Below are 144,179 nucleotides of genomic sequence, written 5' to 3' on the forward strand. Positions count from 1 at the left end.
GTTGCAGTTCTGAGAATATCCCATATTGCTCCTGACAGTATAACATGTCTTGTAACCATTCTTTGAATTTGGGGGCTTGCCCTCTCCCCCATCTACAGGCCAGTCGCCGTTTTGCTAATAACATTGCTACATTTGTGTACTTTCGAACAGACTTTGCTATCTGTGCCGTGTAACCCAGCAGGAACAGCAACGGATCTAGGTCTAATGTAGTCGCTATCATAAGGGAGACGGCATCGCAAACCTGTGCCCAATACTCCTGCACACGTGGGTATTCCCACGCCAAATAGAGGAAGTCCGCCCCTCCCTGACCACATCGCTCGCACCTATCAGATTCAGCCAGTTTGAACCTGACCTTCCTAACAGGTGTGTAGTATAACCTATGTAGGAACTTGTAATGTATAACTTTAAAACGACATCTAGACATCACTGTACCCGATAGGTCACAACAATACTCCCACTGATCCTCCGTAATCTCTCTGCCAAGATCCTGTGACCAATGCATTCTGGCCGTCCCCTCCACAACTGGTAGTTCCCTCCGGAGGCATTTATATATGTTGGAGACTAGGTGCGCACCATCCGAGCTATTCATCACAACCGTGAGTGGGGCAACACTAGGGGGTTCATGGGGGTAGTCAGCCAGCAAAGCCCTTAAGCCTCCTCTCAGCCGTATAAAATAGAACACTTCCAAGGGGTTAGGCGTATGTTCCCCAAATAACCGTTCCGGGGACCTAAACATGCCATCGTGGAATAGATCGCCCCATGTGTAAATATGTAGCCGTCGACACATGGTCCGAAAGCCCAATTCTTGGAAAAGTGCCATCTGAGGGTGATATGATAGCGGCATCTGGGCCGTGTATAATAGTGGGGTTTGCAATCGCCTCCCAATCCTGTGCCACGCATCCATGGTGCATGTCACCGTAGTAGCCTGCATGTTCAACTCCGATATTGGGGCATGAACCACGCCATCCAGCGGGAGTGGGTGAATGATCCAGTCTTCCGCCGCTATCTGTGGCATGAAAGCTACCGGTTTCATCCAGTAGTATAGGTAGTGGGCCTGTGCGCTCAAATAATAAACTTCAAAATCGGGGATGTCAAAACCCCCCACATTGTAAGGTTGCGTCATAACCGCCCATCTAAGGCGCGCCTGTCTGCCTCCCCACACTAGTCATATGAGTTCAGACCGCAGGGTTTTGAAGAAGAAAGCACCCGGGTGATATGGGACGTTAAGAAATAAATATAAAAAACAAGGCAAGACCACCATTTTGATGAGGGAAACTCTAGCCGCCATGGATAAGGGTAATTTAATCCACCTAGTCACAGAATCGGCTAATTTTGCAATAGCCGTACCATAGTTCAATCGAAATGTGTCCCCCATATCTCTCGAGATCTGTATCCCCAAGTAGCGCAAATCCGATGAGCACCACTCCAGGGGATAGTGTAGCGGAAACTCTCATACAGCAGGTGTCAGCGGGAATAATTGAGACTTACCGCAATTAATTGAAACTCCAGACAGGCCTCCAAAGGACACAAACTCCCGCAGTAACGCGTTCAGAGTGGTCTGGGGGTCCTTCACATAAAGCGTAACATCATCAGCATACAGCGAGATAGAGAGTTGCCGCTGAAAGCAGTTAAAGGCGCTGTCCTTATGTAACTGTCGTATGCGACAGGCCAGTGGCTCTATCGCTATGGCGAAGAGCAAGGGGGAAAGTGGGCACCCCTGACGGGTACCCCTCGTTATTTCAAAGGTGTCAGTCAAGCGTCCATTCGCTAGCACTCTCGCTGTCGGGGCCGTGTAGAGTAGGCGCACCCAGTTCACAAATATTGGGGGGAAACCCATCTTCTGCAGCTCGGTAAATAGATATCCCCATTCCACAGAGTCAAAAGCTTTTGATGCATCTAGGAAGATGGCCGCGAGTGGCACCTCAGGACTCACGGTTTGAATCAAGGAGAATACTGTACGGAGGTTATGTGAGGTGGATCTCGTGGGGACAAATCCGGATTGATCAGGTAATATAATTTTGGTCATAAGCAATGAGAGTCTCGTGGCTAGAACCTTGGCAAGGATTTTGGCATCACAATTCAAGAGCGACAAAGGGCGATATGAATCACACTGCGTGGCATCCTTACCCGGCTTAAGAAGAGACGTGATGACGACCTCCCTCATGGACCTCGGCAGCACACCCACCTCAAAAGCATCCTCAAACACCTCCTTCAGTACCGCGCCATGATATACACATAGCATTTATAAAACTCTGCGGGGAGCCCATCAAGACCCGGCGCCTTCCCGTTGCTCAAGGACATTATAGCGTTGCGTATCTCATCAAGCTCAAGCGGCGCCCCCAAAAACTGTCTATGGACATCGCTTAACCAGCATAGAGCAAGATCCCCCAGAAAGCCGTCCAAGTCGAAGTCCCCAGCGGCCCGCGATGTATAGAGCAGCTTGTAGTGTGTCTGGAGAGTGGTCAGCATTCCATCGGAATCTCTGCACACACCACCCTCAGCTGTTGTTAACTCCACAATGGTATTAATACCACGTGCCATGCGAACCGCCATCGACAGTGCCCTACCCGGCCTACCTCCCTCATTGTATGCTCGAGCCGTCCAGTATTTACCTCTGAAGTGGACTTCCCTCTGCGCTTCTGCCTCATATTCCGACAACTTAGACCTGAATTCCTGCTGTGCAGTCCCTACGTGACCCTGTGCCATACTCTGTTCCAGCACCCGTAATTCCTCTTCCAACCCGCTGAGAGTACGTTGTATATCCCTCAAAACTCCAGAGCTCTTAGCAATGCACCACCCCCTCACCATCACCTTAAAGGCTTCCCAGACAGTTTCTACACTATCCACAGTGTCTTTGTTACGGGGAAAAAAGTCTTCCATATCCCCTCTAAGCTCCTCCCGGAAAACCATGTCCACTAATGCGCTAGGTTGCAGTCGCCAGGGCGGTCGCGGTGTAGCATACCCAGGTATATCCATGGTTAGCAACACTGGACAATGATCAGAATGCGTCCTGGGAAGATGTTGTGCATCTAATATATGCGGTGCTAGACATCGTGATACAAGCAGATAATCAATCCTAGCCCAGGTGCCTGTGTATGAGGTGTAATGTGTGCCATCCCTTAGGTCAGGATGAACATGTCTCCACCCATCGACAAGCCCATCCTCATCAACTATACCCCTGATGACATCCCTTGCTTTGGGATGGTATGTTGTGTAACCGGCCGCTCTATCCATTCCCGGGACTAAGGCAACATTGAAATCTCCACCCCAAATAACATAATTCGATCCAGCATCCATCACAACTCCCCAGAGCATAGTAAAAAAATCCGGGGTATCCACATTGGGCGCATAACAATTGGCAAAGGTAATAGTATTTCTACCCAGTCTCCCCCACAACACCACATACCTCCCCTCTTTATCTATCCGCTGACCTTGTAGTAGGAACGGGGGACCACGATGTATGAGGATAGCCGTACCCCTGGCATAAGAGGAATAGTTCGAGAAAACTCTAACACCCGCCCACCTGCTACCAAAAGCGGGGGTGGTGTGCGGGGGGACATGAGTTTCCTGCAACATGACCACTTGTACTTTATGTCTATCCCAATACGCAATCAGTTGTCTGCATTTACGGGCTTCTTTCAGGCCTCGCACATTCCAAGACAGAAAGGTACATTTATTAACATCACCCGCGCCCTTACACATTATCACTGATAGTATTTAAGATCATCCTGTGTATAAGTAATGTAAGCATCAGACCTCAGCCACATAGCCATTATTCAATAGTCCAGTATAACTTCCAACCCGTAGGCAGGCCTCAGTCAAGACAGCTCCATGTAAAGACACTAAGTCCAGCGCCGTCCAATATAGCTCAATGGATATCACTACTTGCTCGTGTATATAGCACTCAACCAACTCAATCAACCCCCATTCATACTCCCACTCCCTCCCACCCTCCCACTGAAGCATCCCCAACTTGCCAGTTTCTCCACCCACCCCATCCCGCCCCAACGCCCTTAGAAAACCAGGGTGGAAACATACCCCATCCCAATACAAACTGTGTGGGTAATTCCCGCCAGGTAGCATTCCAGGTGGCAGCACTATAACCCCTCCACTCCACCAGCGCTATTAGATGGAGCGCACCAGGCTAGCGGGAAGGAGGGGGTTACCTAGCGACCAAATTAAGTTTCGGCCTCCCACAGGGCCAAATCCCATCCCAACAGAAGGGGGGAGGGGGAGATCACATACAACAGCAGGCACAGTCTTGTGCATGGACCAGTACTCACATACAGTCTAAGCTCGGCCTGAAAGTCTCAATGTTCGTGCGGTCACTGTTCATCTTCATCCATTCCTCCTTGTCGACCGTCAGGATCATCTTCCTTATCCCCCCTTGGCCGTGCCGCCCGTTTGTAATGTTTGATAAATTCTTCGACCTGTTGCGGTTTTGTGAAAAACCTCTGGCATCCTTGACACGTGATCCGCAGGCGGGCCGGATAAAGCAATGCGTAGTCCACTTGTAGAGTACGTTGCTTGGCTTTAACATCTAAGAACTTGCGACGTTCCTCCTGCACCATAGGGGTGAAGTCAGGATAAATGGTGAAGTTGTTGCCCTCGTATGAGAGTGTCTTGGAGGTCTGAGCCGCCCGCAAGGCAGTATCCCTATCTCTATAGTTCAGCAGGCGAGCAATTATTGGTCTCGGATTCATGCCTGGCTTGGGCACAGGCCCCAACGATCTATGCGCTCTCTCCACTATAAATTGGGGTGAGAAGGCTTCCGGGCCAATCGCCGGTAGTAGGAGCTTCTCCACGTAATCCTCCATTCTTCCCACATTGGTGGACTCCGGAACGCCAACTATGCCTATGTTATTACGCCGACTTCTCGCCTCCAAATCCTCGTTCTTAGCCGCTATGGTGCGTAGTAAGTTATCCATCCTAGTGAGTTGAGTCGCGTGCTGTGCCGATGTATCCTCCACATCCGAGACCCGCTGTTCAGCTTCCTTCAGTCTCCCCTCATGTACATCTAATTTGTGGACAACAGCGTCCATCCGAGACGACATCCTATCGACCTTGTCCGCAATGGTCGCAAACCCTTGGCGCATTTCTCGGAGGATTTCCTGGAGATCCTGGGAAGTGGACGCCTGTCCCTCAGGAAGTTCGCTAGCATCCGCCTGCTTCTGCTGCTCCGGGCCAGCTCGATTCGTCTTTTTGGCGGGGTCAAACGTGAGTTTCGGTTGCCTTGTGTCCGTCCTCCCCATCTCCACCACTGATATGGTCAATGAGGCGCTGGTGTTCGCGTACCTGAGGAGGACAGCAAAGTAAAGTAAGGTGCCCAGTGCAGGCCGCCACGCAGCACCCGCAGCATATTAGATAAGTCCGCTCAGTCCCGGCAGTTTGTACTCAAGCAAAGGTAGTCACGCTACCACAGGGGGGTAAAGCAGTACCTGGTAGGCCTTCCTCCACACTACACCACCTCAAACACCACTTGCACTCGAGCCCATACGGTGAAGGACGCCCGTGAACAAAATTATTCGGAGCTTCCCTGGCATTCGATCTCATAGCCCAGGCTGCAGTGCGTCTCGTAGCGTGAAGTTTATCGATTGCACCAATGAGGCCACTTCCAGTGCCCCGTGGAGGAGAATCAATACAGTCAACACAGCGGCCCGTGTGGAGCCTCGCTTCTCTGTAGATGGACAAAGTGGAACCCTCTCCAGTGCCGGTCACACTCCGGGTGCAGCAGGCACCACGCCTTGAGTCCTGCCGAGGGAGCCCCCTAGCCAGCCACACAGCACACCGCAGGTCTCACCAATGCTCAAGACAGGCGTATCGGTGCACAATAATTCTCGCTCCGCCACCCGATCCAGCTACACTACACGTTCGTAGTCCAGAGCTCACCGCCGAGAATACCAGATCCGCTCCGGAGCCAGCCACAGCCGTCGGTAGGCCTCTCCCAGGGCACCGCCGATACCCGGTGCAGTTCTCTGCAGCGATCCGGTGCCTGAAGGAGTCTCAAGGAAAGCAGTCACACGGGATCCAGGGTTTGCAAGGAGTACAAATGCCACCGATATTTCCAATGGGCCTCAAGTGTAGGGAGCGTCCCCTTCAGCCGTACTCTCTCGGCCGGCAGGTTTTCGCGCCACTGGAGGCCTAACCTCTGTTGCCGGATCCTCCGCCTCACGTCCGTTGCCAAGCCGTCCAGCCGCGTCGCTGCCTCCGCCGGTCAGTGCCGCTGGAAATAAAAGAAGTCCTCCAGCCCGCTAGCAAGCAGCGAGGGACTCCAAACTTGGACCGGAGCCGCCGGGGAATCCTCCGAGTCGAGGGGAGGCAATTCAGCCCGATTAGAGGCCGATTAGAGGTTAATTACAGGATTGTTGTCGCTAGGTTGTGGGAGCCTCACACGAAGGCGTCCATTCACCAGTGCGCCAACTAGCGCCCCAGAGTTATTAATAAAGACTTTATTGAGCCAGTCATTCATTCGCTAACACACCTATACACACACTCCTCCACCCATACAGACCTGCATACATGCTGTCTTCAGAACATAAAAGCAGTGAGTCACTATGTAACACCTCCCCACTGAACCATACAGCCACTCAGACATTCATACAGATACTCAAAAAAACAACTAATAACCCATATAGACACTCATGTAGCTACTCACCAACCCATGCAGTAACTTATATACAAAGTGAGAGACTGATACTGATTAATATATATTTAAACATTACTCACTAACCCATATATTCACTAAGATACTCCTAATCAATGCATTATACAATCAATGTTTTTTTTAATCCTCTTTTTAGACACTTAGATATATACCCATTTATTCTTCCATGGACCTTTACATATACATATAGAAAACATATTTAATTTTCAAAAAAATACATTCACAGGATGATGTCATCAGTGATATCATTTGAGATGTCATGAGTAATGTCATGAGTGATGTCACTGACAAAGTCATGAGTGATGTAATATGTGACGTCATCAGCAGTGCATTGTGGGAGTTATAGTTAGCTGAACTAACTATAATGGGGGATTACAATGGTTTTGTATGGGAGAAATGTCCAGATAACTATAACGCCCCCGAATCCTATGTTTTTTTCAGTTAATTTTTTAAGGTTATTTAAATGCTAATTCGTAACTATAACGTGCCTAAAACCTATGTTTTTTCAGTGAATATATATATATATATATATATATATATATATATATATATATATATATATATATATATATATATATATTACCTACTGGCGGTCGCCAGTAGGTATATATAGTTAGGATTTTTTCTCTATGGGTTTTTTGAAAATTCTATGTCTAATAACTTTGGCGTTTGTGGACGGAATTGGCTGAAATTTTCAGGAAAATGGCACATTTTGTTTCTGAGCAGCCCTTGAAAATTTGGGGGGGGTTCGTCAAGGGGGGGCCGAGAAAAAAGGGGGGTCCCAAAACGTGTTTTTAACATTGAGTTTTCCATAGGGCGGTTGGCCTCACTTTTAGCCCGAACGGCTGAATGGATTTGCACGAAACTTGGCAAAATTGTAGGGACTGGTAGCCCGATGTGCCTTTTGTAGGTCTCAATATATGTGCTCCAGTGGATTTTGAGAAATTAACGTTTAAAAAAAGATATATATCTGTAACAGCGGACCGGTTAGCGCTCTGGTTCGCGGACTTTTCGCGCAACGGAGCTTTGTGAAGCGAAGCTGATTGGTTCTCCGGCGTCTGTCAACATTCCAAACAGTCCGTAGCGGCCGCCATCTTGTCTCTCGGTAGGATCGAGAGACAAGAGGAGGTCAAAACAAAGGGGGAAATAACTATAAGGGGGAATAGTAGATCCTCGCTGACCCCCTAGGTTTGATGTGGAGGTTTTAAAAGGGCCCCGCGGGGCAAAAAAAAATAATAAAAATAATAATTGAACGGCTGAATGGATTTGCACGAAACTTGGCAAAATATTAGGGACTGGTAGCCCGATGTGCCTTTGCTAGGTCTCAATATATGTGCTCCAGTGGATTTTGAGAAATTAACGTTCAAAAAAAGATATATATCTGTAACAGCGCTCCGCTTCGCGTACTTTTCGCGTTACGGAGCTTTGCGAAGCTGATTGGTTCTCCGGCGTCTGTCAACATTCCAAACAGTCCGTAGCGGCCGCCATCTTGTCTCTCGGTAGGATTGAGAGACAAGAGGAGGCCAAAGCGAAGGGGGAAATGACCATAAGGGGGCATAGTAGATCCTTCCTGACCTCTTAGGTTTGATGTACCATTTTGCCAAGTTTGGTGTAATTCCGTTCAGCCATTCAGGCTGTAGACGTATGTAAATGTCCTATGGAAAATTGCATGGGGAAAACACATTTGAAAGTGTTGAAATTTAGAACCAATTAAAATGTTACTTTGGTTTTGTATTTGTGTGTGATGAAAGTTAATTGGTTATGTATATATGTCAAATGAGAGGAAACCACAGCCATTTTGTGATACTACTGTCTGAGGTACATTTGTGAGGAATTTTTGGTGGTGAATTTCTGGTGTTTGATTTACACAGTACTAACACTTCTGCTACTTTTAAAAAGGTGAGTTGTTAATTTGTAAGGGGAACTATGTTGTACACTTGAAGATAATTTGAAAAATGTTTTCTGTTATTTATTTGCAGTCCTTCTGTTATACTAAATACTTGATGAAGTTAGTTTTATATTATGTATTACTAAAAACGATAAATGAAAGTGATTATTTTTTTCTGCAATTTACAGCAAGCAATTTCAAAATAAAATGGCTCACAATGAAGAGACCGTGGCAATTTCTTTTGAATTGTCCACTACATTGATTGAAATTGAGAGCACCAATAATGAAATATTGTCACAAGGAGGACATGACTTGTATGATTCCATTAGATTGATTGAAATGGACAGCACCAAGAATGAAATATTGTCACAAGGAGATGACTTGAATGATTCCACTACATTGATTGAAATTGAGAGCACCAATAATGAAATATTGTCACAAGGAGGAGATGGCTTGTATGATTCCATTAGATTGATTGAAATGGACAGGACCAATAATGAAATATTGTCACAAGGAGGAGATGACTTGAATGATTCCACTACATTGATTGAAATTGAGAGCACCAATAATGAAATATTGTCACGAGGAGATGACTTGAATGATTCCACTACATTGATTGAAATGGACAGCACCAATAATGAAATATTGTCAGAAGGAGGAGATGACTTGAATGATTTTTTTGATCAATCTCTTGATGGCGAATTTATCGAGTGTTTGGAGACCATAGAGTTACAAGAATCATCATTGCAGACTTTTAATGAGGAGATTCCAGATGAGATGATTGAAGAGGAAATTACTGATGAGGACATGTTACTAGTTGTTTCAAATTTAGAAAATTCTGAAGAATAAATTTATATTTAGAAATCAAAAATTGTTTGAGACATTATTTATTTTTATTTTTAATTTATGAGGTTGTAGCGAAGTGATTGTAGTATAAAATGAGACTTATAGTATAGAGTGCAACATTTTTATGTTACATGGTAAGTTTACTCATATTTACTTCCCTTCTGCCACTATATTATCTCCAATGTGTATTTGACATGTCTTCTTCATCTTCGGCCTCCTTTCTCTCACTGTGTGTCTCCGATGCATCTTATCGCTGGTATTTTGTGTAATTACAGAAGAGAGTAAAATAAAATAGTTCGGAACGTGAAAAGGGGGCAAAGTAGAGTACTCCTCACCCCCTAGGCCTTTTTAGGCGGTCCCAAAAGGATCAGTTTCTGCTTTCCTGAGAGATTATGGTATGAGTTCCATATACCACAATAACTTGCATTACAACATGCAAGATATCTATCTCCTATTACCAACTTTTGGAGATATTCGCGCTAAGCGCGAATATCTCCAAAAAGTAACACCTGCCCTGAGCAGTTCTTAGCCATGTTATCCAATGGGAGGTGGATAACATGGCTAAGAGTATTAGCTCGGTAATGCATGAATATCGCTGAGTTTTTAGCGATATTCATGCATTGCGGCCGTTTATTATCGCATTTGCGATAAACCTTGATAATAGTAAGGTTTATCTTCGATAATTTCTGACGATGCTTAGTGGTAAAAAATTGGTTGGTAAGCATCGTTAGCGATAAATATCGCTTAACTTTGGTAATATGCCCCAACGTCTGTTAACGTTCGATTCGAAGGAAATGAGGAAGTGTTGAAAAACATTGTCTGCGCCATCTTGCCTTTTTTGAAATGCCACACTTTTGTCGTGCACGGCAGCCATTTTAGATGTCTTGACCAGACCCACTCTCTGCACGCTGTCGATTCGTAGCATGGCTCCTCACCCTCGTAAGCATCTCCCCCAGGCACTGGTCACCACCGCTCTCTGTCTTATGCATGGGCAATAAACCTCCCCCCATCTGCGCTGCTCTTCCCTGAGAATCACACTGTGCCCGCCCGACACCTCCCTTTCGCCCTATTCACTACCGCACCCTGTGACACTCCTCTTCCTCTGTGTCCGATTGTCCAGGCTATCAGCTAGCCCTGCAGATGTAGTTTATGGCCCCAGCTGTAAAGAATCACCCCTCTTCAAAGGAGTTATAGTAGATCAAGGCCCACACCCGATGAGATCCGTCACACCACACGTGTTCCTACTATCTGAAAACTATCCTGTATTGTGATTGGGGAGGGGACCGAGCCTGAAGCGGAAGATTCCAGGAATGACTCTTTGTACATCAAAGTTTTTACAATTATGTGTCACATAAAAAATATATAGCACTCCAACAAAGTAGTAGGAATATAAAACTTTAATAACATATAAATATATACAACAAAACAAAAACAGTAAAAACATTTAAACAACGAAGAGACCGTGGCAATTTCTTTTGAATTATCCAATAGATTTATTGAAATTGACAGCACCAATAATCAAATATTCTTGTCAGTAGCGGTCTGTTGTGCGAATAGTTCCAAGGCAGCAGAACGCGCTGAAATCTGGATGTCACGAAGGTGATGTCTAGCAAGTTGCCGCCCAGCAAATAACGGCGTGGGGCGCCGCGGGGGTGAGTGAGTCCAGTAGGCACCACAGCTATTCTTACCGGCATTGCAGAATTACTGCTGGGGACAATGCCTGTGCTGGAGCAGGGTCACAGCAGAAACAAAAAGGATTCTGTTGAAGATGTTGTTGGTTTTCAATTTGAAAACAGTTCTGGTGTCAACTGCTATGCTAATGTAGTGGTTAATGTTTTGTTTTCTCTAGAAAATGTAAAAGAGGGGGAGGCAGTCCAAAGTTCCGTTAAAAGGGCAAAGGAAAGGATCGGTGGTTTGAACTATCAGTCAAAAAGGGGAGGGGGTGCAACAATTTTTCCTACCGGGTCACACTGTGCTTTCACCGGAAGTGAGGTCTGCAGGATTCTAGTAATTCAAAGTGAGGCTGGCGCCGACGTCCCGCGGATACAGTTTCGTCACTCCACGGGTGATCATGGCAGTCATTCCCCATCGGGGGTGGGAGACTCCCGCGGCTCCTCTAGAATCTTCAAGGTCGTGGAGGACTACGGTGGTGGAGTCAACCAGTGACCGGGCCATTTCTTTATGCTGGGCCCGCTCTTGCCAGGTCGACCGCCATTTTGAGAGTTCGGTAGCTACTGGCGATCGCGGGGTCAAATGAGCGGACGGGCTCCACCCTGCCGGGCGAGACGTTGCAGCATGGCCACAGTGGAAGAACTCTTTTCCGGGCGCCTGGACCGCTGAGGGTGCAGCTGGGAAGCCTCCACTGGGGAGGCGGGAGAGGCCTGTTCGCACCGTCTCTCCCTCCCAGTGCACCGCACGGCGTCTCGCTTGAGATTTGTTATGGCCGGACCAGGCGATGAGGACGAGGGGGGGGTCGGAGGCATGTGCAAGACATCCCCCCCCAGTGTTGTCGCAGCCATTATAAAAGAAAGAAGTGTCCCGTCCGTCTTCGGGCCGGGCTTCCGGTGGATGTCGGCCGGACGCCCCTGGCTCTGGCCCCATGAACGGGTTTCTTGGTTTATCGGCTGCAGCCGGATTCCGTCGGCCTCGGCCCCCCGACCGTTGGTGGCCGGACCGGAAGAGCATGTGGCGGGACTACCTGCAACTCTCAAGGGCCACCGCGGCCGGACTGGGAGAGAGAGGGGAGGGTCGAGGAGACATTCCCCCCCCCTGCAACTGTTCAGCGTTGTAAAGGCAATCCCCTGGCCGGGTCCCGTTGGTCTCGGCCTCTCCTCCGGCTACACCCTACGTTAGGATCTCCTGGCCGAGGCGTGGCAGCAGGACCTGCCTTATATGGGCTGCTCCCGGCTGGGCGTAGCCGGAACCCTGCCCCACCTTGGAAGTTTCCAGAGTGGGGGCGGATGTTCTACTGACTTGCATTTTCCCTAGTCTATCGATTTTTTTGGCGTGGCAGGCGGTGGGACAGCGAGGGGTGATTTGGTTTCTCTTACTGTTTTTCTGGTCTCTCACCACTGGCATATTTTAACGTTTTCTTGTTTCTAGGACATTAATAGGTTTTATCATTACGTTATGTTATCGTTTCTTTGTTCGTTGTTTAATAAAAGTTCATGTTCATCAGTGGCCTACTGATTTTCGTTTTCCTATTCTTTTCTTTCCAGGTTGTTTCATGCTAAAGTTTCTGTTAACAGGATACAGTGATCACTTCGTTATTATTGCATATGTCCTTTTCACTAGGGGTGCTCTCTGGTCGGGCCAGATGACGTATGTCTAGTAAATGGTCCGGGTGAAACAGGTGCATCAATCAGTGGGGAGTAGATAGGCATGACAGATTACAACGGGGGAGAAAGGTCCGCATTACGTACCCTTTCACTACTTGCAAAGATTTTCCTACGTTTATTTGCAAACAGGGAATACCTCCAAAAAGAACTAATTCCCAAACAGTCAATGTTCGGACAATCAATCAATCAATGAGGAATGAAATAGGTACGACGTGTTAAAGGCTTGCGTTACCTACCCTTCACTATCTGCAAAGGGAGAGAGAATATTCCTATTCTTCCTCGTTTGCAGGCAGAGAAGATCCTTAAGAGAATTAACATCGAACAATTCAATGCTCGATTGAAACAATCAACAAGGGGTACTGTGAACACAAATGAACGCCGCTTATGTACATACGCATTGCTATTTTCAACAGGTTGTTCCTAATGTTTCTATTTTAGCGAGGTCAAAAAGAGATCCCATTAGTGGCCTACTGATTTTGCTCGATTCCTTTTGTTTTTTTACACGATTTTTCGCTATCTGCAAAGACTAAACAGAGTATTGCGACTCTGTGCTTGTTTGTAAATAGAGAATGAACCAAAGAGAACAATCAATCAAATGGAGAGAGAAGCAGGCACGACGGATTACAAAGGGGGAAAGGGCTGCGTTAACTACCCTTCACTATCTGCAAAGAGAGAGTACTCCTAATAGAAATGAGGGGTGGGGGGCAGCAATCAAAGCAGATCAGTGTGCATAAACACGAAAAAAAAAATTCTTACCACGTACTTGACATTCGACAGCTTATGATATTTGCTATTAAAAAACCATTGAAATTCACTGAAAAAACCATAGGTTATAGACCATATATAGTTAGGAATTAGCATTTACAAAACCTTGAAAATTCACTGAAAAAACCATAGGTTATAGACCATATATAGTTAGGAATTAGCATTTAAAAAACCTTATTTTACTCACACAAAACCATTGAAATTCCATATATAGTTAGTTGCACTAACTATATATTGCGCACCCGCAATCCACTGCTGATGATGTCACATATTACATCATTCATGACATGGTCAGTGACATCACTGATGACATCACTGATGACATCTCAAATGACATCACTGATGACATCTCATTTGACATCAATGACCACATCACTGATGATATCATTCATGTGACAATACAATGCATCTCCTCACATTTTAATATAACCTCTGTTTCACCCAGTGTTAAAAACAGAGTATAATTTTTGAAACCATTGACACACCAATACTAGTTACTACATACGTACTCACTGATTCCTACGTCTACACACACATTCACTCATTCACCCATACAATCATTCATACATACAATCACTCATGTTTACAACACAATCATATGCACTCATACACCTATACAGACACTCACACTCTGCCACTCATCCATGGAGTTACTCACACACCTAGTCAGTCCTGTAAAGAATCAATCACACTTCCATTTTCTACTCTATACAGTTAAACATAGAGCACCTTACGTTTTCAACCATATACTAACACATACTTACTCTCTTATACAATCATTGATACAAGTACACATTGATCTGTACAGAGTCACACACCTCCCATCCAGCCACACACACACTCAGTCTCCCATGCAAATACTTGGGCAATCAATCAATAACCCATATAGTTACTCATATAGCTACTGATCAACACATGCAGCAGTTTACAGAACAACAGACATAATGATGCACAAATTAAGACAGTTTAGTCACTAACCCATGCACTCAGTGAGACACATTTAATCACTCACTCATACATTCAGTCATGCACCTACTAAATCCTTCGTCCAGACACTTATACATCCACTCATTCTTCAATATGTAAGACATATTTTAACTTTACAGAAACATAGTCACTGGATGTTGTCATCAGTGATGTCACTGACCATGTCATGAATGATGTAATATGTGACATCATCAGCAGTGGATTGCGGGTGCGCAATATATAGTTAGTGCAACTAACTATATATGGAATTTCAATGGTTTTGTGTGAGTAAAATAAGGTTTTTTAAATGCTAATTCCTAACTATATATGGTCTATAACCTATGGTTTTTTCAGTGAATTTTCAAGGTTTTGTAAATGCTAATTCCTAACTATATATGGTCTATAACCTATGGTTTTTTCAGTGAATATATATATATATTCACTGAAAAAACCATAGGTTATAGACCATATATAGTTAGGAATTAGCATTTACAAAACCTTGAAAATTCACTGAAAAAACCATAGGTTATAGACCATATATAGTTAGGAATTAGCATTTACAAAACCTTATTTTACTCACACAAAACCATTGAAATTCGCATATATAGTTAGTTGCACTAACTATATATCGCGCACCGCAATCCACTGCTGATCATGTCACATATTACATCATTCATGACATGGTCAGTGACATCACTGATGACATCACTGATGACATCTCAAATGATATCACTGATGACATCACTGATGACATCTCAAATGACATCACTGATGACATCACTGATGACATCTCATTTGACATTACTGATCACATCACTGATGACATCATTCATGTGATAATACGATGAACCTCTTCAGACTCTAATATAACCTTAGATACACTAAGTGTAAACAGACACTCACAGACTGTCACTCATCCATGGAGTTACTCACACACCTAGTCAGTCATGCAAAGAATCAATCACACCTCCATTTCCTCAAATATACAGTTATACACACCTTACTTATTCAAACATATACTAACACATATTTACTCTCTCATACAATCCCTGATACAAGTTCACAATGATCCATACAGCCACTCACACATTCACTGGCTCTTATGCACAGTTATTTATATATGTCAACTCTCACATCTACTGTGTTTTACATATGTACTTACTTTGACATGTAGCACTGAGATATCCATTCACTCACCAATACACTCATGCACACAGTCAACCGCCCATACAGCTGTTTCCACATGCACTTTTGAACCCATACATCTAGTGAATCAACTGCTCACACATCTATGCACAGAGTCATACACCTCCCAGCCACCCACACACACACTCAGTCTCCCATACAAATACTTGGGCAACCAATCAATAACCCATATAGTTACTCATATAGCTACTGATCAACACATGCAGCAGTTTACAGAACAACAGACATAATGATGCACAAATTAAAACAGTTTAGTCACTAACCCATGCACTCAGTGAGACACATTTAATCACTCACTCATACAGTCAGTCATGCACCTACTAAATCCTTCATCCAGACACTTATACATCCACTCATTCTTCAATATGTAAGACATATTTTAACTTTACAGAAACATACAGTCACTGGATGTTGTCATCAGTGATGTCATCAGTGATGTCATTTGAGATGTCATCAGTGATGTCATCAGTGATGTCACTGACCATGTCATGAATGATGTAATATGTGACATGATCAGCAGTGGATTGCGGGTGCGCGATATATAGTTAGTGCAACTAACTATATATGCGAATTTCAATGGTTTTGTGTGAGTAGAATAAGGTTTTGTAAATGCTAATTCCTAACTATATATGGTCTATAACCTATGGTTTTTTCAGTGAATTTTCAAGGTTTTGTAAATGCTAATTCCTAACTATATATGGTCTATAACCTATGGTTTTTTCAGTGAATTTCAATGGTTTTTTAATAGCAAATATCAAAAGCTGTAAAATGTATTCTTCTTTTAAAGGAAAAATATATTTTATATCTATTTAATATAATTTTTTTATGTATATAAATTTTTTGAGGGAACAAATTTATCAACTATCATGCTGAAGAAGAGTGTGGGGAAAAAAAACAAAGAGGAGGACTAAGAGGAAAGAACAATCAGTTCAAAAATACAATTGCTTTAAAGCATGAAGTGCTTTTCCACACATTTACATTTAAATAACCCATATTAGAACATACAAAATATCTAGAGGAGACGGTGTACATTGAATTTTAGACTCTTCATTGGTACCTACATGTTAGTACTTACATCACCCACACAACACAACAGCTCTATTCAGAGCTACCCTACCTCAAAGCACTCTAAAATATTATTTTACTATTTCCCTTGGTTTTCCCCTTGTTACGCTTTCCGGAACCCTACCCGGTGCGCGGTCCGGGCGCTAACCGTGCGAAAATTTGAAAAAAAAAGGTGTTTTTTTTTACATATATGGGCCTCCTCAGCCACCCTCAGAAAACCTAGGGGGTCAGGATATGTCTCCCGTGCCCCCTTATACCCATTCCCAACATTGTTTATCCTCCATCTTGTGACTAAATTCGTCCGAAACACAAGATGGCGGACTCCCGTTACGCTACCGGTGAGCTACCCGGTTCGCGTACCGGGTAGCGCTTCCACCGCGAAAAATCGAAAAAAAATGTATTTTATTCTTTTGCCCCGCGGGGCCCTTTAATCAGACCCTCCAGCTTATCGCGATTTCGCGATTTGCAAAAAAATCGCGAAATCGGCCGATCTCGGGAAATGCCGCGATATTTGCAAAAAAGCCCGCGAAATTTGCCGTTTCCGCCCGTTTTCGCCGTCTTTCCGCCCGTGCTGCCTCATTTGAGATACAATTGTGTGACGAGACACTGATATTTGAAACACTGGCCCTCGCTGTTGTCGCGCCACCGCTCTCCTAAATGAATAGCCTTAAAAACTTAAACAAATTTCACCGCCATGACAGCTCTGTGGCTGCAGCGGTTGAGGGCCCTGCTTAAGCCGGAGTAGTAGTTTGCCGGCGCAATCTAATCAGCCGCAGTGCATTTCTGCCATTATTCCCTTTGAGATTATAATAATTTAATGTTTTATTGATTCATAGTTCTTGGTTTATTGTATAACGCAATTTAAACTCCAGCTTGGTGGTAATTTTATCTTCCAGTCCCATTTGTCAGCGAATTCATTTTGATTTTAAAAGCGGAGCGCAACTCTGAGATGACACAAAAGCAGAAAAGATGCAAGAGCGCACGGAAGAGCAAAGTAGCACTTAAAAAGAATGTGCTTTACCTGGTAAATTATGGCGGTGCAGGAATGAAAAGCTGTCATGGCGAGGCACACTTTCATTTAGATAGAAGAAGCCTGAATGGCATAGCTCTACGGCTCGCTGTTTTTTTTTATTTTTTATTGTGAACTTGATATAATACGGTTCTTTAATCATCAGTGTGAACCGTTGCTCTCAAGGCAAGGGGGTGAAGACTTTTATGGTCTGATAGTTTTGATGTAGCATGGAATTTGAAACACTAGTGGGGGCAGTGCTTAATTTATGCAGGTGGGGGACCGGGGTTTATTTTTCGTTATCATTTACTAATGCTTTCCGAAACGTCAGGAAGTGATATCCCACTAGGATGAGTATTTCGCTTTATAAAAACTCTAAATAATATTAACAAGCACTTTCTGGATTTACAGCGTCCTTCAATTTAATTGGTCAAGTGCCTTCACCACTGTAAATAAGGTAAAGATTTGACTCTGACAACACAAAAAAAACTGAGACAATGTATGAAGAATGCCTTGCGAGGATGCACAAGTCTCCAGGTGGTCTTCAATGTAAGCACGATGCATTTATGATACAGGGACAGAAAAAAAATGTTTCTTGCAAAAGATATACCCAAGCATGCAATCGGCTGAACATTTAGAATAGCAAAGTCTTCTAGAATTCTTAAAATGGCAGGGTTACGTTCTCTCAGCTCTAAATATTTACGCTTATGGTCACCACTTACTTTTATTTTTTATTTTTCATTTACATTTTATTACAATGGTGTTTACAGGCAAAAGTGCAATACATTTTCAATATAGCTGTTTAGATTTAAAACCAAAAAGTAAATACTGCCTAATTGGGCATGTTTTCCAACTAGGTTATATATTTTAGAGAACATGCCTTTTAACTAAAACAAATGGGCTGAATTGTAAATAAACAAAATGTACATAGCTCCATGTTGTCAAATAACTCAAACAGTAAGATATCTGTGTTTGGTGTTGCAAAAACCACAAAATAAAATGCTGCTAAATGCCGCTAAATTTCCATTTTTGTGCCGCTAAATTTTCATTTTTGTGCCGCTAAATTTGCCAATCCATGCCGCTATATCCTGGGGGGTCTGTTTAATAGCCCCCACATCAATCCTAGGGGGTCAGGAGGGGTCTACCTTGCCCCTTTCATTCATTTCCCCCTTCGTTTATTTCCACCTATTGTCTCTCGATCCTACCGAGAGACAAGATGGTGGCCGCTCCGGACTGTTTAGAATGTTGAGAGTCACCGGAGAGCCAATCCGCTTCTCCTCGCGAAGTTCCGTTATGCGTCTGGTACGCGAATCGGGGCGCTAACCGGGACGCTGTCACAGATATATATATTTTTTTGAACGTTAATTTCTCAAAATCCACTGGAGCACATATCTTGAGACCTAGCAAAGGCACATCGGGCAAACAGTCTCTACAATTTTGCCAAGTTTCATAGAAATCCATTCAGCCGTTCGAGCTAAAAGTGAGTCCAACCGCCCTATGGAAAACTCAATGTTAAAAACACGTTTTGGGACCCCCCTTTTTTCTTGGCCCCCGCTTGACGAAACCCCCCCAAACTTTCAGGGGACGCTCAGAAACAAAATGTGCCATTTTCCTGAAAATTTCAGCCAATTCCGTCCATCAACGCCAAAGTTATTCAACATAGAATTTTCAGAAATCCCTATTCAAAAAAATCCTAACTATATATATATTCACTGAAAAAACCATAGGTTATAGACCATATATAGTTAGGAATTAGCATTTAAAAAACCTTATTTTACTCACACAAAACCATTGAAATTCCATATATAGTTAGTTGCACTAACTATATATTGCGCACCCGCAATCCACTGCTGATGATGTCACATATTACATCATTCATGACATGGTCAGTGACATCACTGATGACATCACTGATGACATCTCAAATGACATCACTGATGACATCACTGATGACAACATCCAGTGACTATGTTTCTGTAAAGTTAAAATATGTCTTACATATTGAAGAATGAGTGGATGTATAAGTGTCTGGACGAAGGATTTAGTAGGTGCATGACTGAATGTATGAGTGAGTGATTAAATGTGTCTCACTGAGTGCATGGGTTAGTGACTAAACTGTCTTAATTTGTGCATCATTATGTCTGTTGTTCTGTAAACTGCTGCATGTGTTGATCAGTAGCTATATGAGTAACTATATGGGTTATTGATTGATTGCCCAAGTATTTGCATGGGAGACTGAGTGTGTGTGTGGCTGGATGGGAGGTGTGTGACTCTGTACAGATCAATGTGTACTTGTATCAATGATTGTATAAGAGAGTAAGTATGTGTTAGTATATGGTTGAAAACGTAAGGTGCTCTATGTTTAACTGTATAGAGTAGAAAATGGAAGTGTGATTGATTCTTTACAGGACTGACTAGGTGTGTGAGTAACTCCATGGATGAGTGGCAGAGTGTGAGTGTCTGTATAGGTGTATGAGTGCATATGATTGTGTTGTAAACATGAGTGATTGTATGTATGAATGATTGTATGGGTGAATGAGTGAATGTGTGTGTAGACGTAGGAATCAGTGAGTACGTATGTAGTAACTAGTATTGGTGTGTCAATGGTTTCAAACATTATACTCTGTTTTTAACACTGGGTGAAACAGAGGTTATATTAAAATGTGAGGAGATGCATTGTATTGTCACATGAATGATATCATCAGTGATGTGGTCATTGATGTCAAATGAGATGTCATCAGTGATGTCATCAGTGATGTCATTTGAGATGTCATCAGTGATGTCATCAGTGATGTCACTGACCATGTCATGAATGATGTAATATGTGACATCATCAGCAGTGGATTGCGGGTGCGCAATATATAGTTAGTGCAACTAACTATATATGGAATTTCAATGGTTTTGTGTGAGTAAAATAAGGTTTTTTAAATGCTAATTCCTAACTATATATGGTCTATAACCTATGGTTTTTTCAGTGAATTTTCAAGGTTTTGTAAATGCTAATTCCTAACTATATATGGTCTATAACCTATGGTTTTTTCAGTGAATTTCAATGGTTTTTTAATAGCAAATATCATAAGCTGTCGAATGTCAAGTACGTGGTAAGAATTTTTTTTTTCGTGTTTATGCACACTGATCTGCTTAGATTGCTGCCCCCCACCCCTCATTTCTATTAGGAGTACTCTCTCTTTGCAGATAGTGAAGGGTAGTTAACGCAGCCCTTTCCCCCTTTGTAATCCGTCGTGCCTGCTTCTCTCTCCATTTGATTGATTGTTCTCTTTGGTTCATTCTCTATTTACAAACAAGCACAGAGTCGCAATACTCTGTTTAGTCTTTGCAGATAGCGAAAAATCGTGTAAAAAAACAAAAGGAATCGAGCAAAATCAGTAGGCCACTAATGGGATCTCTTTTGACCTCGCTAAAATAGAAACATTAGGAACAACCTGTTGAAAATAGCAATGCGTATGTATATAAGCGGCGTTCATTTGTGTTCACAGTACCCCTTGTTGATTGTTTCAATCGAGCATTGAATTGTTCGAAGTTAATTCTCTTAACGATCTTCTCTACCTGCAAACGAGGAAGAATAGGAATATTCTATCTCCCTTTGCAGATAGTGAAGGGTAGGTAACGCAAGCCTTTAACACGTCGTACCTATTTCATTCCTCATTGATTGATTGATTGTCCGAACATTGACTGTTTGGGAATTAGTTCTTTTTGGAGGTATTCCCTGTTTGCAAATAAACGTAGGAAAATCTTTGCAAGTAGTGAAAGGGTACGTAATGCGGACCGTTCTCCCCCGTTGTAATCTGTCATGCCTATCTACTCCCCACTGATTGATGCACCTTTTTCACCCGGACCATTTACTAGAGATACGTCATCTGGCCCGACCAGAGAGCACCCCTAGTGAAAAGGACATATGCAATAATAACGAAGTGATCACTGTATCCTGTTAACAGAAACTTTACCATGAAACAACCTGGAAAGAAAAAAATAGGAAAACGAAAATCAGTAGGCCACTGATGAACATGAACTTTTATTAAACAACGAACAAAGAAACGATAACATAACGTAATGATAAAACCTATTAATGTCCTAGAAACAAGAAAACGTTAAAATATGCCAGTGGTGAGAGACCAGAAAAACAGTAAGAGAAACCAAATCACCCCTCGCTGTCCCACCGCCTGCCACGCCAAAAAAATCGATAGACTAGGGAAAATGCAAGTCAGTAGAACATCCACCCCCACTCTGGAAACTTCCAAGGTGGGGCAGGGTTCCGGCTACGCCCAGCCGGGAGCAGCCCATATAAGGCAGGTCCTGCTGCCACGCCTCGGCCAGGAGATCCTAACGTAGGGTGTAGCCGGAGGAGAGGCCGAGACCAGCGGGACCCGGCCAGGGGATTGCCTTTACAACGCTGAACAGTTGCAGGGGGGGGGAATGTCTCCTCGACCCTCCCCTCTCTCTCCCAGTCCGGCCGCGGTGGCCCTTGAGAGTTGCAGGTAGTCCCGCCACATGCTCTTCCGGTCCGACCACCAACGGTCGGGGGGCCGAGGCCGACGGGATCCGGCTGCAGCCGATAAACCAAGAAACCCGTTCATGGGGCCAGAGCCAGGGGCGTCCGGCCGACATCCACCGGAAGCCCGGCCCGAAGACGGACGGGACACTTCTTTCTTTTATAATGGCTGCGACAACACTGGAGGGGGATGTCTTGCACATGCCTCCGACCCCCCCCTCGTCCTCATCGCCTGGTCCGGCCATAACAAATCTCAAGCGAGACGCCGTGGGGTGCACTGGGAGGGAGAGACGGTGCGAACAGGCCTCTCCCGCCTCCCCAGGTGGAGGCTTCCCAGCTGCACCCTCAGCGCTCCAGGCGGTGGCATCCTAACAACTACAGTGCTGCACAGTTTCGGAACGACCTAGATAACGGTTCTTCCACTGTGGCCATGCTGCAACGTCTCGCCCGGCAGGGTGGAGCCCGTCCGCTCATGTGACCCCGCGATCGCCGGTAGCTGCCGAACTCTCAAAATGGCGGTCGACCTGGCAAGAGCGGGCCCAACATAAAGAAATGGCCCGGTCACTGGTTGACTCCACCACCGTAGTCCTCCACGACCTTGAAGATTCTAGAGGAGCCGCGGGAGTCTCCGACCCCCGATGGGGAATGACTGCCATGATCGCCCGTGGAGTGACGAAACTGTATCCGCGGGACGTCGGCGCTCCCATGCTGGCGCCAGCCTCACTTTGAATTACTACAATCCTGCAGACCTCACTTCCGGTGAAAGCACAGTGTGACCCGGTAGGAAAAATTATTGCACCCCCTCCCCTTTTTGACTGATAGTTCAAACCACCGATCCTTTCCTTTGCCTTTTTAACGGAACTTTGGACTGCCTCCCCCTCTTTTACATTTTCTAGAGAAAACAAAACATTAACCACTACATTAGCATAGCAGTTGACACCAGAACTGTTTTCAAATTGAAAACCAACAACATCTTCAACAGAATCCTTTTTGTTTCTGCTGTGACCCTGCTACAGCACAGGCATTGTCCCCAGCAGTAATTCTGCAATGCCGGTAAGAATAGCTGTGGTGCCTACTGGACTCACTCACCCCCGCGGCGCCCCACGCCGTTTTTTGCTGGGCGGCAACTTACTAGACATCACTTTCGTGCCATCTAGATTTCAGCGCGTTCTGCTGCCTTGGAACTATTCGCACAACAGACCGCTACTGACAAGAATATTTCATTATTGGTGCTGTCAATTTCAATAAATCTATTGGATAATTAAAAAGAAATTGCCACGGTCTCTTCGTTGTTTAAATGTTTTTACTGTTTTTGTTTTGTTGTATATATTTATATGTTATTAAAGTTTTATATTCCTACTACTTTGTTGGAGTGCTATATATTTTTAATGTGACACATAATTGTAAAAACTTTGATGTACAAAGAGTCATTCCTGGAATCTTCCGCTTCAGGCTCGGTCCCCTCCCCAATCACAATACAGGATGGTTTTCAGATAGTAGGAACGCGTGTGCTGTGACGGATCACATCGGGTGTGGGCCTTGATCTACTATAACTCCTTTGAAGAGGGGTGATTCTTTACAGCTGGGGCCATAAACTACATCTGCAGGGCTAGCTGATAGCCTAGGACCGGCCTGGACATTCGGACACAGAGGAAGAGGAGTGTCAGAGGGTGCGGTAGTGAATAGGGCGAAAGGGAGGTGTCGGGCGGGCACAGAGTGTGATTCTCAGGGAAGAGCAGCGCAGATGGGGGAAGGTTTATTGCCCATGCATAAGACAGAGAGCGGTGGTGACCAGTGCCTGGGGGAGATGCTTACGAGGGTGAGGAGCCATGCTACGAATCGACAGCGTGCAGAGAGTGGGTCTGGTCAAGACATCTAAAATGGCTGCCGTGCACGAGAAAAGTGTGGCATTTCAAAAAAGGCAAGATGGCGCAGACAATGTTTTTCAACACTTCCTCATTTCCTTCGAATCGAACGTTAACAGACGTTGGGGCATATTACCAAAGTTAAGCGATATTTATCGCTAACGATGCTTACCAACCAATTTTTTACCACTAAGCATCGTCAGAAATTATCGAAGATAAACCTTACTATTATCAAGGTTTATCGCAAATGCGATAATAAACTGCCGCAATGCATGAATATCGCTAAAAACTCAGCGATATTCATGCATTACCGAGCTAATACTCTTAGCCATGTTATCCACCTCCCATTGGATAACATGGCTAAGAACTGCTCAGGGCAGGTGTTACTTTTTGGAGATATTCGCGCTTAGCGCGAATATCTCCAAAAGTTGGTAATAGGAGATAGATATCTTGCATGTTGTAATGCAAGTTATTGTGGTATATGGAACTCATACCATAATCTCTCAGGAAAGCAGAAACTGATCCTTTTGGGACCGCCTAAAAAGGCCTAGGGGGTGAGGAGTACTCTACTTTGCCCCCTTTTCACGTTCCGAACTATTTTATTTTACTCTCTTCTGTAATTACACAAAATACCAGCGATAAGATGCATCGGAGACACACAGTGAGAGAAAGGAGGCCGGAGATGAAGAAGACATGTCAAATACACATTGGAGATAATATAGTGGCAGAAGGGAAGTAAATATGAGTAAACTTACCATGTAACATAAAAATGTTGCACTCTATACTATAAGTCTCATTTTATACTACAATCACTTCGCTACAACCTCATAAATTAAAAATAAAAATGAATAATGTCTCAAACAATTTTTGATTTCTAAATATAAATTTATTCTTCAGAATTTTCTAAATTTGAAAGAACTAGTAACATGTCCTCATCAGTAATTTCCTCTTCAATCATCTCATCTGGAATCTCCTCATTAAAAGTCTGCAATGATGATTCTTGTAACTCTATGGTCTCCAAACACTCGATAAATTCGCCATCAAGAGATTGATCAAAAAAATCATTCAAGTCATCTCCTCCTTCTGACAATATTTCATTATTGGTGCTGTCAATTTCAATCAATGTAGTGGAATCATTCAAGTCATCTCCTCGTGACAATATTTCATTATTGGTGCTCTCAATTTCAATCAATGTAGTGGAATCATTCAAGTCATCTCTTCCTTGTGACAATATTTCATTATTGGTGCTGTCCATTTCAATCAATCTAATGGAATCATACAAGCCATCTCCTCCTTGTGACAATATTTCATTATTGGTGCTCTCAATTTCAATCAATGTAGTGGAATCATTCAAGTCATCTCCTTGTGACAATATTTCATTCTTGGTGCTGTCCATTTCAATCAATCTAATGGAATCATACAAGTCATGTCCTCCTTGTGACAATATTTCATTATTGGTGCTCTCAATTTCAATCAATGTGTTGGACAATTCAAAAGAAATTGCCACGGTCTCTTCATTGTGAGCCATTTTATTTTGAAATTGCTTGCTGTAAATTGCAGAAAAAAATAATCACTTTCATTTATCGTCTTTAATAATACATAATATAAAACTAACTTTATCAAGTATTTAGTATAACAGAAGGACTGCAAATAAATAACAGAAAACATTTTTCAAATTATCTTCAAGTGTACAACATAGTTCCCCATACAAATTAACAACTCACCTTTTTAAAAGTAGCAGAAGTGTTAGTACTGTGTAAATCAAACACCAGAAATTCACCACCAAAAATTCCTCACAAATGTACCTCAGACAGTAGTATCACAAAATGGCTGTGAGTTCCTCTCATTTGACATATATACATAACCAATTAACTTTCATCACACACAAATACAAAACCAAAGTAACATTTTAATTGGTTCTAAATTTCAACACTTTCAAATGTGTTTTCCCCATGCAATTTTCCATAGGACATTTACATACGTCTACAGCCTGAATGGCTGAACGGAATTACACCAAACTTGGCAAAATGGTACATCAAACCTAAGAGGTCAGGAAGGATCTACTATGCCCCCTTATGGTCATTTCCCCCTTCGCTTTGGCCTCCTCTTGTCTCTCAATCCTACCGAGGGACAAGATGGCGGCCGCTACGGACTGTTTGGAATGTTGACAGACGCCGGAGAACCAATCAGCTTCGCAAAGCTCCGTAACGCGAAAAGTACGCGAAGCGGAGCGCTGTTACAGATATATATCTTTTTTTCAACGTTAATTTCTCAAAATCCACTGGAGCACATATATTGAGACCTAGCAAAGGCACATCGGGCTACCAGTCCCTAATATTTTGCCAAGTTTCGTGCAAATCCATTCAGCCGTTCGATTATTATTATTTTGTTTTTTTTTTGCCCCGCGGGGCCCTTTTAAAACCTCCACATCAAACCTAGGGGGTCAGCGAGGATCTACTATGCCCCCTTATAGTTATTTCCCCCTTTGTTTTGACCTCCTCTTGTCTCTCGATCCTACCGAGAGACAAGATGGCGGCCGCTACGGACTGTTTGGAATGTTGACAGACGCCGGAGAACCAATCAGCTTCGCTTCACAAAGCTCCGTTGCGCGAAAAGTCCGCGAACCAGAGCGCTAACCGGTCCGCTGTTACAGATATATATCTTTTTTTAAACGTTAATTTCTCAAAATCCACTGGAGCACATATATTGAGACCTACAAAAGGCACATCGGGCTACCAGTCCCTACAATTTTGCCAAGTTTCGTGCAAATCCATTCAGCCGTTCGGGCTAAAAGTGAGGCCAACCGCCCTATGGAAAACTCAATGTTAAAAACACATTTTGGGACCCCCCTTTTTTCTCGGCCCCCACTGGACGAACCCCCCCAAATTTTCAAGGGCTGCTCAGAAACAAAATGTGCCATTTTCCTGAAAATTTCAGCCGATTCCGTCCACAAACGCCAAAGTTATTAGACATAGAATTTTCAAAAAACCCATAGAGAAAAAATCCTAACTATATATACCTACTGGCGACCGCCAGTAGGTAATTCACTGAAAAAACCATAGGTTATAGACCATATATAGTTAGGAATTAGCATTTAAAAAACCTTATTTTACTCACACAAAACCATTGAAATTCCATATATAGTTAGTTGCACTAACTATATATTGCGCACCCGCAATCCACTGCTGATGATGTCACATATTACATCATTCATGACATGGTCAGTGACATCACTGATGACATCACTGATGACATCTCAAATGACATCACTGATGACATCACTGATGACAACATCCAGTGACTATGTTTCTGTAAAGTTAAAATATGTCTTACATATTGAAGAATGAGTGGATGTATAAGTGTCTGGACGAAGGATTTAGTAGGTGCATGACTGAATGTATGAGTGAGTGATTAAATGTGTCTCACTGAGTGCATGGGTTAGTGACTAAACTGTCTTAATTTGTGCATCATTATGTCTGTTGTTCTGTAAACTGCTGCATGTGTTGATCAGTAGCTATATGAGTAACTATATGGGTTATTGATTGATTGCCCAAGTATTTGCATGGGAGACTGAGTGTGTGTGTGGCTGGCTGGGAGGTGTGTGACTCTGTACAGATCAATGTGTACTTGTATCAATGATTGTATAAGAGAGTAAGTATGTGTTAGTATATGGTTGAAAACGTAAGGTGCTCTATGTTTAACTGTATAGAGTAGAAAATGGAAGTGTGATTGATTCTTTACAGGACTGACTAGGTGTGTGAGTAACTCCATGGATGAGTGGCAGAGTGTGAGTGTCTGTATAGGTGTATGAGTGCATATGATAGTGTTCTAAACATGAGTGATTCTATGTATGAATGATTGTATGGGTGAATGAGTGAATGTGTGTGTAGACGTAGGAATCAGTGAGTACGTATGTAGTAACTAGTATTGGTGTGTCAATGGTTTCAAAAATTATACTCTGTTTTTAACACTGGGTGAAACAGAGGTTATATTAAAATGTGAGGAGATGCATTGTATTGTCACATGAATGATATCATCAGTGATGTGGTCATTGATGTCAAATGAGATGTCATCAGTGATGTCATCAGTGATGTCATTTGAGATGTCATCAGTGATGTCATCAGTGATGTCACTGACCATGTCATGAATGATGTAATATGTGACATCATCAGCAGTGGATTGCGGGTGCGCAATATATAGTTAGTGCAACTAACTATATATGGAATTTCAATGGTTTTGTGTGAGTAAAATAAGGTTTTTTAAATGCTAATTCCTAACTATATATGGTCTATAACCTATGGTTTTTTCAGTGAATTTTCAAGGTTTTGTAAATGCTAATTCCTAACTATATATGGTCTATAACCTATGGTTTTTTCAGTGAATTTCAATGGTTTTTTAATAGCAAATATCATAAGCTGTCGAATGTCAAGTACGTGGTAAGTGAAAACATTTTCGTGTTTATGCACACTGATCTGCTTTGAATGGTGCCCCCCCCCTCATTTCTATTACGAGTACTCTCTCTTTGCAGATAGTGAAAGGTAGTTAACGCAGGCCTTTGCCCCCGTTGTAATCCGTCGTGCCTGCTTCTCTCTCCATTTGATTGATTGTTATCCAAGTATTTACTGTTTTAGAATTAGTTCTCTTTGGTTCATTCTCTATTTACAAACAAACACAGAGTCGCAATACTCTGTTTAGTCTTTGCAGATAACGAAAAATCGTGTAAAAAAAAAGAAAAGGAATCGAGTAAAATCAGTAGGCCACTAATGGGATCTCTTTTTGACCTCGCTAAAATAGAAACAAATACCAACCTTGGGACACGTTTCAACGGCATGGCAAGAATAGGAGCTCTTTTGTCTCAGAGAGAGGTGGCCTTGAGTTCGGCCCGTGAAACTTTCGTACTTCACATAGCGAACACCCGTACAGAGGTGCACACCCTTTTCAATTAAGATTTGCCTTTCAATTTCAGCAACATGTTTCCGACTATCTTTAACGCATCCTCCACAAAGTCCCTGGCGCACTTTTTTAAAGTTGTTACCAGTGGTCTCGTGACTTCATTTGAGAAAATCTTTGGAGTCATCCCTGCTTCCTTTCATTCCATTTTCTCCACTCTGGTTCGTGGATTGGCATTTTTACTTGCATTACCAGCGGACGCTCTTGTGCTTTTTTACATTTTTAAATATGGATGTCCCTCCTATGCAACCTCACACCCTGCAGCTGCTGACACTGTTCCGCAATCGCATGCTAGAATATTATGGCACAATGCCGTTGGCGATATTAAGCACGGCATATGGATTATCTTTTCGATTCTCCTACTTCACCTGTGTCCAGCCTGTATTTCACTGCCTGACCTGTGATTTCGATTGGGCCATTGATTTGTGTCTCTGCGGACCGGTTTCTCCTGAGGTCGACTTTAATCAGCTGATGACTCCTATCATTACTCACGAGTTGGTTTGTCCTGGCGAAAGAATTATGGCTGTGGCATTGATGCATGGACTACTTGGTCCCTGGAATTTACTGGCGGCAGCACAGTCTTTCTTGGAACAGAGCTTTCTTGAAAACCCACCGAGCTGTCCTCTGATGGTGATAGAGGATCCGGTGCTGGGAGAGCACGTATGTTCTTTTCCGCTTTTAAATTGGATGGCTGAACTGTTTTCGGATGAAGACGGTGACTTCCTATTGGAGGCTGTTGCAGCTTATTTTGCATACACAGTTATGTCATAGACCTTTTTCATGTTTGATATGCTGAGTACTAGCATTTCATTGACAATTCATTGACTTATTTGTCAAGTTTTTATTATTTACCTTGCCTATTGGCTTAAGACTCGATAAAGTACTTGGCTGTTTTATTTTTCTTTAGCATTAAATTTTCCTAGTTTTTAATGCTTTACCTTGCGGACCGTCCACATATAAACTTGCAATCTGCTCTCATGAGATGGCACTTCTATTATCTTATTCAGTTCGTTTCCGGATCATGGGGAGGTGTCATCTAGGTCCTGGATATCTTTACACCGTGTTAAGTTAGCATGGGCTCATTACCGGTTTAAACGCCATTTTTCCTTTTTTGCAACTTCTGCACAAGACACTTAGTTGTTGCTTTAGCTTTCCACCTAGTAGTTCATCGTGGTTTACATGAGAATAATATGTTATTGGTCTACTATCTGCTTTACTTGTTAAACTATATCTGTACAGCGAGTGCTAAAGTTTCAAGAACAACACGATACAGAATTGTTATGAGGTCTGATCTCCACGACTTCATACTCATAACATAAGTGCAACTTCTGCCAATTCTGGGCATGAGGCGGGTTTTATATTGCTTTGCCGAACACACATACACAACAGTTGATGCGGTTCACATGAAGAGAGAGCTGGTGTATGCTGATGTGATTCCTTCAAATCTAAGACACTAAAGTATGGGCACGCCCTAAACCAACACAAAGAGACCTTCTTAGCAAATAATATAATATGTGTATTAGGGAGGGTGAGATATAAGCAGCCGCGGGCCGTGGAGGGAGTTACGATGGGGCAGGGAGGCGGGGAGGGGGAGAAGCAGGGTGGAGCCCTCTCTACCTTGCCCCTCCCCGCCTCCCTGCCCCACCGTAACTCCCTCCACGGCCCGCGGCTGCTTATAAGTGTTGCTAACTCTTATTCATTTACAGCATGTTAACATACTGTCACCATTCGCTTTTTATGTACTAGTAACTATGCTGGTAATTTTGCTACTGATAATATGTGTACTTTTATTATCTAAGGTACTACTCCTGAGAAGACGGCATTAGTAAATAAACATTTCAAATACACATCTGTTCTTCTTAACTCCATGTTCTGGTTTCTAAGAAATCTATAACGACCGACTGTTCATGAGTTCCACGTATCCTGAGGTACTATAAGTTCATATTCTGGATTGTCTAAACATTGAGAGTTTGTTATATCCAATGTGACACTGTACCTAGCTTGCTAAGGAGTTTTTGATTACTAACGTGAGTTTTGGGACACCCTAATTCGCCGAGGTTCCCATCCTCTGTCCACAGTTCTGTGTGAGAACAGAAACCCTGCGACAGGGGCACCCCCGACCCTTGCTGGAGCTTCATCACACTTGCGATACAACTCCAGCAATGCATTCGCCGAGGTTCCAATCCTCTGCCCACAGTTCTGTGTGAGAACAGAAACCCTGCGACAGGGGCACCCCCGACCCTTGCTGGAGCTTCATCACACTTGCGATACAACTCCAGCAATGCGCCACCTTTACGGCACAGATACATCACGCATCTGTGCTGTTTTTGCCCCATGATGCGCCGCATTGTAAATGCAGCACACCATAGGTGACGGAACAGCGGCACAGAATGACTAACACATCCCTGGTGATGCGCCAGTCATCACAAATGTATCCCTATGCTTCTTATCTTGTTAGAGATGAACCGCCATATGTATCATCAAAGTTTTTTGCATTTCCTAAATAGCGAACTTTAAGGAATAAATAGCGATTCTTTACCATTCCTAGTTTGCGATGAGCTATTTGCTAATTAGCCGAATGTAGCCCAATGAAGCCCAATGTAGCCCAATGTAGCCCAAAGATGGCCGCCAGACACACAAAAAAACAAATGTAGCCCAAATATCAGCCAGATGTAGCCCAACTATAGCCCAGTGACAGAATGACCAATCAGCTTCGCAAACCTCCGTTACGCGAAGCGGAGCGCTGTTACAGATATATATCTTTTTTTGAACGTTAATTTCTCAAAATCCACTGGAGCACATATATTGAGACCTAGCAAAGGCACATCGGGCTACCAGTCCCTAATATTTTGCCAAGTTTCGTGCAAATCCATTCAGCCGTTCGATTATTATTATTATTTTTTTTTTTTGCCCCGCGGGGCCCTTTTAAAACCTCCACATCAAACCTAGGGGGTCAGCGAGGATCTACTATGCCCCCTTATAGTTATTTCCCCCTTTGTTTTGACCTCCTCTTGTCTCTCGATCCTACCGAGAGACAAGATGGCGGCCGCTACGGACTGTTTGGAATGTTGACAGACGCCGGAGAACCAATCAGCTTCGCTTCACAAAGCTCCGTTGCGCGAAAAGTCCGCGTCCTGGGCCGCTGCCCAGTCCGCTGTTACAGATATATATCTTTATTTAAACGTTAATTTCTCAAAATCCACTGCAGCACATATATTGAGACCTACAAAAGGCACATCGGGCTACCAGTCCCTACAATTTTGCCAAGTTTCGTGCAAATCCATTCAGCCGTTCGGGCTAAAAGTGAGGCCAACCGCCCTATGGAAATTAACATGGGAAAAACGCGTTTTGGGACCCCCCTTTTTTCTCGGCCCCCCCTTGACGAACCCCCCCAAAATTTTCAGGGGCTGCTCAGAAACAAAATGTGCCATTTTCCTGAAAATTTCAGCCAATTCCGTCCACAAACGCCAAAGTTATTAGACATAGAATTTTCAAAAAACCCATAGAAAAAAAATCCTAACTATATATACCTACTGGCGACCGCCAGTAGGTAATATATATATATATATATTCACTGAAAAAAACATAGGTTATAGACCATATATAGTTAGGAATTAGCATTTACAAAACCTTGAAAATTCACTGAAAAAACCATAGGTTATAGACCATATATAGTTAGGATTAGCATTTAAAAAACCTTATTTTACTCACACAAAACCATTGAAATTCCATATATAGTTAGTTGTACTAACTATATATCGCGCACCCGCAATCCACTGCTGATCATGTCACATATTACATCATTCATGACATGGTCAGTGACATCACTGATGACATCACTGATGACATCTCAAATGACATCACTGATGACATCACTGATGACATCTCAAATGACATCACTGATGACATCACTGATGACATCTCATTTGACATTACTGATCACATCACTGATGACATCATTCATGTGATAATACGATGAACCTCTTCAGACTCTAATATAACCTTAGATACACTCAGTGTAAACAGACACTCACAGACTGTCACTCATCCATGGAGTTACTCACACACCTAGTCAGTCATGCAAAGAATCAATCACACCTCCATTTCCTCAACTATACAGTTATACACACCTTATTTATTCAAACATATACTAACACATATTTACTCTCTTTTACAATCCCTGATACAAGTTCACAATGATCCATACAGCCACTCACACATTCACTGGCTCTTTTGCAGTTATTTATATATGTCAACTCTCACATGTACTGTGTTTTACATATGTACTTACTTTGACATGTAGCACTGAGATATCCATTCACTCACCAATACACTCATGCACACAGTCAACCGCCCATACAGCTGTTTCCACATGCACTTTTGAACCCATACATCTAGTGAATCAACTGCTCACACATCTATGCACAGAGTCATACACCTCCCAGCCACCCATACACACTCTCAGTCTCCCATACAAATACTTGAGCAACCAATCAATAACCCATATAGTTAATCATATAGCTAATGATCAACACATGCAGCAGTTTATAGAACAACAGACATAATGATGCACAAATTGAGACAGTTTAGTCACTAACCCATGCACTCAGTGAGACACATTTAATCACTCACTCATACAGTCAGTCATGCACCTACTAAATCCTTCATCCAGACATTTATACATCCACTCATTCTTAAATATGTAAGACATATTTTAACTTTACAGAAAAATACAGTCACTGGATGTTGTCATCAGTGATGTCATCAGTGATGTCATTTGAGATGTCATCAGTGATGTCATCAGTGATGTCACTGACCATGTCATGAATGATGTAATATGTGACATGATCAGCAGTGGATTGCGGGTGCGCGATATATAGTTAGTACAACTGACTATATATGGAATTTCAATGGTTTTGTGTGAGTAAAATAAGGTTTTTTAAATGCTAATCCTAACTATATATGGTCTATAACCTATGGTTTTTTCAGTGAATTTTCAAGGTTTTGTAAATGCTAATTCCTAACTATATATGGTCTATAACCTATGGTTTTTTCAGTGAATTTCATTGTTTTTTTAAAAGCTAATATCTATAGCTGTAAAATGTATTCTTCTTTAAATACAAAAATATATTTTATATGTTTATTAATAATTTTTTTTAAATATTTTTTTTGTTTCGCTCCCGGTCCGCGAACCGGGAAGCTTTCCGTTAGCTCAAATTGATGCCGCGACCCGGTCCGCGAACCGGTAAGAAATCAACATAGTGACGGTATCGCGTTGCCGCGTAATGCGTCTTATGACGTACTGCGTTAGCGCACCCGGAAGTGCCCCGGGGCGCGGACCGAGGCGCGAAACGCAGCTCCCCGGAAGCGATCCGCGGCGCGTCGCGAAAGCGCGACGTATCGCGTTGCCGCGTAATGCGTCTTGTGACGTACTGCGTTAGCGCACCCGGAAGTGCCCCGGGGCGCGGACCGAGGCGCGAAACGCAGCTCCCGCGTTGCCGCGTAATGCGTCTTATGACGTAATGCGTTAGCGCACCCGGAAGTGCCCCGGGGCGCGGACCGAGGCGCGAAGCGCAGCGACCCGGAAGCTATCCGGGGCGCGGACCGCAGCGCGTAACGTAAGCATAACAGGTCATGTGACTTGTTAATAACACTTTTCATTGGTTCATTTCACTTTTGGTTTCATAATGATGTAAGGCTAGGTCAGGTGACCTAAAAATAACACTTTTCATTGGTTGAGAAGTATTGTTTTTCCCAAATGATGAAAACCCCTCCTTCTTTCCTCACTCTGACTTTCATCATTGTGAGAGGAAGACCTATTTTGCTTGTTGGAAAATGGCTTCATTGGTTGCTTCAGCTGGTGCACCCCCACCACCACCTCCACCTCCTCATGGGAAGAGAGGACCACCTCCCCAGGTCATTACCAACACTGAGGAGGAAGATGAAGAAATGGATGAGGAGGGAGAAGAACCACAGTTCTTAGAAGAGGTGCCCCGGGTGTCCAGAAAGAAAGCTAGTTTCATCTGGCAGTTTTATTCGATCCCTCCTGGCCAAAAAAAAGTCAATGCGAGGTATGTCACCTGCCTCATATGCAAAGAACAATTGTCCAGAGGGACGGACGAAAAATATAGCTATGGAAATCACACAATGCACAGGCACATGACAAGGAAGCATCCACTAAATTACAGCCGGGCGGAAATAAGGGATATGCAGGACAATCCAAGACCAACTCCTGTGGCCAGACCAACAATAGCGATTTCTCTAACACCAGAAGAGGCACGGGAAACTGTGCCAAATATTCAAGAAAATTTTGGGCACATGATTCACTTATGTATGCACTGTCGTGCATTATTAGCTTGTGGCAACATGAGCATCAATGCACTCAACCTGGCGTATGAACACCATGATTGCCCTAACCGCCCCCAGTAATTTTTTTTTGCTCCTGTTGAGCCCTTTTCAACGCCTGTTTTTTGTTGTTTCCCCCCCCCCCCAAAAAAAACCCCAAAAAAATATAAAATCGTTCAAAAAATACAAAAAAAACAAAAAATGTTCCAAAAAAAAAAAAATATATAAAACAACAAAAATATTTAAAAAAAAGTTCTTTTCAGAACTACCTTCCCTTTCAAAAAAAATTGCTAGAATGTTTAGCACTCTTGCAAGCTCTATTTCTTTTGGTTCGCTCCCGGGTTAGCTTCCCGGTACGCGGACCGGGAGCTAAAAGTGTAAGTATAAGGAAAGTAAACAGAGAGTGATGTTAAAAGAAAGACAGCTATAGGGAGTAAAGAAGAGATACTGTTTAATAGATCTATTTACCGAAGAAAAGACAGAAGAGGGTATAATTGTGAAAAACAAAATAGATAACGAAGTGAAAGAAAAAAAAAGAGAGTATAACATTAACAAAGAAGAGTTTCTTGGAGAATGTGAGTGAATGTTCAAAATAAGATTAAAACATGAGGAATAACAGAGAGAAAAAATAGAAAACAGAAAACAAAAAATAACAGAAAAAGATTAATTGAAACAGCAAAGAAATGTAAGTAACATAGAGCCATATCATCAACATAGGCAATAAAAGTTTTGCAGCTTTTATTGGCAGAAATGTGTCGCTAAAGCTGCTTTTGTGGCAGAAAACTGCCGCTAAAACCACTTTTGCACCAGTTTTCTGCCAATAAAAAGAGCAATAATTTTATTGGCTGTGTTCATAATATTCCCCTTAGTGTGCTTCAACTACACAGAGAAAGCATTATGAACAAGTAGTGGTAGAGTGATCAGTCAAAGACACTAAGAGTAATAGAGACGGAGTGAGTGAACAAGAGTGAGGAACTATGAGAAGAGAGGGACTGAGAAAAAGAGTGGAAGGAGTTGAGTAAGTAGGTAATAGAGAAATGAATGAGGGAAGTAGCAAAGGCAGGAAACTGAGGGTTAAAGAAATGAAGCAGTGGAACTAATAGTAGTTAAATGTGATAGAAATGTAACGAAAAGAGTACAAAATATTTACCTTATAATTGTCGTTAAATTACTCACTTTTTGTTTTTATACTTTCAATCTGTGAAAGAGAGAACAAACATTTGAAAAATATTAAAACATGTATTTAAAAATTAGAAAAGACAAGGGAAAAGATTGAAGGACAAACAGTTTTTCAACAACTTTGACACTTACAGAAGCTTCTGCTTCTCCAGGCCCCCTACACAGTCCTAAAGATATACATGTTAAACTAACAGTATCTTGATGCAGATGAAGTAAGGCCTATCTTAAAACATGGTGCATCTTTTGCATTGCTGTTGTTTCAGAAAAGTGTCGCAAGACACTAAAATTTTAAATAATTGCTTCAGGATGCCAATAAGATGTCTACTATCCAGAGGTTTGTTTGAGGTGAGGCCTACTCAGGGTTGCAGATGAGATTTACACTTGTTGAAGAGTACAGAGGAGATAATACATGTGAAGGTCTACCAATGAAGTGAGTCATGTCCACTGCACTCTTCAACAAAGTCCAAACCTCCTATGTTTCCCTGGACAGACCTAAACTTGATCTGCACAATGTGATTCGTAATGATAGGAAACACAGGTGATGTAATTGAAATACGTGCAATTTATTTTGCTCATTTCACAATCACATCACTTGTGTTTCCTTTGCTTAGGTATCTCATTGTGCAGATGTAGTCTAGCATATGAAAGAATACGCAGAAGTGCAGCACTGCATGCAACAACTTTGACACTTACAGAAGCCTCACCTTCTCCATGCCTCCTACACAGTTCTACATATACATCATAAATGCAAACAGTACAGAATTAATTATACATGTTAAATGGTTTATTTTTGCTGTTCTCAGAATGTATCAAAATTCACTAAAAACAGTGACTTGAAGGTATTCATCATATAACAGCGGGGAAAAAAACCACAATCAAAATGATTGTGTTTAAAAAACCCATACAACATAAGAAATCAAAATTCAGAACTCCTTAAAGTTAACTTACTTTCCATGACGTCCAAGGATGTCCTATGAACAGCTTACACTCTTTTGTGCTGTTATTACTTTCAGCCCGCCACTTTCTGAAAGAAAATCTCCATCATTTTTAAAAACACGTTACATGCAAAAAATGACTTCTTGCTCTCTACCACAAGTTTCCACAAGGCCAAATCTTGTCACAGCCATTTATAACTCTTGGATTTCTTGTAAGCCAATCCCGTCATTTGGCATTTCCGCAACTTTCAGAATTAAAATGTTGAAGATCATTTTCACAATCCTGGAATAGTAATATCTTCCCCTCCTTGCTCAGTCATGTTCTACATTTCCTATGACACTGATACTGCTTACTATGAAGCAGACTTACACTACCTCTATGACTACTACAATTATTTAATTCTCTACATCACTTTTAATCACAAAGCAATGTAAAACAGTAGACAGCATTGCAGACTTACATTCCCTCTACTCCATGTTTTGATTGGCTGCTTCAATTAGCTTATAAAAAGAAACAGTTTTTCTGAACTCATTCAAAGTGCACGTATTTCTCCATGACGTCCAGTCCTATGGTTAGAAGTTATGTCTCTGAACTACACTTATCCTCAAGGCCAAATTGTGTAGGAGCCATTAGAACTTCTTGAAATTCCACAGAGCACATCCCGAGATTATTTCCCTAAAATTTTGGTTTTAAAAACACCAGGTAAGAGTTTTTAAGGTCATACGGCAATTTTTTTTTAAAAATTAAAACAGAATCATTGCAGAATGACCAGCCATTTCTAGACTTTAAATAAGCTGTGTAATGTCCTGATGTTATTGAAGGGCCGTCATGATATATAATTGCTGCAGTTAAAAAAGTCCTTCCTGATATTGACAACTGCGAAGCTACAACATTTTAAATTAAAGTTGTCAATTTTGTTCCATCAGGACTACATCGTTGGAACATTAAAATGACATACTGGCCATATGTTCGTATAAATAATGTGGACATCATTTCAGATTTACATTGGCTACACTCCATGTTGTGATCAGCTGCTTTTACTAGCTTATTAAAGGAGACTGATTTACTGTCTGGCAAAGTTAAATATATAAATCTTTCTGAGTCTACACTAGTAGTACTTGATACCATACAGTTCTCGCAGTCATGCTGCCATTGATAAGAAAGCCCAAACAGCTGATCTACATCTACACCTTCAGCATGTAATACATCAAGCATATACATTAAAAACTCCTGACAATCTTGCTGAATATTTTGAGAGAATTGTGTTTGGCCTGAACATCTGTCTAACAGATTTCGAATTTCAGACACACTTTCTATGTTTCTTCTATCAGTGCTACATTTCTCTAACACAGAATTTAACAAACTGCAAAATCTTTGATCAGATTTGACCACAATCTCTTCTTTTACATTTTCTAGAGAAAACAAAACATTAACCACTACATTAGCATAGCAGTTGACACCAGAACTGTTTTCAAATTGAAAACCAACAACATCTTCAACAGAATCCTTTTTGTTTCTGCTTGTAATTTTAGGTTCATCGACTTTTCGTCTTTTTGCTACAACCTCCCCAGTATTGGTCACATTTCTTCGTTTCCGGCCTACCACACGTTTCTCAAACAAAGGATACTGAGGCAAATGTGGCGCATACTCTCTTCTTAACCTATTGTATTCCTTAACACAATCTAGATCAGCACAAATGTTTGTGACATCACACTCAATCAAGTACAATCCCGATAAAGTTCTAACTCGTGACAATGCCACATATGCCATACCCTCCTTGAACACAGAACTGCCAATATTCACCAATGCACTGTCTACACTTAAACCTTGCGATTTATGGATTGTCACCGCATATGCCAAGCAAACAGGAAACTGCTTACGGCGAACATATAAGTCTTTTACAAGCAAAAATCTAGCAGAACAACGAGCAATTAGCTGTACTTCCTCAATGCCATCAAATTTAATTTTTAAAAATTCAATTCCATCTCTATTTCTGTATTTCACAAAATCAACAACATTACCCATTGATCCATTTACCAGACCTCTTTCAACATGTAAATTCCTTCTTAAAATTATACGGCAGTTCAAGCACACATTCAGAGTCTTTTCAAAACCTGCAGTTTTAGATATACTCTTCTCTAATGAATCCAATTTTGTTTTCAGATTCTCAGACAAAATAATTGTTGATCCCATATGCTCTACTCTGTCAATAGCTTCCAGTTTCACAATCTCTTGCTTTTCTAAATGCAACATTTTGTTGTTAAATTTGGCACATTCTGCAAGAGTTGGCATCAAACATATTCCAGATTTCTTCTCAGTAATTTTCTGAAAAATATTCTCAGGCACAACATCTTGTTCTGGATATAAATTTGACAGTAATCGTGCATGTAAAGCTTCTTTCCCATGCTCGGTCACTTTTCCAATTCTAACATCTTGTAGAATAGTCTTGTAAACTTCATCCTTCGCCTGACGCATATTTTCATGCAGTTCAGCATAATTGAAGTTTAACCATATATTGACGTTGCCAATGCTGCCTAGGCACTTCCTGGTATCTTCATGCGTGAGCATTTTGAACACAGGTTGCCCTTTCACTGGTGTCAGCTGCAGAAGATCTCCAAAAACAATGATGTGTTTGCCACCAAATAACACATCATACTCTGTTTTGAGAACTTCTTGCATTCTCAAATGCACAAAGGCAAGCATGACATTGGAAACCATGCTTACTTCGTCAATGATAAGAAGTTTCATTTTTCTCAAGATTCTTGAAACTTCAAAACAAGCATCTCCAGATAGCTTGTGATATTGTAATTTGTTGTCATGCTCCACTGGCAGCATCAGTAAACGATGTAAAGTAATCCCTTTAATATTATGTGCTGCCAGTCCAGTTGGAGCAGTGACAACACTAGACAGCGATGACTCTGTCCTTTCCTGCAAATAGCATGAAATTGCTTTAATGAGGAATCTTTTTCCAGTTCCCGCTTCTCCACTCACGTACAGTCGGACAGGTTTCAATGACGTACATGAGCACTCTTTCTTATCATGACTTAATCCATGATCAATTTGCATGGTAACTTCGTCATATATTTTCCTCTGCTCAACGTTGAGTTGTCTTTCCAACTCTTCTAAGTTAACCGCATCCTCCTGAGCATGTGCCATGGCTCTTTCCACTTCATTCATAGCAGTGGCAGCTTCATTTTCGATAACAGGTCCTCCTAGTGGATCCTGACTCAATGAAGCAGAACTCTGACTGTCCTGAGAACTGTCTCTGGCAATCTCGGCTGCAATCGTTGCTTCCTGCTCAATTTCCGCATTCAACATTTCTACATATTTGGGAAAAGCAGGACATTCTATGGTCTCCTTGGCGGCATTGAAAGAGTCTTCGTAACAGAGAAAATCTCCAAGCAGTTCCTCTTCTGCACGCCAAGGCTTGAAAAGTTGCAAAAGTGCTAAATAGAAAAACTCCTTTTTTTCAGGAGATTCGCCACTCAATTTTCGATGGTTTACCAAGTGGCATTTTCTTTGCTTGACCAGACATCCCTCACTTCCTATTACAGCATACACTCCTTTCTCAGTATCTTCTTTGATGTTCTTCTTGAATATGTAATTTTGAAGAACCTCATACAGACAAACATTCTCAAGGTGAATGCTTCGATTTGGATAATATGTATCCAACATGTTGGTCTTCAAAATGTCGGTACTGTTTGGCTCCTTTTCCGCCAAATACTCAATTTCCCGGACAGGTTTGAGAACTCGATTATGCGTTGCAGCAAGACCAAGACTCGCCCAAACGATACTCCTGGACTTAACATAGAGACTTGCTGAAGACAACCGGTCAGAACATTCGTACGCTCCGATTTCTCGATGCGACAACATCTTCAGACTGAAACTGCACAACTTCTTGCTGAGGCTCTTTTCATGGGAAATGTCCTCCCACATATCCTTCAATTCTGTCTTCTCTTTTTTGGTGATGTAAGACGTCACATACCGAGCCACAGCCATACAATTATCAGCCACAAACTGTATATCCATGTTAGCATTCCACATGGACAAAATCACCGGGTTGTAGTCATTGATGTACTTGGACTCTTCGTTCCTCTTCAAATTGTATGTGTTTTTAGGTGATTTCTTCATGACATTGTGTCGCAGCGAAGACATCAAACTGTTTACTCTTCCTTTAGAAATCACCGGTCGTGGAAAGCCGAAACGACATTTGGTGTAGAACTTGTCCTTGTTTCGGAATTTACGACGGCAGTACTTTCCACATCGATGGCTTTGGAAACGCAGAACTTTTTCTCTTAGGCTTTTCTTCTCCTTTGCGTTTGGAACAGCACACGTAGAATACTGTTGGATGAAACTCATCACTGAGTCTTCTGGATCCGTTCCAAATTTAGGTGCATCCTTGATCCACAGCAACATATGTATATGAGGAGCACCTCTTGCTTGGTACTCCTTTCTCCAGAAGAAATCCAACACCTCTCCAAGAGGTGGATTCTTCTTATTCATGATGAAAGACATCATAGCTTCAAATCTATGATTGAAGTACCTACATACACTGGATCCAAAGAGCACAGTTCTCCGGGTGTCTTGAATTCGATGTTATCTACGTTAGCATTTGCCTCTCGTAGAAATTCAAGTAAGTCTTCCCAGCCATACTCAGCACAGCTCAGAGTGAGGAACCATGTGGGAGTACCTAAGTTCCTCAGCATACATTTTAAATCACCATGACGACGGTACCAGTACTCATTAGTACCACGCTGACACGCCATGAGATTAATCAGGTGAGAATCCAAAATACTGTCTTGGACATTGACTTTATCCATAAAGTCACTTGCCGAGATGTTTTGCATGTGTATACCACTTTTCAAGATGTGGTTCACTGCATATGACAGTCCAGACAGATCGCTTTCAAACAGGAGATGAAACAAATAAGGAATGCATTGTCGAAACCTAGCATCTCCTGCATACAATCGCAAAGTCCGGTATTCAGAAGCAGGAATTTGATGAGGTCGCTCATCATATCTTCCTCCCTGACCTGTTGGAAAAAGCTGTGGGAAACACCGAGCTTCCAAACTTTCCTCCCAAACACTAATGGGACTCCCTTTGGCTTGTTTCATTTGAAACAACTCAATAGCATTCCCCATGACTTCCTTGGAATGCAAAGGATGAACACTATAATGTTCATATATTTCTTCACTAGTAGAGGGTTCTACTTTCTCAATTTGACCAGCACACAAATCGCTATCCTCTTCCTCACTTACTTCCTCTTCTGCAACATATACATTCTTATAGTATTTATTATTTTTTTTCAAATACAATGTTGCCTTTTTAACTTTCCTAACATCTACTAAATCTTGCCATATTTTCTTATTCTTTGTCGGAACCCCATTAACTAAGATAACCAGAGGTTCCTCTTCCACTTTTTCTACTCCAATTGTGTTAATGTTTTTCTTCAAATCTAGAGGCAAATACACAACTCTTCCCTTTAATCCTCTCTGTAAATCTGATGGAGGCAATTTCCCTGTCTTTGGCTCCATTCTTACAATAGCCTGAAAGGGATGGATACTTTGAATCAAAATAGATTCATAAGTATTTAAATCCTTCAATTCAGAAGGAATCTCAACCAATTCCAGATTATTATGAACTGCTCTAGCAGGCATCTGGTTTTGATTTAATTTGCAACAACAATAAGTACACACACGTTGATCCAATCCCAAATCAAAACAATTTTCTACCATCAAGTATGTTGCGAAATCCTTCCATTCACTATTATTTTCCCTTTCACTTTTTGCATATAAATCCACTAACTTAGTCTGATTCTTATAATAAGTGCGTCGACAACACACACAAGTGAAATTTGGCCTCTCACTTGATTTCACCTCAAACGTGGCAATTTCCCTCTGGAAATTATCTGTACTGGAAACCTGTACACTATCTTCCACATTACCCTCTTCTTCTTGGTCAATTTCAACATTCTCCTCTTTATTTCCAAAGTAACAAAACTCAATTTCTTCACAAATATTCTTCACATCTACTTCAGAACCATGCAAAAGAGCAGTGCATAATTGTTTAAGCATAATTGCTGGACTCTTAGCATAATACAACATTCTAACTAATTTCCTTACTTTATTATGATGCACTGCTAGCATCCTGAAATGATGAAAAACACTCTGGCATACTCTCCTGGAAAGACAAGCCAGTGAATGACCATGCAAACCTGTCACTTCTCTCACTCTGCAAGGATCTAATTCTTGCAACAACCTAATTTTCTGCTTCAAACTTTTCTTATTAAATGACCGTACAAAATCACAAAGCAAATTGATGGAATCCTGTCGCACACTACAAATACTACTACACTTCCAGGTGTAGACAGGACCCTTAGCACGTCTTCCTAAAACCTCATTACCTAACACCTCTTCTGTCTCTGTTGTCACAAGTTTTTCTTTTTCAACTGGACAACCATCTTTCACTTCATAAGCACGACCACTGGTGTCAACTGCATGCACCAAATCATTATCCTGGAAATAACTCTCCTCATTAAAAAATGCCTCACAGCTTGAACTATGCATCCATTCTCCAGAAAAAACTTCACAAAAATTACTACGATTAACTATTCTCTTCCATCTACTATTTCTTTTGAAATCATAAATTGCCTTGTTTAGCTTCCTAATTCTATTGATTATCAAAATAAATAACTTACGTTTAATTTCAAATGCCTGATCAATAACTTTCTCAACTTTTTTTTTTCTCTTATAAAAAAACCAGTTTCTGTTGACCTTTCTTAATATTTTTTAACAAATTGCCAATTATCCTGTTGCGGAAAATTCGTTTACGAATCTCCCTAAACTGTTGTTTCCTTCTACTATCATGCACAGAGTTATCTCTTGCTCTAGCAGTAACATTTTTGATTGGCCTTTCCTTTCCATTTGAATTCCTTCTCGTTTTATGGACTGAAACATTTTCTGTAGTAATATTTTTTTTACTAGACATATTTCTTATGAAATATTTTGTGCTCTTACCCGGTGCTTTCTTCGTGACTTGACAAATCCTTTTGTTAGAGGACTGCTGCTTATTTTCTTTCACCTGCTGTCTTTGACGTTTTGCAGCCTTTCTCTGTCTTTCTATTGTTGGCATGGTGAAATCTTGAAATGATCTGCAGTTGAATCTGTGGTAAAATATAATAAAAAATGTTATTAACCATTATTACCAAACAGTAAATCAATAACAGTGATCAAAAACTTAACACACTACTTGACATTTTAATTAGAAGATTTTTTAGTCGTTGGCAAATTTACAATACAGAAATAGCAGAAAAGAAATGACATTTATATTCATGTTACCTGTGCTATCTTATATGTGAATCTGATCTAATTTTATGAGCATATTTTAATATTTTATTGAAGACACTACACATAACCTGTTTTTGAAGGTGTCTTTATTTTTAAATTAAACGGTTTACATTTTTACTTTTTATTAATTATAAATTTTAAAAATAAATGTTTATATTTCCATAGGCTCAAGCAGGTCAGCTTCCCACCCTATGTCATATAATTCGGACAAATCTGCATCCTCATCACGCTCTTCTTCATCCTCAGGATTTAAATCATCCAAAGGATCAACATCCACTGATGTTTCAATTACAAGTTCAATGATGAGGTCAAAATCAACTGATTGCAGATTGTCGCTCATGTTGATGTTGTCTTTATCTTTAAAGAAAGATAACAACAATGAGATGTTGCAGAGTAAGAGACAAATCTCAGAGATTATAATAGTAAAATTGTTTAACAAGAGTAATATTTTGCAGCTATTATTTAGCCATATCCAGCAATGCTGAGCAGGTGAAGACTATGTCTAAATTTTCAGTGAACAGGACTCATCTCTTCTTAACCTTGGATAAGCCTCACCGACTCTGTGTGTCCTGCACATACTTAAATGTAAAGGGGCAGATTTATGTTAAATGGCACATCCCCAGGCATGCACCAGTTAACGTGCACCACTACTCTGCCACCCATGTTGTGCCGTATTTACAATTAGATAGGAGAAAGCTTCGTCAAAACCCTGCGCCTGATTTAAGCAGGCATAGGTCTTGACGCAACATTGTGGAGATGGGGCACCCCTGAGCCTTGCTTGAGCTGCATCGCACTTGCGATACAACTCCAGCAATCACTACCTTTACAGCACAGATACGTCACGCATCTGTGCCATTTTTGCCCCATGATGCCCCGCATTGTAAATGCAGCACACCATGGGTGGCGGAACAGCGGCGCAGGATGACTGACACATCCCTGGTGATGCACCAGTTATCATAAATCTATCCCTAAGCTTCTTATCTTGTTGGAGATGAACCGCCATATGTATCATCAAAGTTTTTTCCATTTCCTAAATAGCGAACTTTAAGGAATAAATAGCGATTCATTACCATTCCTAGTTTGCGATGACCTATTTGCTAATTACAAATTACCCATTCATTTCCATGCAGCAGGAGGCCCATAGGAATGAAGCTGCAATTTGCGATTAGCAATTTGCTCATCGCAAATTAGGAATTTTTCCAAGGGTGCAGGGGTGTCTCAAGAACACCCTGCTGCACCCCCTGAAAAAGAAATTTGGGGGCATATGGCGCACATACATGCCCTAAGGGCATGTATGGGCGTCATATGGGACCTTTTGTTTTTTGGAAAAAAAGCTTTTTGAAAAGAATTCACAAATTACCACCAACTAGAAGTTGGTGGTAGTTTCCAAATCCTTAATGTAATTTTTATACATATTTTTGTTTGATACATTGCATTTAAGTAATCACAAAATTTGCAAATCCTTCAGTGCAATTGCAAAATAAGGAATAGCACATTTTGCTACTCCTTATTTTGCATCAAACTTGTTTGATGCATACCATTTGTCTAATTAACATTCGCAAAGGCCGAAATTCGTAGAATTTTGATCTTTGCGAATGCTAATTAGCTTGATACATATGGCCCCAAGTGAGGCCTGTCTTGCGACATGGTGCATCTTTTGCATCACTGCTGCATCGGTTTCATGTGGTACGTTTTTTTTACACCATGACATATCTGCCTAAATGCATCAATTTGTAATTTTGTCGCCTCATAGCAAATCTTTTGCACTGCTGCTGCATCATAAAAGTGACGCACAGTGGCACAAAAGAGGCATACACCTATCATAAATCTGGCCCTAGCATTTTAAATGATTAATCTAGGATGACGATAAGGTGTGGCCTATCCAGAGGTTTGTTTAAGGTGAGGCCTACTCAGGATTGCAGATTAAAGTTACGCTTGATGAAGAATACAGAGGAGATAATACATGTAAAGGCCTACCAATGAAGTAAGTAATGTGCACTTTATTGCGCCAGTCATCATAAATGTATCCCTAAGCTTCTTATCTTGTTACAGATGAACCACCATATGTACCATCAAACTATTTTGCATTTCCTAAATAGCAAATTTTAAGGAATAAATAGCAATTCTTTACCATTCCTAATTTGCAATGAGCAAATTGCTAATTTCAAATTAGCACCGCCGCTGCATCATAAAAGTGACGCACAGTGGCACAAAAGAGGCATACACCTATCATAAATCTGTCCCTAGCATTTTAAATGATTAATCCAGGATGACAATAAGGTGTGGCCTATCCAAAGGTTTGTTTAAGGTGAGGCCTACTCAGGATTGCAGATTAAAGTTACGCTTGATGAAGAATACAGAGGAGATAATACATGTAAAGGCCTACCAATGAAGTAAGTAATGTCCACTTTATTGCGCCAGTCATCATAAATGTATCCCTAAGCTTCTTATCTTGTTACAGATGAACCACCATATGTACCATCAAACTATTTTGCATTTCCTAAATAGCAAATTTTAAGGAATAAATAGCAATTCTTTACCATTCCTAATTTGCAATGAGCAAATTGCTAATTGCAAATTACCCATTCATTTCCATGGGCTAGGAGGCTCATAGGAATGAAGGTTGCAATTTGCGATTAGCAATTAGCTCATCACAAAATAGGAATTTTTTCAAGCGTGCAGGGGTATCTCAAGAACACCCTGCTGCACCCCTGAAAAAGAAATTTGGGGGCATATGGCACACATACATGCCCTAAGGGCATGTATGGGCGTCATATGGGACCTTTTGTTTTTTGGAAAAAAATGCTTTTTGAAAAGAATTCGCAAATTACCACAAACTAGAAGTTGGTGGTAGTTTCCAAATCCTTAATATCATTTTTTACATATTTTTTGTTTGATACATTGCATTTAAGGAATCGCAAAATTTGCAAATCCTTCAGTGCAATCGCAAAATAAGGAATAGCAAATTTTGAATTAAGGACATTTTAAGTCATTTCCACATGTGCAGTGTTTTCAAATTATGATTTGAAAATCGTTTTTGGGGAAAAGTAATGGTTTGCAAATTTATGACAAGGACATAATGGTGTATGCTTCTCTATAAGGCATTTCAGTGTCTCTGATGTCATTTTTCCCATATTACATTATAAGACCTTTCCCCATGGAGCTCATTCCTTGTAAATATGCTCCCACCTGTGCATGGCGAATTTAGATTTTGACTGTTTGAGTCACATAGCCATGTTAAAAGTGACCCAAAAAAATTGCAAACGCTTTAAAAAAACACATTCATGTGTCTTAAGGACATTTTAAGTCATTTCCCCATGGACAGTGTTTTCTAAGTGGCGCAAAAGAGGCATACACCTATCATAAATCTGTCCCTAGCATTTTAAATGATTAATTCAGGATGACAATAAGATGTGGCCTATCCAGAGGTTTGTTTAAGGTGAGGCATACTCAGGATTGCAGATTAAAGTTACGCTTGATGAAGAATACAGAGGACATAATACATGTAAAGCTCTACCAATGAAGTAAGTGATGTCCACTTCATTGCGCCAGTCATCATAAATGTATCGCTAAGCTTCTTATCTTGTTAGACATCAACCGCCATATGTATCATATAACTATTTTGCATTTCCAAAATAGCGAATTTTAAGGAATAAATAGCGATTCTTTACCATTCCAAATTTGCGATGAGCAAATTGCTAATTGCAAATTACCCATTCATTTCCATGGGCTAGGAGGCTCATATAAATGAAGGTGCAATTTGCGATTAACAATTTGCTCATCGCAAATTAGGAATTTTTCCAAAGGTGCAGGGGTGTCTCAATAACACCCTGCTGCACCCTTGAAAAAGAAATTTGGGGGCATATGGCGCACATAAATTTTAACAACATTCCTTTACCTCAAAAACGATTTTCAAATCATAATTTCAAAACACTGCACATGGGAAAATTACTTAAAATGTCCTTAAGACACATAAAAGCGTTTTTTGATTGCCTTTGCAGCATGTTTGTATCACTTTTAACATGGCTATGTAACACAAACATTCAAAATATAAATTTGCCATGCACAGGTGGGAGCATATTTACAAGCAATTTGCGCCACAGAGAAAGGTCTTACATTAAAATGGGAAAAATAACATCAGGGACAGTCAATTGCCTTATAAAGAAGCATACACCATTATGTCCTTGTCATAAATTTAAAAACAATTCCTTTTCCCCAAAAACGATTTTCAAATCATAATTTCAAAACACTGCACATGGGAAAATGACTTAAAATGTCCTTAAGACACATGAAAGCGTTTTTTGATTGCCTTTCCAGCATGGTTGGGTCACTTTTAACATGGCTATGTAACACAAACATTCAAAATCTAAATTTTCCATGCACAGGTGGGAGCATATTTACAAGCAATTTGCGCCACATAATTCATAATTTTCTCCTTAAAGCACACTATTCTCTATCTCAATTAAAGAAATATTTTCTCACCTTAGCAAATACTTTGAGTTTGAAAACAGTCTCAGAAACACACCAATTTGTCTTCAGCAGAGCAAAAGGTATGCACTCCAGAGTCTGCAGCTATCAAAAGCACAGAAATGCTGTAATTCTTCACACATATCTCTCATGTCACCCAATCAAAACTCTTCCCTCACTTTTTTTCAAATGAAAACCCTTCCCCCCTCTGCCCTTTCTGCCTTTTCTGCATGGCAACCACCTCTTTGAAGACCTCTGTTGTTTGCAAGTTCACACAACAATGTTGCAATTGAACTCTGAACTCTCAGTGCACCTGCATATCAGTGCATTCTTTCATTTAATGATTTTTTATTGACCACTCAAAATACATCTTTCAAAGAACACATCCGTGCACCCTAACTTTCTGTTTTCAGCAATCAAAATCCACCAATCACTGTTACTGCTTCATGAACACAGAAACTCCACAGTTTTTTTTCATTTTACACTCTCATTTTTTCAACTGCCATTTCATTGCCACACTTCATCTGACTGCAGGAGAACCTTCTCTCACCATGTTTTCTGTCTGGATTGTTGGACATAGTTATATTCACTGGGCTCAAAGGTACGTTGAAAACAGGAATTTACCTAACCTCAATTTACAAGATGTGGAAATTAAGTGGTTTGGCCACAGAGGATTAAAATGTCACCAATTGATACCATTGGTGAAAACCTTTATGCATTTGCCCAAACCTGACCTGTTAATTGTGCACTGTGGAGGTAATGACTTGGGCACTTTGACTGGTGTAGGTCTGGAAATGCTTTTAAAGGACACCTTTGAGCAATTAATGGCACTTTTTCCTCAGACTGCCTTGGTATATTCAAATATATGCCAAAGACAGAAATGGAGGTGGTCAAACCAATTTTGTCCACAAATTGAGAAGTCGAGGAAGCATGTAAACAAATCTGTTTCAGCTTACATGAGAGACCATGGAATGGGCTCCCTGTACAACAATAACTTGCGTTACTATATGCAAGATATCTACAGAGGAGATGGAATTCACTTCTCAGATGAGGGCAACAGAATTTTCACTCTGAATTTAAGAATGTGCATTGGTACCTACTTATAAGTACCTAAATGTACCATAAACCCAAAAGCTCTTCTCAGAGCTACCCTACATCTAATCACTCACAATTATTATTTTACTCTAACATTTTTCACTAATTTTCAACAAAGTACGCTCCCTGGGGCGCTACCCGGTACGCGAACCGGGAGCTAACCTCGCAAAATTTTTTAAAAAAATGTTTTTTTTTCGCACATATAAGCCTCCTCAGCCACCCTCACAAAACCTAGGGGGTCAAGATAACTCTACCGTGCCCCCTTCTACCCATTCTGAACATTATTTGCCCTCCATCTTGTATCTTAATTCGACCGAAACACAAAATGGTGGACTCCCGGAACGCTTAAGGTCCGCGAACCGAGGCGCTCAACGGTTCGCGTACCGGGTCGCTCCCTGGGAAGCGCACCATCAAAAAAGGTGGGAAAGTAGTTCACAGAAAAGCCACTGGAGACAATTTCACCAAATATATATTAGCTCATACTACATACCAATCCCTACCATTTTCACAAATTTGATTGGAATTCCATTGAGCCATTTAGCCTGTAGACCTCTCTAAATACCCTGAGGTAAATTACTTCACAAAACACATCTGAAGTGTTGGAATTGACAACCAATGAAAATGTTACTTTCATTTTCTACTTTTTTTACCTGACATTTCATTGGTTATATACCTCAATATATATAAAGGAAGAGAAGAAAACACAGCCATTTTGACTACTACTTCTTGGTGTACATTTCAATAGTATTTTCACTAATTCCTTCAACTTCTTTCTAAAGGTAAGTTTTTATTTTTAAAACTGAAGTATATTGTACACTATAAGTTAATATGGTAAACTTTTTCTGATAGTTATATACTATCCCTCTGTAGTAGTTATAGATTTAGATAGACTTCTCTGTTATAGTTATGGATGGAGTTAGGCTTCTCTTGTATAATTATGAATTTACTTACGTTAAATCACATACACTTTTTTATATTCCTACTTCCACTCTGATACTATACACTGCCCAAAGATAAATTCACTGATAAAAACTGCCTATCTAAAATTAATCCCAACAGTGCCCTATCTCTACTAATATATATTGTTTTAATCTAAATTTCAGGCAAAATGGAAGGCGAACAGAAAGTTGAATTTCAAATTGTCCTGCAAGAGAGCAGCCAAGAAATCATTGATGAAAATGATATTGAATTTTTCGATGAAACTTGGGACAATGAACTACTGCAATGTGTACAAGCAGTAGATAACCTCCTTGCAAATGAGGACATTTTACACCCTCAGAGACTACAATGTATATTCCATGATAATTATGAAATTTCTGACAATGAAATGTTAGAAAGTTTAATAAATTATGAAACACAATCACAATAAAAAAAAATGCTTAAAAAATAAAGAAAATAAAAAATAATCAACAAAACCAACAATCAATTAACATACAGCATTTGAAAAGTCTATCATTCATTTTTCATTGTAGTACGCTGCCCAGAACGCTTCCCGGTTCGCGGACCGGGCGCTACCCACGCAAAAAAACAAATTTTTTTTTTATTTTTTTTTGCCCCGCGGGGCCCTTTTAAAGCCTCCACATTAAACCTAGGGGGTCAGGGAGGATCTACTATGCCCCCTTATGGTTATTTCCCCCTTTGTTTTGGCCTCCTCTTGTCTCTCAATCCTACCGAGAGACAAGATGGCGGCCGCTCCGGACTGTTTGGAATGTTGACAGACGCCGGAGAGCCAATCAGCTTCGCTACGTGAAGTTCTGGTACGCGCCCCGGTCCGCGAACCGGGGAGCTGCCCGGTCCGCTGTTACAGATATATATCTTTTTTTAAACGTTAATTTCTCAAAATCCACTGGAGCACATATATTGAGACCTACAAAAGGCACATCGGGCTACCAGTCCCTACAATTTTGCCAAGTTTCGTGCAAATCCATTCAGCCGTTCGGGCTAAAAGTGAGGCCAACCGCCCTATGGAAAACTCAATGTTAAAAACACGTTTTGGGACCCCCCTTTTTTCTCGGCCCCCCCCTGGACGAACCCCCCCCAAATTTTCAGGGGCTGCTCAGAAACAAAATGTTCCATTTTCCAGAAAATTTCAGCCAATTCCGTCCACAAACGCCAAAGTTATTAGACATAGAATTTTCAAAAATCCCATAGGGAAAAAATTCTAACTATATATACCTACTGGCGACCGCCAGTAGGTAATATATATATATATATATATATATATATATATATATATATATATATATATATATATATTCACTGAAAAAACCATAGGTTATAGACCATATATAGTTAGAAATTAGCATTTACAAAACCTTGAAAATTCACTGAAAAAACCATAGGTTATAGACCATATATAGTTAGGAATTAGCATTTACAAAACCTTATTTTACTCACACAAAACCATTGAAATTCCATATATAGTTAGTTGCACTAACTATATATCGCGCACCCGCAATCCACTGCTGATGATGTCACATATTACATCATTCATGACATGGTCAGTGACATCACTGATGACATCACTGATGACATCTCAAATGACATCACTGATGACATCACTGATGACAACATCCAGTGACTGTATGTTTCAGTAAAGTTAAAATATGTCTTACATATTGAAGAATGAGTGGAAGTATAAGTGTCTGGATGAAGGATTTAGTAGGTGCGTGACTGACTGTATGAGTGAGTGATTAAATGTGTCTCACTGAGTGCATGGGTTAGTGACTAAACTGTCTTAATTTGTGCATCATTATGTCTGTTGTTCTGTAAACTGCTGCATGTGTTGATCAGTAGCTATATGAGTAACTATATGGGTTATTGATTGATTGCTCAAGTATTTGTATGGGAGACTGAGAGTGTGTGTGGCTGGCTGGGAGGTGTGTGACTCTGTGCAGATCAATGTGTACTTGTATCAATGATTGTATAAGAGAGTAAGTATGTGTTAGTATATGTTTGAAAATGTAAGGTACTCTATGTTTAAATGGAAAATGGAAAAAATAGAAAATGGAAGTGTGATTGATTCTTTACAGGACTGACTAGGTGTGTGAGTAACTCCATGGATGAGTGGCAGAGTGTGAGTGTCTGTATAGGTGTATGAGTGCATATGATAGTGTTGTAAAGATGAGTGATTGTATGTATGAATGATGGTATGGGTGAATGAGTGAATGTGTGTGTAGACATAGGAATCAGTGAGTGCGTATGTAGTAACTAGTATTGGTGTGTCAATGGTTTAAAAAATTATATTCTGTATTTAACACTGGGTGTAACAGAGGTTATATTAAAGTGTGAGGAGATGCATTGTATTGTCACATGAATGATATCAGTGATGTGACCATTAATGTCAAATGAGATGTCACCAGTGATATCATCAGTGATGTCATTTGAGATGTCATCAGTGATGTCATCAGTGATGTCACTGACCATGTCATGAATGATGTAATATGTGACATCATCAGCAGTGGATTGCGGGTGCGCGATATATAGTTAGTGCAACTAACTATATATGGAATTTCAATGGTTTTGTGTGAGTAAAATAAGGTTTTGTAAATGCTAATTCCTAACTATATATGGTCTATAACCTATGGTTTTTTCAGTGAATTTTCAAGGTTTTGTAAATGCTAATTCCTAACTATATATGGTCTATAACCTATGGTTTTTTCAGTGAATTTCAAAGGTTTTTTAATAGCAAATATCAAAAGCTTTTTTGTGGAAAATGACTAAAATTAGGTATACATAAGCGGCGTTCATTTACGTTCACCACAGCCACTGTTGAAAGTAAAGTGAAAGTCGCAAAACAGTGGCCACGCCATATTGTCCCTTTTAGGCCCCATCATGCACGTAAGTGACAGCCATTTTGTGTGCCATGGCCTCTCTGCCCACTGCCAATAGCCTATGATCGTTCGGAATTGGTTCTCTTTGGGTGATTCTCTATTCACAAATAAGCACAGAGTCGCAATACTCTGTTTAGTCTTTGCGGATAGTGAAGGATAGGTAGTGCAGACTTTTGTCCCCTTTGTAACCCGTCATGCCTATCTCTGCCCCATTTGTTGGTAGTTGGTTCAACCCGGACCGTTTATTAGAGGTAGATCCTCCGACTCCACCGGAGGACACCCCTAATAAAAAGGACATATATATAAAATGCGGACTAGCCGCTGTATCGTGCTAGCAAACTATAACATAAAAATCGTTAGAAAAAACAAAAGGAATCGAGCAAAATCAGAAGGCCACTGATGGGATCTCTTTTTGACCTCGCTAAAATAGAAACATTAGGAACAACCCCTCATGAGAAATATGAAACTAGTGAGAGGAACCGAGCTCGACGCCATGATGGCTGCAAGACAGCTCGGCTCCGCCACCCACCCCGCCCAAAATAACGACAAACCCTATGCAAATATTATAAATATATACAACACACCAGCAAAGTAACAGGGTAAAACGTTTTATTAAATAACTATTTACATGGCAGCCTGCTGCAACATCGATCCAAATGCATGACGCTGTTCCTGTCCCTCCTTGTGCAGCAGGTCCGCGGCTACGCCCATCCGGAAGACGAGGCCCCCGGCACGTATAGGTCGGGGCCTTGATGGCAGCCATCGGCCGAAGAGGTCGTTGGGTGGATGGCCCGGAAGCACCACGGCCACGATGTTGATGTACTGGCCTTCCCTGAGGTGGCATCCAGCGAGCCACGGTTGGGGGGGGTGAATGCCTTGCTGAGGACCCCCCTCTTATTGCCTGGTCCGACCATCACATATACCTGCGCCAGGAGACGGCATGGGGTGCACTGGGAGGGAGAGGCGGCGCGAACGAGCCTCCCCCACCTTCCCAGGTGGAGGTTCCTCAGCTGCACCCCAGCACTTCACTCGGCCAGCTGAGTTGCGCACGCTCTTGCGGCACAGTGCCTCACTCGGCCGGTTGAGTTTCGCCTGCTCTTGCAGCTACAGCGTCTCACCCGCCATCCGGCTGAATTGCACCCACTCTTGCGGCCTACGACATGGAGAGGCCGGGGTGTTGACTAGGCGGGGCCTCCGGCCGCAACCACAGCGCCAACGATCGCTGCTGACGGAGGGGAGCCTTGCCGGTGAGAGCCACTGATCTGAAGAACCGCTGCCTGCGGTGCCTCCCTGAGCCGCTTGACGGAGGCCCCCGAGGGGCGGTGTGGTGGCGCGGACTCGGAGGGGGCGCTTGGCTCCTGCCCCCTCCCCAAGTCTTGTTGCCCTGGTGTGGCCTGAGATCGCCCCCGACATAGGCGGCCGGCTCCCGGGGTCCGGCGGAACTTTTTGCCTTTTGGTGACTCTTCCATTCTGGACCTTGTCCCACAATCCGTTTGACCTGAAGACACGTCCTGCGGTGCCCTCGCAATGCTGCCTGGTCCCTGAATGTGTGCGGGAGGACGGTATTGATTGGATCAAGATGGCGGCTTCACACAAAGCTGACTCAAGTGTTGCTGCTGATGCTATGCAGACAAAAACTGGTTTTCAGTTTGTACATTCTTCAGGATTTTTCCATCCAAGGCTGGTTGAGAGTTTGTGGAACGATGGCTTCAGATTTTCAACATACTACTCTTCAACATTCTTCATAAATGTAACAAGTGAGACTCACTAGGAGAACGGCCGTTTATCTTTCCTTTCAAAATGCTGCCAACAATATTTTCTGAATGGAAGACACCATCTTGTAGCATAAAGGGCTGCGTCAAGGGTGGTATTGCCCAGAATGTCTTGTTTTCTAGTGCTCGTAATGACGAAGCCAGAACTGCCGAAAGGGATTCTGGTCCTGCCGCTACTTATTAGAGACATTGAACTATACTCTGGACCTGCCTGGCCTCGACCAAAATGGCGCCAGTATGGGAGCGACTTGCAACTCCTTATGACGTTCTAGTTACTTAGCCTTGACGTTATGGGGGATGTATGCGGTCTTTGTGCACATGGCGGGCGGGGAAGGGTACTGACTGGGAATACGGACAACCCTATTGATGTCGATTTTTCATTATTGATTATTGTATTAATAAAGCTTCGAAGTAATGTTACCCATGATACTCGCCCATGGTGTGCGTATGGACGATTTTATTGTAACTGATCCTGTTCTACTTTCAATTTTAAAATCAACCTTCACTGATCCTGCAACCGTTTGTCACGTTTAGTTTTTCCAATTAAATGGCTCACTTGTTACATACTCCTATACCCCTGGCTTTTGAAAGACACCATCTTGTAGAATAAAGGGCTGCGTCAAGGGTGGTATTGCCCAGAATGTCTTGTTTTCTAGTGCTCGTAATGACAAAGCCAGAACTGCCGAAAGGGATTCTGGTCCTGCCGCTACTTATTGGAGACATTGAACTATACTCTGGACCTGCCTGGCCTCGACCAAAATGGCGCCAGTATGGGAGCGACTTGCAACTCCTTATGACGTTCTAGTTACTTAGCCTTGACGTTATGGGGGATGTATGCGGTCTTTGTGCAAATGGCGGACGGGGAAGGGTACTGACTGGGAATACGGACAACCCTATTGATGTCGATTTTTCATTATTGATTATTGTATTAATAAAGCTTCGAAGTAATGTTACCCATGATACTCGCCCATGGTGTGCGTATGGACGATTTTATTGTAACTGATCCTGTTCTACTTTCAATTATAAAATCAACCTTCACTGATCCTGCAACCGTTTGTCACGTTTAGTTTTTTCAATTAAATGGCTCGCTTGTTACATACTCCTATACCCCTGGCTTTTGACCCTTTCCTACGCGCGGTCTGTACTACCGCCCTCGGGCGATCTATGTAATGAACAGACTACCATTGCCGAAACACAAGGGAATGCATCTCAGAGAGATAAGTCAAGTACGTGGTAGATAAAAACATTTTCGTGTTTATGCACGCTGATGTGTTTGAACGCTGCCCCCCCCCCCCTCATCATTTAGATTACCACCGCCCATTGCACAAAAGCGTACCGGGCGCTCCCCACGCAAAAAAAACATTTTTTGTTTTGTTTTTTTTGCCCCGCGGGGCCCTTTTAAAGCCTCCACATCAAACCTAGGGGGTCAGGGAGGATCTACTATGCCCCCTTATGGTCATTTCCCCCTTTGTTTGGGCCTCCTCTTGTCTCTCGATCCTACCGAGAGACAAGATGGCGGCCGCTCCGGACTGTTTAGAATGTTGACAGACACCGGAGAGCCAATCAGCTTCGCTTCGCGAAGTTCCGTTACGCGTCAAGTACGCGAACCGGAGCACTACCCGGAGCGCTGCTACAGATATATATATTTTTTTGAACGTTAATTTATCAAAATACACTGGAGCACATATATTGAGACCTAGCAAAGGCACATCGGGCTAACAGTCCCTACAATTTTGCCAAGTTTCGTGCAAATCCATTCAGCCGTTCGGGCTAAAAGTGAGGCCAACCGCCCTATGGAAATTACCATGGGAAAAACGCGTTTTGGGACCCCCCTTTTTTCTCGGCCCCCCCTTGACGAAACCCCCCCAAATTTTCAGGGGCTGCTCAGAAACAAAATGTTCCATTTTCCTGAAAGGTTCAGCCAATTCCGTCCACAAACGCCAAAGTTATTAGACATAGAATTTTCAAAAATCCCATAGAGAAAAAATCCTAACTATATATACCTACTGGCGACCGCCAGTAGGTAATAGATATATATATATATAGATATATATATAACATTTCTATGGCAAAATGAAACCCCTCATTTTGTTCCTTTGCAAATTAAATGTTTTAAGTGTTAACACTTTATTCCAATCAAGATGACTTCAGGTGTGCCATACTTTTGTCATAAGTAAGACTGTTAGCGCTCTAGTTGTTCTTTAGAACACTCTGGGACATTCTGTCACTGGGCTATAGTTGGGCTACATCTGGCTGATATTTGGGCTACATTTGTTTTTTTTTGTCTCTGGTGGCCATCTTTGGGCTACATTGGGCTACATCGGGCTACATTGGGCTACATTTGGGCTCTAACATATATATAGCCCAATGTAGCCCAATATATATTTTTCAAAGTTAATTTTTGTAAAAACCACTGGAGCATATATCTTGAGACATAGCAAAGGCACATCGGGCTACCAGTCCCTACAATTTTGCCAAGTTTTGTGGAAATCCATTCAGCCGTTCGAGCTAAGAGTGAGTCCAACCGCCCTATGGAAAACTCAATGTTAAAAACACGTTATTGGACCCCCCTTTTTTCTCGGCCCCCGCTTGACGAACCCCCCCCAAACTTTCAGGGGACGCTCAGAAACAAAATGTGCCATTTTCCTGAAAGTTTCAGCCAATTCCGTCCATCAACGCCAAAGTTATTCAACATAGAATTTTCAGAAATCCCTATTCAAAAAAATCCTAACTATATATACCTACTGGCGACCGCCAGTAGGTAATATATAACATTTCTATGGCAAAATGAAACCCCTCATTTTGTTCCTTTGCAAATTAAATGTTTTAAGTGTTAACACTTTATTCCAATCAAGATGACTTCAGGTGTGCCATACTTTTGTCATAAGTAAGACTGTTAGCGCTCTAGTTGTTCTTTAGAACACTCTGGGACATTCTGTCACTGGGCTATAGTTGGGCTACATCTGGATGATATTTGGGCTACATTTGGGCTCTTTTGTCTCTGGTGGCCATCTTTGGGCTACATTGGGCTACATTGGGCTACATTGGGCTACATTTGGGCGCCAACATATATAGCCCAATGTAGCCCAATATATATTTTTCAAAGTTAATTTTCGTAAAAACCACTGGAGCATATATCTTGAGACATAGCAAAGGCACATCGGGCTACCAGTCCCTACAATTTTGCCAAGTTTTGTGGAAATCCATTCAGCCGTTCGAGCTAAAAGTGAGTCCAACCGCCCTATGCAAAACTCAATGTTAAAAACACGTTTTGGGACCCCCATTTTTTCTCGGCCCCCCCTTGACGAACCCCCCCCATATTTTCTGGGGCTGCTCAGAAACAAAATGTTCCATTTTCCTGACAATTTCAGCCAATTCCGTCCACAAACGCCAAAGTTATTAGACATAGAATTTTCAAAAATCCCATAGAGAAAAAATCCTAACTATATATACCTACTGGCGACCGCCAGTAGGTAATAGATAGATATATATATAGATATATATATATAACATTTCTATGGCAAAATGAAACCCCTCATTTTGTTCCTTTGCAAATTAAATGTTTTAAGTCTTAACACTTTATTCCAATCAAGATGACTTCAGGTGTGCCATACTTTTGTCATAAGTAAGACTGTTAGCGCTCTAGTTGTTCTTTAGAACACTCTGAGACATTCTGTCACTGGGCTATAGATTGGCTACATCTGGCTGATATTTGGGCTACATTTGTTTTTTTTTGTCTCTGGTGGCCATCTTTGGGCTACATTGGGCTACATTGGGCTACATTTGGGCTCTAACATATATATAGCCCAATGTAGCCCAATATATATTTTTCAAAGTTAATTTTCGTAAAAACCACTGGAGCATATATCTTGAGACATAGCAAAGGCACATCGGGCTACCAGTCCCTACAATTTTGCCAAGTTTTGTGGAAATCCATTCAGCCGTTCGAGCTAAGAGTGAGTCCAACCGCCCTATGGAAAACTCAATGTTAAAAACACGTTTTTGGACCCCCCTTTTTTCTCGGCCCCCGCTTGACGAAACCCCCCCAAACTTTCAGGGGACGCTCAGAAACCAAATGTGCCATTTTCCTGAAAATATCAGCCAATTCCGTCCATCAACGCCAAAGTTATTCAACATAGAATTTTCAGAAATCCCTATTCAAAAAAATCCTAACTATATATACCTACTGGCGACCGCCAGTAGGTAATATATAACATTTCTATGGCAAAATTAAACCCCTCATTTTGTTCCTTTGCAAATTAAATGTTTTAAGTGTTAACACTTTATTCCAAACAAGATGACTTCAGGTGTGCCATACTTTTGTCATAAGTAAGACTGTTAGCGCTCTAGTTGTTCTTTAGAACACTCTGGGACATTCTGTCACTGGGCTATAGTTGGGCTTCATCTGGATGATATTTGGGCTACATTTGGGCTCTTTAGTCTCTGGTGGCCATCTTTGGGCAACATTGGGCTACATTGGGCTACATTGGGCTACATTGGGCTACATTTGGGCTCCAACATATATATAGCCCAATGTAGCCCAATATATATTTTTCAAAGTTAATTTTCGTAAAAACCACTGGAGCATATATCTTGAGACATAGCAAAGGCACATCGGGCTACCAGTCCCTACAATTTTGCCAAGTTTTGTGGAAATCCATTCAGCCGTTCGAGCTAAAAGTGAGTCCAACCGCCCTATGGAAAACTCAATGTTAAAAACACGTTTTGGGACCCCCCTTTTTTCTCGGCCCCCCCTTGACGGAACCCCCCCAAATTTTCAGGGGCTGCTCAAAAACAAAATGTGCCATTTTCCTGGAAATTTCAGCCAATTCCGTCTTCAAACGCCAAAGTTATTAGACATAGAATTTTCAGAAATCCCATAGAGAAAAAATCCTAACTATATATACCTACTGGCTATCGCCAGTAGGTAATATATATATATATATATTCACTGAAAAAACCATAGGTTATAGACCATATATAGTTAGGAATTAGCATTTACAAAACCTTGAAAATTCACTGAAAAAAACATAGGTTATACACCATATATAGTTAGGAATTAGCATTTAAAAAAACTTATTTTACTCACACAAAACCATTGAAATTCCATATATAGTTAGTTGCACTAACTATATATCACGCACCCGCAATCCACTGCTGATGATGTCACATATTACATCATTCATGACATGGTCAGTGACATCACTGATGACATCACTGATGACATCTCAAATGACATCACTGATGACATCACTGATGACATCTCATTTGACATCAATGACCACATCACTGATGATATCATTCATGTGACAATACAATGCATCTCCTCACATTTTAATATAACCTCTGTTTCACCCAGTGTTAAATACAGAGTATAATTTTTGAAACCATTGACACACCAATACTAGTTACTACATACGCACTCACTGATTCCTACGTCTACACACACATTCACTCATTCACCCATACAATCATTCATACATACAATCACTCATCTTTACAACACTATCATATGCACTCATACACATATACAGACACTCACACTCTGCCACTCATCCATGGAGTTACTCACACACCTAGTCAGTCCTGTAAAGAATCAATCACACTTCCATTTTCTAATCTATACAGTTAAACATAGAGTACCTTACATTTTCAAACATATACTAACACATACTTACTCTCTTATACAATCATTGATACAAGAACACATTGATCTGCACAGAGTCACACATCTCCCAGCCAGCCACACACACACTCAGTCTCCCATACAAATACTTGGACAATCAATCAATAACCCATATAGTTACTCATATAGCTACTGATCAACACATGCAGCAGTTTACAGAACAACAGACATAATGATGCACAAATTAAGACAGTTTAGTCACTAACCCATGCACTCAGTGAGACACATTTAATCACTCACTCATACAGTCAGTCACGCACCTACTAAATCCTTCATCCAGACACTTCTACATCTACTCATTCTTCAATATGTAAAACATATTTAAACTTTACAGAAACACACAGTCACAGGATGATGTCATCAGTGATGTCATCAGTGATGTCATTTGAGATGTCATCAGTGATGTCATCAGTGATGTCACTGACCATGTCATGAATGATGTAATATGTGACATCATCAGCAGTGGATTGCGGGTGCGCGATATATAGTTAGTGCAACTAACTATATATGGAATTTCAATGGTTTTGTGTGAGTAAAATAAGGTTTTTTAAATGCTAATTCCTAACTATGTATGGTGTATAACCTATGGTTTTTTCAGTGAATTTTCAAGGTTTTGTAAATGCTAATTCCTAACTATATATGGTCTATAACCTATGGTTTTTTCAGTGAATTTCATTGGTTTTTTAAAAGCTAATATCTATAGCTGTAAAATGTATTCTTCTTTAAATCCAAAAATATATTTTATATGTTTATTAATAATTTTGTTTAAATATTTTTTTTGTTTCGCTCCCGGTCCGCGAACCGGGAAGCTTTCCGTTAGTTCAAATTGATGCCGCGACCCGGTCCGCGAACCTGTAAGAAATGAACATAGTGACGGTATCGCGTTGCCGCGTAATACGTCTTATGACGTACTGCGTTAGCGCACCCTGAAGTGCCCCGGGGCGCGGACCGAAGCGCGAAACGCAGCTCCCCGGAAGCGATCCGCGTCACGACGCGAAAGCGCGACGTATCGCGTTGCCGCGTAATGCGTCTTGTGACGTACCGCGCTAGCGCACCCGGAAGTGCCCCGGGGCGCGGACCGAGGCGCGAAGCGCAGCTCCCCGGAAGCGATCCACGGCGCGTCGCGAAAGCGCGACGTATCGCGTTGCCGCGTTATGCGTCTTGTGACGTACCGCGTTAGCGCACCCGGAAGTGTCCTGGGGCGCGGACCGAGGCGCGAAGCGCAGCGACCCGGAAGCTAACCGGGGCGCGTACCGCAGCGCGCAACATGAGCGTGAGAGGTCATGTGACTTGTTAATAAAACTTTTCATTGGTTCATTTCACTTTTGGTTTCATAATGATGTAAGGCTAGGTCAGGTGACCTAAAAATAACACTTTTCATTGGTTGAGAAGTATTGTTTTTCCCAAATGATGAAAACCCCTCCTTCTTTCCTCACTCTGACTTTCATCATTGTGAGAGGAAGACCTTTACTACTATATGAGAAATGGCTTCATTGGTAGCTTCAGCTGGTGCACCCCCACCACCACCTCCACCTCCTCATGGGAAGAGAGGACCACCTCCCCAGGTCATGACCAACACTGAGGAGGAAGAGGAAGAAATGGATGAAGAGGAGGGAGAAGAACCACAGTTCTTAGAAGAGGTGCCCCGGGTTTCCCGAAAGAAAGCCAGTTTCATCTGGCAGTTTTATTCGATCCCTCCTGGCCAAAAAAAAGTCAATGCGAGGTATGTCACCTGCCTCATATGCAAAGAACAATTGTCCAGAGGGACGGACAAGAAATATAGTTACGGAAATCATACAATGCACAGGCACATGACAAGGAAGCATCCACTCAATTACAGCCGGGCGGAAATAAGGGATTTGCAGGACAATCCAAGATCAACTCCTGTGGCCAGACCAAGAATACCAATTTCATTAACACCAGAAGAGGCACGGGAAACTGTGCCAAATATACAAGAAAATTTTGGCCACATGATACACTCTTGTATGCACTGTCGTGCGTTGTTAGCATGTGGCAACATGAGCATATAAACCTGGCGTATGAACACCATAATTGCCCTAACCGCCCCCAGTAATTTTTTTTTTTGCTCCTGTTGAGCCCTTTTCAATGCCTGTTTTTTGTTGTTTCCACCCCCTCCCCAAAAAACCCAAAGAAATATAAAATCGTTCAAAAAATACAAAAAAAAACAAAAAATGTTCAAAAAATAAAAAAAAAAATATAAAACAACAAAAATATATAAAAAAAGTTCTTTTCAGAACTACCTTCCCTTTCAAAAAAATTGCTAGAATGTTTAGCACTCTGGCAAGCTCTAGTTCTTTGGTTCGCTTCCCGGTTAGCTTCCCGGTACGCGGACCGGGAGCTAACCCCAAAAATTTTTTTTTTTAAAAAAGAGTAAGTATAAGGAAAGTAAACAGAGAGTGATGTTAAAAGAAACACAGCTATAGGGAGTAAAGAAGAGATACTGTTTAATAGATCTATTTACCGAAGAAAAGACGGAAGAGGGTATAATTGTGAAAAACAAAATAGATAACGAAGTGAAAGAAAAAAAAAGAGAGTATAACATTAACAAAGAAGAGTTTCTTGGAGAATGTGAGTGAATGTTCAAAATAAGATTAAAACATGAGGAATAACAGAGAGAAAAAATAGAAAACAGAAAACAAAAAATAACAGAAAAAGATTAATTGAAACAGCAAAGAAATGTAAGTAACATAGAGCCATATCATCAACATAGGCAATAAAAGTTTTGCAGCTTTTATTGGCAGAAATGTGTCGCTAAAGCTGCTTTTGCGGCAGAAAACTGCCGCTAAAACCACTTTTGCACCAGTTTTCTGCCAATAAAAAGAGCAATAATTTTATTGGCTGTGTTCATAATATGCCCCTTAGTGTGCTTCAACTACACAGAGAAAGCATTATGAACAAATAGTGATACAGTGATCAGTCAAAGACACTAAGAGTAATAGAGACGGAGTGAGTGAACAAGAGTGAGGAACTATGAGTAGAGAGGGACTGAGAAAAAGAGTGGAAGGAGTTGAGTAAGTAGGTAATAGAGAAAGGAATGAGGGAAGTAGCAAAGGCAGGAAACTGAGGGTTAAAGAAATGAAGCAGTGGAACTAATAGTAGTTAAATGTGATAGAAATGTAACGAAAAGAGTACAAAACATTTACCTTATAATTGTCGTTAAATTACTCACTTTTTGTTTTTATACTTTCAATCTGTGAAAGAGAGAACAAACATTTGAAAAATATTAAAACATGTATTTAAAAATTACAAAAGACAAGGGAAAAGATTGAAGGACAAACAGTTTTTCAACAACTTTGACACTTACAGAAGCTTCTGCTTCTCCAGGCCCCCTACACAGTCCTAAAGATATACATTTTAAACTAACAGTATCTTGATGCAGATGAAGTGAGGCCTATCTTAAAACATGGTGCATCTTTTGCATTGCTGTTGTTTCAGAAAAGTGTCGCAAGACACTAAAATTTTAAATAATTGCTTCAGGATGCCAATAAGTTGTCTCCTATCCAGAGGTTTGTTTGAGGTGAGGCCTACTCAGGGTTGCAGATGAAATTTCGAGTTGTTGAAGAGAATAGAGGACATAATATATGTGAAGGTCTACCAATGAAGTGAGTCATGTCCACTGCACTCTTGAACAAAGTCCAAACCTCCTATGTTTCCCTGGACAGACCTAAACATGATCTGCACAATGTGATTCGTAATGATAGGAAAGACAGGTGATGTAATTGAAAAACGTGCAATTGTTTTTGCTCATTCCACAATCACATCACTTGTGTTTCCTTTGCTAAGGTATCTCATTGTGCAGATGTAGTCTAGCATATGAAAGAATACGCAGAAGTGCAGCACTGCATGCAACAACTTTGACACTTACAGAAGCCTCACCTTCTCCATGCCTCCTACACAGTTCTACATATACATCATAAATGCAAACAGTACAGAATTAATTATACATGTTAAATGGTTTATTTTTGCTGTTCTCAGAATGTATCAAAATTCACTAAAAACAGTGACTTGAAGGTATTCATCATATAACAGCGGGGAAAAAAAAACACAATCAAAATGATTGTGTTTAAAAAACCCATACAACATAACAAATCAGAATTCAGAACTCCTTAAAGTTAACTTACTTTCCATGACGTCAAAGGATGTCCTATGAACAGCTTACACTCTTTTGTGCTGTTATTACTTTCAGCCCGCCACTTTCTGAAAGAAAATCTCCATCGTTTTTAAAAACATGTTACATGCAATAAATGACTTCTTTCTCTCTACCACAAGTTTCCACAAGGCCAAATCTTGTCACAGCCATTTATAACTCTTGGATTTCTTGTAAGCCAATCCCGTCATTTGGCATTTCTGCAACTTTCAGAATTAAAATGTTGAAGATCATTTTCACAATCCAGGAATAGTAATATCTTCCCCTTCTTGCTCAGTCATGTTCTACATTTCCTATGACACTGATACTGCTTACTATGAAGCAGACTTACACTAACTCTATGACTACTACAATTATTTAATTCTCTACATCACTTTCAATCACAAAGCAATGTAAAACAGTAGACAGCGTTGCAGACTTACATTCCCTCTACTCTATGTTTTGATTGGCTGCTTCAATTAGCTTATAAAAAGAAATAGTTTTTCTGAACTCATTCAAAGTGCACTTATTTCTCCATGACGTCCAGTCTTATGGTTAGAAGTTATGTCTCTGAACTACACTTATCCTCAAGGCCACATTGTGTAGGAGCCATTAGAACTTCTTGAAATTCCACAGAGCACATCCCGAGATTATTTCCCTAAAATTTTGGTTTTAAAAACACCAGGTAAGAGTTTTTAAGGTCATACGGCAATTTTTTTTTGAAAATTAAAACAGAATCGTTGCAGAATGACCAGCCATTTCTAGACTTTAAATAAGCTGTGTAATGTCCTGATGTTATTGAAGGGCCGTCATGATATATAATTGCTGCAGTTACAAAAGTCCTTCCTGATATTGACAACTGCGAAGCTACAACATTTTTAATTAAAGTTGTCAATTTTGTTCCATCAGGCCTACATCGTTGGAACATTAAAATGACATACTGGCCATATGTTCGTATAAATAATGTGGACATCATTTCAGATTTACATTGGCTACACTCCATGTTGTGATCAGCTGCTTTTACTAGCTTATTAAAGGAGACTGATTTACTGTCTGGCAAAGTTAAATATATAAATCTTTCTGAGTCTACACTAGTAGTACTTGATACCATACAGTTCTCGCAGTCATGCTGCCATTGATAAGAAAGCCCAAACAGCTGATCTACATCTACACCTTCAGCATGCAATACATCAAGCATATACATTAAAAACTCCTGACAATCTTGCTGAATATTTTGAGAGAATTGTGTTTGGCCTGAACATCTGTCTAACAGATTTCGAATTTCAGACACACTTTCTATGTTTCTTCTATCAGTGCTACATTTCTCTAACACAGAATTTAACAAACTGCAAAATCTTTGATCAGAATTGACCACAATCTCTTCTTTTACATTTTCTAGAGAAAACAAAACATTAACCACTACATTAGCATAGCAGTTGACACCAGAACTGTTTTCAAATTGAAAACCAACAACATCTTCAACAGAATCCTTTTTGTTTCTGCTTGTAATTTTCGGTTCATCGACTTTTCGTCTTTTTGCTACAACCTCCCCAGTATTGGTCACATTTCTTCGTTTCCGGCCTACCACACGTTTCTCAAACAAAGGATACTGAGGCAAATGTGGCGCATACTCTCTTCTTAACCTATTGTATTCCTTAACACAATCTAGATCCGCACAAATGTTTGTGACATCACACTCAATCAAGTACAATCCCGATAAAGTTCTAACTCGTGACAATGCCACATATGCCATACCCTCCTTGAACACAGAACTGCCAATATTCACCAATGCACAGTCTACACTTAAACCTTGCGATTTATGGATTGTCACCGCATATGCCAAGCAAACAGGAAACTGCTTACGGCGAACATATAAGTCTTTTACAAGCAAAAATCTAGCAGAGCAACGACCAATTAGCTGTACTTCCTCAATGCCATCCAATTTAATTTTTAAAAAATTCAATTCCATCTCTATTTCTGTATTTTACAAAATCAACAACATTACCCATTGATCCATTTACCAGACCTCTTTCAACATGTAAATTCCTTCTTAAAATTATACGGCAGTTCAAGCACACATTCAGAGTCTTTTCAAAACCTGCAGTTTTAGATATACTCTTCTCTAATGAATCCAATTTTGTTTTCAGATTCTCAGACAAAATAATTGTTGATCCCATATGCTCTACTCTGTCAATAGCTTCCAGTTTCACAATCTCTTGCATTTCTAAATGCAACATTTTGTTGTTGAATTTGGCACATTCTGCAAGAGTTGGCATCAAACATATTCCAGATTTCTTATCAGTAATTTTCTGAAAAATATTCTCAGGCACAACATCTTGTTCTGGATATAAATTTGACAGTAATCGTGCATGTAAAGCTTCTTTCCCATGCTCGGTCACTTTTCCAATTCTAACATCTTGTAGAATAGTCTTGTAAACTTCATCCTTCGCCTGACGCATATTTTCATGCAGTTCAGCATAATTGAAGTTTAACCATATATTGACGTTGCCAATGCTGCCTAGGCACTTCCTGGTATCTTCATGCGTGAGCATTTTAAACACAGGTTGACCTTTCACTGGTGTCAGCTGCAAAAGATCTCCGAAAACAATGATGTGTTTGCCACCAAATAACACATCATACTCTGTTTTGAGAACTTCCTGCATTCTCAAATGCACAAAGGCAAGCATGACATTGGAAACCATGCTTACTTCGTCAATGATAAGAAGTTTCATTTTCCTCAAGATTCTTGAAACTTCAAAACAAGCATCTCCAGATAGCTTGTGATATTGTAATTTGTTGTCATGCTCCACTGGCAGCATCAGTAAACGATGTAAAGTAATCCCTTTAATGTTATGTGCTGCCAGTCCAGTTGGAGCGGTGACAACACAAGACAGCGATGACTCTGTCCTTTCCTGCAAATAGCATGAAATTGCTTTAATGAGGAAACTTTTTCCAGTTCCCGCTTCTCCACTCACGTATAGTCGGACAGGCTTGAACGACGTACATGAGCACTCTTTCTTGTCATGACTTAATCCATGATCAATTTGCATGGTAACTTCGTCATATATTTTCCTCTGCTCAACGTTGAGTTGTCTTTCCAACTCTTCTAAGTTAACCGCATCCTCCTGAGCATGTGCCATTGCTCTTTCCACTTCATTCATGGCAGTGGCAGCTTCATTTTCGATAACAGGTCCTCCTAGTGGATCCTGACTCAATGAAGCAGAACTCTGACTGTCCTGAGAACTGTCTCTGGCAATCTCGGCTGCAATCGTTGCTTCCTGCTCAATTTCCGCATTCAACATTTCTACATATTTGGGAAAAGCAGGACATTCTATGGTCTCCTTGGCGGCATTGAAAGAGTCTTCGTGACAGAGGAAATCTCCAAGCAGTTCCTCTTCTGCACGCCAAGGCTTGAAAAGTTGCAAAAGTGCTAAATAGAAAAACTCCTTTTTTTCAGGAGATTCGCCACTCAATTTTCGATGGTTTACCAAGTGGCATTTTCTTTGCTTGACCAGACATCCCTCACTTCCTATTACAGCATACACTCCTTTCTCAGTATCTTCTTTGATTTTCCTCTTGAATATGTAATTTTGAAGAACCTCATACAAACAAACATTGTCGAGGTGACTGCTTCTATTTGGATAATATGTATCCAACATGTTGGTCTTCAAAATGTCGGTACTGTTTGGCTCCTTTTCCGCCAAATACTCAATTTCCCGCACAGGTTTCAGAACTCGATTACGCGTTGCAGCAAGACCAAGACTCGCCCAAACGATACTCCTGGACTTGGCATAGAGACTTGCTGAAGACAACCGGTCAGAGCATTCGTAAGCTCCAATTTCTCGATGCGACAACATCTTCAGACTGAAACTGTACAACTTCTTGCTGAGGCTCTTTTCATGGGAAATGTCCTCCCACATATCCTTCAATTCTGTCTTCTCTTTTTTGGTGATGTAAGACGTCACATACCGAGCCACAGCCATACAGTTATCAGCCACAAACTGTATATCCATGTTAGCATTCCACATGGACAAAATCACCGGGTTGTAGTCGTTGATGTACTTGGACTCTTCGTTCCTCTTCAAATTGTATGTGTTTTTAGGTGATTTCTTCATGACATTATGTCGCAGCGAAGACATCAAACTGTTTACTCTTCCTTTAGAAATCACCGGTCGTGGAAAGCCGAAACGACATTTGGTGTAGAACGTGTCCTTGTTTCGGAATTTACGACGGCAGTACTTTCCACATCGATGGCTTTGGAAACGCAGAACTTTTTCTCTTAGGCTTTTCTTCTACTTTGCGTTTGGAACAGCACACGTAGAATACTGTTGGATGAAACTCATCACTGAGTCTTCTGGATCCGTTCCAAATTTAGGTGCATCCTTGATCCACAGCAACATATGTATATGAGGAGCACCTCTTGCTTGGTACTCCTTTCTCCAGAAGAAATCCAACACCTCTCCAAGAGGTGGATTCTTCTTATTCATGATGAAAGACATCATAGCTTCAAATCTATGATTGAAGTACCTACATACATTGACTGGATCCAAAGAGCACAGTTCTCCGGGTGTCTTGAATTCGATGTTATCTACGTTAGCATTTGCCTCTCGTAGAAATTCAAGTAAGTCTTCCCAGCCATACTCGGCACAGCTCAGAGTGAGGAACCATGTGGGAGTACCTAAGTTCCGCAGCATACATTTTAAATCACCATGACGACGGTACCAGTACTCATTAGTACCACGCTGACACGCCATGAGATTAATCAGGTGAGAATCCAAAATACTGTCTTGGACATTGACTTTATCCATAAAGTCACTTGCCGAGATGTTTTGCATGTGTATACCACTTTTCAAGATGTGGTTCACTGCATATGACAGTCCAGACAGATCGCTTTCAAACAGGAGATGAAACAAATAGGGAATGCATTGTCGAAACCTCGCATCTCCTGCATACAATCGGAAAGTCCGGTATTCAGAAGCAGGAATTTGATGAGGTCGCTCATCATATCTTCCTCCCTGACCTGTTGGAAAAAGCTGTGGGAAACACCGAGCTTCCAAACTTTCCTCCCAAACACTAATAGGACTTCCTTTGGCTTGTTTCATTTGAAACAACTCAATAGCATTCCCCATGACTTCCTTGGAATGCAAAGGATGAACACTATAATGTTCATATATTTCTTCACTAGTAGAGGGTTCTACTTTCTCAATTTGACCAGCACACAAATCGCTATCCTCTTCCTCACTTTCTTCCTCTTCTGCAACATATACATTCTTGTAGTTTTTATTATTATTTTTCAAATACAATGTTGCCTTTTTAACTTTCCTAACATCTACTAAATCTTGCCATATTTTCTTATTCTTTGTCGGAACCCCATTAACTAAGATAACCAGAGGTTCCTCTTCCACTTTTTCTACTCCAATTGTGTTAATGTTTTTCTTCAAATCTAGAGGCAAATAAACAACTCTTCCCTTTAATCCTCTCTGTAAATCTGATGGAGGCAATTTCCCTGTCTTTGGCTCCATTCTTACAATAGCCTGAAAGGGATGGATACTTTGAATCAAAATAGATTCATAAGTATTTAAATCCTTCAATTCAGAAGGAATCTGAACCAATTCCAGATTATTATGAACTGCTCTAGCAGGCATCTGGTTTTGATTTAATTTATTACAACAATAAGTACACACACGTTGATCCAATCCCAAATCAAAACAATTTTCTACCATCAAGTATGTTGCAAAATCCTTCCATTCATTATTATTTTCCCTTTCACTTTTTGCATATAAATCCACTAACTTAGTCTGATTCTTATAATAAGTGCGTCGACAACACACAAGTGAAATTAGGCCTCTCACTTGATTTGACCTGAAACGTCGCAATTTCCCTCTGGAAATTATCTGTACTGGAAACCTGTACACTATCTTCCACATTACCCTCTTCTTCTGGGTCAATTTCAACATTCTCCTCTTTACTTCCAAAGTAACAAAACTCAATTTCTTCACATATATTCTTCACATCTATTTCAGAACCATGCAAAAGAGCAGCGCATAATTGTTTAAGCATAATTGCTGGACTCTTAGCATAATACAACATTCTAACTAATTTCCTCACTTTATTATGATGCACTGCTAGCATCCTGAAATGATGAAAAACACTCTGGCATACTCTCCTGGAAAGACAAGCCAGTGAATGACCATGCAAACCTGTCACTTCTCTCACTCTGCAAGGATCTAATTCTTGCAACAACCTTATTTTCTGCTTCAAACTTTTCTTATTAAATGACCGTACAAAATCACAAAGCAAATTGATGGAATCCTGTCGCACACTGCAAATACTACTACACTTCCAGGTGTACACAGGACCCTTAGCACGTCTTCCTAAAACCTCATTACCTAACACCTCCTCTGTCTCTGTTGTCACAAGTTTTTCTTTTTCAACTGGACAACCATCTTTCACTTCATAAGCTCGACCACTGGTGTCAACTGCATGCACCAAATCATTATCCTGGAAATAACTCTCCTCATTAAAAAATGCCTCACAGCTTGAACTATGCATCCATTCTCCATAAAAAACTTCACAAAAATTACTACGATTAACTATTCTCTTCCATCTACTATTTCTTTTGAAATCATAAATTGCCTTGTTTAGCTTCCTAATTCTATTGATTATCAAAATAAATACCTTACGTTTAATTTCAAATGCCTGATCAATAACTTTCTCAACTATTTTTTTTCTCCTATAAAAAACCACTTTCTGTTGACCTTTCCTAATATTTTTTAACAAATTGCCAATTATCCTGTTGCGGAACATTCGTTTACGAATGTCCCTAAACTGTTGTTTCCTTCTACTATCATGCACACAGTTATCTCTTGCTCTAGCAGTAACATTTTTGATTGGCCTTTCCTTTCCATTTGAATTATTTCTCTTTTTCTGGACTGAAACATTTTCTGTAGTAATATTTTTTTTACTACACATATTTCTTATGAAATATGTTGTGCTCTTACCCGGTGCTTTCTTCGTGACTTGACAAATCTTTTTGTTAGAGGACTGCTGCTTATTTTGTTTCACCTGCTGTCTTTGACGTTTTGCAGCCTTTCTCTGTCTTTCTATTGTTGGCATGGTGAAATCTTGAAATGATCTGCAGTTGAATCTGTGGTAAAATATAATAAAAAATGTTATTAACCACTATTACCAAACAGTAAATCAATAACAGTGATCAAAAACTTAACACACTACTTGACATTTTAAATAGAAGATTTTTTAGTCCTTGGCAAATTTACAATACAGAAATAGCAGAAAAGAAATGACATTTATATTTATGTTACCTGTGCTATTTTATATGTGAATCTGATCTAATTTTATGAGCATATTTTAATATTTTATTGAAGACACTACACATAACCTGTTTTTGAAGGTGTCTTTATTTTTAAATTAAACGGTTTACACTTTTACTTTTTATTTATTATACATTTTAAAAATAAATGTTTATATTTCCATAGGCTCAAGCAGGTCAGCTTCCCACCCTATGTCATATAATTCGGACATATCTGCATCCTCATCACACTCTTCTTCATCCTCAGGATTTAAATCATCCAAGGGATCAACATCCACTGATGTTTCAATTACCAGTTCAATGATGAGGTCAAAATCAACTGATTGCTGATTGTCGCTCATGTTGATGTTGTCTTTATCTTTAAAGAAAGATAACAACAATGAGATGTTGCAGAGTAAGAGACAAATCTCAGAGATTATAATAGTAAAATTGTTTAACAAGAGTAACATTTTGCAGCTATTATTTAGCCATGTCCAGTGATGCTGAGCAGGTGAAGCCTATGTCTAATTTTTCAGTGAACAGGACTCATCTCTTCTTAACCTTGGATAAGCCTCACCAACTCTGTGTCCCCTGCACATACTTAAATGTAAAGGGGCAGATTTATGTTAAATGGCACATCCCCAGACATGCACCAGTTAACGTGCACCGCTGCTCTGCCACCCATGGTGTGCCGTATTTACAATCAGATAGGAGAAAGCTGCGTCAAAACCCTGCGCCTGCTTTAAGCAGGCATAGGTCTTGACGCAACATTGTGGAGATGGGGCACCCCTGAGCCTTGCTTGAGCTGCATCGCATTTGCGATACAACTCCAGCAATCACTACCTTTACAGCACAGATACGTCACGCATCTGTGCCATTTTTGCCCCATGATGCCCCGCATTGTAAATGCAGCACACCATGGGTGGCGGAACAACGGCGCAGCATGACTGGCAAATTCCTTGTTGATGCACCAGTCATCATAAATCTATCCCTAAGCTTCTTATCTTGTTACAGATGAACCGCCATATGTACCATCAAACTATTTTGCATTTCCTAAATAGCGAATTTTAAGGAATAAATAGCAATTCTTTACCATTCCTAATTTGCAATTAGCAAATTGCTAATTGCAAGTTACCCATTCATTTCCATGGGCTAGGAGGCTCATAGGAATGAAGGTTTCATTTGCGATTAGGAATTTTGCTCATCACAAATTAGGAATTTTTCCAAGGGTGCAGGGGTGTCTCAAGAACACCCTGCTGCACCCCTGAAAAAGAAATTTGGGGGCATATGGCACACACACATGCCCTAAGGGCATGTATTGGCGTCATATGGGACCTTTTGTTTTTTGGAAAAAAAGCTTTTTGAAAAGAATTCACAAATTACCACCAACTAGAAGTTGGTGGTAGTTTCCAAATCCTTAATATCATTTTTTACATATTTTTTGTTTGATACATTGCATTTAAGTAATCGCAAAATTTGCAAATCCTTCAGTGAAATCGCAAAATAAGGAATAGCAAATTTTGCTATTCCTTATTTTGCATCAAACTTGTTTGATACATACCATTTGTCTAATTAGCATTCGCAAAGGCCGAAATTCACAGAATTTTGATCTTTGCGAATGCTAATTAGCTTGATATATGTGGCCCCAAGTGAGGCCTGTCTTGCAACATGGTGCATCTTTTGCATCACTGCTGCATCGGTTTCATGTGGTACGTTTTTTTTACACCATGACATATCTGCCTAAATGCATCAATTTGTAATTTTGTCGCCTCATAGCAAATCTTTTGCACCGCCGCTGCATCATAAAAGTGACGCACAGTGGCGCAAAAGAGGCATACACCTATCATAAATCTGTCCCTAGCATTTTAAATGATTAATCCAGGATGACGATAAGGTGTGGCCTATCCAGAGGTTTGTTTAAGGTGAGGCCTACTCAGGATTGCAGATTAAAGTTACGCTTGATGAAGAATACAGAGGAGATAATACATGTAAAGGCCTACCAATGAAGTAAGTAATGTGCACTTTATTTCGCCAGTCATCATAAATGTATCCCTAAGCTTCTTATCTTGTTACAGATGAACCACCATTTGTATCATTAAATTATTTTGCATTTCCTAAATAGCGAATTTTAAGGAATAAATAGCAATTCTTTAACATTCCTAATTTGCAATGAGCAAATTGCTAATTGCAAATTACCCATTCATTTCCATGGGCTAGGAGGCTCATAGGAATGAAGGTGCAATTTGCGATTAGCAATTAGCTCATCACAAAATAGGAATTTTTTCAAGGGTGCAGGGGTATCTCAAGAACACCCTGCTGCACCCCTGAAAAAGAAATTTGGGGGCATATGGCGCACATACATGCCCTAAGGACATGTATTGGCGTCATATGGCACCTTTTGTTTTTTGGAAAAAAATGCTTTTTGAAAAGAATTCGCAAATTACCACAAACTAGAAGTTGGTGGTAGTTTCCAAATCCTTAATGTCATTTTTTACATATTTTTTGTTTGATACATTGCATTTAAGGAATCGCAAAATTTGCAAATCCTTCAGTGCAATCGCAAAATAAGGAATAGCAAATTTTGAATTAAGGACATTTTAAGTCATTTCCACATGTGCAGTGTTTTCAAATTATGATTTGAAAATCGTTTTTGGGGAAAAGGAATGGTTTGCAAATTTATGACAAGGACATAATGGTGTATGCTTCTCTATAAGGCATTTCAGTGTCTCTGATGTCATTTTTCCCATATTACATTATAAGACCTTTCCCCATGGAGCATATTCCTTGTAAATATACTCCCACCTGTGCATGGTGAATTTAGATTTTGACTGTTTGAGTCATATAGCCATGTTAAAAGTGACCCAAAAAAATTGGAAACGCTTTAAAAAAACACATTCATGTGTCTTAAGGACATTTTAAGTCATTTCCCCGTGGACAGTGTTTTGTAAATGGCGCAAAAGAGGCATACACCTATCATAAATCTGTCCCTAGCATTTTAAATGATTAATTCAGGATGACGATAAGGTGTGGCCTATCCAGAGGTTTGTTTAAGGTGAGGCCTACTCAGGATTGCAGATTAAAGTTACGCTTGATGAAGAATACAGAGGACATAATACATGTAAAGCTCTACCAATAAAGTAAGTGATGTCCACTTCATTGCGCCAGTCATCATAAATGTATCCCTAAGCTTCTTATCTTGTTAGACATCAACCGCCATATGTATCATATAACTATTTTGCATTTCCAAAATAGCGAATTTTAAGGAATAAATAGCGATTCTTTACCATTCCAAATTTGCGATGAGCAAATTGCTAATTGCAAATTACCCATTCATTTCCATGGGCCAGGATGCCCATATGTATGAAGGTGCAATTTGCGATTAACAATTAGCTCATCACAAATTAGGAATTTTTCCAAAGGTGCAGGGGTGTCTCAAGAACACCCTGCTGCACCCCTGAAAAATAAATTTGGGGGCATATGGCGCACAAAATTTTAACAACATTCCATTACCTCAAAAACGATTTTCAATTCATAATTTGAAAACACTGCCCACAGGGAAATTACTTAAAATGTTCTTAAGACACATGAAAGTGTTTTTTGAAAGCCTTTGCAAGTTTTTGGGTCACTTTTAACATGGCTATGTAACTCAAACAGTCAAAATCTAAATTCACCATGCACAGGTGGGAGCATATTTACAAGGAATGTGCTCCACGGGGAAAGGTCTTTTAATGTAATATGTGAAAAATGACATCAGAGACACTGAAATGCCTTATAAAGAAGCATACACCATTATGTCCTTGTCATAAATTTACAAACCATTCCTTTTCACCAAAAACGATTTTCAAATCATAATTTGAAAACACTGCACATGAGGAAATGACTTAAAATGTCCTTAAGACACATGAAAGTGTTTTTTGATTGCCTTTCCAGCATGGTTGGGTCACTTTTAACATGGCTATGTAACACAAACATTTAAAATCTAAATTTGCCATGCACAGGTCGGAGCATATTTACAAGCAATTTGCGCCACAGAGAAAGGTCTTACATTAAAATGGGAAAAATAACATCAAGGACAGTCAATTGCCGTATAAAGAAGCAAACACCATTATGTCCTTGTCATAAATTTAAAAACAATTCCTTTTCCCCAAAAACGATTTTCAAATCATAATTTCAAAACACTGCACATGGGAAAATTACTTAAAATGTCCTTAAGACACATAAAAGCGTTTTTTGATTGCCTTTGCAGCATGTTTGTATCACTTTTAACATGGCTATGTAACACAAACATTCAAAATCTAAATTTTCCATGCACAGGTGGGAGCATATTTACAAGCAATTTGCGCCACATAATTCATAATTTTCTCCTTAAAGCACACTATTCTCTATCTAAATTAAAAAAATATTTTCTCACCTTAGCAAATACTTTGAGTTTGAAAACAGTCTCAGAAACACACCAATTTGTCTTCAGCAGAGCAAAAGGTATGCACTCCAGAGTCTGCAGCTATCAAAAGCACAGAAATGCTGTAATTCTTCACACATATCTCTCATGTCACCCAATCAAAACTCTTCCCTCACTTTTTTTCAAATGAAAACCCTTCCCCCCTCTGCCATTTCATGCCTTTTCTGCATGGCAACCACCTCTTGGAAGACCTCTGTTGTTTGCAAGTTCACACAACAATGTTGCAATTGAACTCTGAACTCTCAGTGCACCTGCATATACAGTTCATTCTTTCATTTAATGATTTTGTATTGACCACTCAAAATACATCTTTCAAAGAACACATCCATGCACCCTAACTTTCTGTTTTCAGCAATCAAAATCCACCAATCACTGTTACTGCTTCATGAACACAGAAACTCCACAGTTTTTTTCATTTTAAACTCTCATTTTTTCAACTGCCATTTCATTGCCACACTTCATCTGACTGCAGGAGAACCTTCTCTCACCATGTTTTCTGTCTGGATTGTTGGACATAGTTATATCCACTGGGCTCACAGGTATGCTGAGAACAGAAAATTACCTAACCTTAATTTACAAGATGTGGAAATTAAGTGGTTTGGCCACAGAGGATTAAAATGTCACCAATTGATACCATTGGTGAAAACCTTTATGCATTTGCCCAAACCTGACCTGTTAATTGTGCACTGTGGAGGTAATGATTTGGGCACTTTGACTGGGGTAGGTCTGGAAATGCTTTTAAAGGACACCTTTGAGCAATTGATGGCACTTTTTCCTCAGACTGCCTTGGTATATTCAAATATATGCCAAAGACAGAAATGGAGGTGGTCAAACCAATTTTGTCCACAAATTGAGAAGTCGAGGAAGCATGTAAACAAATCTGTTTCAGCTTACATGAGAGACCATGGAATGGGCTCCATGTACAACAATAACTTGCGTTACTACATGCAAGATATCTACAGAGGAGATGGAGTTCACTTCTCAGATGAGGGCAACAGAATTTTCACTCTGAATTTAAGACTGTGCATTGGTACCTACTTATAAGTAGCTAAATGTACCATAAACCCAAAAGCTCTTCTCAGAGCTACCTACATCTGATCATTCACAATTATTATTTTACTCTAACATTTTTCACTAATTTTCAACAAAGTACGCTCCCTGGGGCGCTACCCGGTACGCGAACCGGGAGCTAACCTCGCGAAATTTTTTAAAAAAATGTTTTTTTTTCGCACATATAAGCCTCCTCAGCCACCCTCAGAAAACCTAGGGGGTCAAGATAAGTCTACCGTGCCCCCTTCTACCCATTCTGAACATTATTTGCCCTCCATCTTGTATCTTAATTCGACCGAAACACAAAATGGTGGACTCCCGGAACGCTTAAGGTTCGCGAACCGGGGCGCTCAACAGTTCGCGTACCGGGTCGCTCCCTGGGAAGCGCACCATCAAAAAAGGTGGGAAAGTAGTTCACAGAAAAGCCACTGGAGACAATTTCACCAAATATAGATTAGCTCATACTACATACCAATCCCTACCATTTTCACAAATTTGATTGGAATTCCATTTAGCCATTTAGCCTGTAGACCTCTCTAAATACCGTGAGGTAAATTACTTCACAAAACACATCTGAAGTGTTGGAATTGACAACCAATGAAAATGTTACTTTCATTTTCTACTTTTTTTACCTGACATTTCATTGGTTATATACCTGAATATATATAAAGGAAGAGAAGAAAACACAGCCATTTTGACTACTACTTCTTGGTGTACATTTCAATAGTATTTTCACTAATTCCTTCAACTTCTTTCTAAAGGTAAGTTTTTATTTTTAAAACTGAAGTATATTGTGCACTATAAGTTAATATGGTAAACTTTTTTCTGATAGTTATATACTATCCCTCTGTAGTAGTTATAGATTTAGATAGACTTCTCTGTTATAGTTATGGATGGAGTTAGGCTTCTCTTGTATAATTATGAATTTACTTACGTTAAATCACATACACTTTTTTATATTCCTACTTCCACTCTGATACTATACACTGCCCAAAGATAAATTCACTGATAAAAACTGCCTATCTAAAATTAATCCCAACAGTGCCCTATCTCTACTAATATATATTTTTTTAATCTAAATTTCAGGCAAAATGGAAGGCGAACAGAAAGTTGAATTTCAAATTGTCCTGCAAGAGAGCAGCCAAGAAATCATTGATGAAAATGATATTGAATTTTTGGATGAAACTTGGGACAAAGAACTACTGCAATGTGTACAAGCAGTAGATAACCTCCTTGAAAATGAGGACATTTTACACCCTCAGAGACTACAATGTATATTCAATGATAATTATGAAATTTCTGACAATGAAATGTTAGAAAGTTTAATAAATTATGAAACACAATCACAATAAAAAAAAATGCTTAAAAAATAAAGAAAATAAAAAATAATCAACAAAACCAACAATCAATTAACATACAGCATTTGAAAAGTCTATCATTCATTTTTCATTGTAGTACGCTGCCCAGAACGCTTCCCGGTTCGCGGACCGGGCGCTACCCACGCAAAAAAACAAAAAAAAAATATTTTTTTTTGCCCCGCGGGGCCCTTTTAAAGCCTCCACATTAAACCTAGGGGGTCAGGGAGGATCTACTATGCCCCCTTATGGTCATTTCCCCCTTTGTTTTGGCCTCCTCTTGTCTCTAAATCCTACCGAGAGACAAGATGGCGGCCGCTCCGGACTGTTTAGAATGTTGACAGACACCGGAGAGCCAATCAGCTTCGCTTCGCGAAGTTCCGTTACGCGCCCCGGTCCGCGAACCGGGGCGCTGCCCGGTCCGCTGTTACAGATATATATCTTTTTTTAAACGTTAATTTCTCAAAATCCACTGGAGCACATATATTGAGACCTACAAAAGGCACATCGGGCTACCAGTCCCTACAATTTTGCCAAGTTTCGTGCAAATCCATTCAGCCGTTCGGGCTAAAAGTGAGGCCAACCGCCCTATGGAAAACTCAATGTTAAAAACACGTTTTGGGACCCCCCTTTTTTCTCGGCCCCCCCTTGACGAACACCCCCCAAATTTCCAGGGGCTGCTCAGAAACAAAATGTTCCATTTTCCAGAAAATTTCAGCCAATTCCGTCAACAAACGCCAAAGTTATTAGACATAGAATTTTCAAAAATCCCATAGAGAAAAAATCCTAACTATATATACCTACTGGCGACCGCCAGTAGGTAATATATATATATATATATATATATATATATATATATATATATATTTATTTATATATATATTACCTACTGGCGGTCGCCAGTAGGTAGTTATAGTTAAAACCTAGTTTCCATATGAAATCCAAACATTCTATTTGGAATAACTTTGGCACCGGTGGACAAATCTCCGTGAATTTCTTCAAGAAGATGGCCTGCTCTGCTCCGCTCGTTCCCTGAAAGTTTGGGAGTGATTTGTGAAGTGGGGGCTGAGAAAAAGGGGGGTCCCAAAACGTGTTTTCCCCATGCAGTTTCCCTTAGGACCTTTAGCCGGGGCTACAGACTGATCGGCTGACCGGAATTACACAGAACTTGGCAAAAAGGTATTTATGTTTGGAGATGGGCCTTTTTGGTAAATGGTGTAAATCCGTTCAGTAGTTCCTGAGAAAATCAAAAGTAAAATCATAGATATATATTTGAGGTGTTACGGTACGGGTACCCGTAGGCGTACCGTCCACGTACCTTCCCAAGCACGAGCTGCATGCTAATTGGATGTCAACTGTCTATCAACACTCCAAACCAGGAAGTGTTGGCAGCCATCTTGTGCCTCGGCAGAACCGAGGCACAAGAAAGCAGAAAACAAACGCGCAAAACATGCAAAGGGGGCACGGTAGACACACCTTGACCCCCTAGGCCTGCTCAGGGGGTCCCACAAGGACCCCCAAGGCCCAAAAAAATTATATTTTTTCGGTTGAAAAAATCGCGGGATACGCGTATGGTATGCGTACCCTGCCGATCCCCCCCAAACAAAAGGTACCACTCTGCAAACGCGCACCCTGGCGCGTTTGTAGAGGGGGAAATAAATCCCCTTGAATACTGGGGTCCCTGGGTGCCAAGTAGCCCACCAGGAACCTCCAGTATGCGCCAGGGGGTTGCCTTGAAGAGACGTGTAAAGAGGCCACGCCCCTTTTTACACCTCTCTGCAACGCAGCCCCCTGGCGCATACTGAAGGTTCCTGGTGGGCTAGTTGGCCCCCCGGGACTCCCAGTATTCAAGGGGAATTAGTTCCCCCTCTGCAAACGCGCCAGGAGGCTGCCTTGCAGAGATGTGTGAAGAGGCCGCACCCCTTTCTACATCTCTCTGCAACGCAGCCCCCTGGCACGTTTGCAGATGGGCAACTAATACCCCTTGCATACTGGTGATTCTTGGGGGCCAACTGGCCCACCAGGAACCTCCAGTATGCGCCAGGTGGCTGCATTGCAGAGAGGTGTCATGAGGCCCGCCCCTTTTTACACCTGTCTGCAAGGCAGCCCCCTGGAGTGTTTGCAATAGGGGAAACTATTTCCCCTTGAATACTGGGGGTCTATGGGGGCCAACTAGCCCACCAGGTACCTCCAGTATGTGCCAGGGGGCTGCTTTGCAGAGAGGTATAAAAAGGGGCGTAGCCTCTTTACACATCTCTGCAAGGCAGCCTCCTAGCGCGTTTGCAGAGGGGGAACTAATTCCCTTTGAATACTGGGGGTCCAGTAGTACAATCCTCACCTCAAGCAGCGCCCTCTCCCTGCACCACTCTGCAAACGCACCCCCTGGCGCGTTTGCAGAGGGGGAAGTAATTCCCCTTGAATAATGGGGGCCCCTGGGGCCCAACTAGCCCACCTCCAGTAAGTGCCACGGAGCTGCGTTGCAGAGTGTTGTGAAAAGGGGCGTGGCCTCATTACACCTCTCTCCCTGGCGCATACTGGAGGTTTCTGGTGGGCTAGTTGGCCCCCAGGGACCCCCAATATGGAAGGGGAATTAGTTCCCCTCCTGCAAACGCGCCAGGGAGGTGCGTTGCAGAGAGGTGTAAAAAGGGGCAGGGCCTCATTACACCTCATACTGGAGGTTCCTGGTGGGCTAGTTGGCCCCCAGGGACCTCCAGTATGCAAGGGGAATTAGTTCCCCCTCTGCAAACACGCAAGGGGGCTGCGTTGCGGAGAGGTGTAATGAGGCCACGCCCCTTTTTACACCTTTCTACAACGCAGCCCCCTCGCGCATACTGGAGGTTCTTGGTGTGCTAGTTGGCCCCCCGGGACCCCCAGTATGCAAGGGGACTTAATCCCCCAACTTAGAATGCGTTACGGAGCATGTTTGCACAGTGGTGAAGGTAGGGGGTGGGGCTTGAGGTAACATGTGTGCAAACACACCCCGTGGTGCATTTTAGGTTGGGGAATATATTCCTCTTCAATCCAGGGGTCCCCTAGGGTCCAACTAGTCCAACGGGTACCTCTAGTAAGTGCCACGGAGCTGCGCTGCAGCATGTTGTAAAAAGGGCCTACCCCCTGAACACCTCTCTGCAACGCAGCTCCCTGGTGTAAAAAGGGGCAGGGCCTCATTACACCACATACTGGAGGTTCCTGGTGGGCTAGTTGGCCCCCAGGGACCTCCAGTATGCAAGGGGAATTAGTTCCCCCTCTGCAAACACGCAAGGGGGCTGCGTTGCGGAGAGGTGTAATGAGGCCACGCCCCTTTTTACACCTTTCTACAACGCAGCCCCCTCGCGCATACTGGAGGTTCTTGGTGTGCTAGTTGGCCCCCCGGGACCCCCAGTATGCAAGGAGACTTAATCCCCCAACTTAGAATGCGTTACGGAGCATGTTTGCACAGTGGTGAAGGTAGGGGGTGGGGCTTGAGGTAACATGTGTGCAAACACACCCCGTGGTGCATTTTAGGTTGGGGAATATATTCCTCTTCAATCCAGGGGTCCCCTAGGGTCCAACTAGTCCAACGGGTACCTCTAGTAAGTGCCACGGAGCTGCGCTGCAGCATGTTGTAAAAAGGGCCTACCCCCGAACACCTCTCTGCAACGCAGCTCCCTGGTGCAAACTGGAGGTACCTGATGGGCTAGTTGGCTCACAGGTGACCTCAGGATTGAAGAGGAATATATTCTTCAACTTAAAACGTGCCCCCTTCCTTTACTATTGAGCGAAATATTCCTCTAAAATCAGCCGAAGTATGAATTCCGATTTAGTTTCCTGTTATCACGAGAGACGTCAGTGCTGCATCTTTGAGCCCAGGACTGACCCTAAAAAGTAAGTGTAACCATACTTACAGTAACTTGAATTTCCTTCCTTAGGCAAACATTGACTGGTTTCACATGGAAAATTTTCTAAGTGTGGAGTTTTGGAAGTTTAAAAAATTCCTGTAAAATCAGCCGAACTACGAATTCTGATTTACTCACCTGTTATCAAGAGAGACATCAGTGCTGCATCTTTGAGCCCAGGACGGACCCTGAAAAGTAAATGTAACCATACTTACAGTAACTTGAATTTCCTTCCATAGGCTAACATTGACATGTTTTACTTGGAAATTCTTCTAAGTGTGGAGTTTTGGAACTTTAAAAAATTCCGCTAAAATCAGCCGAAGTACGAATTCCGATTTACTCACCTGTTATCAGGAGAGACCTCAGTGCTGCATCTTTCAGCTCACTACTGTTCCTGAAAAGTAAATGTAACTGTAACATGTGTGAAACCTATGGTTTTTCAGTGAATTTCTAAGTTTTTTTAAATGCTAATTTTTAATATAATGTGTGTAAAACCTATGAGTTTTTTCAGTGGATTCCGCTAAAATCAGCCGAAGTACGAATTCCGATTTACTCACCTGTTATCAGGAGAGACCTCATTGCTGCCTCTTTTAGCCCACTACTGATCCTGAAAAGTAATTCTAATCGTAGTTACAGTAACTTGAATTTCCTTCCATAGGCTAACGTTGACTGGTTTCACTTGGAAATGTTTCTAAGTGGAGTTTTGGAACTTTAAAAAATTCCTCAAAAATCAGCCGAACTACGAATTCCGATTTACTCAATTGTTTTCAGGAGAGACCTCAGTGCTGCATCTTTCAGCTCACTACTGTTCCTGAAAAGTAAATGTAACTGTACTTACCAATAACTTGAATTTTCTTCCATAGGATATCATTGCCTGCTATACAAAATATATATAAATTAAAAAAATATAAAACAAATATCTATGTTACAATTTCAATTTTTTTAAAAACATTTATTTTTCAATTTATATAAAAAATATGTAATGTAATTTAAAAAATAAAATATCTAAAAATAAATAATTTAAAATGATGTAGTAAATCAGAATAAAAAATATAACAATTAATACATGTAAAAATTATCATTTACAAATCCTTTGAAATTCACTGAAAAAACCATAGGTTTCAGCCACGTTATAGTTAAAAATTATCATTTAAAAAACCTTAGAAATTCACTGAAAAAACCATAGGTTTCACCTGCGTTATAGTTCAAAATTTGCATTTAAAAAACCTTAGAAATTCACTGAAAAAACTCATAGGTTTTACACACATTATATTAAAAATTAGCGTTTAAAAAAACTTAGAAATTCACTGAAAAACCATAGGTTTCACACATGTTACAGTTAGCAGGACATTTCATTCATACAAAACCATTGAATCTCCCCCGTTTTAGTTAACTATAACTCGCGCACCCGTAATGCACTGCTGATGACGTCACATATTACATCACTCATGACATGGTCAGTGACATCATTCAAGACATCACTGATGATATCTCAAATTACATCACTGATGACATCATCCTTGTGAAAGTTTGACAGACCTCCTCTCAGCGTAATAGCGCAATATAACCATTGATACACACATTCAAAAATAGAAACAAAAATTTTCAAAAAAATGGAAATACCAATTCCAGTTAGAGCAACCTATTCAGTAATTCTAAAATCTACATACACATCCAGTCATTCACTAACAGTTCTATATAGGCACTCATACATGTACTCACTCATCATACGTACTCATACACCTATACATCTTATTACACACCAATACTCATCTATAGAGTTACTCACACACAAACTCACACATGCAAATATACTATCAAACACCCATTTACTTGCATATACATCTATACAACCACCACTACACTTACTTCTACAGAATCGTACACATACTTAATCTCTTAAACAATCACTTACAGAAACACATACTTATTTATACAGGAACTCTTACAATCTCTCGCTCTCACATATACTCACTTATATACATCACTTATATACATCAATACTCACATATACTAGTTTAAAACATATGTAGTTACTCATAAAGATACTATTGAGACAGTGATTCACTCACTAACACACCCATACACACTCATCCACCCATACAGTCCTGCACACATGCTGTCTTCAAAACACATACAAACAGTGAGTCACCCATTCATGCACCTATGCGGTAAGTAATACCCTCACCAAACCATACATACACTCATATTGAAACTCTAAAAACCAACTAATAACCCATATCGACACTCATGTAGCTTTTTACAAACCCATGCAGCCACTTATACACAAAGTGAGACACTGATACAGATATTTACATATTTAAACATTACTTGCTAATACATGTATTCACTAAGATACACATATTAAGTCAGTTATTCAATCATTTTTACAAAAAAATACATCCATTCAGACACTTACTTACACATTTATTCTTGCATCGACTTTTAGATATACATATATACAACATATTTATTTCACAGAAAGACACACATTCACTGGCTGATGTCATCAGTGATGTCATCAGTGCTGTCATTTGAGATGTCATCAGTGATGTCATTAGTGATGTCACTGACCATGTCATGAGTGATGTAATATGTGACTTCATCAGCAGTGCATTGCAGGCACGGGAGTTATAGTTAACTATAACGGATGAATTTCAATGGTTTTGTATGAGTGAAATGTGCAGCTAACTGTAACAGGTGTGAAACCTATGGTTTTTCTGAGTATTTCTAAGGTTTTTTAAATTGAATTTTTTAACTATAACGTGTGAGAAACCTATGGTTTTTTCAGTGACTATATATATATATATATATTACCTACTGGCGGTCGCCAGTAGGTAGTTATAGTTAGGACCTAGCTACCATAGGAAATCCTCAACATTCTATTGGGAATAACTCTGGCGCAGGTTGAGGAATTTGTGTGTAATTTTCCAAAATGTTGGCCAGCTCCGCTCCGCTCCTTCCCTGAAAGTTTTGGGGGGATTCGTGAAGTGGGGGCTGAGAAAAAAGGGGGGTCCCAAAACGTGTTTTCCCCATGTTATTTTCCATAGGAAGTCCTGACACGTCTACAGCCCGAACCGCTGAACGGAATTACGCCAAACTTTGAAAAATTGTAGGGACTGGTGCGCAGATGTGCCTTTGCTATGTTTGGTGAAAATTGCTCCAGTGTTTTTTTTGAAAATTACCTTCAAAAACACATATATATCTATAGGCACGCTCCGAACGCTCTCCGGTACGCGTACCGGGGAGCGCACCCGGTGCTCTACGGGAGTGCGCGAGGGGAAAGCTGATTGGCTGTCGGATGTCTGTCAACATTCTAAACAGTTCGGAGAGTCTGCCATCTTGGGGGACATGATCAAAAGGGGGCAGGGTAGACACCCCCTGACCCCCCTAGGTTTTTTGAGGTGGGCCTCGAAGGACCTTGAAGGGCAAAAAAACTATATATATTTTTTTTTAATTTTCGCTCGGTAAGCGCTGGGTGCGTTCCCAGGTGCGCTCTCCGGTATGTGCACCCTGAGCGCACCACGGGGAAAAACAGAGTAAAAAAATAATTTAGAGTGCTTAGAGGTAGGGTAGCTCTGAAAAGAGCTGTTGTGTTATGTGGGTGTTTTTTGTACCTACAAGTAGGTACCAATGCAGAGTCTCAAATTCAAGAGGAAGACTCTATTCCCCTCATCTGTAAAGTGTACACCATCTCTCCTATAGATGCCTTGCATGTTGTAACGTAAGTTGTTGTGGTAAATGGAACCCATACCATAGTCTCTGAGGAAAGCAGAAACAGTTATATTTACATGTTTCATTGCTTTCTCAATCTGTGGACAAAATTGGTTGGGCCAGTTCCATTTTTGCCTTTGGAATATATTAGAAAATACCAAGGCAGTTTTTTAGAAAAATAGACATCAATTGCCCAAAGATGTCCTTTAAAAGCATTTCCAGACCTACCCCAGTCAAAGTGCCTAGGTCATTTCCACCACAGTGCACAATTATGAGGTCAGGGTGTGGTAGATGCATAAACGATTTTATCAATGGTATCAATTGGTGACTTCTTAATCCTCTCTGTCCAATCCACACAATGTCCACATTTGGTAAATCAAGGTTGTAAATACCTCTGTTGTTTGTAAATGTTTCACTCCAGAAGACATAGCTATGACCCACAAACCAGACTTTTGGCATCTTGAAGGTAGAAGTGCTTGTATTCAGATGAGTTGTGGAAATGAAATGGCAGTTTCAAAGTAGGAATTATGAAAAAAAGTGGTTGAGATTCAGTGTACTTGAAAAACAAGAAATGATTGGTGCTTTCTTAAAATTCACCACTGAAAAATAGGCTGCATGCTTTTTTTTTTATAAAGAAGTCATTTCAATGTTCGAGAAAAAGTCATTTTAAGAAAAATTGCACTTGATTAGCTAGTACATTGAGAGGTCAAACACACTTGCTTGATTCTTTTGCAACATAGTATGATGAACTTCTCAACTGTGTGCTGGGTTAGGAGGGAGTTACCATGGTAAAAGGGTGAATGAGCACTGGGGGGATGGGTGAATATTATGTGAGTTTCAAAGTGTTCAAATGTACAACCAATTAAAATGTGCAGTTTGGTTTTGAATTTGTGTGGGAAGAATTATGATTGGATGTACAAGAATATGGGTCTGAAATGAGAAAGAATCTGTGCCATTATTCTGAGGCTCCAGTGAAAGAAGCATTATTCAGAGATTCTGCTTAAGAAAATCTGTTGTGTGTGACTGACACTGTTCTACATCTTTCAAAGTATTTTTAAAGGTAAGTGATGATTCTTTTATAAAGATAAAGTGTTGTATGCATTATGGGGAAGATTAATGTTGTTTAAAAATAGAATGGTGCATATTGGAAATGTATTTTGAAAATGAGTTAGGTTTCTGCTTTGTTTCTGTAGTGGTCATTTAAATGAGCTGTGCTTTTTTGTATTAGTTTTATTTCAGCAAACAGTCATACAATAAACATACCTCACAGCGTTATCATCATATAAACAGTACTCTGCTAGTTGTTCATAGTTCGTTACGAAAAATGGTTAGCATTTTAGAAGCATTACGAAATCAGATCCAGTTGATGATGGGAGCCCACATTTTTTGTCCAAACTCCTTTCTTTTGGTACCCTTATGTTTGTAGATGGCCATTTGAAATTGATAGATAAGAGTTTAACTTGACTGTTATGAAACACTGGAGGTTCGATATCTAGCCAGCATGAGGTAATACAAAAACGATACGCAGACATACAAATGAATAAAAAAGCTTCTTCAGCTGCTGACCTTGTTTCTATCTGATCCATTTCTAAACCCATAATAACCATTTCAGCAGACAATTTTAAAGTGATCCTCAAACTATTATTAAAAAAACATTCAATGTCAGAAATATATTGAAGAAGTTTAGGGCACGTAAAGAACATGTGGACAGAATCAGCAGCTGTTTCATCACAGCGTTTACACTTGTAATCATTGCTGTTTTTCCATTTAGCCATCTTTATCGGAGAATAATAAAGATCATAAATTGCCATAAAGTGCTGGCTTTGCAGCGAACCATTAAACAATAGTCTAATCGATAATTGGATAGATCTTGTTATATCAATATTAACCATTGCGAGTTTCCTTTGCCATTTATTCTCGATAATAGTTAAATCATCATCCATTTGATTAATAACCATCTGATAAATAGGTCCAATTTTATTTGTACTTCTGCTTGCTTCTAAAATCTTATTTTTACACATAGAGATATGATGAATAAGGCCCTTTGAGTCAAAAAAGCTGCGTATCTGGAGGTATTTAAAAAAATCCTTTCTGTGAAGATTATATTTAGTTTGTAAATTTGAGAAAGAGCCAAATAAAGTATCAGAATAAAGATCTCCCAATTTTAAAATGCCTGTAATATGCCATCTCTTCATAATTTGATCTTTAAAAATTTCAGGAAGCATGTGATTATTTAAGATTGGAGAATAATAATTCAAATCGTTTAATCGGATAACTTTTTTTTAAATTTGGCACCATATTGATATTGCTGTTGATATGATTTTGAATTTAGTCTTCTTATAGTAGCTAGGTTCTATGATTTTAATTAGACATTGGGAGACTTCCTCACCTAACAGCATCCCGTACATTGAGGGATTAATTGATCCGTCCAAGCTAATATCGGGAAATATTAATATGCCCATATTTTTTAAAGAAATAAGCCAGTAATATAAATGGAAATTGGGATTCCCCCATCCACCCTTCATTCTCGGAAGAGAACACCATCTTAAAGCACGCCTAGATCGTCGATAACCCCATAAAAACCTAGAGACCATTCTGTCTGTTTTAGCAAAATAAGATGCTAAAAACAAGAGGGGAATTGTTCTAAATAAATATAGAAATTTAGGAAAGATCAGCATCTTCAAAATATTTGCGCGTCACTAGAGAGAGAAGTGTATGATATTCAATCTTTCCAGCGTGGTATTAGAAGATTTCAACACTGGCTCAATATTAAGAGGAACAATTTCCTCGATCTTAGGGGAGATAGTAATCACGAGATATTGGGCTTCTGAAACAAAATCCAAGTTATTAGGGCGGCCAATTTCAGAATGAATCAACTGAGTTTTTGCTAAATTTAATTTGTAACCCGACAGAGTACCAAATTCTTCCGCTAAAAAACTTATTTTTGGCAGTGCGAGACTAATGTCAGAGGTAGTAATGGCAAAATCATCTGCATATACGCAAGTATTTTACATTTGTTTTGTCCGATCAGAACAGGAATGATAGCCTCTTCTTTTGATAATTTACGAAGAAAGGGTTCAAGATAAATAGCAAATAGCAAGGGGGAACAAGGGCAGCCTTGCCTAGTTCCCCTTTCTATCCTAAAATACTTTGATAGTGTGTTTGAAATCCTTATAGCAGCTTTTGGGTGATGATATAATGCCTTAATTGCTTCTATGCTTACCTTAGGGAATCCCATCCAGGTCATGACAGCCCACAGGAAGTCCCAGGTGACCCTGTCGAACGCTTTTTCAGCGTCCAACAGGGCCACTGCAACCGGAGATTTTGAGGCCTGCGCCCAATCCAATAAAGCTATGATCATTTTGATGTGGTCCGTGGTGTCTCTATTAGATATAAACCCATGTTGCCTTATGGAAACCAGGGAGGGCATCAAGTCATTTAGTCGGTTAGCGAGAATTTTAGAGAAGTTCTTGCTGTCAATTGAAATGAGGGAAATAGGTCTATAAGATCCAAGCATTTCCCCATCCTTTCCTTTCGTTTTAAAAATGACAATAGTGGCTGAAGCCCACGACACGGGAGGATTTCCTGAGAAAACTTGCTGAAATAGCTTAATCAATTCTAGTTTTAGCATTCTCCTAAACACCCGATAAAATTCTAGGGGGATACTATCAGGTCCCATTGCCTTACCAATAGCCAGCCCCATAATGGCTGCTTCAATTTCTTCCCAAACAATTGGGGCACTTAATATCTCCTTCTGATCTTCAGAGAGTTCAGTTTTATTAATACTTGCAAGGTATTGTACTGTCTTTTCTCCCAAATCTACCCCACTATTGGTCTGGTGATATAAGTTTTGGTAGAATTCATTAAAGGCTACTAATATGTCCTCTCTAGAAGTCTTAACATCTCCCCTGATAACACCATTTTCAAGATTTCATTAGATATTGTTTTTTGGCGCTATCTTTGCGTCAAAATGTTCCCTGTTTGTTCGTTTAATTCGTAGCTTTTAGTTTTGTGTTGTCTAAACTCAGATGCAACTCGATCAGCAATATGGGAATATACTATGCTGCGCTTAATCGATAGATCAATTTGGGATTCTTCAATATGCTTATTAACCTTGATACTTTCAGCTACCTTTTTTTCCGCCTTTAAGACCATTTCACAATCACTTTGGAATTTATCACGTTTACTTTTGTTTAGAAAACTAGAATATTTTAGGGTTTCCCCTCTAACTACGGATTTAAATGTATCCCCTGAAATTTGAATAGAAGCAGTTTCATTATTGATAATAAAAAAAACCTGAATAACTTTGGTCATAAATTGTGTATAGTCCTCATCAAATAATAAATTCCTCTGATATGACCAAATTGTTTTAGGGACTTCCCCGACCAATGGTAAACAAAAACTTAGAATTAATGGATTATGATCCGATAATAATTTTGGAAGAATTTCCATCGCTATTGTTTTAATAAAGAATTGAGATACAAAAAAATAATCTAAACGTACATATTTCCGGTGTGGAGCAGAGAAGAAACTAAACCCAGGGTCTTTGGCATGAAGATTATGCCAAACATCCAAGATTGATTCACCCATCAGTGTGATCTTAGGCACGTGACCAGGATGTTACATGTAATCTATCATGTCTTTAAAAAACATGTACTTCCATATTTCTAAAGACATCAACTAAGCATATTATTTACCCACATCCATTTAAAATCAAGCTTGACTCACAGGGTGATCTTAGGCACATGACCAGGATGTTACATATAATCTACCATGTCTGTCTCTGCAAGCAGTATGTGTGTCTCTGCTCATATTATTTCACTGTCTCTACAGGCCAAAAACAGGCCACCTATATATAAGCACGACATAACATTAATTTCTCATTACATGTAACATCCTGGTCATGTGCCTAAGATCACACTGTGAGTGAAGCTTGATTCATCCATCAGTGTGATCTTAGGCACGTGACCAGGATGTTACATGTAATGTACCATGTCTTTAAAAAACATGTACTTCCATATTTTTAAAGACATCAACTAAGCATGTTATTCACCCATATCCATTTAAAATAAGCTTGAGTCACAGTGTGATCTTAGGCACATGACCAGGATGTTACATATAATCTACCATGTCTGTCTCTGCAAGCAGTATGGGTGTCTCTGCTCATATTATTTCACTGTCTCTACTGGCAAAAAACAGGCCACCTATATATAAGAAAGACATAATATTCATTTCTCATTAAATGTAACATCCTGGGCATGTGCCTAAGATCACACTGTGACTGAAGCTTGATTCACCCATCAGTGTGATCTTAGGCACATGACGAGGATGTTACATGTAATCTACCATGTCTTTAAAAAAAATGTACTTCCATATTTTTTAAGACATCAACTAAGCATGTTATTCACCCATATCCATTTAAAATCAAGCTTGACTCACAGTGTGATCTTAGGCACATGACTAGGATGTTACATATAATCTACCATGTCTGTCTCTGCAAGCAGTATGTGTGTCTCTGCTCATATTATTTCACTGTCTCTACTGGCAAAAAAAGGCCACCTATATATAAGCAACACATAACATTAATTTCTCATTACATGTAATATCCTGGTCATGTGCCTAAGATCACACTGTGAGTAAACTTGATTCACCCATCAGTGTGATCTTAGGCACATGACCAGGATGTTACATGTAATCTACCTTGTCTTTAAAAAACATGTACTTCCATATTTTAAAGACATCAACTAATCACATTATTCACCCAGATCCATTTAAAATCAAGCTTGACTCACAGTGTGATCTTAGGCACATGATCAGGATGTTACATGTAATCTACCATGTCTTTAAAAACATGTACTTCCATATTTTTAAAGACATCAACTAAGCATATTATTCACCCACATCCATTTAAAATCAAGCTTGACTCACAGTGTGATCTTAGGCACAGAACCAGGATGTTACATATAATCTACTATGTCTGTCTCTGCAAGCAGTATGTGTGTCTCTGCTCATATTATTTCACTGTCTCTACTGGCAAAAAACAGGCCACCTGTATATAAGAAAGACATAACATTCATTTCTCATTACATGTAACATCCTGGTCATGTGCCTAAGATCACACTGTGACTGAAGCTTGATTCACCTATCAGTGTGATCTCTCCCTCACCTCCCTTCCCTTATTCCAATTTCCTCACTTATACTCATTCTCCACTCCTTCACGGCCCTTTCCTTCTCTCCCATCTACTACTTTCCAGCTGTCAGTCACTCTACTTCACTCCCCTTCCCCTTCTTTCCTTTCTTTGTTCCCTCAATAATTCCCCTTCTCTCACTCACCTTACTACACTTCACTCACTCCTTCTCTCACTTCCTCTGTCCTCTCACAACCTCACTCCCCTTCCCTCACTCCCTCTCTCTTAGCCTCACTCTCTCGATCCTTGTCAGAACTCTAAGCTAGACTTAGGCTTACCGGTTCTTGCACAGGAACAGAGATGCTTGTACCCAAATCCCTCTCAGCAATGCCAGTAGATCTTTAACCAGAACCTCCTTGCATTACCTCGGGGAAGGGGGAAATTGGATAAAATAACAAAAGAGAAGAGAAGAGACTGTTCCTGTAAGGGTCCTTCGCTCAGCTACCTTCTGTCGCTGTCTTTCGCTAAGGAACATAAAAACAATAATACATCATCACAATTCTAGCCTATTTTAAACTATTTAGATTCTACTCTGTAATCTTCTCTCACCCACCCTTATGCTTCAGGACATTAGCTCCTCTTCTGTTATATGGTCGTGGTTCAATTCTCCTCTAGTTAGTTGTCACTAGTATATAAAGAAAAATAACTTTTTTATTTACTTTCCTAACATGACCCTTGACTATGTTAATTTTCTTTCTTAAGGGTAAGTGCACTTACTTCACTAATTAGCGGAGTTCTTCGCTAATTGGGGATCTGTTATTCTTTGTAACTCTGCTCTGCACTTCTTACACTTTTAATCCAGATATTTTTATGTCTTTTGCAGGTTAACTGGGTAAACTACAATTCCTCGGCTCCTGGTGAGTATTTACAATATTTACATTTCATAATATTCTTTCACCTGGCTAAGCACACTGACCATGTTAAATCTTTATCCTTTTTCTTTATTTTCAGATACGTTGGAACTCAGTGAATATTTCTAGTCAGGTAAATGACGAATTTACATTGCAATTCTGTAAAAGTCTGTTAATGCTTTTATTTAGCTTTCACTTAGCTTATCTTTCTCCAGCTGGTTTCTGCCTCGTAAAACCTCTCATTCACGCGTCACTGGGCTTCTTTCCCCAGACGACTTTTCGAACGGCTTGACTCCAAAACTCCTTCTGACAGCTAGACTCGATAAATCTTTTCTCTGTAACCTTCACAGACGCGTCCGCACCTCTCAGGGCTTAATTTATTAAACTTGACTTGGCAACTCGCGCTTGACTGAATGCACCGAGTGCCTAATTGAACTCGTCTTCTTTTTGTTTTATTGCAAACCAAATACCTATCATTACTGGAACGTTTCTCTGACTAAACTATAGCGCAACCTTGAAACGAACTTCTCCAGCCAGATTCTGTGGTGAAGTGCGCATTCCTTAAAGCGCTTGCGCTGCTCCTAGAATTCACTGCAGCTGTGACCATAGAGACTAGAGTGTCTACTCGCCTTCTGCTGTGGCCACTGCGGCGGCCATCTTATTTCTCCTAATCTGTACCTTTTTCGTCCAAGTGTATCTGGCTGAAACATCTTGTCGATTGCCTCATATTAGGGTCACTAAGGATGGAACCCAGGGTTTGAGTTCTGACAATCCTTTCACTCTCTCACTCCTCTTCCATCACGCTTACCCCCTAAAACTCACCCACATCCCTTACTTACCTTTCTTTGCTCTCTCACTCAGTCATTTTCTGCCAATCTTTCCTTCACTACCTCTATGTTCTCACTCCTTCACTTCCCTTGGCTCATGCTCACTTGCTTTTATCCTCTCTCTATCTTCCCTTTTTCCTCAACCTCACTGCCCTTCACTCACCCTCCCTCACCCTTGTTCCCTTACTCCAGTTCCCTCAGTTATCCTCATTCATCATCCTTAACTACCCTTCCTCTTTCTCTCCTCACGCACTGACCTTTTCCCAGTCCCTTTGCTTCACTTTTCTTCCCTTCCTTTGCTCCCTCAGTCATTCTCCTTCCCTTACTCACCTTACTGCCCTTTACTCACTCTTTCTCTCACTCCCTCTGTTCTCTCATATTATCACTTGTCTTCTCACACTCCCTCTCTGTTACCTTCACTCCCATTGTTTCTTCACTGTCTTACGACCCTACATTCACCCTCACTCACCTTCCATGCCTCATTCTCATTAATCCACCGTTATTCACTCCTGCTTCCCTGTCACTCACTCCCCTTTCTTTACTCCCCTTTCTTCCTTTAGTTTTCCTAATGCACATTCCTTTAGTATCTTACTCACCTTCACTTCATTTCTCTCTCCTGCTCTTGTTCACTGTCACTGAATGTATCCACGTCATTATCCTTTTAGTAAATTGCTCTCTCTCTATTTCTTTTTAACTCTCTCTGACCTTCACCATTCCTTTGTTTTTCTTTCTGAGTCCTTCACTTCTACTTTGTCTCTTACTAACCTTTTATGACTTTTAATATCCTACTTTGTCTCTTGTATTGTAAAATATATATTATAAATATTCGAACATATTTTTTTCTCTTTCACAGATATTAAATTTACTGAAAATATGTAATTAAGTTTACATTACTTATAAGGTAAGTTTGGCGTACGCAATTTACTTTTTCTATACTCTTTTCCTTAACCTCACTACTCTTCTCTCATGCTCCTACACCCCTGTTCCCTTATTGCGCTTGCCTCACTTATTCTGAATCCCCACGTTTACTCACCTTTTTCCTCACACCTCTCTCACACTCACCTTCTTTCAGACCTTCTCCTTTACTTTCCTTCCTCTCTCTTCCCTTTCTTCACTCCTTTACTCTTTTCCCTTCCCTTACTCTCCTTACTCCACTTCACTAACTCCTTCTCTTACTCCCTCTGTCCTCTTACTTCTACACTCCCCTTCCCTCATTCTCTCTCTGTTAGCCTCATTCTCTTCATCCTCTTAGTCTCTCACTCCTCTTCTGTCATGCTCACTCCCTATAACTTAGCCATAATCCCACACTCACCTTCTTTTAGACCTTCTCCTTTACTTTCCTTCCTCTCTCTTCCCTTCTTTCACTCCTTCACTCTTTTTCATTCCCTTACTCTCCCTACTCTACTTCAGTAACTAACTCTTTCTCTTACTCCCTCTGTCCTCTTACTTCTATACTCCCCTTCCCTCATTCTCTCTCTCTTAGCCTCATTCTCTCTGTCCCCTTAGTCTCTCACTCCTCTTCTGTTACGCTCACTCCCTATAACTCAGCCATACTCCCACACTCACCTTCTTTCAGACCTTCTCCTTTACTTTCCTTCCTCTCTCTTCCCTTCTTTCGCTCTTTCACTCTTTTCCGTTCCCTTAGTCTCCTTACTCCACTTCACTAACTCCTTCTCTTACTCCCTCTGTCCTCTTACTGCTACACTCCCCTTCCCTCATTCTCTCTCTGTTAGCCTCATTCTCTCCATCCCCTTAGTCTCTCATTCCTCTTCTGTCACACTCACTCTGTATACCTCAGCCATACTCCCACAATCATCTTCTTTCAGACCTTCTCCTTTACTTTCCTTCCTCTCTCTTTCCTTCTTTCGCTCCTTCACTCTTTTCCCTTCCCTTACTCTCCTTACTCCACTTCACTAACTCCTTCTCTTATTCCATCTGACTTCTTACTTCTACACTCCCCTTCCCTCATTCTCTCTCTGTTAGCCTCATTCTCTCCATCTCCTTAGTCTCTCACTCCTCTTCTGTCACGCTCACTCCCTATAACTCAGCCATTCTCCCACACTCACCTTCTTTCAAACCTTCTCCTTTACTTTCCTTCCTGTCTCTTCCCATCTTTCACTCCTTCACTCTTTTCCCTTCCCTTATTCTCTTTCTCCAATTCACTAACTCCTTCTCTTACTCCCTCTGTCCTGTTAGTACTACACTTTCCTTCCCTCATTCTCTCTCTGTTAGCCTCATTCTCTCCGTCCCCTTAGTCTCTCACTCCTCTTCTATCACGCTCACTCCCTATAACTCAGCCATACTCCCACACTCACCTACTTTCAAACCTTCTCCTTTACTTTCCTTCCTGTCTCTTCCCTTCTTTCGCTCCTTCACTCTTTTCCCTTCCCTTACTCTCCTTACTCCACTTCACTAAATGCTTCTCTTACTCCCTCTGTCCTCTTACTTCTACACTCCCTTTCCCTCATTCTCTCTCTGTTAGCCTCATTCTCTCCGTCCCCTTAGTCTCTCAATCATCTTCTGTCACGCTCACTCCCTATAACTCAGCCATACTCCCACACTCACCTTCTTTCAGATCTTCTCCTTCACTTTCCTTCCTCCCTCTTCCCATCCTTCGCTCCTTCACTCTTTTCCCTTCCCTTACTCTCCTTACTCCACTTCAGTAACTCCTTCTCTAAATCCCTCTGTCCTCTAACTTACTCACTCCCCTTCCCTCAGTCTCTCTCTGTTATGCCTATTCTCTCCATCCTCTTAGTCTCTCACTCCTCTTCTGTTACGCTTACTCCCTATAGCTCAGCCACACTCCCTCACTTATCTTTCTTTCCTCCCTCACTCAGTCCTCTACTCTCACTTTTTCCTTCAGTTCCTCTGTCTCCTCACTCCCTTACTCCCCTTGTCTCACGCTCACTTGCCTTTATCCACTCTCTATCACCACTCTTTCCTCAACATCACTGCTCTTCTCTTACCCTTCCACACCCCCGTTCCCTTACTCCGTTTTCTTCACTTATCCTCATTCCCCTTGTTCACTCCCCTACTCCCACTCACCTCCCACACTCACCTTCTTTCAGTCCCCCTACTTCCCTTCCCTTCCCCTCTCGTCCCTTTTTTTGCTCCCTCACTCATTTTCCTTTCCTCTCTCACTGCACTCCACTTCACTCACTCCTTTTGAATTTGTAAAGAATACATCTTTTTTTGGAGAATTGGAAGTAGTTCTAAAAAGAACTGTTTTTTTCTCATTTTTTATGTTTTTTTTCTGAACAAAAACAAAAAGAGGGAATGCCAAACTGCTCAACAGGATCAAAAAAAAAGGGGAAAAATTAGGGCTGGGGAGGGCAGCGGTGTTCTTCCCTTCTGGGTGCAATGAGCATGATACTCTGGTCTCCGTAGCAAAGCAGTTCATCACACCGCTTACACTTGATAGTAATGTCACTGAAAACAGGCTGAATGTTGGGGATCAGCTCCACTGCTCTTCCTCTCCCCGATGTTGTTGCTCCTCCGGGGGATGTTGAGGCGCCATCCCTTGGGGGATTACGTGCCAGGTCCCTGACAATCTCCCGGGCACAGTTCTGGGGGTGCCTCCTTTGAACATGCCTGATCATTGTGGAGTGGCCAAAACTATACTTTCTTCTAGGATCACCCCGTGAAAGAACAGTTTTGAACATTTTGCACTCCACCTTTGGAGCATTAACCTTTTTCTTTCCTTGTGGTATAGTAAAAAATTTCCAGATGAAGTGCTCCTTCACCTATAGGAATATATATATTCACTGAAAAAAACATAGATTTCACACATGTTATAGTTAGGAATTAGCATTTAAAAAACCTTTGAAATTAACTGAAAAAACCATAGGTTTTACACCAGTTATAGTCAGCTGTACATTTTATTCATACAAAACCATTGAAATTCCCCCGTTATAGTTAGTTGTACTCACTATAACTCGCGCGCCCGCAATCCACTGCTGATGATGTCACATATTACATCATTCATGACATGGTCAGTGACATCACTGATGACATCACTGATGACATCTCAAATGCCATCACTGATTACATCACTGGTGACATCATCCAGTGAATGTGGTTTGCTTTGATATTTAAATATGTATTATAAATACACTACTTTGCATTGACGAATGAGTGGATATATAAATTTAAATGTATGAATGATGGATTTAGTAACAGTGTCATCGATTGTTTCCTTGACTAATTTGTAGAGTCTCACTATATATAATATGTAGTTATTTAACTGTGTTAAAGTCTTTATTGCTTTGACTTAATTGGTATATTAAAGACTATATTTGTTATTGGTTTCTTAACTGAGTATTTACATGGGTTAATGAATGTCTATGTGGTTTGGTGGGGTGTGTAATTGTCTAAAAATGTGTGCATAATTCATTCAGTAGGTAAATTACATTAAGACTACATGTTATAACACTTGTTTCAGTGAGTGTATATGTTTATGGGTGTGGTGGTGATTAAATATGTCTCTCAATAGAATATCTCCATTAAATTTGCAATAAAAAGCAGTGTATGTTACAGTTGTATCTAATAAACCCCTTGTGTGCTTGTGACGGAACCGTTCCGTCACAAGCCTCAGGTGGGCTGTGCTGGTGATGGAACGGTTCCGTCACGGCCCGCTCGCCGGGCCTGCGTGGCGCGAATTCCGCACCTGCGCTGAGGTTCTATTGGTGCGGGCGGGGCCGTGACGGATCTGTTCCGCCACAAGCACAGCTCACCCGAGGCTCGTGACGGAGCGGTTCTATCATGAGCACGGGAGCACCGCGTGGCCCCTCCTCCCCCTTAGCACTGCGGTGGAATAGACGCCACAGCTAAGGGGTAAGTGAGCCTAAGACTTAGTGATTGTATGAGTCACTGTATGGAGAACTGTATATTTCTAATAGTCATTTTATAACATACTAAGTGTATATATGAATAAATGAAGTGCTGTTTATAGAAGTGTGTAGGTGAGTAAATGTAAGTATGATCCATTGTTTGTATAAGTCAATAAGATGTCTTTATAAGTGAATACAATGTGTGCTGGTGTGTAATGTTGAAATAGGCGTATAAGTATATTTGTTAGTGTTCTGTTAATTATTCACTGCATATAACACTGAATCTATAGGTAAGTTATTAGATGTGCGTATAGATCTATAATTCACTGTGGGTGTTTAGAAAATACTATTGATGTGTCAATGGTTTGAAATAGGGCACTTTCTATTTTCCAGTGAGTGAAAAATAATATTCTAGTGTGTGATGAGGTGTATTTCATTGTCACATGGATGATGTCATCAGTGATGTCATCAGTGATGTCATTTGAGATGTCATCAGTGATGTCACTGACCATGTCATGAATGATGTAATATGTGATATCATCAGCAGTGGATTGCGGGCGCGCAAGTTATAGTGAGTACAACTAACTATAACGGGGGAATTTCAATGGTTTTGTTTGAGTACAATGTACAGCTAACTATAACTGGTGTAAATCCTATGGTTTTTTCAGTGAATTTCTAGAGTTTTTTAAATGCTAATTCCTAACTATAATGTGTGTCAAACCTATGTTTTTTTGCAGTGAATTTGCAAGGTTTTTTAAATGTTAATTTCGAACTTTAACGTGTGTCAAACCTAGGTTTTTTAGTGAATTTCTAAGGTTTTTTAAATGCTAATTTCTAACAATAACATGTGTCAAACCTATGCTTTTTTCAGTGAATTTGCAAGGTTTTTTAAATGCTAATTTCTAACTATATCAGGTCTGAAACATATGGTTTTTTCAGTGAATTTCCAAAGTTTTTAACATGCTAATTTCTGTATCATTTTTTATATTTTTTATATATTTATTTTTCACAAACTGCCTTTGTATATTATAATAGATTGACTGTATCCAGTAATATGAAATGGCACAGCTAATTTGTATGATTTGGTTAAAGTTGAACAGTATAGTCTACATCTTAAATCAACAATAAACACTGAAATTTGTTATTTAACTTTTTTTTAAAATATTTTGTTTGCCCTTTGGGGGCCCATAAGAAGGGCTAGGGGGTCAGGGAGTCTCTACCCTGCCTCCTTTTCACATTCTCCACTATTGTTTTTGAGTGACTTCTGCCTCGAGGGTGCGTGCAACGTGCGCGCACTTCGCGATTTTTTTTTTTTCTCCTCGGGGTCCTTCAGGGACCCTCTGAGAAGGCCCAGGGGGTCAGGGAGTCTCTACCCTGCCCCCTTTTCACGTTTTCCACTTTTATTTTTGACTCACTTCAGCCTCGAAGGCCTCGCGTTTTTTTTTTTTTTTTTTATGGTTTTTTTTGCCCCTCGGGGTCCATCAGGGACCCCCTGAGAAGGCCTAGGGGGTCATGTTGTCTCTTCCCTGCCTCCTTTTCACGTTTACGAAAATCAGGTAAAATATCATTCATTTTCGACGCGTGTGTGCACCGTGCGCTCCTGCGTGCACATGTTGTGCGCACGTAAAATCATGTGACTTGAAAACAACACTTTTGATTGGTTCATAGTAGTTTCTGTTCCAGAATCGTCAAACACCCCACCCACTTTCCTCATTATCTCTTTTACTTTGTTGGGAGAAGTACCTGAAGACACATCGTGCTCCAATCCATTTTCAACTTGGCAGAACAGCAGTCTTCTTCAGACAGTGAGGTGAAGATCGTTGTTGTGGAACCTCCAAAGGATAAAAAGAAAGACTCTTTTATTTGGCAATTGTTTTCTTTCCCAGATGGCCAAACAAAAGTTAATGCCCCCAAGGTCACATGTATCATCTGTGGCAGTGTGTTATCAAGGGAAGACTCCAAGTAGAAGTACTCCTTCAGTATTCACACAATGCTACGGCACGTGAAGAACGTGCATCCACATAATTATGTATGTGCAACCACTAGAGCCCTGGCCAGGGATCTTCCACCTGTTGTGCCCACCACCGCTTCGGCAGCACAATCTCCAACATCAAGAGTGCTGCACATCTGTACAAATTTTTCAAGTGTTCACATTTCTTGCAATGTTTGCAAATACATTTTATGTTACGGTGAGCAGAGTGTGGACTTGATTGATAATAAGATCACACAGCACGTATGCCACCGCAGTTAATTTTTTTCATTTATTATTTTTATTCCAGTTGAACAATTTTTTGTTACCTGTTTACTTTTGTTTTTTTTTTAACCCAAAAATATATAAAATTGTTTAAAAACTAAAAAAAATACAAAACAAAAAAGAAAAAAAAAGTTATTTTCGGAACTAACCTCACTTCTCAAAGAAGATCTATATCTTTTATATACTGTGTCATACTTTTTTGAATGAATGTGTAGTGTATAAATGAATGACTGAAATGACTGAGTGAAAAGAAGGAAAGGATTGAAGGAATGAGTGAGGAAAGGGTAGTTTGGGGAGTGAGGAAAGGGGAGTCAAAGAGTGACTGAAACAAGGGAACTAAGGGTAGGGGAGTGGGGTAAGTGGAGAGAAAGAGTAAGGGAAGGGCAGTAAGGAACGAAAAGTGAGAGAGGATTAGTGAGAAAAGGGGAGCATGGAACAGAGAAGGGGAGTAAGTGATTGAAAGGGAGAAGTAGAGCAGAGTGAAGGGAGTGAAGGTAAGAGAAGTGGACTGACTGTGGGGGAAGGGGTATGAGGGTGAGGGAAGGAGGATAATGGAAAGTGAGAGATGGGAAGTGAGGGAGAGAGAAGTGGAGTGAGGGGATGGAGGAACTTAGAAAAGGGGAGTGAGAAAAGGGGAGTAAAGAATGGAGCCAGAGAAGGAGAGCGAGAGGGAGTGAGGAAAAGGGAACCGGAAAGTGAAAGGGTGAAAAATACAGACAGGAGAAAGTGGAGTGGGGAAGGGTAGTGACGGTGAGTGAAGGGCAGTGACACTTAGGGAAGATGTATGAGGGTGAGGGAAGGGAATGAGAGAGAGGGAAGGAGATTAAGTGAGAGGAAAGGGGACTGAGGGATAAAGTAGGAGTGAAGGAAACAGAAAAAAAAGACAGGAAAGGTGAGGGAGAGAAAGAGACAGAGAGTGAGAGAGAAAGAGAGGAGAGCAAGTGACTGAGAGGAAGTAAGGCGGTTAGACTGAGTGAGATAGAGGGAGAGAGGGAGAGAGAAATGGAGTGAAGGGGAGTGTGGGACTAAGGGAATTGGAGTTACCAAAAGTGAATGAGGAAAGAGGAGTAAGGGAAAGGGACTGACGGATGGAGTGAGGGAAAGAGAGTGAGAGGGAGTGAGAGAAGTTGAGTGAGTGAAAGAGAGTGAGGGATGATATGAAGGAAAAAGAGTAAGGGGAAAGTGAGAAGAGACTGAGCGATACAGCAAGACAAGGTTAGTGATGGAGGAAGATAGGTAAGAGTAGTGAGGGACAGAGAGGGAAAAGACAAAGTAGGACAAGGTGAGTGAGGATGAAGGAAGAGTACTGATAGTGAGAGAAGGAGTGTAAAGATGAATGAAGAGGAGTAAGGAGAATGAGGAAAGGAGAGTAAGATGAATAAAAGGAAAGGTGAGTAAAAGAGAGAGTGAAGAAAGGGAATGAGAGATAGAGAAATAATAGAGTTATGAAAAGGTATTTTTTGTTTATCATACTTACCTTATAAATAATGACAAGTTATTAGTACTTTTTATTATAAATATAGTATCTGTGGAAGACAAGAAAAAATTGAGTTATAATATATAATTCACAATACAAAAGAAAGTAGAAGTGAAAGAAACAGAAAGGGAAAGAAAGGAAGGGTGAGGGAGAGAGAGAGAGAGTGAAAGAGTGAGACAGAAAGAGAGGGAGAGCAAGTGAGTGACAGGGAGTGAAGTTGTTAGACTGAGTGAGACAGAGTGAGAGAGAAAAGGAGTGAAGGATAGTGAGAGACTAAAGGAATGAGAGTTAGTAAAAGGGAATGAGGAAAGGGGAATAAGGGAAGGGTATTGTCGAATGGAGTAAGTGAAAGAGAGTGAGGGTGAGTGAGAGAATAGAAGCAAGAGAAAGGGAATAGGACTGACGCACAGCGAGGAGAACTTGAAGTGGGGGAAGAGGACTCAGATTGAATGAAGGGCAGTGACAGTGATGGAAGGGATATAAGATTGAGGGAAAGGAAGTGATTGAAAAAAAGCATCTTTATAGAAAGAGAGAGAAAATAAAAGGAAGAGTAGTGAAGAAAGAGGGAGACAGTCTAAGAGACAAACAGAAGGAGAGTGAGGGAGTGTGAAGGAATAAATCAGTTATAGTGACTGAGACAGAGAAGATATTTAGACACAGATGGAGGAAAATATTGTGAGGGAGGGAATAAAGGAAGGGAACTGAGCGAAAGAGACTGAGGGAGTGAGAGAAGTGGAGTGAGTAAGGGTGAATGAGGGATGATGTTATGGAAAGAGAGTAAGGGGGAGTGAGAAGAGACTAAGCGATACAGCAATAAAAGGGTAGTAATGGAGGAAGATAGGAAAGAAGTGAGACACCGACAGGGAAAGAGGGAGTTGGACAAGGTGAGTGAGGGTGAAGAGAGAGTACTGATAGTGATAGAAAGACTGTAAAAGTGAATGAAGGGCAGTAATGAGAATGAGAAAAGGAGACTAAGATGAGTAGAGGAAGGGGAGTAAGAGAGAGATTAAAGTATAGGAAAGAGAAAAAGAGAAGTAAGAGAGTGAAGTAGAAGTATTTTCTGTTTGTCATACTTACCTTATAAATAATAACAACTTAATAGAATATTTTTATATAAATATAGTATCTGTGGAAGACAAGAAAAAATTGAGTTATATATATATATTTCATAATGCAAAAGAAAGTAGAAGTAAAAAAACAGAAAGGGAAAGAAAGAAAGGGTGAGGGAGAAACACAGAGGGAGAGAGTGAGAGAGAAAGAGAGAGAGAGGAGGTGAGTGACAGGAAATGAAGTGGTTAGACTGAGTGAGACAGAGGGAGAGAGGGAGAGAGGAATGGAGTGAAAGGAGTGAGAGACTAAAGGAATGAGAGTTACCAAAAGGGGTTGAGTTACGGGGAATAAGGGAAGGGGATTGACGGATGGAGTGAGCGAAAGAGTATGAGGGAGAGTAAGGGAATGGGTGCAGGAGAAATGGAATGAGAGTGATGCAGAGAGAAGAGAACATGACGTGGAGGAGGAGGACTCAGATTGAATGAAGGGCATTGACAGTGAGGGAAGGGATATAAGGGTGAGGGAAGGGGAGTGATGGAAAAAGAAGCATATTAAGAGAAAGGAAAAAGAAGAAAGTGAGTGAGAAGGATTTATAGAAAGAGAGAGAAAAGAAAAGGAAGACTGGTGGAGAGAGAGAGACAGTAAAAGAGAGAAACAGAGGGAGAGTGAGGGACTGTGAGGGAGTAAATCAGTTATAGTGACTGACACAGAGGAACAGACTTAGAGACGGATTGAGGAAAGGGGAGTGAGCGAAAGGGAGTGAGGAAGTGAAAGTAGTGAAGTGAGTGAAGGTCACTGAGGGATGATGTGAAGGAAAGAGAGTAAGGGGGCAGTGAGAAGAGACTGATCGATACAGCAAGACAAGGATAGTGATGGAGGAAGATAGGAAAGACAAGTGAGGGACAGACAGGGGAAAGAGGGAGTTGGACAAGATGAGAGAGGGTGAAGGAAGAGTACTGATGGTGAGAGAAGGAGTGTAAAGGTGAATGAAGGGGAGTAAGTAGAATGAGGGTAGATGAGTAAGATGAGGAAAGTTAGAGGAGTAAGAGAGAGAGTGAAGAAAGGATAAAGAGAAAGATAAGTAAGAAAGTGAACAAAAAGTATTTTTTTGTTTGTCGTACTTACCTTATAAATATAATATCTGTGGAAGAGAATAAACAATTGAGTTATAATATGTATTCACAATACAAAATACAAAATAATTTGTACAATATGTTATATATTTTATTTTGCTGTTCTCAGAATATATTGAATTTCACTAAAAATAGTAAGTTCAATACTACTCCTCAAATGACAGCGGGCAAAAAAAAACACAATCAAAAAGATTGTGTTTAAAAAACTCATACAACGTTTCAATAAATAATGTAAAAATTAGAAAAAAACATATCTTAAATGTTTTCTTCCGAATACCAATTTCTTACGTAAATATCAACAATCACAAAGTAATAAAACATTATTACTTATTTTTTATACTCTCTAAGTAAAGTTATCTACAAACATATATTAACAACATTTACCCGAAATACTCATTTTTGATTGATATACCTTTCCACATGGCCAAATAGTTTATGGAAAGTCCTTTGTTTGGAAGTTATTTAATAGTACTCTTAAACTTCCTTTTCCCGACCTTCTGAATCAAAAGCTCCAACGTCTTTTCTATCATCTAACAATAGTTATATCTCCACCCGATGCTATTTATCATGTACATAGAACCTTAAACAACCAGTAAGCTATCAGAATCTCAACATCATGTGGTATGCTGATGACACTCTGCTCATCCTTTATCTTAGCAAGGAGCTGTATACTATTAAAATAAACTTCTTTAAGAGAATCAAAAATGTCAATAACATCTACAACATTTATAACTAGTCTAAAACACCTCTGCCTCACTCATGATGAACATTTCGTGTAATACTCATATCACTCACTATGTGATACACTTACACTAACTCTATGACAAGTACAAGTTTTTTTTATCTTGATCACCCTCACTCACAAAGTAATTCTCAACAGCAGAATAACCTTTTTTAACAGCACTAATCTTCCTAGGCCAATTATTTTTCCTAAAATTTGGGTTGTAAAAACACAAGGTAAGAATTTGGTAGGTTAAAGGCAAACGTTGTTTAGAAGTCAATTGAGTATCGTTACAAAGTGTCCAGCCTTTTGGACATTTTAAATAAGCTGTGTAATGTCCTGATGTTGTAGAAGAACCATCATGGAAAATAATTCCTATAGTTACAAAAGTTCTTCCAGAAATTGTTAATTGAGAAGCCCCAAAATGTTAAATTAAAGTTGTCAATTTTGTTCCATCAGGTCTACATCATTGGAGCATTAAAATTACATACAGTCCATATCTTTGTATAAATAATTTAATAACATTTGTGAGTTACATTGGGTACAGACCATGTTTCTCCAACTAGATTATTAAAAGACTCTGATTTGCAGTCTGGTAACGTCAAAAATATAAATCTTTCAGTGTCTATTTCAGTACTACTTGAAAACGAACAATTGTCACAGTCATGTTGCCATTTATGAGAAAGGCCAAAAAGATTTTCAATATCTATACCTTCCTCTTGCAATACAACAAGCATATACATAAGAAATTCCTGACAATGTTGCTGAATATTCTGTGAAAATTGATTTAGACAGAACATTTGTAAATGTAAATGTAAATGTCATGGTACTTATAGAGCGCACTGTCACCAGACGGTCACCTTGCGGTGTCGCCTATTCGGCTTCCTGGAGCTGATACTCATACCGCTGTGGAACCCCTCCTGGCTTTCCTGTGAAGTGTCCACTCCTGGGCACCCCCAGGGTGAAGCCAGGCATCCTTAGCGCTGTTGGGGCCGGAGTGGATGCTAAGCAAGCTATTGCCCAGAGTTGCAGCGTGGGACCCGTGATTAGAATAGGCACCGAGGCGAGAATTAACAGGTCCGAGGAAATTGAGCACGAGACCCCGCCGAGGCGGGAGTCGAACCCTGGTCCCTGGCCAGAACTCTGCATCAGGGTCTGCCGCTCTAACCATTGAGCCACACTCCTCCACTTGTCTAAAACATTTCGAATATCATAAACACTTTCTATTTTTGTTTTATCACTGCTACATTTCTCAAAGACAGAATTCAACAAACAACAAAATCTTTGACCCCAATATTCAACAATCTGTTGTTGTAAAGTTTGAAGAAAAAAAACAACATTAACCACTACATTAGCATAGTAGTTGACACCAGAACTGTTTTCAAACTGATATCCAACAACCTCTTCAATACTATCCTTTTTCTTTTTGCTTACAATTACTGGTTCATCTAGTTTTTTTCTTTTCTCTACAACCTCGCTACAATTTTTCTCATATCTTCTTTTTCGACCTACCACGAGCTTTTCAAATAAAGGATATTGAGGTAAATTTGGAGCATATTCTCTACTTAACCTATTATACTCTTTCACACAATTTAGATCTGCACTAATCTTTGTCTCATCAAAATCAATCAAGTATAATCCAGATAAAGTTTTGACTCAAAATAAAGCAACGTATGCCATACCCTCCTTGAACACAGTACTTCCAATATTCACCAATGCACTATCTACACTTAAACCTTGTTTTCGGCGGACATACAAATCTTTTACAAGCAATAATCGAGTCGAACAACGACTCAATTGTTGTACTTCTATAATTTCATCAAATGTGATTTCCAAAAATTCAATGTCTTCTCTATTTGGGTAATTCACAAAATCAACAACATGACCCATTGCTCCATTTACTAAACCTCTTTCCAAATGTAAATTACATCGTAAAATTATCCGACAATTTAAACATGCATATAGATTTTTTTTTAAACCAGCCGTTTTAGATATTGATTTGTCAAAAGAATCCAATTTTGACTTCAACTTTTCTGACAAAATAATAGTAGCTCCTTCATGCTCTATTCTATCAATAGCTTCCAGTTTTATAATTTGTTCATTTTCTAACTTTAAAATTTTTTCATTGAAGATTGAACATTCTTGTAGCGTTGGCATCAAGTATATCACTGATTTATTTTCTGCAATTTTTATTATATATATTCTCTGGGAGAATATTTTCGTTTCTAAACAAATTTGAAAGTAATCGTCCCTGTAAAGCTTCTTTGCCATGTTCACTCACTTTTCCATTTCTTATATCTTGAAGAATTCTTTTATAATCAGCATCCTTTGCCTGTCGCATATTTTGAATGAGTTCTGTATATTTGAAATATAACCATATATGAACATTTCCAATGTTTCCGGGGCACATTCTGGTGTCTTCATGTGTAACGGTTGTCCTTTCACAGGAGTTAGCTGTAGTAGATCTCCAAAAACGATGACGTGTTTGCCTCCAAATAACACATCATACTCTGTTTTAAGAATTTGTTGCATTCTTAAATGCACAAAAGCAAGCATTAAATGTGATACCATGATTACCTCATCAATAATGAGAAGTTTCAATTTTTTAGGACTTTGGAAACTTCACAACAAGCTTCTCCAGATAGCTTGTGGTATTCTAATTTATTTTCGTGCTCTACTGGCAGCATCAATAAACGATGTAAAGTAATCCCTTTAATGTTATGTGCTGCCAACCCAGTTGGAACGGTAACAACACAAGAGAGTGACGACTCAGTTCTTTTCTGTAGATAAGTTGCAATTGCTTTAATTAGAAAACTTTTTCCAGTTCCTGCTTCTCCACTCACGTACAGTCGGACAGGTTTAAATGATGTACAAGAACACTCTTTTTTCTCATGACATAAACCATGCTCAATCTGCTCTGCACTTCATCGTATATTTGTTTTTGCTCAACATTTAGTTGTTTTTCCAATTCTTTTAAGTTTATTACATCCTCCTGAGCTTGTTCCATTGCTCTTTCCACCTCATCCATGGCAGTGGCTTCTTCATTTTGGATTATTGGTCCTCCTAGTGGATCCTGACTCAACGAAGCAGAACTTTGACTGTCTTGAGAACTGTCCCTGGCAATCTCTGCTGCAATTGTATCTTCTTGCTGTATTTCCTCGTTAAACATTTGTATATAATTAATAAAAACAGGACATTCTATAGTATTTTTGGTTGAGTTGAATGAATCTTCATAACTGAGCAAATCTCCAAGTAGTTCCTCTTCTGTACGCTATGGCTTAAAGAGTTGCAAAAGAGCTAAATAGTAAAATTCCCTTTGGTCAGGAGTTTCGCAACTCAGTTTTCGATGATTAATCAAATGTCCTTTTCTTTGTTTCACCAGACATCCTTCAGATCCAATCACAGCATATTCACCTTTATTGATATCTTCTGTAATATTCCTCTTAAAAGAATAGCTTTGCAGTACTTCATAGAGACACACGTTCTCAAGATGATTACTTCTATTTGGATAGTATGTATCCAACATATTTGTCTTCAAAATATCTGTACTGTTTGGTTCTTTCTCTGCTAAATACTAAATTTCTTGAACAGATTCCAAAACTAGGTTTTGTGTTCTTGCAAGACCTAAACTCACCCAAATGATTTTCCTAGATTTGGCATATAGACTTGCAGATGATAAGCGATCTGAACATTCATATGCTCCAATTTCTCGATGAGACAACATCTTCAAACTGTAGCTGTAAAATTTCTTACTTAAGCTCTTTTCATGAGAAATTTCCTCCCACATTTCTTTTAGTTCTGTCTTTTCAGATTTCGTAATGTAAGATGTTACATATCGAGCCACAGCAATGGAGTTGTCTGCAACATATTGAATATCCATGTTAGCATTCCACATGGACAAAATGACTGGGTTATAGTCATTTATGTATTCATTTCTTCTTAAGTTGTAGGTATTTTTCAGTGATTTTCTTGTGACAGTATTTCGCAAAGATGACATAAAATTGTTCACTCTTCCTTTTGATATTACTGGTCGTGGAAATCCAAAACGACATTTTGCGTAGAACTTGTCCTTTGATTTGTACTTTCGACAACAGTATTTTCCACAACGATGGGTTTGAAACCGTAAGACTTGATGTTTTACATTCTTTTGTTCTGTACTTTTAGGAACAGCACATGTAGAAGTTGTTCAATAAAACTCATAATTGTGTCATCTGAATCTGTTCCAAATTTGGGGGCATCTTTGATCCATAGCAGCATATGTATGTGAGGAGCACCTCTCTAAAAGAAATCCAGTACCTCTCTAAGAGGAGGATTTTTTTGTTTGTGATAAAAGACATCATAGCTTCACATCTATGATTGAAATACCTGCATACATTAACTGGATCCAAAGAGCACAGTTCTCCAGGTGTCTTGTATTCAATATTTTCTATGTTTGCATTTGCTTCTCGAAGAAATTGAAGTAAATCTTCCCAGGCATACTCAGCACAGCTTAGAGTAAGGAACCATGTAGGAGTTCCAAAGTTTCTTAGCATACATTTCAAATCCCCATGACGACGGTACCAATACTCGTTAGTACCATGGTAACATGCCATGAGATTAATTAGCTGAGATTCCAAAACAGTGTTTTTCTGTTGGACTTTATCCATAGAGTCCCTTGCCAAAACATTTTGCAGATGTACTCCACTTTTTAGTATATGGTTCATTGCATAAGTAAGTTCAGACAAGTCACTCTCAAACAGAAGATGAAACAAATATGGAATACATTTGCGAAACCTTGGATCTTCTGCATGTAATCTTGATGTCCGTTATTCAGATGCATCAATCTGCACAGGTCGGTCATCATATCGTCCAGCTTGACCTGTTCGAAATAACTGAGGAAAACAACATGCGTCCAAGCTTTCTTCCCATACACTAATGGGACTTCCTTTTGCTTCTTTCATTTGGAATAACTCAATAGCATTCCCCATTACTTCTTTGGAATGCAGAGGATGAACACTATAATGTTCATACATTTTTTCACTTCTGGACACTTCCACTTTTTCAATTTGCCCCGCTGACAAATCACTGTCCTCTTCTACAGTTGTTTCCTCTTCTCCTACATACACATTTTTGTAGTATTGATTGTTTTTTACCAAATACAACGTTGCCCTTTTCACTTTCCTAACATCCACTAATTCTTGCCAGATTTTCTTTCTCTTTGTAGGAACGCTATTAACTAGAATAATTGGAGGTTCCTCTTCCACTTTTTCTACACCAATTGTTTCAATATTTTTCTTTAAATCTAGAGACAAATAGACAACTCTTCCCTTTAATCCTCTCTGTAAATCTGAAGGAGGCAATTTCCCTGTCTTAGGTTCCATGCGAACAATGGCCTGAAATGGATGCACACATTGAATCAGAATAGACTCATAGGTATTTAAATCCATCAGTTCAGAAGGAATATTTACCAACTCAAGATTATTATGTACAGCTCTAGCAAGCATTTTGTTATCATTTAATTTATTATAACAATATTTACAAATACGTTGATCAGAACCCAAATCAAAACAACTCTCTACCAACAAATAAGTTGCAAAATCCTTCCACTCAATATTATTTTCCTTTTCACTTTTTAAATATAAATCAACTAACGTAGTCTGATTCTTATAAAGAGTTAGTCGACAACACACACAATAAAAGTTTGGCCTTTTAAGTGAAATGACCTTAAACCTTGTCATTTCTTGATCAAAAATTTCTGTACTAAAATTCTGTACATTTTCTTCCACATTTCCTTCAATTACTTTATCAGTTTCTGCACTGTCCTCTTTTTCACGAAAGTAACTAACCTCAATTTCATCACAAGTGTTCTTTACATCTAATACAGATCCATGCAAAAGAACACTGTTTAACTGTTTTAGCTTAAGTGCTGGACTTTTTGCATAATACAACCTTCTCACTAATTTCCTCACATCAGTATGATGCACTGCTAACATCCTAAAATGGTGAAAAACACTCTGGCATACTTTTCTAGAAAGACAAGCCGGAGAATGCCCTTTCAAACCCGTTTTTCTCTCAGTCTGCAAGGATCTAATTCTTGCAACATCTTAATCTTTTGTTTAAGACTTTTCTTAGTATACTTGCGTAAGAAATTGCGAAACAAATCAATTGAATCCTGTAATACACTACAAATACTACTACAATTCCAAGTGTACACTGGAGCCTTAGGACATCTCCCTAAAAATTCATCAGCTAACACCTCTTCTGCATTTCTAGGCACAATTTTCTCTTTTTCAATCGGACAACCGTCCTTCACCTCATATGCTCGACCACTGGTGTCAACTGCATGCAACAAATCATTAGTCTGAAAGTAAGTCTCTTCATTAAAAAATGACTCATAACTTGAACTATGCCCCCATTCTCCAGAAAAAACATTACAAAAATTAGTTCTACTAATTAGTCTTTTCCACTTACTTTTCGCTTTCAAAACATTGATTGCCTTGTCTAGTGTACGAATTCTATTGATTACTAAAATATACAACTTCTTTTTCATTTCAAAAGCCTGATTAACAATACTCTCAATATTTTTGTTTTTCTTATAACAATCTGTTTTCCCTTAACAATTCTTAAAATGTTTTTAATACATTTAAAACTACTCTATTATAAAACATTCTCTTGCGAATTTGAACAAACTGTTTATTTCGTCTATTACTATAGACAATTTGATGGCCACATACTTTTCCAACATTTTTTGGGGGGGGTCTGCTTTTTCTTTGTAGTTACAGATACATTTTTTTCTTTTGCACATTCTCCACACTTTTTTTACATTGGGTTAATTTCCTTATAAAATCCTTTGTTGTCTTACCAGGAGCATTCTTCCTTTTCTCTGTACATTGTTGTTTAGATAAATCTTGTAATTGTGTTTTCTTGGAAAAGTAAGCCTGTTTTTATTTATTTCTTTTCGCATTCTTAGTAGGCATGTTGGTTTTTATTTCTGTAGATAATTACAATCTGTTGTGAAAAAAAAAGAACATGTTATAGACCACTGTAGATAATTACAATCTGTTGTGAAGAAAAAAGAACATGTTATAGACCACTACTAACATACTACATAGCAATTAGAACCTCTAAATGATATAAACACCTTTTTACTTCATAAGTAAGTTTAAGGCACAGCAACTGTGTCTGTGCACAGTAGGAAATCATGCAGTGAGTGCTGTTTCTGAGTTTATGGCAGTGCAGTGGTGTTTCAACATTATAGGGAAATTTGCTGAGAATAGTGTTTGAGGGTTCAGAACAGTGCAGTGGTGTTCAGGCAGTGTAGGGGGTCGTGGTGAGATTGATATTTCTGAGTTTAGAGCAATACAGTTGTGTGTAGGCAGTGTATGGTATCATGCAAGGGCTACGAGTAAAAAGCACTGGATGTCCTAAAGCCTAACTCACTCCATGAGTACATGTATTCCCATGTCTTAAAACAGATACACATAGCAAGTGATTCTGTCACAATATTTTTAAAAAGACACTGGCTCGCATTCTGAATGAAAACAGATAGAAATATGCCTTGCAATTCACTGAAATGATTACTACATGTTACAGAGAGAGTTAGTATGGCATTTCTACAGCACAGCCAGGATCTTCAGTACACAGCATGGAGACTATTTGCGAAAATAAGAAGCCTGACAGACGTACTGCATAGCAGTTTCTAGCACCACATATCCTAAAGCATGACTCACTTCATCAGAATATGTATTCCCATATTTTTAAACACATTAACTAAGCAAATTATTACAATTGTACAAAAAGACTCTCTCGAATCATTTTTAATTCAAATTCATTAATTTGTTCTTCAAACATTTCATACTGTAATAAAACATCCAGCATGATTTCATCTGGAATTTTGTTTGCATTGTCCTCAACTTCAAAATTTGCAACTTGAAACTCAATGTCTCAACTGCTTCCATCAAGTCAATGTCCAAACTTTGATCAAAAAAATCACTGCTTAAATCTCCTTCTCCATTATCTTGTTTATCAATGTTATCCTCAAAAGGTACATTTAAGTCCTCTATGACATCGATGGAAATTTCAAAATTGACTTGAAAGTTGTCCCGATTTTGATCCATTATATGTAGTACAATGTTGCTAGACCTTGCAAAAAAATATAAACACTTAATTATATCATTTTTACTAATAGATAATACAAAACTAGCTTTATCAACTTCATAAGTACATGTATTCCCATATTTTTAAACACATTAACTAAGCAAATTATTCTGCCACATTCTTCTGAAATGAAAACTGACTCACACTGTGATCTTAGACACATAACACTATCCCTTGCAATTCAGTAAAATGATTAATACAGTAAAAGGGGGTCTTGCTGGGAGTATTCTTTCAGAGATTACAGCACTGTAGTAGTGTTGAAAGAGTTTAGAATATTTTTCTAGGGATCGAGTTTCAGGGTTTAGGACAAGGAAGTGGTGTTCAAGCAGTGTAAAGAGTCAAGGTGGGACTGAGAATGTACTAATGAAAATTCACTGAAATGATTACTACATGCTACAGAGACAGTTGCTTTTGCATTTCAACAGCACACCCAGTATCTAAATTGCACAGCATAAACACAATTTGGGAATTAAGAGACCTGAGACACATATTACATAGGACGTTCTACAACTATATCTCCTAATTCATGACTCACTTCATGATTTAGGTGATTTAGCACACAGAGGGAGAGAAAGAACAAACAGAGAGAAAATGATACAGGCAGAGGGTGCAAGACTACAGGCAGAGAGAGGAAAGATTTAACATGACAGTGCTGTCTAATACACACCACACAGACACAGAAGTGCAATCAGACACAGACATGGTACACACAGAGGATAAAATGGTACAACAGAGAAGACATGCTGGAAACAGTGAGACAAATGCTACATGCAGAGGCTAATTGGAGCACACAGAGGGGAGGATAGTGAAGACAGAGATAACATGGTACACGCAGAGGGTGCGAGACTGCAGGCAGAGATAGAAAAGATTTAACATGGTAGAGCTGTCTAATATACACCAGCAGCCATATTATAATAGGTTTCTGCAGATGCACATGAGAGGGTGCAGGCAGAGGGAGAGGGTTGTTGCAGACAGAAAATGAGATAATGCAGGCAGAGACTAAACTGGTACAGGCAGAGGATAGATGGTGCAGGGCTGCAGACATAGGGACAGATGGTGCAGTCAGAGAAAAGACGGTGCACACAGCGAGTGAGATGGTTCAAGCAGAGACACAGATAGTGCAAGCAGACACAGACATGGTACACATGGAGTATAAAATGGAACAACAGAGAAGAAATTCTGGAAACAGTGAGACAAATGCTACATGCAGAGGCAAATTAGAGTACACAGAGGGGGAGATAGTGAAGACAGAGATAACATGGTACAAGCAGAGGGTGCAAGACTACAGTCAGAGAAGGAAAAGATTTAAAATGGTAGCGCTGTCTAATAGACACCAGCAGCCATATCATAATAGGCCTCTACAGATGTACATGAGAGGGTGCAGGCAGAGGGTGCAGGCAGAGGGAGAGGCATGGTACAGACAGACAATGATATAATGCAGGCATTTTCTACTGACCGGTTGCTGCACACGGCCAGGCTCGGCTCCGCTGTGTGTTTCTGGCCGGGCTTGGCTCCGCTGTGGTGTTCCTGGCCGGGCTTGGCTCCGCCAACCTCTGTCCCTCGCTGTGGTGCTCCAGGCCGGGCTTGGCTCCGCCGGGGGCCGTTCCAAGACTACAACCCCCATCAGCCTCATCGCGGCAAGGACGCCGCCCTCGTAATCAGGAAGCGCCTGGAGGCGCATAAAGCATCCCGCGCCATAGAGTCCAGGGGGAGGCATTTTCTACTGACCGGTTGCTCGGCTCCGCTGTGTGTTTCTGGCCGGGCTTGGCTCCGCTGTGGTTTTCCTGGCCGGGCTTGGCTCCGCCAACCTCTGTCCCTCGCTGTGGTGCTCCTGGCCGGGCTTGGCTCCGCCGGGGGCCGTTCCAAGACTACAACCCCCAGCAGCCTCATTGCGGCAAGGATGCCGCCCTCATAATCAGAAAGCGCCTAGAGGCGCATAAAGGATCCCGCGCCATAGAGTCCAGGGGGAGGCATTTTCTACTGACCGGTTGCTGCACACGGCCGGGCTCGGCTCCGCTGTGTGTTTCTGGCCGGGCTTGGCTCCGCTGTGGTGTTCCTGGCCGGGCTTGGCTCCGCCAACCTCTGTCCCTCGCTGTGGTGCTCCTGGCCGGGCTTGGCTCCGCCGGGGGCCGTTCCAAAACTACAACCCCCAGCAGCCTCATCGTGGCAAGGACGCCGCCCTCGTAATCAGGAAGCGCCTGGAGTCGCATAAAGGATCCCGCGCCATAGAGTCCAAGGGGAGGCATTTTCTTCTGACCGGTTGCTGCACACGGCCGGGCTCGGCTCCGCTGTGTGTTTCTGTCCGGGCTTGGCTCCGCTGTGGTGTTCCTGGCCGGGCTTGGCTCCGCCAACCTCTGTCCCTCGCTGTGGTGCTCCTGGCCGGGCTTGGCTCCGCCGGGGGCCGTTCCAAGACTACAACCCCCAGCAGCCTCATCGCGGCAAGGACGCCGCCCTCGTAATCAGGAAGCGCCTGGAGGCGCATAAAGGATCCCGCGCCTCCTCGTCCCGCGGGACGCGCGCGGGCGCCCGGGGCTAAGCCTGAGAGGCCTGAGGAGACTGGACTGGGCCAGGGAACCTATGTCATTTTATCTGGACCTACACTGTATATGACTCACGTGAGACTTTATTTCTTATTGTTTTATTCATTTCTCGTAATTCATGAGTAAGTAGTGGTTCTATCTGCGTTCAATATCCTACACTATAGTTATCTAAGATGTCTAAATCAAAAAGCGATAAACCAGCTCAAGGTCCTGGCACCATTGATAATTATTTGGTGAAGAAATTTAGCCAAATAAACAATGAAAGACGTGCCTCTTTAGGAAAGGGCACTGTGGTAGTGGAGTTGCCTGAATTGCCTGATTTGTCTCTCACCAGGATGACTAGAGACGCAGGGGCTAATACAAGTGGTGTCACCATAGTAGAACCACTGACGCCCATTACAGTTAGGGTGGAGGTTCCTCCAGAGGTTCACCCAGATCAACATGTCCTGCTAAGTGAGGAAATAGGTGACATTAGTGAAGCTCCACCTGTTATTAGGCCGATGCGAACTTGTAGGATAGCACATCAAAAGCGGGGGGGAAACATAACGCTAATACTAAAAATAAGAACGGGAAAGAAGCACATAGCCCTGCCACAAATCCCTTTGTCTTTACAGGAAATAATGCCAATGGCCCTAATCTGATTTCTGACCAGTTTGCTTCTCTCATTAAAAACCTAGAAGCAAAACTCACTATGAAGATAGAGGAGCTAATTAAACCACTAACCAGCCAGATTGAGATCCTGGTCACGGAAGTGGCTAGGCTGGGAGGCCTGATATCTACACATTTGACTGCACCAATTAATGGCAGCGTGAAGGTGGGTGGAAAAGGGCGGGATGTGGTAAAAGCTAAAGACCACCAGAATACCGGGAGCATTGCTGCAGTAGCTATCACTGGGAAGGAGGCATTAAGTACATCAGCCGCCCCAGTGGCAACTGCTCTGCTTACTCAATCCATCATAGCCCCACGAAGTGGTCCACCCCTAGACCACCCAGGTATAATCGTTTTTTGAATTTACCACCTGACTGTGCCCCGTTCGTAGCAGTTCTGACCAATGTTCCACCCTGTGGGACCCATCCCGCCTCACCATATAATGAATCTCATGCATCACTAAAAAATAAGACAGTAGCATGGCTTAATAAAAATTGTGGTTTTCCCACCTCTTATTCAGAACAGATAATGGCAGTAAGGAGGGTGAATTGGGTAGGACCATCCAAAAAGCTGAGAAGTGTGGTTTGTATTGTGGTAAATTTTAAACATCCTCAGCATGTGACAACTGTTCTCTTGAGAGCCTCCTCACTAGTTTATAACGAGAACAGCATCTGTGTGCGCCCACTAGGCTACTTTTATGCACATTTATGCAAACTCACACCCCAACAAAGGTTAACCAGGCGGGTGTTTGAACCACAGACGCCAGCTATGGATGCACAATTCATATATAACATCACTAATTCCTGTGGCTCTGGTAGTATGAATGAAAATTATAACAGGATTAATAGTGTTGGACGCAACCAGCATAAAGTAAAGTAAAGTCCACATTTGTAAAGCGCACAATCACCCGTAAGGGTCTCTAGGCGCTGGGGGCCGTCGGGAAGATTAAGCGAGCTATTGCCCAGAGTCACATGGTGCTGGGCTAACCTGCCGCCGGAGCCGGGGATCGAACCGTGGTCCCCAGATTCCAGCGTCAGTCGCCCTGGCCGCGGCGCCACACCTCTTCCACATGGGTCTAATATTAACACACAGAACAGGTATGAAGTCCTGTCTGGACTGGAGATGTGTGATTGACGGGAGGTACCTGCGGCTCAGGGCACTGGGACTTCAGGTGAACCTATACACACAGAGAACCCACAGATTATAGCATCTGGATGTTATGTTGTCTAATGCAATATTGCAGGCCTGGCTGCCAAATTGACTGATGAAAACTGGGTTCACTACATAAAGCAATTTAAAATCATCTGCTTACAAGAAACTTGGTTGGTGGGGTGTGATCTTCATCTGGAAGGGTACAAGGCCTTCTATGTGCCAGCAATACCATCAATAAGGGGCAGGCCGAAGGGGGGACTTGTAATTTTTGTTTCCATTTTATTATCATGTAAGATGCGCAGAATTGACTCACAGCACACAGGAGTGATGGGCCTAGTTTTATATGGAGAAAACTGTCGGGTTGGCTTAGTGAATTTTTACAATGCCATCTATGATAGTGCAGGCACTAATCAAATTTCTGTTTTAAATTCTTTTGTTTCAAATTTTTCGGAAGTTCTTGGTCATAATTTTATGATCATGGGAGATTTTAATGTGCACCCTTGTGGCGACCCACTGAATAAATGCCTAACAGAGTTGCATTGTGAACGTATGGGAGGTCTACACATGGAACATACTGTGGAGGGTGAACTATGCAATGACCTGTTGAACAACTTTGACCTCTCATTGGCTATGTCACTTAGGGACCCGTTAAAATGTTTTGATATTCCTACTCTTAATGGGCACGGTAGGGGCACCTTCATAGATCATATGTTAGTTTCTTTAACGATGCAGACTTTCCTAGACTCGTTTAGTATTGTTCTAAGTGAGTTCAGTGACCATAATCCTCTAATAATCTGTTTAAAAGGATCCTGGGTGAAAAAGGTACCCCAGAGCAGCAGCATAGGTAGGCTGGGTACAACAGATGGGAGGAGGCGACTCAAATGGTCAATGGTCACCCCGGATATTCTCTATAAAAATATTACTGAAAGTTGCGCACAGGATATCAACAATTGTACTCTTGAGGGGGGAGATCCTAGGCAGGTCCTAGTCGCTTATCAAAACCTATCGGAGAAGGTGTCAAATTTACTGTCAGTCCCCAATAAGAATGTGGGGAAAGTGGGTCCTAGTTGGTTTAGCCATGACTGTACTAAAGCTGCACGCAAACTTAGGTCTGCTTTGTCAACCACCCCGAGGATTCGGGAGGAGGTAAAATTGTGCAGAAAGGAATATAAGGCTGTCATTGCATTGCGTAAGGAGTCTCTGAGAAGAGAGGCCTGGGATGAATTACTTGATCCCTCCACCTTAAACTGTAGTACCAAATTCTGGGCTCTAGTTAAAAAACCGTTCCTGGCAGAAGAACCGGGTGATGGACTAGACTGTTGTATAACCAAGGAGGAATGGGAACTTCATTTTAAAAAACTGTATTATTCAGCTGACCCGGTTATAGTTGACGACGTTCCCTATGTCAGGGGCGGTAATATCAATTTTGATAAATGCGAGGTACTGGACGCCATAGAGGGTCTTACACTAAAGAAAGCCCCCGGACCTGACGGAATACCACCAGATCTCTATAAATCAGATCCAGGCTTTTGGGCACCCATCCTGGTAGCTGTATTTAATGCCGCTGATTTACTGGGTTGTCCTGTGTCCTGGGGAGTGTCATCAATTGTCCCTGTCTTCAAGAAAGGAGACAAGGGCAGTCCTCTTTGCTATCGCCCAATATCATTAATATACTCTATGGTCAAGATCATAGGGAGAATTTTACTGCAGCGTTTAACAAATTGGACAGCTGATAATAACATTCTGTCTAATTCACAATATGGTTTCTGGGAAGGTCGTTCCACTATAACGCAGTGTCTCAACCTGTTTCTCATACTGAGTAAATATACTGTTCTACAGAAGGGAGCTGTCCACCTTGCCTTCATGGGTCTGTCATCGGCCTTCGACTGTGTCAACAGGGGAAGGCTGTGGCAGACCATAAGGGAGAAAGGTGTAGACAGAGGGGTTGTGGACTTTCTGGCGGATTTGCATAGTGATACCAGAGCTAACGTCAGGTTCTCAACCAGTGGGGAAACTACGGGTAATTTTAATATTAAAAAGGGTGTGCGGCAGGGTTGTATCCTGGCCCCACTTCTTTTTAATTTTTACATTAACGACTTAGATGCTGCACTACAGGAGCTAAAATCAGACTGTCCTAGAGCAGGCAGGCGGGGTATTCCTGTACTTTTATACGCAGATGATGCAGTTTTAATTTCGAGAACGGAAAAGGGTCTCCAGGCACTTCTGAATGCTTTTAACAACTTTATGACTAATAGGGACCTTTTGGTCAACAATTCCAAATCCTATATAATGCATGTTAGCCGTCAATCAAAAAAGAACTTTATTTTTAAATAGATGATGTCCTGATCCCCATCACTCATACATTCTCATACCTTGGTGTTTTATTTGACTCAAAGCTCAGCTGGGCCCCACATGTGACAAAAAAGAAAGGGGAAATGACTAGGGTAAATGCCTCTATCTTTAATTTTGCCACTAAACTAGGGAAAAGCCAAATACTGCCATGATGAAACTGTATAATGCTAAATCGATAGCTACTGCAGTTTATGGCAGTGAGATATGGGGCTATGTAAGTGGCGAACAGCTACAGGTTACTGAAAATAATTTTTTAAAGCGTTTGCTCTGTGTACCAGCCAGGTCATCAAACCTGGCGGTACATGAAGAGCTGGGCAGTCAGTACCTATCCGATATTGTTGGGTTAAGACCACTGACATGTTGGGTAAAATTATGGCTAAATGAAGACATTCCGTTAACCCACTTGATAGTGAAAGACCTTGTATCTCAGGAATATTCAATGCGTGTGCCCTGGTTAAAATATTTGAGGTCTCATTTTCTGAAGCTTGGATTTCTGAACTTATTTGAAAACCCGAGTGAGATATTAAAGGGTGATATGGCAGCAATTAAGCGGGCTTTTTATATGGACAGAATGGCCCAAAGAGAAGAGGTTGAGCTCATGAAACCTAACGTTAGGAAATATGTCATGTTAAAATCTTGTGATACTATGGAACCTTACCTAACATGCTCCTTTACTTCTCATGAAAAATTTCTGCTGACAAGGTTCAGGTTTAATATATTTCATCATCTTTTAATTAGACCTAAGTCAGACATTTTTAATAAAATTGCAGCGCCCTGTGGCTGCGACGGGAAGTCTCCACAGGATATGCTGCATTTTATATTTTTATGTAAGCTCTATGAATACCCCCGAAAACGCTATCTTGTCACTCTTTTAAAGAAATTAAACTTTAATCAAATAAGACCTGCACTTATGTATCTACAGCTTTTGCACAGTGATAGTGTTCTTCAGGTGATAGAATTTCTAAAATTGACTGTTAAAATGAGAAAGTGCCTAGATGAGTGATTATATACCCCTGTAGGATGTTGAATTTATCCATTTTGTTGTAAATTCTGTATTATTCGCTCTTTAGTCCTGATCTTGCCTACTTACTCATTAATGTGATTTGTATTATATGTCTTTTAGTAACAGCGATTTTAAATATGAATTGTTTCATGAATTTTTGTGCTTTTATGGATTGAAATATATCCGAAATAAAGTCTTATTGAATTGAATGATATAATGCAGGCAGAGACTAAACTGGTACAGACAGAGGATAGATGGTGCTTGGCTGCAGGCAGAGGGCCAGATGGTGCAGTCAGAGAAAATATGGTGCAGAGAGAGGATGAGATGTTTCAAGCAGAGACACAGATAGTGCAAGCAGACACAGATATGGTATACACAGAGGATAAAATGGTACAACAGAGAAGAAATGCTGGAAACAGTAAGAGAAATGTTATGTGCAGAGGCTAATCAGAGCACACAGAGGAGGAGATAGTGAAGACAGAGATACAATGGTACACGCAGAAGGTACGAGACTATAGGCAGAAAAGGAAAATATTTAACATGGTAGCGCTGTCTAATACACTCCAGCAGCCATATCATAATAGGCCTCTACAGATGCACATGAGAGGGTGCAGGCAGAGGATGCAGGCAGAGGGAGAGGGTTGGTGCAGACAGAAAATGAGATAATGCAGGCAGAGACTAAACTGGTACAGGCAGAGGATAGATGGTGCTTGGCTGCAGGCAGAGGGGCAGATGGTGCAGTCAGAGAAAAGATAGTGCAGAGAGAGGACGAGGCGGTTCAAGCAGAGACACAGATAGTGCAAGCAGACACAGACATGGTGCACACAGAGGATAAAATGGTATAACAGAGAAGAAATGCTAGAAACAGTGAGAGAAATGTTACATGCAGAGGCTAATTGGAGCACAAAGAGGGGGAGATAGTGAAGACAGAGATAAAATGGTAAACACAGAGGGTGCGAGACTACAGGCAGAGAAGGAAAAGATTTAACATGGTTGCGCTGTATAATACACACCAGCAACCATATCATAATAGGCCTCTGCAGATGCTCATGAGAGGGTGCAGGCAGAGGGTGCAGACAGAGGGAGAGGGATAGTGCAGACAGAAAATACATTTCCAATTTACAGCAGTATCTCTATACCACCGTTTAATCAAAACATGAGACACAATATCAAAATAAAGAGTACACTATAAGCAGAGAGATGCAAACTGTGAGGAGACACAGGTGTGATCCTAGTCAAAAATATTAACATCATACATTTTACCAAAACACATATACCACAGTACATCGTTTAAGAGACAGAACACAGCCCATGTAAATGAGCACTACATTACAGTGCAGAAACCCGACTCATTTCCAAAATACATTTCCAAAATGCACCATTAGTTTTTTGCCAGCATTACATCCAAACATGAGACACAATGCAAGAATAAAGAGGCCCCATATGCTTGTAAATCTGCCCAAGAGTGTATACAGAACTCTGTCTATATTAAATGGGTCATTGCTAAGGGGAGGTCTAATAAAACAGAGAGTATTATGAAGAGAGGATGGAGTATACAAAGAAAGGGAAACATTAGGGGACAGTAAAGACAACCACAACAGAGAGAACACAAGAACACGTTTAAAAAAATAGCACTCTCAAGAAAGACAAGAAAAAATAGGGAAAGAGTGGAAATTTCAGAAAAAAAGGACAGTATAAGCAGAGAGAGGTAGACTGTGAGGACAGACAGGGGAGATTGTAGAAAAAGATCAAAATGTAATTCTTTCATCTAGACAGACACTCAGTGTGATCCTGGACCAAAAACTTAAAACAATACATTACAACCAAAAACAATACATGATGCAGGCCTGCAGGAAGAGGAGAGTTGCTGCAGATAGATGGCAGATAAAACAGAGACAGGGTAATATTGTTCGCACAGAGAGACAAATGGTGCACACAGACACAGAGATAATGCACACAAATGGATAACATGGTACAGCAAGAAAGAAATGCTGCAAACAGGTAAAGAAATGTTACATGCAAAGGGGAGATGAAACACACAGAGAGGAGATAATACATACAGAGAGAAAATGGTACAGAAAGAGGGTGAAAAGCTACAGGCAGAAAGAAAAAAGTAAATTATTCTGCCAGAATCTTCTGAAATGTATACTGACTCACACTGTGATCTTAGACACATAACAGAAATCCTTGCAATTCAGTGAAATGATTACTACAGGGAAGGTGGGTCTTGCTAGTAGTGTTGTATAAAGAGAGCAAGGGTGAGGGAGAGAGAAAGAGGGAGTACATCAGATGGAGAGAGGGAGTTAGAAAAGAGGAGTAAAGGAAAGGGATAATGACTGTGAGGAAAGAGATATGAGGGTGAGGAAAGGAGAGTGAGAGAAAAAAACATATTAAGAAAAAGGATAAAGGAGTAAGTGAAACAGAATGATTTATAGAAAAAGAGAGGAAGGAAAAAGAACAGTGGTGGAGAGAAAGGAATACAGTGAGACAGAGTGAAAGAGAGGGAAAGTTAGTAATTTCCACATTAGAACACATTTGTATTATTAACTTAACACCTTCAGCGCCCTGCAGATTCCTGCGCTGTGCTGAAGGTTCTAATGAGCCTACTGGCTCATGACGGAACGGTTCCGTCATGAGCACAGCTCGACCGACGCTCATGACTGAACCGTTCCGTCATGAGCATCGAAGGGGTTAAAGTGCACAACATATATCCCCTTACAAATTAATAACTCACCTTTAAAAATGCTTCTAAAGATTTAGAACAGTGTCAATCACACACCAGATTTTCTTAAGCAGAATATCTGAAATGTACCTCAGACACTGCAACCACAAAATCGCCCTGATTCCCTCTCATTTTTCACACATGTCCAAGTACATAACCGATGACATTTCTTCCCACACAAATTCAAAACCAAACTAACATTTTAATTGGTTGTACATTTCAACACTTTAAACCTTCCCCCACTGCTCTCTGTGCCTGTTACCATGGTAACTCCCCATAGAACACCTAACTGATTTCAAAAGGTGAAAAATTCATCACTCAATGTTGCAAACCAAAGCAGCAAGTGTGTTTGACTTATCAATATTCCAGCTTATCCTGTGCAATGTTCTTTTCAATGACTTTTTCTAAACCAATTATATTATTCCTTTTATAAACCAGTAGTATGCACCCTAGTGTTCAATGTTAAATTATCAGAAACCACCAATCATTTCTTTTTTTTTCAAGTGAACTGAATCTCATCCACATTTTTTTCTAAACTCATACTTTTCAAACTGCCATTTCATTTCCAGAGCCCATCTGAGTACAACCATATCTGCCTTCAAGATGCTTAGAGTGTGGATTGTAGGACACAGTTTTATTTTCTGGAGTGAAACGTATGCAGCAAATAGATGCTTTCTCAACCTTGATTTACCAAATGTGGATATTATGTGGATTGGCTAGAGAGGATTGAGATGTCACCAATTGATGCCATTGGTAAAATCCTTTTTGCATCTCCCACACCGTGACCTCATAATTGTGCACTGTGGTGGAAATGACCTGTGCACTTTGACTGGGGTAGGTCTGGAAATGCTTTTAAAGGACACCTTTGGACAATTGATGTAACTTTTTCCACAAACTGCCTTTGTATATTGTAATATATGCCAAAGGCAAAAATGGAACTGGTCCAACCAATATTGTCCACAATTTGAAAAAGCACGGAAACATGTGAATAAATCTGTTTCTGCTTACATGAGAGACTATGGTATGGGTTCTATATACCACAACAACTTGCGTTACAACATGCAAGGCATCTATAGGAGAAATGGTGTACATTTCACAGATGAGGGGAACAGAGTCTTCCTTTTAAACTTTAGACTACATCGGTACTTACTTGTAGGTACAAAACGCACTCAAAACATGGCGGACGCGAGTTAGAGCGGCTCGCACGGAGGTGATGGTCTCTTCCCCATCGGGCTGGATGTAGGCGAAAAAACCTGCAAAAACTTGCCTTGAAGTCCCTGGTGCGCGTGGAATCCCCGGTATTTTCCCCTTCCGAAGTAAAGCGGCCAGGCGCGGATATGTTTGGCCACGGTTTCTGCTCCGGCGTTGCCCGCCCCTCCCATCTTGTTGCAGCAGTGGTATCGAGCAGCCGTGGAGCTGCGGCGTGGACGCCGGGTGGCGGCTCGTGGATGCCTCATGGTCGGGGGGCAGGGAGAAGGGTGTGAGAAGACCCATCCATTGTTTGCGCCCCCTCGCACCCAGTCAGGCAATGGAGAGCTCGAGGCTGTTAAGGTTGCTGCAATAAGGCTGAAATCGAAAATAGCAGCAGCAGTAGGAGAAGAGAGAAGGCTGAGCCCCACTGTAGCTGAATCCCCTGGTGGCGAGCTTGATACCGGCGGCTGCAACAGTTCCTGCAACGGCAACGGTGACAGTAAGGAGAGGGGCTGGGCCGATGACCCACAGGGCGGTGGAGGATTAAAGGCATTTTCTGATTTAAACCTTGATCTAAAATCCCCAAACTGCCCGCGGCAGTTCTCCACTATTACCAGCAATAATAAAAAGAAAGCACCACCAAAGAAAAGAGGAGGTAAAGGAAGGAGGAGGGGAGAAAGTTCAGGGGTTAAGGAGCGCTGTGAGGGGGGCATCCCTGATCTGAAGGTCGGAGGCGGCGAATTTAGGAGGGGGACAGTCAAAAGTGTTGCTGATTGCACAGGTGAAATCTGGAAAGCAGGGCAGGGAGGCAAGGGAGGTAAAGGAGGCAAGGTGGTTCCCAATTCCCACATTCAGGCAAGGGGTAAACGCAAGGGGGCCCCGGTGTCACGAATAACACCCTCGCTTCGTGCTTTTTTCAAGGTACTACCACAGGTGCTGGAGGTGACCCATAGTCCGGATATAAAAGACCTTGAGCCTCCAGATTGTTCCACACAGAGGATGGCAGATTTGGGGGCTCCAGGAGGGGCTTCGCTAGACGCACCTGCACCTGCACCTGCACCTGTGGCGAATACATTGCCACCAGAGGTTCCCGGGGGGCAGGCTGAAGTGTGTGCAAGAGATGGAGCAGAGGGGGGTATCATGTATACTGAGAAGGAGCAGGGAGGGACCCCCTTGGAGGAACTGCTAATCGCCATGAGAGAGGAGATAAAGCTGGGCTTCGCGGAATCTAAACAAAACCAGAGTGAGATCAGGATAGTCTGTGACACCTTGGAGCGGAAAGTAGACGGGCTCTCGGAGAAAACTGAGACCCTGGAAGGATCTGTTGGGGAGCTAAAAGCCAACCTGGAGCCAGCACATTCCCGGATCCAATCCCTAAGGAAGGAGGGGGATGAAATGAGGGACAGGGTCGAGTCTCTGGAGAATTTCTCTAGAAGAAATAATTTACGTCTCTTAAAGATCCCAGAGGTGAAAGAAGGGGGAGACCTTAAGACTTTTGTGGTATCTTTATTAAAAAGTGCCCTCAACCTGGAAGAAACAGAGGAAGAGTTAGGCAAAGACATTCAGAGAATCCACAGGGATCCGTTCCGCCTCAATTCAGGGAGAGTGAAGCAAAGGAAGATACTCTTGAACTTTTTGACATACTCCCTGAAAGAGAAGATTCTTAATCTCGCCCTGAAGGCGAAATCATTGATAGCCCCGGACTTTTCATTTGAGGTTCGGTCGGACCTATCGAAGGTCACCCTAGAAAGGCAGTGGGAGTTGGGACAAAGAATGGATAAATTCAGGGCAGCGGGGGCAACAGTACAAATGAGGTTTCCCGCCTTCCTAAAAGTAATGTACAACAACAAGATGTACAACATTCGTTCCCCTCGGGAAGCGGATGAGCTAATCACCTCCATTTCTGAGCACTCACAAGGGGGGAAATAAGCCCTAGTAACTCCAACACATCTTCCAGCCAAAGGTGGGGGGGAAGTATTAACTTACAAGAATCAGTGTCAAGCTAGTCAGATTTGGGTTTGGCAGTTAACAGGAAAAGAAAAAAAAAACATATGTAAGAAAAACAGCAATTTAAAAAAAAAACAGGAAGAATAAAGTACATGAATAGAAAAGAGAGAAAGAAAAATACAATAGAATCGAACAAAAGCTATGACAACATTTAAAGACAAGGAGAAAATCTTTCCTTCCCTCACCGCACGTCTGTAATAAGGGGTCAAGTGAATACAAAAAAAAAAATATATATATATATATATAAAGAATAGCAGGTAAATGGTTTTTCAATAGAGGGTGGGTGGGGTTAGAGACTAACACACCGACGTGAACCTGGCGAACCAACATGCCAGGAGAAGTGAGGGGGGGTTTCCAGGAGAGGGGGGAGGGAAGGGGGGTGCAAAGGAAAAAAAATCCTCATAAGCCTGTTCCTATTTTTTTTATTTTTAAGCTTATTTATAACCACCATAACCACTTTCTGAGAAAGTTTTATTCAGCTAGCGGCAGGGGGTATAAAGAGATGTGGAGAGGTAGAAGAAGGAACGAAACATGATGGAAGTGCAATTTTTATCCTGGAACATTAATGGTCTGAGAGTGAAGGGGAGGAGGCATAGAATCTTGCAATATTTCAGAGACTCCCCAGCGCAGGTCATAGTGTTACAGGAGACACACCTACTCAAACAGGAAGTTGAAACAATCATGAAAACGCAGAGGTGGGTGGACAAATTAATCCGTACAAATCAGACCGCTAACATCCGTGGGATACTCATTATGTTTAAAAAATCAGCAAAGGCACAGATTTTCCCTTATGAGGAGGACCTTAGTGGGAGGTGGCTGATATGTAAAATATCATTAGACGCTCAACAATATATACTGGTTGGTTATTACGGTCCAAACCAGGACGATCTTTCCTACCTTCTTAAAATCCAAGGAGCCTTAGTCACTCTGAATGACCCTATTATATGGGTGGGCGACTTCAATATCGTCTTGAACCCCAAGCTCGATAAATCCTCAAACTCCAGAGCGATGGTATCATCTAAGTCAAGGCCCGTTCTGCTGTCCATTATGTCGTCTTTGGGGCTGGCAGACGTTTAGAGAGAAAGGGCTGGTATCACTCCCGGGGTCTCTTACAGGACCCTTAAGTATAGACACAGCTCAAGGATCGACTATGCCCTCTTTAGCTATAATATCCAAGAGGAGGTGAAGGGGTTACTGTATTTACCCCCCCATCTCTCAGATCATTCAGCGATAGTCTTCTCTCTGACAGTCACTCAAAAGAAAAAATATTCGTCATGGTCATTTGATCGGACGATTTTGTTAGATCAGGCGGAGACCAACCTGCTGTCAGAAGAGGTGTCTAAATTCCTAGAAATCAATTTGGATTCACTGGGAATCAGCACTGCATGGGAAACCCTTAAATCCTTTTTAAGAGGGTATATCACGAATCGAGCGTCATACAGAGAAAAGGCCTATAGAGAGCAAATTAGGATCTTAGAACGAGAACTGGATAACTTTGATAGGAGGTGTGTTTCCTCAGGGGGAACCTCTGTCAAGCAAGAAGAGCGGACTAAGGTGAAGTTAGAATTGGACAAAGTATTACAGGAAAGAGTGGAGAGGAGGTGGGCGGCAAGTAAGATCTCGAATTTTGAATATAAAGAGGCAGCTGGTAAAGTCTTAGCTTGGAAGATTAAAACAGATAAATCTAAAAAGTTTATAAGGGGAATTCGAAAGGAGGGGGACCCTACTGTCAGGACTACCAATACTGAGATTGGTAGCGCTTTTCAGGAGTTCTTTCAAAACATTTACACCGAGGACATTGAAGATGACCCCCTGGCAAGAAACTCATGGCTAGGTAGGATCCAACTGCTCACCCTTACGGGCGATCAGACAGAACGCCTTGACAGGGATATCTCGGAGGTTGAAGTAAGTAAGGCGATAGGTCAACTGAAGCAAGGGAAGGCCAGATGGCCTTCCAGGGGAATTATACCGGGTTTTGTCTCCGGTCCTAGTAACAACATCGACTGCGTTATTCAACGATATTTTTATAAAGGGGTTAGTGCCCCCTCACTCGTGGAGTGAAGCAACGATAGTTCTTATACCGAAAACGGGTACGGATCCAACTGATTGCGGGTCCTATCGGCCGATCTCGCTACTAAATAATGATTATAAGATCTTTGCCGCAGTGTTATCAGCACGGCTGGCAAGCGAGATCGGCTCGATAATTCATGAAGACCAAAAGGGCTTTATTAGGGGGCGCCAGTTGGCGGACCTAACCCGGGACTTGGTTGCGGCGATAGATATCGCCAAAACGTTTTCCTTACCCTTGGCTACATTAACCCTAGACGCCACTAAGGCCTTCGATTGGGTTAATTGGCCCTACCTGGTGGCAGTATTAAGGAAGTTTCAGCTAGGTGAGAACTTATGTCGAACCATCCAGCTCCCGTACAGAGCCCCCACCGTCAAGCTTTTAGTCAATGATACACTTACAGAGCCATTTAAAATTTCACGGGGAACCAGGCAGGGTTGTCCCCTTTCCCCACTCCTGTTTAACCTATATCTAGAGCCTTTTGCGCAGACACTGAGAGAGGAACATAATATTACCCCCTTTGAGTTTAGCGGATGGGTGAAGTGTCTGGGTATGTATGCGGATGACATCCTTATCTATACGTCAGACCCCGTTCAGGCCTTCCAGACAGTTATCAGGAGAGCAGAAGAATTCGGGCAGATCTCGGGGTATGAGATAGATGCGGGGAAAACGGAAATAATGGTGTGGAATATCAATAACAAACAATTGGATATAACCTCCTCAATGCCCTATTTGGGAATTAAGATCACCCAGGAGGTTGGGAATATAGCACAGGTCAATTTGGATCGGGTTTCCCGAGAATGTCGGGCGCTTTTAAAAGCATGGACCTTTCTACCTTTGACTGTCTATGGGAGAGTGAGTCTTATAAAAATGTCAATTTTACCTAAGCTCACATTCATTTTTAACAGCATTCCTTTAGCCTTTGAGCCAAAGCAAATCATGAAATGTCAACAGGACATCAATTCATTTATTTGGAACTATAAGTCCACCAGGATAGCTTGGAAGAAACTGAGGAGGAGGAGGGAAAAGGGCAGGCTCTCTCTTCCAGACATACAATATTACGCTTGGGCCTTTCAGTTGTCATTCTCCAGAATGCTACTGAAAACTCCAACAGATTCATCAGCAGGGAGAATGTTTAAGGCCATGTTAACTGGAACGGGCCTGCCAATGGACTTTTTTTATTTAAATTCGGAGAACATACGTTCTTCAAAAAGGTCTTGCAGTCGCTGGCCAGAGCCTGGACAAGGATTAAGAGGACTGCAGGGCTGGCCTACTATTCAAATTTGGCTCCAATCTGGGGATCTCCGGGGCTCCCCCGTGCTTGGGTGACAACCTCTTGATACCCCTAAGAGAGGGAGGGATACTGAGATGGGGCGACTTGATGGCAGGCGGAGTACTAGTACAGTGGGATAAATTGTATGAAAGGGTCGGCACAAGACTATCAAGGTTTAAGTACATACAACTTGTAAGCTGGTCTAGAGAGCTCCTTCAAAAGAATGCCCTAGTGGGGAGGTGTAGTGTGCTAGAACAACAGCTTATGGAGAAACTTCCGGGGGGCAAAGAGGTGGCACACTGGTATTGGGCAATCTTGGAGGAGGAGGATGGAGACTTTGACCTCCCGGATGAACTGTGGGCTGAGTACACGGATCTTCGTAGGGAAGAATGGTGGATAAGATCATTCGCTCTTCTTTATAAAACTGTCAAGCCTGCATGGTTGCGGCGGAACCACCTGTTCACGGTCCATCGAGCCTATTGGTCACCACAAAGGCTTGCAAAGTTTCAATCTGGTAAATGCTGCAACAAGTGTAGTCTCCAGGGCGCATCAGATGTCCACATGTTTATGGATTGTCCCCCAATCAAGGCTTTTTGGGCAGAAGTCCTGCTTACATTGGGCTCGATACTCAAAGTAACCTTACCCTGCTCACTAACACTGGTAATCTCTGGGATGGATGATAATGTTACTGGCTCAGCAAGGTCGCTGCTGTTTTATGCAATTTTACTCGCGCGGCGACAGATATGTAAATTTTGGGTCGACTCCAAGGCGCCAACACATGCCAGCTGGTTATCATCCCTTTTTGAAACAACAAAAGTCGATCTGGCTAGACCTTATAGCAGTAATAACCTCACATTTTGGAACCTCTTGATTTCTTGGTGTTAGTGGTCGAGTGTCCAACACCGGGGTTTATTTTTGGGTTTTTTTTTTCCCCGGGTCCTATGATTACGCCTCCAAATTCCAGGGTCCACTGTGGCGGTTTCGTTAGATATGAGCTGGGCCTGGTGGTAGCTTCTACCTTGACGGAGTCTGGGATGGGTTTGGCAGGTTGCCATTCGCCATCAATGCCTCAGTAAACCCAGATCTAGTCTCCCGCCAGGCTGGTGTACAAGGTTATGGTGGTGGTGTGTGCGCTCCATCCCTGGTCGCACGAATAGGTGGTTGGCTATATAGTTTCTGGTTAAGAGGTACAGGCAAATGAGGACAAAAAAAAAAAAACACAATGAGCCAATCAACATTTAATCACTCAAACTTGTTATTTAACTGTCTATTTTTTGTTGTTTTTTTTCCACCGTGCGCCCACCTTGGGATTTTTTTTTAAAAGTTTTTTTGCCCTTTGGGGTCCTTCAGGGACCTCCTGAGAAGCCCTAGTGGGTCAGGGAGACTCTACCCTGCCCCCTTTTCACATTCTCCACTTTCGTTTTTCACTCTCTTCTGAAACTACACAAAATGGCGGCTGAAGGGTGCGCTCAACGTGCGCGCACCCCGTGATGATTTTTTTTAATATATTTTGGCCTTCGGGGTCCTTCAGGGACCCCCTGAGAAAGCCTAGGGGGTCAGGGACACTCTACCCTGCCCCCTTTTCATGTTCTTCACTTTTATTTTGCTCTCTTTTTTTTTTTTTTTTTCCCGGGTCCTATGATTACGCCTCCAAATTCCAGGGTCCACTGTGGCGGTTTCGTTAGATATGAGCTGGGCCTGGTGGTAGCTTCTACCTTGACGGAGTCTGGGATGGGTTTGGCAGGTTGCCATTCGCCATCAATGCCTCAGTAAACCCAGATCTAGTCTCCCGCCAGGCTGGTGTACAAGGTTATGGTGGTGGTGTGTGCGCTCCATCCCTGGTCGCACGAATAGGTGGTTGGCTATATAGTTTCTGGTTAAGAGGTACAGGCAAATGAGGACAAAAAAAAAAAACACAATGAGCCAATCAACATTTAATCACTCAAACTTGTTATTTAACTGTCTATTTTTTGTTGTTTTTTTTCCACCATGCGCCCACCTTGGGATTTTTTTTTAAAAGTTTTTTTGCCCTTTGGGGTCCTTCAGGGACCTCCTGAGAAGCCCTAGTGGGTCAGGGAGACTCTACCCTGCCCCCTTTTCACATTCTCCACTTTCGTTTTTCACTCTCTTCTGAAACTACACAAAATGGCGGCTGAAGGGTGCGCTCAACGTGCGCGCACCCCGTGATGATTTTTTTTTATATATTTTGGCCTTCGGGGTCCTTCAGGGACCCCCTGAGAAAGCCTAGGGGGTCAGGGACACTCTACCCTGCCCCCTTTTCATGTTCTTCACTTTTATTTTGCTCTCTTTTCAACCTCACACTGACAAAATGGCGGCCAACACTTCCTGGTTACCACCGAATCGAATGTTCACAGACGACTAACAGCAAATCAGAATTCTGCTCGCGCACACCCGGTTCGCGAACCGTGCGCGCACGGTACGCGCTTATAGATACATACATTTTTTCAAATTCAATTTTCTCAACAACTACTGGAGGGATTTACATCATTTAAACAAAAGGGCGATCTGCGAATCAGACTCTACCATTTTGCCAAATTTCTTGTAATTCCGTTCAGCCGTTCGGGCTGTAGCCGTGTCTAATCATCCTATGGAAAATAACATGGGGAAAACACATTTTGGGACCCCCTTTTGTCTCAGCCCCCATTTGGCGAATCCCCCCAAAACTTTCAGGGTAGGAGCGGACCGGAGCGGGACAACTTCTTCAAGAAATTCGCAAAGCTTCATCAACCGGTGCCAAAGTTATTCCCAATAGAATGTTGCGGATTTCCTATGGAAACTAGGTTCTAACTATAACTACCTACTGGCGACCGCCAGTAGGTAATATAAATATATATATATATATATATATATATATTCACTGAAAAAACCATAGGTTTCACACATGTTATAGTTATCTGGTTATTTCACTCATACAAATCCTTTGAAATTCCCCCGTTATAGTTAGTTCAGCTAACTATAACTCGCGAGACCGCAATGCACTGCTGATGATGTCACATATTACATCACTCATGACATGGTCAGTGACATCACTCATGACATCACTGATGACATGTCATATGACATCACTGATGATATCACTGATGACATCATCCAATGAATGTGTGTCATTCTGAAAAATAAATATTGTTTATATGTGTATATCTAAAGGTTGACAGAAGAATAAATGGGTAATTAAGTGTCTAAATGGATTTTTTTGGGTAAAATTGATTGGTTAACTGACCTATTAAGTGTATCTTAGTGAATACATGTATTAGCGAGTAATGTTTAAATATTTAAATATATGTATCAGTGTCTCACTTTGTGTATAAGTGGCTGAATGGGTTGGTGAGTAGCTACATGAGTGTGTATATGTTGTTGTTTTCAGGGACGTTTTCAGTATGAGTGTCTGTATGGTTCGGTGGGGGATATTACTTAGCGGTCAGATGCATGAATGAGTGACTCACTATTTGTCTGTAGTTTGAAGATAGCATGTGGACAAGACTGTATGGGTGGATGATTGTGTGTATGGGTGGGTTAGTGAGTTAATGACTGTCTCAATAGTGTATTCATGAGTAACTGCATATCTTTTAAACTAGTATATGTGAGTATTGATGTATATAATTGAGTATATGTGAGAGTGACAGTTTGAAAGAGTACCTATATAAATAAGTATGTGTTTTTATAATTGATTGTTTAAGAGAGTAAATATGTGTATGTATCCGTAGAAGTACGTGTAGTTGTGTGTATATAGCAGTATAATCAAGTATGAATATGTGTGTGAGTAACTATATGGATGAGTATTAGTGTGTAACAGGATGTATAGGTGTTTGAGTACATATGATGAGTCAGTACATGTATGAGTGAGTATATAGAACTGTTGGTGAATGAGTGGATGTGTATGTAGATATTGGAATTACCTAATATGTTGTTGTAATTCGTATTGATATCTCCATTTTTAAGAAAATGTTAGTTTCTATTTTTGAAATAGTGTGTCAAAGGTTATTTTATGCTGAGAGGAGGACTGCCACTTTGTCACAAGTATGATGTCATCAGTGATGTCATCAGTGATGTCATTTGACATGTCATCAGTGATATCATGAGTGATGTCACTGACCATGTATTGAGTGATGTAATATATGACATCATCAGCAGTGCATTGCGGTCGCGCGAGTTACAGTTAACATAACTAACTATAACGGGGGAATTTCAAAGGTTTTGTATGAGTGAAATGTCCAGCTAACTATAACATGTGTGAACCCTTTGGTTTTTTCAGTGAATTTGCAAGGTTTTTTAAATGCTAATTCCTAACTATAAAGTGTGTGAAACCTATGGTTTTTTCAGTGAATTTGGAAGGTTTTTTAAATACTAATTCCTAACTATAAGGCGTGTGAAACCTGTGGTTTTTTCACTGAATTTGCAAGGTTTTTTAAATGCTAATTCCTAACTACAACGTGTGTGAAACCTATGGATTTTTCCGTGAATTTGCAAGGTTGATTGAATTCTAATTCCTAACTATGACGTGTGTGAAACCTATAGTTTTTTTCAGTGAATTTCTAAGGTTTTTTAAATGCTAATTCCTAACTATAACGTGTGTAAAATGTATGTTTTTTTCAGTGATTTTATAAAGTTTTTTAAATGCTAATTCCTAACTATAACATGTGTGAAACCTATGATTTTTTCAGTGAATTTGCAAGGTTTTTTAATTGCTAATTCCTAACTATAACGTGTGTGAAACCCATGTTTTTTTCAGTGAATTTGCAAGGTTTTTTAAATGCTAATTCCTAACTATGACGTGTGTGAAACCTATGGTTTTTTCAGTGAATTTCTAAGGTTTTTTCAATCCTAATTTCTGTATCAATTTTTATATTTTTTATATATTTATTTTTCCGCAAACTGCCTTTGTATATTGTAATACATTGACTGTATTCTGTAATATGCAACGGCAAAATTGCTAGTTTTAATGATTTGGATAAAGTTAAACTTCATAGTCTAAAATCAACATATAAACACTGAAATGTATTATTTAATTTTGTTTTTTTGTTTATTTTTTCTAACGTGCGTGCAACGTGCGCGCGCCTCGCGGGTTTAAAAAAAAAAAAATGTTTTGCCCTTCGGGGTCCTTCAGGAACCCCCTGAGAAGGCCTAGGGGGTCAGAGAGTGTCTACCCTGCCCCTTTTCACGTTCTTCACTTTTGTTTTTGATTCACTTCTGCCTCGGGGTGCTTGCAAGGTGCGCGCACCTCGCGGGTTTTTAAAAAATATATATATGTTTTTGGGGCCCTTCGGGATCCTTCAGAGACCCTATCAGGAGAGTTAGGGAGTCAGGGAGTCACTTCCCTGCCTCCTTTTCACGTAAAGTCATGTGACTTGAAAACAACACTTTTGATTGGTTTATAGTAGTTTCTTTTCTAAATCTTCAAAAACCCCATCCCTCACAACCTGTTTCACTTCTTTGAGAGAAGCATCTTCAGGATTTTTTTACATTTCAAAATGGCAGAACAGCAGCCACAGAAATCTTCATCTTCAGATTCTGATGTGCAGTTTCTTCCTGAGCAGCCACTTCCAAAGAAGAGCAAAGAATCATTTATTTGGGAGTTTTTCGCCTTTCCCGAGGGGCAGAAGAAAGTTAATACCCCTAAGGTCACCTGTAAAATCTGTGGAAGTGTGCTGTTAAGAGGGAATCCAAAAAAACATTACTCCTTCAGCATACATACCATGACAAGGCATGTCAAAAATGTGCATCCAGTTAACTTCGCAAGGGCATGTATTCAAGCCCTTGCAGCAAACCCTCCAGCTCCTGTCCCCAGCACCTCTTCGGCAGGAGCATCTCCATCATCCAGTTCTTTGGATATCTGGCCACGTTGGGGAAATGTGCATATTCATTGCAACTTCTGCAATGAGGTTCTCTGCTATGGAGAGCAGAGTGTCAATATGGTTGAAATGACAGCACACATGCCGCCGCAGTTAATCTTTTAAATTTATTAGTTTTGTTCCAGTTCAATAGTTTTTCGTTGCCTGTTTACTTTTTTGTTTAAAAAAATCCCCCAAAAATATAAAATTTTTAAAAAACTACAAAAAATACAAAACAAAAAAGACAAAAAAAACTGTTCTTTTCAGAAATAACTTCACTTCTCCAAGAAGAGCTATATCTCTTATAGACTGTCATAATTTTTTTGAATGAATGTGTAGTGTATAAATGAATGAATGAAATGACTGAGTGAAAAGGAGGAAAGGATTGATGTAATGAGTAGGGAAAGGGTAGTATGGTGAGTGAGGAAAGGGGACTCAAAGAGTGACTGAAACAAGGGGACTAAGGGTAGGGGAGTGAGGTAAGGTTAGAGAAAGAGTAAGGGAAGGTCAGTAAGGAAAGGAAAGTGAGGGAGGAGGAGGGAGAAAAGGGGAGCATAAAACAGAGACAGGGAAGGGGAGTAAGAGATGGAGAGGGAAAAGTAGAGTAGAGTAAAGGGAGTGAAGGTTAGAGAAGTGGAGTGGCGGTGAGGGAAGGGGTATGAGGATAAGAAAAGGGGAGAAAGGGAAAGTGAGAGATGGGGAATGAGGGAGAGAGAAGTCGAGTGAGAGGATGGAGGGAGTTAGAAAAGGGGACAGAGAGAAGGGTAGTAAGGAATGGAGTGAGAGAAGGAGAGCAAGGAGGAGTGTGTAAAAGGGAACAGGACAGTGAAAGGGTGAGAAATACAGACAGGAGGAAGTGGAGAGGGGAAAGGGAGTGACGGTGAGTGAAGGGCAGTTACAGTTAGGGAAGGAGTATGAGGGTGAGGGAAGATGAATGAGAAAGAAGGAACAAAATTAAGAGAGAGGGAAAATTAGTGAAGAAGAGAGGAGGAGTGATATAAAGAGAGAGGAAAGGAGTTTAAGGGTAAGGGAGAGAGAGGAACAGAATGAGAGAGAGGGGGAGCAAGGAACTGAGAAGCAGTGGGCACTTAGAGTGAGTGAGACAGAGGGAGACAGGGAGAGAAAAATGGATGAAAAAAAGTAAGGGAACGAATAAACAAATGGGATTAAGTGAGATGAAGTGAGAGAGTGAACAAAGAGGAGTGAAGGAAGGGGAGTGAGGGTAGGTGAGTGAAGGAAAAGTACTGAGGGTGAGTGAAAGGCAGTAACAGTGAGAGAAGGGGTATGAGGGTGACGAAAGGGGTATGAGAGAGAAGGAAGGATATTAAAAGAGAGGAAAGGGAACTGAGGGATAAAGTAGGAGTGAAGGAAACAGAAATAGAAAGACAGTAAGGGTGAGGGAGAGAGAGAGAGAGTGAGAGAGAAAGAGAGGGAGAGCAAGTGGGCAAAACAACCATAACAATAGAAGACAAGTCAATTTCTCCAATATTTACAAATTACATAACAGACGTTGACTGCAACTTTTGTCTCATTTCCCTGTGTTTTTGGAATCTGTAAAATAATAAACAAAAAATAAAAATAAAAACCTATCCACTACTATTAAAATCACAAAAACAAGCTCTATTTACATACATATTTATACAGAAGGATTAAGACTGTTACCTCTTGAAACTCCCCTTATTCTACTGAAAAGCCAAAGTTCGTCATTGAAAACACTACTTGTATCTGTATTTTACCCCAAATGTACTTCCAATTCCTCATCACAGTTATGTCCAATTGGAGCTAGTGTTCTGTATTGTACAATCAATCGTGACTCTAGGCGTCGTAGGCATTGTACTCTATTGCCACCCCTTTCGTTTATTTTAATGAAGTCTAGGACACAAAAACTCAAAAGATTTGTGTCCTTTTTATGGTGACTTTTAAAATGCCGAGCGATTGGGTACTGCCTGTCCTAGTTTTTAATCGCTCGCAAATGTTCCAGGATTCTGATTTTGGCCTTATGGACCGTGCTCCCAATGTAGGCTTTCTTACATGGGCAGAAAAGGGCATACACTGCGAATTCTCTGTTGCAGGAGGTATGTTCTTTAATCCGAAACGGCTGGCATCCTGGTGACAATATCAATTCTTTAGCATTTTTGCTATTCTTACATGCTTTGCAGCTTCTACATGTGTAGAACCCTTGTATGCCCAGCACTCTCGTTTTAGGTGGCTCTACCGCCCTGCATAGATAATCCCTCAGTGACCTTGCACGTCTAAAGGTTACCTGTGGTGAATCCGCTACACACTTAGTGAGATCTGGATCGGTATGTAGCATTGGCCAGAACTTATCAAGACTTCTGCGGATCTTAAATGCTTTATTGTTGTATGTGGTGATGAACCGAGTTGTAACAGGTTCAGCCACTCCATCTGTTCTTTCTTTCTTTTTCTCTATTAGCAGAGATTCTCTCGACCTTTTTGCCACAAAAATTTTAGCTTTATTAATTACCTGTGCAGCATATCCTCTGGCAATGAACCTTCCGGTTATTATCCTTTCTTCCGCCTCAAAGCTTTCTTTGGTACTGCAATTGCATTTCGCTCGCAGCAATTCTCCTACTGGGATGCTTTTAATGAGTGAACTTTGATGGTAACTCCGCGTGTGTAAAATGCTGTTGCCGGCCGTTGATTTTCTATAGAGAGAACTCTCGATCTTATTATTCTCTATCCTCAATTTCAAATCTAAGAACTCAAGGGATTCTTTCGACCATTCACTCGTAAACTGTAGGTTGCAGTCATTTGTATTGAGAAATTTGACAAAATCGCTGGCTTCTGTTTCTGTCCCTTTCCATACCACACAAATGTTGTCAATGTACCTAACCCACTTCACCACCTTTTCGGTAAACAAAGTGGATTGGTACACTGTCTTCTCCTCCCAAAACCCCATAAACAATGGCACAAAACAAGTACCCATTGAAGTCTCAAGGGTTTGTTTATAGATTTTGTTGTCAAACAGGAAAAAGTTCTGGGTGATGTAAGTGCGAGATCGACCTTTCTGATAAAAAGTATTTACATGCTATAAATATATATATTTCAGCAGCATGTATTAAAACGTCCATGAGCACCATTTTACAATAACTATTTATACTTGTTTCCAAAATGAACCATAAAGTACTGTCATGGATGTCTCATCTTTACGGTCGCCATCTTTAATCCATGCATATGAATTACCTTGTACAATTCATCTATAGATATAAAGGTCATGGGCTTTCATCAGGATTGAATTCCTATTGTCCCATTGTGTAGTTAGCTGTTCTACTGTCAAGATTGTCTCATTCTTACTGGTTAAGGTTTATATTGTACATTTAACAACACATTACATGCATATAAACAGGCCTACTGCCTGTCCCCGGGTAATTCGATCTATGTTAATGCCTAATAAGTCTATATTTGCACCATATACAGGTTGATAGGGCATGTCTCTGCACTCATCTCTCCCCTCAGATTACTTATGTCTTTCACCATGCCAACTCTTGTGCCAGTCCCACAGACCCCTGCCACCCATCCCCATTCAGAAAAGATGGAAGAAGAAGAAAAAATAAACAAGAAATCAGAGTTAAGAAACTAAGGCACGGAGGAGGAGCTTAGCGCGCACACAAGATGGTCGCGTGAGCGTAGAGCTCCCGGACCTTCGCCACCTCCACCGATTATCCTGTACCCTATCCTGACTAAGAGGACGGGTTCTTATTGGCGCGGCCCTGCTGATCGTTTATCCGTTTTCGGACTTCGATTTGGACCCCGAGAGCCGAAGATATGGACTTTTGAACATTTCCGGCCTGCTCCATGGTACTGCCCCGGGCTTGGTTTCTCTGCCAGCCAGACAGTAATTGAACAACAACGGATCATGCGAGTCTCCTTCGCCCGGTCTTCTACTTTCAGTTTCGTTTCTCGTGCTTATACCTCTTTGACTTTGCCTCGATCGCCCTGGTTTATTGCTCTCCACCTAACTGCGAGTCCCCAACTGGCGACCCGGCCTTTCAATACTCATTGCCTGGTGGCGGATCCTCATCTTATTCTTCACATTGCTGCGGGCGTATCGAGTGTAGCCATTTTCACTAGGTCTCAGAATACCCTCCGGGGCGCACAACCTAAAATGGCCACCAAGCCTGAGGGAGAAAAACGCAAGACCAAACCGGCAATGCGAGGGGGTTCCGTGCAGTCTAATGTTATGGACAGATATACCCTCGCTAAGGGCTCTCCGGGCAGATCGACTAAACCTCCGGCCACTGTTGGAGAAGAAGCCCCGATGGGTGAAGATCTGTCGTTGAGAGACGTCATGGGGGCCATTGCCGGGATGAAGGCCACACTGGGTCAACAGTATGAAGCCCTGACCCACAAGTTGGATACGGTCGCAATCGATGTTACCCTGATCAGGGCTGACCTTGCGAAGACTAATGAGAAGGTCAAATCCCTCGATCTAAAGACATCTAGTCTTGTTACTGACGTCTCCGACTTACAGGCAGAGGTCGGTAACCTGCGATCCTCCTGTGACTACCTCTGTCGACGCCTGGACGATTTTGAGGGTCGTGCACGACGGAACAACGTCCGTCTGGTTGGTGTCCCGGAGACGTTGGAGGCATCATCGGTGGACCTGCTGGTGGAGGACTTAGTCTTGAATCATTTAGCACCCAAGGGCCTCAGCAGGTTTTTTGCAGTAGAACGTGCACACAGGATCCCGGGGGGCCCGCCTAAGTTGGGAGCCACTCCGCGTCCCATCCTTGCTCGGATTTTTAACTTTCGGGACAGGGATGCGATCCTGCAAGCTTCACGCCTATCTGGTCCTACGGCTTATGAAAACACAGCAGTCAGTTTTTATCCGGACTTCACCCAGCAGGTTCAGAAACAGAGACTTGGATTCCAGGGGGTGAAAAAGAGACTGAGGAACAGAGATATGAAATATGCTATGCTTTTCCCGGCCCGGCTACGTGTGGTTTACAATGACCGAACATTATTCTTTGATCATCCTGGGGCGGCAAGTGACTGGCTGGACACGCTGCCCCCGGGACGAGATCAATCTGATCATTCTGGACACTCCGGCGGAGCAGAGGGCGGCCCGGTGGAGCAGGAATAGGCAGCGGAATCGACTCCCGGACCAACGTATTGACTTTCAACAGTGGTTTGAGGCTATGCCACTATTATTTGCTAACGTGTTGTCTGAGTGGGGTGTGGGTGGGGGTTGGGTGAGTCTTCCTCCTCTGGGGTTGTTTTCGTAGAATAGTTGTATGTTAGGGCAACAGGCACACTGCAAGTTGGGGTGGCTTTTGAGTCTTACGCAGGGGTGCGGGTGGGGGGTGTGATGTATGAGGTTTCTTGGGGGACTGGGGGGTGGCAGTTCATGTTTCTTTGTTTTTATCAAGGCATAGTATCGATGATCTTCTGTTCTACAATGTCGCGTCTGGTGTGGGGGGGGATGGGGGTGACCTCTGGGATGGGGGATAGAGGACTACGATTACTGTGTTGGAACGTTAATGAGTTGGGAGATAGGATCAAGTGAGGTGTAGTTTTGCAGCTGCTGCGACGTTTGTCCCCTGATGTGGTTTTGCTCCAGGAGACGCACTTGCTTGGCAATACGTGCCATGCAATGAATAGGCGTGGCTATCGTCTCATTGCGCACTCAGGTTTCACTTCTGGCTCCAGGGGGGTGGACATTCTGGTTCGAAACTCCCTCCCTCTTGCTGTTGATGATATCATCCTGGACGATAGGGAACGATAAGCCGCCATTGTGGGGCGCTGGGAGGGGAGGGTTATCACCCTGCTCTCCTTCTACGTACCGCCGGGTCTCCAGACTACTACCTATGCCGACCTGGGAAGAGTGATCTTGGGAGTCCCCGAGGGTTTGCTTGTAGTGGGTGGGGATTTCAACTCTGTGTTGTCTGGGATGTATGATCGTTACCCTCCCAGTGAACTTGCAAAGTCTCATTCCTGGTTGGGGGACTTCCTGGAGGCTCTGGGGCTTACCGGCTGCTGGCGCCTGCTTCACCCTGGGCAATTGCAATATACCTTCCACTCTGGGGCCCACGGCAGTCTTTCGAGAATGGATTATGTGTTGATGCCCTCCTCCCAGGCCTCCTCCATAAGGTAGTTGAAACATCTTGCTTGGGGTATCTCGGATCATTCCCCACTATGGTTGGTTGTGGACGCGCATGCGGGGTCGGAGGGTAGAGTGGCCCCGATAAACCCATGGTATCTCCGTGATCCCAAGGTCAGAACGGAACTGATTAAAACGATTGATCAA

This window comes from Lissotriton helveticus, chromosome 6 (assembly GCF_964261635.1).
Source record: "Lissotriton helveticus chromosome 6, aLisHel1.1, whole genome shotgun sequence".
NCBI lineage: Eukaryota > Metazoa > Chordata > Amphibia > Caudata > Salamandridae > Lissotriton > Lissotriton helveticus.